Source organism: Hippoglossus hippoglossus, chromosome 9 (assembly GCF_009819705.1).
Source record: "Hippoglossus hippoglossus isolate fHipHip1 chromosome 9, fHipHip1.pri, whole genome shotgun sequence".
Lineage (NCBI taxonomy): Eukaryota > Metazoa > Chordata > Actinopteri > Pleuronectiformes > Pleuronectidae > Hippoglossus > Hippoglossus hippoglossus.
Window position 1 is genome coordinate 27,356,081 of NC_047159.1, and position 144,179 is coordinate 27,500,259.

Consider the following 144,179-nt stretch of genomic DNA (forward strand, 5'->3'; position numbering starts at 1 on the left):
ATGAACTGATAAATATTTAACAATTCCGTGGTAGCCCCCACCCAGACTGCTAGGAACCTGGGTGTGACACTCGACAGTCATCTCTCCCTTACTGCCAACATTACTGCAACAACCCGTTCCTGTAGATACATGCTGCAAAATTGTACTTGCTTGATTCTTGTTGTTCTGGGTTTTTACCCTCATGGTTGAATTCACTCATTGTAAGTTGCTTTGGATAAAAGCGTCAGCTAAATGAAATGTAATGTAAAAATAGAAAAATTTCACAAGTAACAAAAATGATTACAGATATCTACAGCTGAAATTCCACATGTGTATTGTAAATATAAAATATAATTTAAAATGTCAGAAATCCACAATTGCAATTTCTAATATGATTGACATGCCAGCATTTCAGTATGTGTCACTGTCATTTTCCCATTTCTTTCTTTTCAGATATCTGCCCCAATTTGCATATTCTTTAAATGATGGAGGATGACGGTCAGATATCCTGGTGGTGGATCCTGATTTAAACTATTTAAACTGTTCAGTCACAAGCAAAGAAACATTCACAGAGGTAAACTGAGAGGCTTCCATTGACCTGCAGCTTCTACTTCATAACCCTGAGCACCTGGTAAATGTCTTTCTCCAAAGAATTGTTTCTATTTCTGACACTAAAAGGAAGAGTAGTAGTTTTTTTAATAAAATCATTTTTTTTTTATGTCAAAAACCACTATGATCATGAGTCTGGTGAATTTGGGTTTACATGGAGCCTGGAATTCAGACTCTGAATATTTTGCAATTTTACAAGCTGATACTGATACAAATGTGATAAACCATATAAGGATAATGTATACCAACTACATGTAAAAATGTTTGCACAACAAAAAAATGTGGTGACTAACTAACAGTGAGCGATATCAATACTGAACTGGTATGGTCGGGTTCCTGTCATTTTTGTCAGCACACAACAGGCTGTGCAATATGTTGGTCCTACAGAAACATTGTGAAGTCCTATGTGTGCATTCCGCAGGAGTATGTACAGGAGTATGTTAGATGTTTGGTGCTGTTAAAGGGATTTTTTTCTCTACACAGTCACTAATTATTTTCTTAATGTGGGAACTGTTGGGTTTCTCTGTAATATTGTAAGGACTCGACTTATATGTAAAGTAAAGATTTTTGCCCTAACCAAACAAAAATGAATTGAAGTGAATTGAAGTGAAACAAAGTAAAGTGAATTGAATTTAACTAAAATTTCATTTCATTGAAGTGAATTGAAATTGAATCTACTTGTATTGTATTGAATTTACTTGAACTGCACATTTTTCATTTTGAAGAGTGACTATGTTTTCCCACCCAATTTTTAAAACCGATCTGTTCGCAGAAAGAATTAAACAGGGTCTAAAGACATGTTAACACAACAGAATCAATAAAAACTCTGATGCTACATCACTATATGCATGTGTATAGTTGCTTCACTCTGGGTTTGACTGAATCTTATGTTACGCCTTATGTGGACCATTTTGAGTGCTCGGCTTTGGACATGAAAATGACATGTTAGGAAATGTCCTGCTGTTGCCCTGGACCTAGAGTGGCCTCAAATCTGGAACTGGATTGTGTTCACTATATACGGACAATGTGGGTGTCTTAAAACGGATCAAATGCAGATTCGTTTTCCCATTGACATCAATAGAACCAAGCTCACCTGAAAAATCATATATCTAGCATAACAAAGAATAGAAAACAGCCTGCACTCATCAGTTGTCACTTGCTTTTCATATGAAGAAAATGCTTTCAGCAATAACAAAATCTTTGTAGCTATTTGAGTGCGTCAGCTCTCGGCGTAAGCACTTACAATTGTAAAGGCATTTCCAGACTCCAGTAAAAAACACCCTGCTATTTTCAACATCCACTGTACAATTTAGTTGTTGTTAGCCTTGTTTAGGGGTGCTTTAGAATTTCTATATTATTTTGATACAGCTGGTTTATTCACATGATCCCAACAAGCAATCAGGTCTCTGTATTCATGTGTTTGCATTCTGCTTGCAGTCTTTCAGTTGAGATGAAAACTGATTCATGACATGCAGAGGCAAGTTTAAAAAAAAAATGATACTGGAGGATGAAAAAACCCAAGATGAAACTACTCTGGGAATATTTACAAAGTTAAGGTCAAATAAGTTGGGCATATTCGAACAACAACATCAAGGAGACAATTAGTAATTGAAATCTGTGACACCTCTTATCTATACTGCTGAATCACAGGGAGTGCATGGAGAAGGGTAAAATGTATTTAATATCATTATAGATTATACGTACTACATACTATCATTAGTTGACAATGGTTTGGAGTAGTGGGAAATATCCAGGACTGCCACTGGTAACAAGATTATGACAATAAAGTCTTCTCAAAGCAGTGGGGCGGGGTGGTGGTGGGTGGGGGAGGGGTTGAGCGGTAAAACAGTAAATTGAGATTTTCTTCAGAGGGAACTACATCGATGAATCTGCCGACAAGAAGAAATACTTTGTTTGTTGGGGACCATTATCAGTGACAGAGTGGGACACGTTTGGTCCTCTGTTGAGGATGTAAGCCAGCAGACGCTCTGTGAGACTAAGGAATTAGATGCATTAGGCTATGGAGTCACACACACACTACCTGTCAGTAGGATCGTATCATTGTTGGTTTGGGTCTTGATGATTAATGTAACCAGGTTTGAATTAGTAAAGGCTGTGTTTAATCACTGCTAATATACAAACATCAGTTCTAATGATGGTTAAGTAACTTTACTAAAAAGAAACAGAACCACTTGTACCTACATCAACTGTATATGGGACTGACAACATACTACATATTTTTTTTAATAATTACCGAAAGCCACACCAAGTAAAAAGTGGACAGACATGATGGTCTGTACAATGATGCTGAATCATCTAGCTGATGACATCAAGTATCTATCACACATCCCTACTAAACAAAAACCTTATTTAAATGTGATGATGTTATATAAAACAAGTGGAAATGTCAACATTTGAACTACAAAATTGCCTGAACCATGTGAGAAAAGTTCATGTCAAAAATATGTGTTTTCCCAGGTGATTTTCCCTTATACATTTGAATCGGTGTGTTTTATTAAATTTTTATTAATTTAGTAATTTATGCCTCCAGATACGATATATAAAAAAAAAAAAAGAACAATTTACATTTGACCATCTACTCTGGTAGTTGTTGTGGAAGTTTTCTGGAAGCTGGTGAAAGGAGAACTCAGGCAGCAGCTGATGTCTTATGCAAAAGATTTTAATGTAGACTTGATGCATCAAGGAGACCAGAAGGTGCAACAATATACAAACGCTAACAGAGTAACATGAGCAATTGTCACCCCCAAGTCTCAAGATGTCTCCCACAGCATCCCAGTACATCTCCCTCTACTTGCGTCACCCATTCTAACAGCACATCCATGAAAGGTTAGAATTGCTGTCACTCTCTATGTTACATGTAGGTGTTCGCATCCTATTGGATAGTTAAGCCTAAAGTATGCATTCCTAAATCATATTGTGTCCTTACGTCTTGTCACTGGTGTAATATGCAAAAGAGTTACAGTTTGAGAGGGTTGAAGTTGGTGCCTCTCTGTCTGGGCACATATGAATTAGATATGAAAGTCGTTAAGCGTAGACGCTACAATGCACTGTAGGTTGGTCCTTTATCAATCAATCAATCAATCAAATTTTATTTGTATAGCCCATATTCACAAATCACAATTTGTCTCATAGGGCTTTAACAAGGTGTGACATCCTCTGCCCTTAACCCTCAACAAGAGTAAGGAAAAACTACAAAAAAAACCTTTTAACAGGGTAAAAAGAAGGTAGAAACCTCAGAGAGAGCCACATGTGAGGGATCCCTCTCCCAGGACGGACAGAAGTGCAATAGATGTCAAGTGTAAAGGAGAACATCAGAAAGATAAAGGTTTTAGCAGCATTGATAAGGGTAAACATTTTGAAGCATAACTGAAGGTCAATGAATTGACAGATTATTGTCAGTAATGGTCGAGTATCTGAGGAGAAATACTATATATCGAGCAGTCCTGCTGCAATCATAGTCTATGGTCAGCTGCCACCACGATCATGATCCACCATCAAGATCGGATGCCACTATAGTCCACAGTCATTGTCCACTACCGCCATTAGGATCCATCATCAGCTGCCACCTCGATCGTGGTCCACCACCACTATCAGATGCCAACACGATACAGGATCTGCCATTATTATCACGGTCAGCCAGCACGATACAGAATCCGCTATACTGGATCCACCATTACGATCTCTGATACGCGATCCACAGATCATAATCCAAGATGTGGCCACAGCTGCGGCCCTGGATCTGCGGACGATAAGGCAAAGGGACTCCGGGGAAGAAGTCAAGTCAGTAACATGTATTGATGGGATATGAATTACTTTGATGTGATAACGATTGAGAAGAGGAAGGAGAAGCTGGAAAGAGAAGCTCCGTATGTCATGTGTCCCCCGACCTTCTAGACCTATAGCAGCATAACTAAGAGCAGGTCTAAGACAAGCCTGGACCAGCTCCAACTATAAGCGTTATCGTAAAGGAAGGTTTTAAGCCGACTCTTAAACGTACAGATGGTGTCTGCCTCCCGAACTGAAAGTGGGAGATGATTCCACAGGAGAGGAGCTTGATAGCTGAAAGCTCTGGCTCCTACTCTACTTTTAGAGACTTTAGGGACGACAAGTAATCCTGAATTCTGGGAGCGCAGTGCTCTAGTGGGGTGATATGGTACTATCAGCTCTTTAAGGTATAATGGTGCCATATTATTAAGGGCCTTGAAGGTGAGGAGGAGAATTTTAAATTCTATTCTAGATTTAACCGGAAGCCAGTGTAGCGAAGCTAATACAGGAGAAATGTGGTCTCTTTTCTTGGTTCTTGTCAGGACACGTGCTGCGGCGTTTTGGACAAGCTGCAGAGTCTTTAACGACTTACTGCTAGAGGCTGATAATAAGGAATTACAATAATCAAGTCTGGATATAACAAAGGTGTGGACTAGTTTTTCTGCATCTTTTTGAGTAAGGACATGTCTGATTTTTGAGATATTACGCAAGTGGAATAAGGCAGTCCTAGAAATTTGTTTTAACCCTTGTGTTGTTCCTGGGTCGAATTGACCCAGAGTGTGTGTGTGTGTCTGTGTGTGTGTGTGTGCGTGCGTGAGTGCGTGCATGTGATCATACGCAAGCCCTGGCCGGTCAGGGTTAGGGTTAGGGTGACCCAAGGATTGTCATTATCCAATTCTCCTGGGGTAATTGAGACCAATGGATTGTCATTCTCGATTGTCATGGGAGGGGTCATTTAGACCCCAGAGAGGGCGCTGTGGTGCTCTGTGGGGTCATTTAGACCCACACCTGATTCCAATTGAAATCAAGGGGGGGTACATTAGACCCACACATAAGTCTCAGTGTGCCACTCTCTCACGGACCATGGCACGATGTTGCGTCAGGAGCGTTTCACCAGAGAACAGGTTCTCCAACAGCTATTCTCCCAGCAACCATCCTCTGAACCCGAAGAGGACGCGAAAGAGCCAGACCGAGAAGCGGACGGACAAGGAGATGGAGAAGCAGACCGAGAAGCAGACAGAAAAGCAGACAGAAAAGCAGGCCGAGAAGAAAACAGAGAGGACGGAGATGGAGACGGAGATGGAGACAACGGCGATAGCGAAGAAGACGAAGACGACGACGGTGACTACGAAGACGACGACGGTGACGAAGACTACGACCCAGTGGGTGATGCTTCTGCAGATTCTTCATCCTTGGAAGAAGAAGAAGAAGGAGGACAAGACCACGGCGACACCACCACCACCACCACATGTTATGTCCCCGTCCTCATCTCATCTCCTCTCATCTCTTCTCCTCCTGTTTTTCTCCCTAGGCCGGTGTCCATTCCGTCAGTACATGCCCAGCAAGCCGGCGAAATACGGGATCAAGTCGTGGGTGGCCTGCGATGCGAAATCAAGCTACGCTTGGAATATGCAAGTGTACACTGGAAAGCCGAGCGGCGGACACCCAGAACGGAACCAGGGGTTGCGGGTAGTGCTCGATGTAACGGAGGGACTGCATGGTCGTAACGTCACGTGCGACAATTACTTCACCTCCTACGAACTCGCGCGGCAGCTCCTGGAGAGGAAGCTCACCGTGGTCGGCACTGTTCGGAAGAACAAGCGCGAACTCCCGACCGGGCTGCTCGCGGTCAAGGGAAGAGAGGTGTTCTCATCCAAGTTCGCATTCACGCCCACTGCCACTCTTGTGTCCTACATCCCAAAGAAAAACAGGAATGTGGTGCTCCTGAGCACACGGCACCCTGAGGCCGACATCAGTGACCGCGAGGACGGGAAACCGGTCATCGTCCTGGACTACAACCGCAACAAAGGTGGCGTGGACAACCTAGACAAGGTGATCGGAACGTACAGCTGCAGGAGGATGACCGCGCGCTGGCCCCTGGTCGTCTTTCACAACATTCTCGACGTCTCTTCCTACAACGCCTTCGTGATATGGAGAGAGATCAACCCAGACTGGATGCCGGGCAAGCGGAACAAGCGGAGGGTGTTCCTAGAGCAGCTGGGAAAGGCTCTCGTGACTCTGTTCATCGCACGAAGGGAGCGCATCCCCCGCACGGACGCGTCCGGCGGGGGATGTAAAAGCTGTAAAAGCTGTAAAAGCTGCCGCCGCCGCTGCACAGAGAGCTGTTGACTACGACGCTCGACCCGAGTGTCCGGCCTCCTCCATAGCCCTAGCAGCAGCCCTGCTCGGGGCGAGTAAGAGGAAGAAGTGTCAGATATGCCCCAGGAAAAAGGACTGTAAAACTCAAACCATGTACCGCGGGTGTAACAAATACATCTGCAAGGGCTGCTCACTTGTCTATTGCGCTACGTGTGCGTCCTAATATGGGGTGGGCTATGTGAGGGGGCCAACAGCTGGGGGAAGCAGGGACAACACAAGGGTTAAGTGAGAATTAAAGGACAAATCAGGATCGAAGATCACTCCCAAGTTCCTGACTGTTTCATTGGAAGCAAGGGCAATGTCGTCTAGCGCAGCTATATCATTAGATAATGTATCTCTAAGGTGTTTAGGGCCAAGTATTTGAACCTCTGTTTTATCTGAGTTTAACAAGAGAAAATTGCAGCTCATCCAGGTTTTTATGTCCTTGAGACATGCTTGGAGTTTAGTTAATTGATTACATTGTTCAGGTTTTATTGACAAGTATTACTGGGTGTAATCCGCATAGCAGTGGACATTTACCGAGTGTGTCCTGATAATGTTTCCTAGTGGAAGCATTTATAATGAGAATAAAATTGGGCCGAGCACAGAGCCCTGTGGAACACCATGGTTAACTTTGGTGCGCACAGATGACTCATCATTAATTTGCACGAATTGGAATCGATCTGAAAATCGATATGATCGATATGATTTAAACCAGTTCAGGGCGGTTCCTTTAATGCTAATTAACTGTCTAGCCTCTGTAATAAAATGTGATGGTCAATTGTGTTGAATGCTGCACTGAGATCTAACAGGACGAGGACAGACACAAATCCCTGATCTGAAGCTATTAGAAGGTCATTAGTGACTTTTGCCAAGGCTGTCTCTGTACTGTGATTAGCTCTAAACCCTGACTGAAAGTCTTCATATATATTATTTTCCTGGAGAAACTCGCACAGCTGATTGGCTATAACTTTTTCAAGGATTTTAGACAGGAAGGGGAGGTTAGATATCGGTCTGTAATTGGCTAAAACCTCTGGGTCTAGGGTGGGTTTTTTGCGAAGGGGTTTGATTACAGCTATTTTAAAGGACCATAGTACATATCCTGATGATAATGACAGATTGATTGTGTTTAGTAACCTACTATTAATTAGGGGCAGAATTTCTTTAAGTAATTTTGTAGGAATGGGATCTAAGATACAAGTTGTTGGTTTAGAACATGAGATTATTTTGGTCAGCTGATCAAGGGTGATCAGAGAGAAGCTGTCTAAATAATTGATAAGATTCTCAGCTGTTTCTGAGATTTCTGTTCTTGATGGGGTATTGGTGCCAATTGAGGGCAGGAGATGGTTGATTTGATTTCTAATAGTTAGAATTTTATCATTAAAGAAGGTCATAAAGATATTGCTATTAAGGGATCGAGGAATACTGGGTTCGGTGGAGGTGTGACTCTCTGTCAGCCTGGCTACAGAGCTGAAGAGAAACCTGGGGTTGTTTTTATTTTCTTCTATTAGTTTCGAGTAGTAGGCAGCTCTTGCTTTGTGGAGGGCCTTCTTATATGCTTTAACACTATTCTTCCAGTCTAGGAGATATTCAACACGGTTGCTAGAGCGCCACTTCCTTTCTAGTTTTCTTGATACTTGTTTTAACTCATGTGTCTTGGAATTGTACCACGGAGGTAATTTACTATGTTTTACATGTTTCTTTTTTAGAGGCGCTATTGAGTCTAATGTTAATTGTAATGACCTTACAGAGCTATCGACGAGATGGTCAATCTCAGTGGAGCTAGGATTTTTAAAGAATTTGTTGGGTGTATGGGCGGATAATACGGGTTTAAATGTAATCGGAATTATTTCCTTAAATTTAGCTACAGCACTATCAGGTAGACATCTAGAAAATTAGTTTTTTATTAGTGGCATATATTCTGATAATGAAAAATTGAAGGTTATTAAATTATGGTCTGATAGGATTGGATTGCGCGGAAGTACTGTTAGATTTTCAATTTTGACACCGTATGATAATACAAGGTCAAGTGTGTGGTTACAACAATGAGTGGGTTGGTGTACACACTGACTGAAACCTATTGAGTCTAGTATTGAAATAAATGCTACGCTAAGGCTATCATTATTATTGTCAACATGAATATTAAAGTCACCAACAATAATAATTGTATCGGTCTTTAGGACTAGGTTTGATAAAAACTCCTGGAATTCCGTTAAAAATTCAGAATAAGCCCCAGGGGCACGGTAAACTACAGCAAATATGATTGGTTGTTGGTATTTCTTGGATTGGTGTGGAAGACTAAGAACAAGACATTCAAATCAGTTGTAGCTTAGTTTAGGTTTAGGATTAATTAATAGACTGGAGTTAAAAATAGCAGCAACTCCACCTCCTCGGCCAAATTCTCTGGGAACGTGTGAATTTACATGACTCCTCATTTTCAAATCCACCTTCTGTAATTACATTTCCATCAACTTCATCTTCATCTTCATCCCCTTCACTTCCCTCTTTCACCCCACTGTCTCCCAATCAAGTTCTTACCTTGGTAACCTCCACCCGCCCAACCACCTGCCCCCTTGACCCCATCCCATCTCACATCCTCCAGTCTATTGCTCCTGACCCGCACTTACTGGGTAACTTGGAGAGGATCTGTGTCTGAACCTTGTCCTCTCACTACAGGCCATGTGGTCCCTAAAAGGTTCTGTCCTGGGTCCCCTCCACCAACACCAACTCTGTCATTCACTCACATGGCTTTTCCTACCACAGCTACGCTGATGACACCCAATTAATCCTCTCTTTTCCCCAATCTGAAACACAGGTAGCAGCACGTATCTCTGCATGTCTGACTGACATGTCTCAGTGGATCTCCACACACCACCTGAAAATCAACCTTGCCAAGCCTGAACTACCTTTCCTTCCAGGGAATGGCTCTCCCACCCATGACCTGATTATTACCTTTAACAATTCTGTGGTAGCCCCCAACCAGACTACTAGGAACCTGGGTCTGACACTCGACAGTCATCTCTCCCTTACTGCCAACATTACTGCAACAACCCGTTCCTGTAGTAAAATTGTACTTGCTTGATTCTTGTTGTTCTGGGTTTGTGCATTCATGCACTATTGTAAGTCGCTTTGGATAAAAGCGTCAGCTAAATGAAATGTAATGTAAAGTTTAAAATAAATGATTGAGATTTGACATTTGAAGGATAAGAGAAGAATGACGGATCTAAATAAGAATATTGTGTAAGGTGATTTTCAACGCATTATTATTCTATTTTGCATACATGGCATGTTGCTGTAGATTAGCAAAGTATCATGGTCACAGTTCATTGACAGGTGAACTCTACTGTAAATATATTTTTCCTGTGATTCATACTATAGTTAATTAGAGCAGGATAGTCACAGCACTAGAAACAATACTCTGTCTTTGCTGCATTATTTCCATCACAGATCTTTTCTAGTTGTTATCTCGCATACAGAGGAAGACCCAATATGTATATCCCTGCAACATTACAAACATGACGTAGGTATCATGTTATGCTGATGATCACCTGCTTTTCTGCACTCAGTGTTGTTGCAAGACATTTTTCTTATGTAAAATGTGCACTGGGAGAGATGAGTAAATATTCCTTAGCTAGTGAGCTTGTGTAAATCATATTACCATAATAATCAATAGATAGGTTTCAAGGTAAGACCTTGGAGTGTTTAAACTTGTCCCATCCCTTTGATTTCCTAAAGGCAATCATGCTGACTGGCATGAACACCACTTCAGTCTCCTCCTGCTTAATACCTTTAATTCAACAGTCAATAAACTCACTCACCTGCTGCACTCCAAGGACCAGACTGAACATGTATACTCCCCCAAAACCTGTAGAGTTAACAGCAACATTTATAAATGCTGTGAATTTATCCTTCAGTTTGATTAAGTGTTCAACAAGTGCCCTCTCTCATTCTCTTTGAATAATTAAGGTATATAACATTACATTTGAAAAGGCTTTACCATGGTAATTTATGCCTCCAGATACGATATTTGAAAAAAAGACCAGAAGGTGCAACAATATACAAACGCTAACAGAGTAACGTGAGCAATTGTCACCCCCAAGTCTCAAGATGTCTCCCACAGCATCCCAGTACATCTCCCTCTACTTGCGTCACCCATTCCAACAGCACATCCATGAATGGCTAGAATTGCTGTCACTCTCTATGTTACATGTAGGTGTTCGCATCCTATTGGATAGTTAAGCCTAAAGTATGCATTCCTAAATCATATTGTGTCCTTACGTCTTGCCACTGGTGTAATATGCAAAAGAGTTACAGTTTGAGAGGGTTGAAGTTGGTGCCTCTCTGTCTGGGCACATATGAATTAGATATGAAAGTCGCTAAGCGTAGATGCTACAATGCACTGTAGGTTGGTCCTTTATCTATAACCTTACCTTGGTACTGCTTAGAGAGAGAAGATAGTGTGTGTAGAATTAGACAGGAACTATTCTCCTGTAAAGATATAATGTGTAATATACATTATATACATAATATATAGTGATACATACAGTAATGTGTGAGGATGAACAAAAATTCCTCGACAGTTGTGGCTTCTGAAATGAAATCAAGAATCTAGAACAGTAGGAGGTTATGATTTTTGGACTTTTTCCTCTGATGCAAAATGGCATGAAATGTCTCTTAGATGGGATTTTTATCAAAGGGCCTAGATGAGCAGATTAAGGAGGAGTTTTCAGGTTCAACCTGAAATCCCTGGTCTCCTTTAGATTAGACATTAGACGTCTTGGAAAGGGAAAATAGAAAACCTTACAGTCAAAGTCTGACACGACTTTCTGGCAATTTCAGCCTGGGCCACCACTATTGCCCATGTCAGTGCAGGATTCAGTTGCAGGTTCCCCTTGCTCCCAGGAGGTGGAGCCAATGCAATTGGGAAAAACTCAGCCTACAGCAGAGGAAAGACAAAGAAGAAACTGAGCTGGAAAATGCCTGTATTGTGGTGAACCGGCCGTTGCATCGACTTGTCCACCAACCTCATAAGTAATAATGGGAGTAGTGAACACTCAGTTTTGAAACCCTGTCCATTCCCTATATAGACTTTCCATGACACTGGAGCAAAAGGACATGTCTTGAAGCTGAACTGGTTAAAAAAAAAGTGAGATTAACCCTGAACAATTGTTTAAACTCTCAAAGGGACTGCCCTTGATGGTAAATGTTTGGCTAGAGACATCCATCACAATGGGATCTCACATACAACAATCCATCATTCAACATTGCAGTATCACAGTAACAGTCAACTGATTCTCATAAGCTCATGAGTAACCCTAAACCCAGCTCTGCCCAAACTCCACTAAGCTAAAGACACAATTATTTTGCTCATTTATCTAGTCTACCCTCATTGAATTGGGAATTCCCTAATAGTTTCTGATAGGGTTCCCTAATTCAGATCTCTTGGTTGAAAGAAGTTTTCAGAAAGTTCAGGGTTATTCTCTGGTTTTCATCCTATGTCTAATTGACAATCAGAGAGAACTAATCAGGACATTGAATCTTCTCTCTGCTGTGTTGCCAGTACTCCAGATTTGAAGCTTGCAAATTGTCTAAACTGAATATTCACATGAATCCTTAGTTTGCTCTGCTACAGGTATTTTCTTCTCCAGGTATCTCTGGAGTAACCACCCTTCTTCTAGCCCGGGAAGATGACACTGCAGTTCCAGTATGGAAGGGGACCAGACCTGCCCCTATAAGACCATTAAAGCTAACAAGCGTCACAGAACTCCAGTCCGGAATCTAGGTCAGGATGTCAGGTTATCTACCAAAAATATTTTACTGAAAAACTGATTCCAGAAAATTGTTTCCTATAAGTTTATCGGCCCATTTTGTATTGAAAAAGTCATTAATTCTAATGTAGTGAAACTTACCTTTCCCAACTCCATGCACATCCATCATACCCTGCATGTAACCCAGGTGAAAGCTGTCTCCACAAGCACTTAGGTCACATAATTGTAGTCAACTGTTGTAATCAACGTAGACTTCACACTGTTCTCTAAATTCTTGACTTGCCTTTTTAGAGTTAAATCCGTTTATCTGTCATACAGCTGACAACGCAGCACAAACTTGTGAAATTGATGTTTGAAGGTACATTTTTAGGCCACACTCCCATTGCTCACCTTAAAAAAAATCCCACACACAACCTTTGATGGACAACCTTGGAAGCTAAAATATTCCAGTGAGAAACGTAGCTAGTAGCAGTGATGATGCTACATGAGGGGGCTGTGGCTGAGAAGGTAGAGTGGGTCATACACTGCGCTCCTACAGTCTGAATTCCAAAGTGTCATTGGGCAAGATATTGAAGACAAAAGTGTAGAAAAGAAGTGTTGCTGAGAGACATGAAGCTGTGACAGAGAAGGCAGGTTAAACTTACAAGCAAAATGCTGGCATAGAAATAATGTTGTCATGTTGGTTATCACTGTGGTTGTTGTTTTTAACGTTAACAGTTCTTAAAATGCCTTAATTAAACACACAGTAACAGTGGAGCTGACTGACCTTAAAACTGCATGTGACATGAAACTCAGCTCAGGTGGGCGACCACTGTCCAAAAATCCATACATTTTCTCTTAGTCAGCTAAAATATACCAATCATCTGACACTGGGACTTAAAAATTACATGTGCCCATCAGATTAAGCTCATTTACTAACAACAAATCTGATCCAAGACCAGCAGAGAGTTCATGATGGATTATGAGGCAGGAACTTTGAAAACTTGACTTTATTGAAAGCAATGTAATCCCGTCAGTCGTTCTGATAGAGCATTTTTAATGAAAATCATACCTAAATATATAGTATTAGAGTAGAATATAGAATATTAGTTAGTTAAAACCAATGTTTTGACTCTGATGGCCACCTGTCTCTCTGTATATCTTTCCTCTGCCAGCATGCTTTTATGAGGCTATTAACTAGGAGGAACGGTTGCCTTGTGCAAACAGTGGCCTCTTGTTGAAAAAACAAAACAAAAAACAGCAGGAACATGATCACACCAGTTGGAGGTTTCCCATGCTCAGTCCAAGAGAGTCTATAACCGGCTGTGTTCTACATTATGCTGATTATATTGCCTTTATTCCGGCTTTATTTATATTGCTGTACTTTTCATGTCGTAGTTATAGACTGTTTATTTACTGATAAGGCTTTACTACCATGGTGAGTCAAACTGTGGTTGTGAACAGGACCAAAACTTTTCAGGTGAGTATCATTAAACATTTTATTAAATTCAAGCTTCCTTTATATGCACCATAACATGTAAGATATGAGTAAAATTTTTTTTTGTTTAACATGGTTTGATATTGGTTGAATTGTTGTTCCTATAAGTGTCAATGTGTGTGTTTGTGTGTGTGTGTGTGTGTGTGTGTTCTCAGAGAGCTGTGTGTGTCCTGAACAGCCTGCAGAATAATGGACGTATGAAGAATCCAGGCCTGCAGCTCCAGGCCATGCAGGGATTCCTCCATCGCACTGGCATTACTGTACGTACAAACATTACACCAGCATTCAGTCCATCATTATCCAAGTATCTCTGAGTTTTTTTGATTCAAACTAATTGTGAAGAAGAGCCCTCAACAACTGACCTGGTCACATCCAGTCTGATTTATTATCATTATAGTTTCTAAAGTGGAGTCTTACCTGTTGAGGATAACCTCATTGATAGCATTGAGGCTGCTGTAGTGACATGTAATGTAAAGTAAAGTAAAAAAATCTATATAGTACAACAGTGTAGTCAGTTGTAGTCCTGCATTCATGTAGAACAGCAATAATAAAGAATAAAAACAACTCAGGTGATGCATTCCAACACATGTAAATAACAGACGTCATATAGTCAGAACACTCAGGATCTGTGTTTACCACTATATCTGGACCTGTCATTTTTTCAGGTGGGTGAACTGGACAAACTCAACATCATCCATGTCACTGGGACTAAAGGAAAGGTATCAGACAGCAAAACCATCTTCTAATTTAACAGTGAAACAACAAAACCAACTATAAAAAGCTACATTTCCTTTTTCCAGGGATCAACGTGTGCTTTTACTGAAAGAATAATCAGGAATTGTGGCTTTCGCACAGGATTTTATAGGTATTTTATACATTATTTTGATCTTTTTCTAATTAATTAATTATAATTATTACTTACGAATGAAATATTTTAGAGAATAATTTCGCAAAATGCCAAGAATGATAATGGTGATACTCACAAAAATCTCTTATAAGTAGTGCACATTAGGGAAATACTCAGTTATAACAAAACCATATTAAATACGAAAACGTATTACAATATTATATTATCATCAGTGGTGTTCGGAGTCTGGACTTTGGCTGGTTTGCTCTCCGACTAATTAATGGTTAACAGATTTTGCCTGTCTGGGAGATAGCAGGAGTTTATCTGTAGTTTGCTTTGGGTATGGTGACATGCATATTTATCTTGTTAAAATAATCACCATGGAGGGAGGAATGAGCTCTATAGGTCAGAATCATGGTTCAATGGAGGGGCCTAAGCCAAGTAAGAGCAGAACCTTTTTACTGTTTGTTCATACCTATCACATATTAGTCTCAATGCTGTACAGTCCAATGACAATAACGACCACATTTTTACATCATAAGTTAATATACAGTATAACTTTCATATGTGTCCTTTTGGTGTGTAACACCCCTCACTACTTTCAAAAGTCCATGGGAAAGCTTTTTAAAATCCAGTGGATGAATTCAAGGATTGTAACCACAGTCTTTCTGCCTTTAGCTCTCCACACTTGGTTCATGTCAGAGAGAGAATACGCATCAATGGATGGCCAATCAGCATGCATCTTTTTACCAAGTACTTTTGGGAGGCTTATGAGCGACTGGATGACACAAAGGTAGGAACCTTTCATGATTTTAGTCCATATGACTTTTATGAAAGTGGATTACATGGATTTGTTTATGGTGTTCTCTGGTTTTAATAGGAAATAAATTACTATGAGCATCAGTCCAGACTTAGGTTTTTTACAACCACCACCACCACTTCACTCAGCTTTCACATTATTGTTCAGTACACTAGTACACACACTCTGATACCATCAGACCAACTTCAACTTTAAACTTCTCGTTTGCCTGGAGGACTTGTGAATGACATGTAAAATCAATGGAGGGGTTACCATCCAAGCAGGTCTGAAAATATTTTACTGACAAGTTATAAATACAATAACATAAATTATCAAAAATCACATATTTTACACTTATGTATTTGTATTTATCTTCATAATTGGCAGCCAGGTAACTATGTTGAGTACTACTCATCACCATTAATACAGAAGCCTGTACTCATTAATCCTATAATCTTGATTTACATCAACTGCATGTTATCTATGAGAATGTCGCCATCCATTGTACATGTCATTATATGTCCTGTGGAAACGTGGTAGGTCAGGTAGGCAAAAATATTTGTGCTGTAAGTGCAGATTATATTTTATTGGTTGTTTAAAGCAATTGTGGATTTATTTAGCCAACGTTTGAATTACCAGTTATTTACTTAACTGGGTAGAGCGGTCGTCCTCCAACCAGAAGGTCGGTGGTTTGATCCCAGTCTTCCCCATCAGCAGGCCAAAGTGTCCTTGGGCAAGATACTGAACCCCAAATGGCCCCTCATAGAAAAAAATGTTCGTCCCATAGAGCGCTGTATGAATGTGTGTGTGAATGTGTGAATGCCAATAAACTGTACTGTAAAGCGCTTTGAGTGGTCATCAAGACTAGACAAGCTCTATATAAATACATTACTGATTACGAGCTGTCTCCAAAAGTGGGAAGCAAATATGTGTTATCCTGTGTGCTGGCTTAGCTGGAAGTAGTGTATTGTTTTCACCCCTGTCTCTATTAGACTTCAAGAGAAAACTAACAGGGATTCTTTTTGACATGCCTTAGCCCAACCAAGCCCAACGTAGCTGCAGTCCCCCTGCTCTTGACACACAAGTTGTGCTTGTATTCCATTATTACAGATACTGTGTGTGCATTGTGAAAAGTCAAGCAGTCTAACCCAACCAACATGACCACAAAAAAGTCACAAATGACATAATACAAAGCTATCTGTGCATCGGACTATAGACATGACAAGGTTAGGGTTAGGGTTGAGCAGATGTGATATGTCAGGCTGCTGCTATGTGTCATGTGTTTAGATGTGTCTCATGTAAAAACCAACTGAGCTGCTCCAACAAACCTCCATGAATCCACAGGATGCCCATGGAGGCACCATGCCCTTCTATTTCCAGTTCCTGACGCTTCTGGCCTTTCACGTCTTCCTGCAGGAGAGGGTAAAGCTGCACACAGCAGCCCACCACAGTGAACCATTACATACCCCTGTACCCCAACACACACACACACACACACACACACACACACACACACACACACACACACACACACACACACACACACACACACACACACACACACACACACACACACACACACCCTCAAAAAGCCTGACACTGTTCTTTGTGGCTTTTCTCTGAGCACAGGTGGATTTAGCAGTCATTGAAGTGGGGATTGGAGGGCAGTATGACTGCACAAATATAATTAGGTAATGTTTTGGATAAAGGAATGGTTTTATATATATTTTAGATGTATAATCTGTCTTGCTTAATAAAATAAAACTAAATGTTTTCTATTCATGCTGCAGTAGTTGATCATTGTGATTGGTCCATAGGAAGCCATGGGTGTGTGGGATCACATCTCTTGGTTTTGATCACTGTAGTCTGCTTGGAGACACAATGGAGAAGATTGCTTGGCAGAAGGCTGGGATATTTAAGGTAGGACAAAGTTCCTTCACTAAGTGTTACAAACAGATCAAATGCTTATTAGACGAATGTTAACAATATGATATCATATTTATTTCATTCAGTGATTTACCCAAGCATCTATTTTACAAGTGTACACCACAGAGAAAGAAAACAGTCAGAAAAAAAACACATAAAGCCTTATACACATTTACAAACTCCACATAATAGATTTGAAAATTAAAATGTATAAATCAGCTGGTAATATCAGACTTTTAAGTTTGAAAACCCTCTGTAGTTAATTTGATCCACAAGGTGAGGCAGTAAAGGAAATATGGCACTAACTATCTTTCCATGGAGTACACAGTGATGATTATGATCTTGTAATGAGGTGCAAAGCACATTGTTTTTAGCTGAAGTGATATCAGGCACAGATATGATGGTTGTGAGGACAGATCCCCTGTGTTGAGTTCCATAATTAAAGCAATTAGAAAGAACTTCAACTTACTGCAATAACAATGAGGGCAGACCGATGTAGTTTATGTTGTGATGGCTGCCTCTGTCCTCAGCCAGGTGTACCAGCGTTCACTGTCCGACAACAGCCCAGTCCCCTGACAATCCTGCAGCGCCGAGCTGAAGACATCGGGGTGAGAAGAAAGACACTGTGTTTAGCCCTCACTTATATGGGAGTAAGGCCACGTCCACACTAATATGTGTAATATCTTCTGACTGGGTCGTGTCAGTCAATTTACTTGACAGTGAATACAAAACGTTGCTAGCACTGTAAATTCCACCTCATCATTTATCCTCGAAAATAAATCCCTTTTCTTAATCTTCACCAGCTTCTCTGGCATTGTATTGGCACATGCATGATCCGTGTACATTAATCAAATCCAATTTGAAAATTTGTATTGGGCCAAAGTGCTACATTAACGGTCATGTAATATATGCTTTCAGTCAGGTGTGTTAATATGGACAGAGATTACTCAGCGGTCACCTTGACGAAGATTGAAGACTTTTTTAAATGAAAATGTGTTTGTGTGGACATACAAATTTACATGTAACCTTAAACAATACAATAATGGATAGAGACACATGGGACCTATATGTTAATAATACAATAAAAACCCTCATCCTTGAATAATAAGTTCAAATCAGTTTTGACCATTGAACCGTTATGACGTGGAGTTGTGAGTCACTGTGTGATTTAGTTCTTTACAGATAACTTAAATGTTAGCCTTTACAGCACACATCTATGTGATAAAGGCATCTGAACTTGTTCGTGACCCTCTACAGTGTCCTCTGGACGTCTCTCCTGAGCTGGATCAGTACGAAGCTGTGGTCGGGCCCATGAGCCTGGGACTGTCGGGGAAACACCAGCGCTCAAATGCATCACTTGCCCTGCAGCTCAGTTACAGCTGGCTGCAGCGCCACAAAGCCGAGGACAAAAGAGGTGGGCACTTTTTCTTTGATCAGGTGAAAATGGAATAAGTGCACTGTGGGAAATATGTTGTATGAGCAGTTGTATGAGCAGGTCAAATGTAATCCTGCAATGATTGTTGATTTTAAATGAAAAGTAACAACTGCAAAAAGTCAATGGACATCAAACTGTACTGCAGAAGACTTTAAACAAGCAAATGAGTCAACTTTTAGAAAAATATTTACTGATGTTATAAATCAAGTGAGAAGGTTTCTCATAAACTTAAATACTAACGGACATATTTTAGCAGTGTAGTTACTCTGCTCACTATAGTCATTTTCATACATCACCTCAGGAGCAAAGCTGGGGAATTGGGACTTTCTCCAGTTTTTTCTCCTTTCACACATGAACAACACAGCAGAAGATTATCTGCTTAGACACATTCACAACAGCATAGAAATGTCTGGAGCATTCAGGTGAGAGGTGGCACAGCAGGCAGAGGCAGGAGGTATTGTATTCATTCTGCTGCGGAGATAACACGTCTTTGTTTACAGCTACATCAGAAGAGGCATCGGCCCTTATCACCGAAACCTCTCTTGCCATCTTCGACTGTGTTTTCTACGTGTGTGGCACCGCTTTTTCATCCAGAGATATTTGTTTTGCTTTTATTTAATTTATGTGCCTGTCATTTGTTAAAAATGTTATCAGCAGGCCTGCGGTGAATCCTGCATATATAGGATCTCCTGCTGTGTTCTCACATCGGCTCCTCTTACTTTCTGCAGACTTTGTACTGGGGGGTTGACCGTAGAAAGTCCACAGAAAGTCTAGAGAAGGGGTTGGCCGGAACATAATCAAGCTCCTAGTTTTCTCTGCACTCTGCACTTTCTCTGCACTCTTTGGGTTTACCATGACACAGTTGTTCCCCCTCTGATAGGGTCTGGGTGATGGTGCAGGAAGTTTTGAGCTCCACCTTTCTTAAAACCCTGCCATGTGTGCACTGTAAGTTGTTTGGGGGCTGCACTGCTCACGTTCTTACTTTTTCTTCACTCCAGGAAACATGTAGAAAAGCAATGTTTAAAGCTTCCTGGAGATCCAAAAAACAAAAAATTCCCAGTTAACACTACATTTCCTCGAGTCCTCAGCTCCAAGTTTGAAGACAATCAGATGAGCGGGACACCAGAGATTCCTCCATTCATACTTACTGTAGATGAGCTAACAAGCAGGTGTCTTCTTGTGAAAATGAACTTTTTCCACTTATTACTTTACCTGAGGCAACTTATCCTGTGGTCTGCATGATATAAGCTTGTGAGCCAACACCTCACCACAAAGGTTGTGGGTTTATTTGATTTCTTCCTTGTTTGCTGTGCAGATATTGCCTGTTAAATGTGTGGATAATGCTGAAACCTCACACTTGTGAATACTTGCAGGTGGTCTCAGCTTAGTTCCTGCAGGCTGCAGACTGAGCTCTCAAGCTGCCCCGTTCCAGCCCAGCACAGCCATGCTAAAAGGCAAGTTCCAAAAGTGAAGATAGAAATAAACGGGTATCTGCACTAGTGTATGTTGGTAAAAACTCTGCTTCATCGAAATCTATAAAATCTTACATAAACATTGATTATGCAAGATTTCAGCCCCCCTTTTCACCCACTTCCACCCCTATTAACTTCTTAGTTAGCTTAAAACCTGACTGACTCGCTTAACTTGTCACATTAAATAACTACTGTATAATTAAATATCACTAGTTCACTTTCTTTTTGTTCCTCTGAAATTGCTGCCACTAGGGATCGCTCATCAAAACAAGTGTGTTAATGGAAGTTGACATTGTCAGTGTAGTCAGACTTCTCCTGGTTAGGATTCCTTCAGTATTCATGGTTCAGGAGGTTTTTAACAGGAGATGAATTCTCCTCAGAGGTCTCCTCCTCCTCCATAAACAGGCCTGCTGATTAACTCCAATAAAGACACTGAGTAGGACACCCTCATGTTGAAATTCCCTGTTCGATGGACAAACGACGAATCAGAGGAACTGAAAACATTTGGTTTGTTTAGCTTATTTCTCTGACAACGTAAGATCCAGACGTCCATGTATAATATATCTATAATATATCCTTTACTGCACCAAATACCCAGCTGTTAAATCTGCTCTCCTCTATTTAGCTCAGGTGTACCTTATGTAAATTTGATGTCTTTGTGTGTTTCTTCTGTATATTTTCCTAAGATCTTTTGTTCTGCCTTGAAAAGGTGCTGGATAAATCAACTCGCCTTACCCTCTCCCTCCCTCTCCTCCTCCAGGTCTACAGGAAACAGAGTGGTTGGGACGAAGCCAGACGCTGAAGTGTGGCTCTGTCACATATTACCTGGATGGAGCACATACCACAGCCAGTATGCAGGCCTGCGTCTGCTGGTTCAGACAGGAGATGATGCAGAGGGACCAGACTCAGTAAGAGGAAACTAACAACACTGCAGTTTGACTCCACAGACACAAGTTGGAGATCAGTGAATGATGACAATACAAGACCTTTAAGGTTCAGACATTGAAATTCTAGTTGTAATTTGGGGTTCTTAACACCTAATATTGCTTCAAAAGCTGCCCCACTTTTTAAGTGAAACCACTTGTCATCAAAACCCACAATGTGAAATGTATGTGTGGTCCTCAGATCCCTAGGTATGCTGAATAGATATGACCATTTAGAAATACTCTGTTACCATTAACCAACGTAATTAAAGTGTTATGGTGATATATAGTCTTTCACTCACACTACTCCACTCCTCCGCTCCATTCACTGGTTACCAGTGGCTACCCGTATCCGTTTCAAAACATTAGTACTTGCGTACCGTGCTGCGAACGCATCGGGTCCAGTCTACATCCAGGACATGGTCAAACGCTGCACCCCAGCCCGTTCACTCCGCTCTGCATCTGCCAGTCGGCTTGTTGCTCCCTCACTGCGAACTAATCACGACTGTTTGCTGTCCTGGCTCCTAAATGGTGGAATGAGCTCCCCATTGACATCAGGACAGCAGAAAGTCTAAACATCTTTCGCCGCACACTAAAAACACACCTCTTCTGACTACACCTTGAATAAAAGTTTAAACTAACAATTTAGTAGCACTTAAATGGCACTTACTTATAGCACTTTGTAGTTTGGCTTTCTTGAAGAAATAGTACTTTCTTGATTCTTGTTGTTCCGGGTTTGTACCCTCATGGTTGAGTGCACTTATTGTAAGTCGCTTTGGATAAAAGCGTCAGCTAAATGAAATGTAATACAGGGTATATATATATAATCGTTTTATATTTATCTATATATTGATACACAGTTATTACATCCCATCACTGTGTGTAGTTGTGGAATCAGATACTCACTAAAAAGTGAAATATTTGAATTATATCAAATCATTTACTTGCTGGATCTAAGGAAATGTGTGTTTTGACAGTTGGTTCACTGAATTATACAATATGTATTCTCCTAGTTTACCATGTCTGTTTCTTGCTGCAGCTGAGCTATCTGTCTCCAAAATGTGGTGAGGGAGTTTACTTTGTGGTGCTCAAGGATACACTGTTTCTGGAAAGAGACAACCACAAAAAGGAATTTCATTTCTCAGTGGATGGATCCATTAAACCAAAACTATCTGGATAACAATAGAGAGAATCAATCAATCAATCAAATTTAATTTGTATAGCCCATATTCACAAATCACAATTTGTCTCATAGGGCTTTAACAAGGTGTGACATCCTCTGCCCTTAACCCTCAACAAGAATAAGGAAAAACTAAAAAAAAACCTTTTAACAGGGGAAAAAGAAGGTAGAAACCTCAGAGAGAGCCACATGTGAGGATCCCTCTCCCAGGACGGACAGAAGTGCAATAGATGTCAAGTGTAAAGGAGAACATCACCAAGATAAAGGTTTTAGCAGCATTGATAAGAATACAAATTTTGAAGCATAACTGAAGGTCAATGAATTGATGGATTATTGTCAGTAACGGTCGAGGATCCGAGGAGAAATACTATATATCAAGCAGTCTTGTTGCAATCATAGTCTATGGTCAGCAGCCAGCAAGATCATGATCCACCATCAAGATCGGATGCCACTATAGTCCACAGTCATTATCCACTGCCGCCATTAGGATCCACCATCAGAGAAGAACTATGTGTTTCTTTATGTTTTTGTTGTTGTTGTTTTAGAGGAGTGACTTTCAGAACTATAGATCTTCTTCTGGGGTGGCTGTGGCTGAGGGACTAGAGTGTGTGTCCTCCAAGCAGAAGGTGGTTCGATCCCAGTCTTCCCCATCAGCATCTGAAGTGTCATTGGGCAAGATACTGAACCCCAAATTGCCCCTCAGTGCTGCCCATAGATGCACTGTATGAATGTGTGTGTGAATGGCAATAAACTGTACTGTGCTTTGAGTGATCATCAAGACTAGAAAAGTACTATATAAATACAGAGCATTTCTGTCTTGCAGGAGCCGTGCACTTAAAATCCTGCTCTTTAACACAACAGGAGAGAGGGACTCTGCTGCTTTACTCAAAGTGCTGCTGGTGAGTCGAACACAATCCTCAGTACTCCTACAACACCTACATGACACTAAGTGACTGTGTGTGACTTGCAGACCTGCCAGTTTGACTACGCACTCTTCTGTCCCAACGTCGCTGAAACACCTGCTGACAACACAGGTGAGATGCATGTGATCCTTTAACTTGATCTCACCCTGCTGGCATTTGGGTGGAACTCTGGGGCTTGTTGAACAAAGTGAGGCATTTGGCTCTCGAATACAGATTCGTTCACACTGTGTGATCTGGGAGAGATTTAGTGTGAATCAGTTGTCAGACATCCAATCAGATGTGAGAGAACTCCAATGAGAGAGATAAAGGTTTGAAAGATATTAAAGAATATTTCAAGAAATATTAGAGAGCCAAAAAATGGAATTTGGTGAATCTTACGTGATTTTTGCATCTGTTAACACAGAATGGATGGAACAGATGGGACACTAGCAATAAAGAAAGATGAACAAATAATTTGCAAGATAGAGAGTTTTGTGTAATTTTCATAAATTTCCCATGAGATCTTGATTCAGAAAAAATCTGGCACATTGAGGGGACTGATATCTATGAGTGTGTGCACATTTAATGCTGACTGAATTCAAGGAGACGACTGAGCCTCAAGTCAATGATTAATTCTGCATATTCTACAACTATTAGACCATTAACCATGTGTTGGTCTATCAACAGACTAACCTTCTAAATACGTGATAGTAAGTAAGGAAGTTGTTGTACATGAATTACAATCTTCATATGCTTTGCTCAGTATGGGTTTATATGGTAGTAATTACACATTCTTTCTGAAAAGCACTTAATAAACCTGGTCTGTCTTCTATGTACGATAACTACAAGTGTAATTAATGCCCAAATAACTGGAGTCACACAACTACTGCATTTAACACTTAACACTTTAACATTGAATCTCTTTTTAATTGGTGTATGTTAATACAAACTGTTATTGCTATACTTGATTGTTTCTGGTTTGTCCATGGATCACCTCTCCATATTTCTCTTTTCTACAGTAAGTTGTTTTTGTCACTAACATTGGGTTGGGGGTGAGGGTTAAGGGTGGGGCGTTGATTTAAAACTTTCAACAATATATCTTCAGATGTCCTTGACATGTTAAAACAGGTTTTAGGAAGGTCAATAATACATTACTGACAGTGGATGGCAAATACAGTATGGTGGATATTGTTAAAATGAGTCAGCAGGGTTTATTATAGTTTCTTGTTAGTGTGATTTACTCTTAGTTTTTACATGTACTCCTGCTTCTCCCATGCTGCTGATCTCTGCAGCTCATCACAGCATCAGTGTGTGTGTGCAGCGCCTGCTGGCTCACTGCAGAGCAAACCAGAGCAGCTGGCAGAGCCTGAACGCAGCAGAAACAATCCATCATCACCAGCGCCACCTGGTGACCAGCCCTGTGAGTCACAGCCTGGTGTTCCCCTGCATCCTAAGCGCCCTCCGATGGATAAACCAGGAAGAACAGCCAGTGTCGAAACCCGCTGGATCCGTGGGCTCCACTGAGTTCTGTGGCAGGCTGAGAGAGACGGGTACCATGTCTGTGCTGGTGACTGGAAGTCTGTACCTGGTGGGAGGAGTGCTCAAACATCTGGAGCCTACATTGGACTCATGACTGATCTGAACCATTACTGTTTCACTGCTGACTCAGGGACATAGTCTCTTTGATAAACACTCTACACTAATGGTTTACATTCAACAGTTACATACACAGTTATTTACACAGTTTGTACCACAGTCACTCTGCAACAGTATTTCTATCATTTTCACATCTGCAGACAAAATCTGTTCTACCCAACAGTTCATTGATATTCTAGTTTTATAAATAGTGTTTTGGTCTCGAACAATCCCAGGACTGTTTCTAGAGATTCTGAAGACCACCTTCATAGTGATAACAACTCCTACATGATATTTTAGCCAGGGGATTTTTCAAGGTGCCACTATGACATCAGGTGATGAAGCCAAAAGTATGTGGAGCATTTACAATATGTGGCTTGTTTCTTTATAAAAAAGATTGGCCATTGTAAGGTTGGCACTGAGACAAACCCGGTTCTGCAGTCCAAGTGTATTTTTATTATTTTTTTCAGTTGCAACTTGTTTCCTCGTGCAGCAATATTAACAGTGCAGGCCTGATTTTTTAAAGAAAATATAGACAGAAGGAAAAAATACAAAAATAATACTGGTAACAAAAACTATAAAAATAAATAAAAGTTAATCTTGGGTGAAACACAAAACTCAGCTCTGCATTAGGCAATGCCCACTTTAACTATTGGGCCACTGGCTTGACTCTGTTCCAGGTAAAATCATCTCACACTCCCCCCTGGACCTCCAGCCTCCACCTGTACTGGCTAGGTCTTAACAGGGCACGGGCTAACCCTGTGACACTCACTAGAAAGCTGTGTCTCTGTTTACATGGCTGGTTTAATATGAAACTCTGATGATATTTAATAGACACAACATGATCTGTTTCAATTATACTACTGAAAAAGATTTAAAAAAGTGATGAAAAGTTCATCATGGAATAAAGTCATCCTGTGAGTGCATATTGAAGTCTGTCTCCCTATACAAATAAATTGTGGCAGCAAATATGTTTTGGAAATGCACTGCATGTATTAGCAATGGATTCAGAGTGCAGTCGGCCAAAGCACATGACTGTCACAACAGTGGCCAGAGCCCACATCCGGAGTCCTACCTGCAGCCAGGTCCATGCAACAAAAGCACCATCACTGGAGACGGATCATAGTTTGTTTTTGTGTGTGTATGTGTATACTGAAGTCACATGTTCAGACACAGTTGGTATAATTCAGATATCTGAACATTGTCTCAGAGATGTATTATGTGATGTTACACATTAAAGAAACTGATGTGCATTCTTATTGTTTCATATCAAAACACTGATGATGACCAATGCTAAGCCTGGAATACAGATCAGGCAAAGCAGCAACTACTCGGTTCCACAAACCCTCAGAACTTCTAAAGACTCACTCACACTCAACTTTTAATTGGATTAAAGTATAGTTGTGACTTTTAAATTATTTTAGTTCAAGTGAGGCAACCTGATTTCACTGACTAATTAGAGCTCCTCGAAAGTGTTTGTAAAAAGGCCTATAATAAGAAGTACCTGAGCCTCTATTTTGAAAATGAGAGTGCACCTTTAAGTTAAGTTTTACAAACTTTTTATGAAATGAATGTGATATTTCATCAATGTTATATATAAAAAATGCAAGCCTTATAAAATGACACACCATTCAGAGAATAGACATACATGTCTGTCTGGCCTGTCCTGAATCCCCTGCTGTGAATTCCTGGTAGGAATGTCAGAGCTAAGCTGACAGGCAGACACAATCTTAAAAGCTCAGTGGAATTCAATGTTTTTCTATTATATTTACTTTTCAAATATTACTAGAGGAAGTTTGCTTTGATCCCTCCTAGCCTTGTTCCAATCCCTTTTCATTACTTGAGTATTTGAGCGGCCATACTTCAGACCAGGTTTGGGTGACGAAGGGTTAATGGGGGATGTTTTAGAAGGTCGAGGGGCCCACTGGGGGTGGGGTGAAGTAGGCACTACTCGGATCTGCTGTCTCTCTAGCTTATTAGCCCCTCATCAAGATTACTGCACACATGGGGCCAGTGGACAGGACAACAGATTGAGGCCTGACAATCTCTTTGTACCATACAGGGAAAATATCATTAGAGGTCAGCTGTTTTTCTGTACAGCAGACATTCTCATATTAAACTCGGAGATTTAGGCACACATCCACCTAGTTTATTGAAAAGAAAATATGTTGTATAGTACGATGTAGACTCCAGGAGAGCATGGATCACATCTTAATAAGAGCCAAAAGAGAATGACAGACCCATGTACAGACATGTAGTGAGTAAGACCCCAGTTGGCATGTAAATCACTTTATTGTGCTAATCAGGTATTAGAGACAACGGGAGCAATTAGTGAAATCACAACACAGATCTGTTTAGGCGAGTTACTGTCAGGAAACAACATTTCTCCCTCAGTGAGAAACCTCAGGGATTTGGTCACGTATCTAATACTGCGGCTCTTTAAGATGCTTGGACAGGCCAGAATCCTCTTACTGGGGCTCCCACTCTGCACTAATTCTCCAGAAGAGGAGGAAAAAACATGGTTGTAGTTATCATCATTAATTTATTTGCAGAAAAGAACAATGAAACTTCAACAGACTGACAGAATGCTACATGTCTGAATCTTAACAAATATTGTTCAAATTCCATTGAATTTTGTACTTTTATGTTCATGGTCCCCAGAGGAGAGTTCCTAATGATGATGGAAAACCTTTGATCTCTGCCAAATTGAACCACACTTCTTAGACTTTCATGGTCCACAGTGGATGGATTATCAAGTCTGGATGACCACCAATGTCTTCTAACTAAATATGAAAAAATAAACATACAAAGTACATTTTTTCAGGATTGTTAATTGGTGTGGGCCTGGTGAAAATGGGGGGGGCATACATGTTTTGAATCCCTTTTTGTTATTTATTTTGATTCAAAACTGTATAGTGTTCCAAAATAACAAAAATAAAGTTATTGTCTTTGGTATTTTCTTAGTTAGTTCCTTTATAAAGTGCATTTCACCTTTCAAGTTTAAACACAAAATAACTACATCCTGGCTTAATGCCTTTCTAAACTCCAAATATAGCAAGCAAGGCCATTCCAAACCTTAGGGGAGTCGAATTATCCAACTCTCTATTGCTCTTACATGTGTATGAGGTGCATTTAGAAAATCCCAGGCAGAGGACATAGAAGCTGAACTCAGAGGTGAACAAGGTTCAATAAGTGAGCACCAAGATTTATTCTAAAATGAACAGAAAGCCAGTGCAGAGAGGTTATAGGTGTAATAGGTGTATTATTTCACCATCTGTTGAATCAATGTTAAAAGCCCAGTAGCACTGTTTTAATTGGTTTGTAAACAGAGTAAGGGGTGATTTATAAGAGAGGACTTACAGTTGTTCAGTATTGATGCAATAATAGCATGTAACACCTACATTTGGCTGTTTCTGAGGTGAAAGACACACAATGGAGTCTATGCTTTTATTTTGAGCCTCAAAACTCATGGATTGTGTAGACTGGACAGAGAAGATGAAGAAAATAAGGAGGTTCACAGAGGTTCTGCCTGATGGCTGAGTGAAGGTTATCGGGGAAAATCATTTTCACTCCAGCTTTATCTGCATATATCTACATGTCATCAAATTCCTAATTAAATTTCAATAGTTTTTCAGAAAGGAAAATAAATGAAAAATGTTACTGGATGTCATCAGCTTAAAAATAGCAGGACATATTATTAATAGGGGGATTTTTCCTCGTGTGTCCGAACATTGACCCCTGGGGGACACCGCATGGCAAACCAACTGAGACTGACAAAGTCCTATTTGTGGCATAAGGGGAAAAACACTTCAATGCAGTACCAAAGATGCTAAACAGCTAGCTTAATGCACTCTGTTGAAAAAGAGAGGTTTACAATATTCATCATGGAAGATCAGTACAGTTAAAATCGAACCTAACCCTGAGAAGTCAAATGAGTGCGAGGCTCCGGACCATCTCCTGCCAGCCCCTGGATTATGTCCACATGAGTCCAGGTGAGAACACAGCAAGAGATCCACTGTGAGCAAGATTGCATGTTGATGATGTTTCTAATACAAGGAAAACGCTACAAAAAGACACAAAAAAACAAGAACAAAAGAAAACAAATATCTCATGATGAAGTAGCCGTGCCATAGACATAGAAGACACCAACAAAGATGTCAAGAGAACTTTTGGTTATAAGGGCCGATGCCGTTATTGATGTGCTGTAAACAAAAACTAAAACTGCTCTCTGCTGTGGAATCAATATGTTACATTCTGCCTGCTGTGCCACCCCTCACTTGAACGCTCCAGAGATTTGATTTCTGTGTTGTGGTGAATGCGTCTGAGCGGAGAATCTCCTGCTGCGTTATTTATGTGTGAAAAGCAAACTCTTGTAAGTCCGGACCCCATTGTATAAATATTCTCCGGAGTTCATGTCTGACAACGTCTTATGACAGTTTCAGATGTCCTTAAAGGGCTGCAATAGTGTCTGTTTACACAGAACAAAAGAAGCTCAAGACAGAAGGATTTTTGGAACCACTGGACTGGTTGAGGGTGAGATGTTTGCCATCTTTAGAATATTTAAGAAGATAAAAAATAATTTTTCTTAAATTTCTTTTAGGTGGGGGGTCAACAAACTGAAGCAAGACTCAACAAAAACAACACAACATTCACTTTCACAGAGAGATTTTTTAGGTCTCGCAAAACAGCAAACAACGGCTCAATAAAAGACATTACTTACACCACATCCAGTTAGTCAACTCTGTTTCTCATAACAACAGCTGGAGAAGCCCTGGGTTTAAGCTCATCCTCATACTTGCTGCTGAATCTGTAAATCAGGTGGTTCCGGACCTCTCTCCTCTTTTTTCATGTTGGGGTGTTTTTGTAAAGAAATGACCAGATTTGCCGCAGTTCCCCTGAAACCGGTCAGCTCGCAGCAGACGTAACTCAGTGACATTGGACCTACCTGATACGGCCTCGAGGGTCGACCAATCACTTTAGATTAAACATTTTTAATTAATACCTATCGGCTGTAAAAAAAAAGTGGGAGTGTCCGGGGCACAGAGAGCTGCGTCCCATGGAAAATCTGGAACAACCAATTAAAGAGCCAAAACTTTCAGGATCCACATTCACATGCATTTGGCCAGCACCCCGGACCTGGAAGTATTATGTATTTAGACAGAAATTAACCACATACAATTTGAAACAAACTTATATTGAATGCTCACAGGCGATTATTTGTCTCGGGATCTTGAAGGGGGCGGCCCCGTATTGACCAGCCGCCACTGGCAGCCACTGTCAAAGAAGACAGCATAGTTGATAGCCTATGCCTTAACGAGACTTAAGGATATTTCTTGCTAGAGGATATTAGATTAGAGAAGTAAGAGGATCACTCAGCTTTCACCATGTCATTAAGGGAGTCCATACGTTCTCTGAAATACAGGCTTTCCACATTTGTCTAAAGTCTAAAACTCCAGGTATTTTCAATGACCCATTGATATGGGGTTTTTTTGGAGGGGATTGTCTGAAATTTAAGAAGGCCACTTTATCCAGGACTATTGATTGTCAAATTATTTTGATTGACTTATTATTTTTTTTCATCTTTAAAAACAATGTTACTATCAAACAGTGGCAGCAAATATCATAATTCTGAGGTGAAAGACACACAATGGAGTCTATGCTTTTATTTTGAGCCTCAAAACTCATGGATTGTGTAGACTGGACAGAGAAGATGAAGAAAATAAGGAGGTTCACAGAGGTTCTGCCTGATGGCTGAGTGAAGGTTATCGGGGAAAATCATTTTCACTCCAGCTTTATCTGCATATATCTACATGTCATCAAATTCCTAATTAAATTTCAATAGTTTTTCAGAAAGGAAAATAAATGAAAAATGTTACTGGATGTCATCAGCTTAAAAATAGCAGGACATATTATTAATAGGGGGATTTTTCCTCGTGTGTCCGAACATTGACCCCTGGGGGACACCGCATGGCAAACCAACTGAGACTGACAAAGTCCTATTTGTGGCATAAGGGGAAAAACACTTCAATGCAGTACCAAAGATGCTAAACAGCTAGCTTAATGCACTCTGTTGAAAAAGAGAGGTTTACAATATTCATCATGGAAGGCCAGTACAGTTAAAATCGAACCTAACCCTGAGAAGTCAAATGAGTGCGAGGCTCCGGACCATCTCCTGCCAGCCCCTGGATTATGTCCACATGAGTCCAGGTGAGAACACAGCAAGAGATCCACTGTGAGCAAGATTGCATGTTGATGATGTTTCTAATACAAGGAAAACGCTACAAAAAGACACAAAAAAACAAGAACAAAAGAAAACAAATATCTCATGATGAAGTAGCCGTGCCATAGACATAGAAGACACCAACAAAGATGTCAAGAGAACTTTTGGTTATAAGGGCCGATGCCGTTATTGATGTGCTGTAAACAAAAACTAAAACTGCTCTCTGCTGTGGAATCAATATGTTACATTCTGCCTGCTGTGCCACCCCTCACTTGAACGCTCCAGAGATTTGATTTCTGTGTTGTGGTGAATGCGTCTGAGCGGAGAATCTCCTGCTGCGTTATTTATGTGTGAAAAGCAAACTCTTGTAAGTCCGGACCCCATTGTATAAATATTCTCCGGAGTTCATGTCTGACAACGTCTTATGACAGTTTCAGATGTCCTTAAAGGGCTGCAATAGTGTCTGTTTACACAGAACAAAAGAAGCTCAAGACAGAAGGATTTTTGGAACCACTGGACTGGTTGAGGGTGAGATGTTTGCCATCTTTAGAATATTTAAGAAGATAAAAAATAATTTTTCTTAAATTTCTTTTAGGTGGGGGGTCAACAAACTGAAGCAAGACTCAACAAAAACAACACAACATTCACTTTCACAGAGAGATTTTTTAGGTCTCGCAAAACAGCAAACAACGGCTCAATAAAAGACATTACTTACACCACATCCAGTTAGTCAACTCTGTTTCTCATAACAACAGCTGGAGAAGCCCTGGGTTTAAGCTCATCCTCATACTTGCTGCTGAATCTGTAAATCAGGTGGTTCCGGACCTCTCTCCTCTTTTTTTCATGTTGGGGTGTTTTTGTAAAGAAATGACCAGATTTGCCGCAGTTCCCCTGAAACCGGTCAGCTCGCAGCAGACGTAACTCAGTGACATTGGACCTACCTGATACGGCCTCGAGGGTCGACCAATCACTTTAGATTAAACATTTTTAATTAATACCTATCGGCTGTAAAAAAAAAGTGGGAGTGTCCGGGGCACAGAGAGCTGCGTCCCATGGAAAATCTGGAACAACCAATTAAAGAGCCAAAACTTTCAGGATCCACATTCACATGCATTTGGCCAGCACCCCGGACCTGGAAGTATTATGTATTTAGACAGAAATTAACCACATACAATTTGAAACAAACTTATATTGAATGCTCACAGGCGATTATTTGTCTCGGGATCTTGAAGGGGGCGGCCCCGTATTGACCAGCCGCCACTGGCAGCCACTGTCAAAGAAGACAGCATAGTTGATAGCCTATGCCTTAACGAGACTTAAGGATATTTCTTGCTAGAGGATATTAGATTAGAGAAGTAAGAGGATCACTCAGCTTTCACCATGTCATTAAGGGAGTCCATACGTTCTCTGAAATACAGGCTTTCCACATTTGTCTAAAGTCTAAAACTCCAGGTATTTTCAATGACCCATTGATATGGGGTTTTTTTGGAGGGGATTGTCTGAAATTTAAGAAGGCCACTTTATCCAGGACTATTGATTGTCAAATTATTTTGATTGACTTATTATTTTTTTTCATCTTTAAAAACAATGTTACTATCAAACAGTGGCAGCAAATATCATAATTCCCATATGTGAGGGTTAACAGCGTTTTGGCAGCTTATGCTATTTCTCACTTGGCAAAGACTAATTGTAAAACAAGATTAAAGATGTATTCAAGAGGTTTTCCACACACGATAAACTGTGGTTCGTGGCTGAATGAAAGCATTGTTGTTGGCACAAATCTATTTTTGAAGTAGGTCAAATTAGACCATTCACTTATGGTATTTATCTAGGTTAATAGACTTAATTTTGATTATATATATTCAAAATAACATGAGCTATGTATGTTGTCAAGAGGAGTCATGTGAATGTAATAATATAAAAATGAAAGGGAAGACTTCAAGTTTTCTCAGGGAACCAAATACTTTTGTTTGTGGGCCACAATTGCTGTTTGCCTACCTTTGCTATATGTCAGATGAACTTTGCTAGACACATGCTTATTAATGCTTTTTATCAAAGGCTTTTAAAGTGATACTCTTGCTGTAGAGGTGACCTACTGATTAGAGTCAAATAAAGGTTTGACTGTATTTCTGCTTTCAGACAGCTGGATTCACCGTGAGCGAGTGGGGGAGTGGAAGCCTCCTACGAAGATGTCAAGAGATTTTGTGTAGCGATAAGAGCTGTTGACGGTGTCGGGATGCTGTTAACAAAATCCCCTGATCTACCCAGCAGAGTTAATACGTCACCTCCTGCCTCTGCCTGCTACACCCGGCTGCTCCACTACTCCACTGAATAATGCAGAGGATTTCTTGCTGTGTCTGTGTATGTGTGAAAGTCAAACTCTCTGTAAACTCTGTAGCCAATTCTCCGGGTTTTTAACCCGTAGGTCATGTCTGAAAACGACTTCTGTCATTTCCCTACTAATTTTCTCTCCGCCTACACTACAACTATTGAAAAAACGCATAACGCATGTCTCATATGCTAACATGGAGGAGGTGGGAATTATGACATATTCTGCACCCAGCCACCAAGGGGTGATCAGGCCCCTTTAGCTTCACTTTTGGGGAGGAGTCCCATCATCTTTGTATACAGCCTATGGTTAAATGAATCAAGTTACAAAACTTAATCCTTCCCATTATGCAATAAAGCATGATCTTTTATTAGTACTCTCAGGTTGGTTAATGTCCTTGTCTTTCAACTGCACCTCCCCAGCTTGTAAAAAAGTGTGTCTCATAATCCTCTGTATTCTCTAAGCACAAGCCAACATAACCCTCCTGACATCATCAGGTTATTGTCTCCGTCATGAAAACAGCTCCTCCAGAGCCACATTGGACGTGATACAACTGTTTTCACAGACAACAGCAAGAAGAGTAAACTCCAAGCAGAAAAGCACCCTTTTAATTCTATTGACAAATACATGTCCTCTTCCATTGTGGGGCATCAGTCATTAGTGCCACCTTTAGATCTGTTTTGGGATTTTTCATATCTTCCTTTAGTTTAGCCTAGTAACCTTCAGTTTAGCTTAGTTGTTATGCTTGTTTGCTCTGTGTTAAATGGAGTTTGAATGCCTTCCCATCTGAGCACTGCAGCATTCTTTGTTGCCAGTTTTTTTTTTTAAAGGAGAAGGAGGGGGTGAGGTTAAGGCTCGCAAGGCAATTGGAGCTCTTTTGAAATGCCATTGTTGAGACGTGGAGCGATTGTGTGCAGGGGAGAGTGGGAGAGGGAGTGGGTGAGATGGAGTGCCCACAGCAAATCTCCTGTCTGGAACTTTATAAGGAGACATAAATTATAAACAGCCCTGCCCCCCCCCTCTCACTAGAGAAGGTGGGAAATGTTATCTGGGAGTTTTTACAAAGAAAACAGAAAAGGCCTACTAGTGGTCAGAGTGTTAATAGATGCACCTCAGTGGGCAGTGATTGACTGTTGTAAACTTCACTTTCTCTTCAATAGCAGAATTAGTACAGACGTCCCATTAGCAGCCAGCTGCTGCTCTTCCCACACCTTGTTAAATACCACCAACAGTGTTTCTTCTTTAACTGCTTTGTACCAGTGGAAACCTGAACAGCAGCAAGTGCATCTTACATCTGAGGGATTCAAAGTACAACATGTAAACATCTTTCAGTATAATTTAAAACACACATGGTCTGTGTATGGACTTAATCTTTCTTAAATGGAATAGTATGTTCACACACACACACACACACACACACACACACACACACACACACACACACACACACACACACACACACACACACACACACACACACACACACACACACACACACACACACACACTCATTTATAAATTCCCAGATACAAGGTAACAAATTTCCTGATGATTTACAGAACATATTTATAAATTAATTAACCCTGACTTTCACTTACAACTTCAAAGTGTGGAGCAAGTTGCAACAAGACTTTTTAAGAGAGCACTCCTTTAATGGTCCACGAAGAGAAAGTCTCAGTGTATACAGTGGAATAGAGCATGCAGTGATTCAGTGCGGCTTTCAGTTTAATATCAGAAAAACGCATCTCAAAAATAGTGATTAGTTACTTTTCAGAAAAGCAACAGAGAAAGATTGTGCAGTTTCACTCAACAGTCAGAATACAAAAGTCCATGTTCCTGCTCTTAAACACACTCTTAGATGTTTGTTGATCGGTGAATCTTCCTGCTGCACTCATGATAAGTCTCCCTCTAATACCATACTGTGCAGATGTAAAAGGAGAATGTAAGTTAACATCCTGTTAATAGCTGTCATTTTTCAGGCATGAAATCTCTCATTGCGTGTGATTGTATTGTGTATGGTAAGCATGTTTGTTTCCCCACAGACCACTGCCCCATATGGTGCCATGTATAAGCTGCAAATACTGACTCAGAGGGACAGATTGTGTTGTTGTGAGTTAATCTGGACAGTATTTGTTTCCAGAGAAGATGACCCCCTGTCATGGTTTGTCTGTGCTCTGGAGGAAACTGGATTGAGCGAATACACCACGTTTGCATGGTTGCCTGACTGGTCAGGTGAAGCAAACCTAGTTTATCATCATGTACCTTGCAGACACATTATTCACACTATCAGTTCCTCAAGATGCCGTTTTTAATGCAGTTGCATTAATAATAGAAACAAACATCAACATTATAATAAAACTCCATCTATCCCTGCTTATGCTTGAGGGTTGAAGGGGACGGGAGGCAGGGCTCACCCTGTTCAGACCTGCTATGAACATCTGTCTCGCAAGATCTGATCGCAAGTGGATGTGCAAGTGCTGCCAATGCCAGGTCAACAACCATTCGCTCCAGCTCATAATGCATCATACAGGTCAGCCGGTGGGAGGTGGGTGGGAGTATACAAATAACTTTCAGAGACATTTTGACATTTTCATCCACCTCTCTCTCTCTCTCTCTCTCTCTCTCTCTCTCTCTCTCTCTCTCTCTCTCTCTCTCCCCCCCCCCTCTCGGTCCACACACACACACAGATGCACATCTCTCTGCACCTACACTATAATTTGTAATGCATTAGACAGGACAGTCGTCCTTAAGATCTGAAGGATACATTGCCATTGTTTTATGTGTGTGTGTGTGTGTGTGTGTGTGTGTGTGTGTGTGTGTGTGTGTGTGTGTGTGTGTGTGTGTGTGTGTGTGTGTGTGTGTGTGTGTAGCCCTGTGTGTGATATGGACAGGGACAAGAGACAGCTGGTTGATTGCTGGCCTGGTCGGGTTCGGGTGGTTTATTAACACATCTTTTTGTGGATAGTCCAGATTGACTCTCAAATCGGGTTGGTTGGGTATTATATTTGGGTCTGTGGGAGCAAATTTTGTTAAGTTTTAAGAGAGGACCCACTGGTTCACTAGGTTCACATGGACACCCCCCCCCCCCCCCCCCCCCCCCCCACACACACACACACACACACACACTCATGTCCTTAACTTGTTTGTTCAAAAAGACATTAACTTACTTTAAAAGAGAAAACATTCAATTTGTTGCAATTACTATTTGGTTTCTAATCAATTGTTTAACTGTTTCTTTTCCAGTGTTGAGATGGATGGTTCCCGGCTGTGTTGTCTGTGTGTGGTTCCCCACAATAAATCACCCTGCCCACACACAGAGCGAGGACAGTTTTCACCTCCATTAACTGTAAAGCAATGTTGGTCTGTTGATTCACCTCTCTAGACGGATTGTCTGACTTTGTGGTTATAACATAAAATTGATGACTAAATATTATAGAATGTGCCACTTAAAGGGCTGATAAAAGGTTTTTTTGTTATAGTTTTTCCTTACTCTTGTTGAGGGTTAAGGGCAGATGATGTCACACCTTGTTAAAGCCCTATGAGACAAATTGTGATTTGTGAATATGGGCTATACAAATACAATTTGATTGATTGATTGATATTCCTTATTTTCAACCTTTCAAACTGTGTCGATCACATCCAGGCAGTGGTGGAGGACGTACCCAAACATTTTACTTAAAGGTCGAGTTACTGCTTTTTGTGGACTGACTGTTGATATTTGAAAACAAATGCACCCCTCTCTTCACTGCTCCTTCAGAAGCTTCACCCCCCATATTCATGCATGCTCATGCCACATCCTGCAGCCCGGTCCGGAGGCACATCACAGTGGTCTCTCCACCGTTTTAACGGCTTACCAATGCAGGTCTTTCTTTTGTTATTTTGTTTTCTTCTTTGCGTTAGCTGCCTATTCTGTGGTGCTTCAGGGCTCACACAGAATTTACAGATTAGCAGATCTTGGCAGAAAGTGTCAATTTATTTATGCTAACCACACTTATAAGTAAAAGTACAAATAATAGACACAAATGTGCTAAACTAAAAGTACCACTTTACCTGAGAAAAATGATTTTAAATATAGCCTTCTTAAAGTATATTTGTACTTATTATTTATTTATTTGTCCTGTGCCCTAATGCAACAGGTTACTACATCAGCACGATTGCGTTTCAGTGGTGGCCTCTTCTGTGTTTCTGCACCAGTGATGCTGCTGCTGCAGATGCACTTTGCTCTTATTGAAGGAGGCGGGGTCTAATGTTCCCTGCCAGATCTGATTGGATCAGTAAACTACTTCCCATCAGTGTTGATTACTTTGAAATATGTATATATACTGTATATATATGAAAAACAATATAAACATGTAATCAATGCAGTGCACAGGTAGACAGTACATATATATGTGGAGTAATATTGAAAAATAAATAAGTAAAGTAAAAATGTAATTGAGTGAATGCACTTTGTTACATCCCACCATTTTTCTACTACTTGTGGTCTCCCTTTGATGAAGAGAGCTAGCAGTACTGTCAGTCATGTGACCCTCACTTTGCAGATCACAGTGGTCGCTTGAGAGTCTCTCTAACAAATTGGAGGTGGTTATGAAGAGGTCTGATCCCTTCCCCTCTGTAAACTTTTTGTGGTGTCATGTGCGGCTGATGAGTGTGAAGTGGGAGTCACAAATCTAAAATAAGATTTAAACTACAGTGAATATTAACCAAATGTGTCCCTCCATATTCCCTGACATACATACGAACTCGGGCAGTTCTTTGTGCGGCAGACAGGGCTGAGACTCTGTGTCAGCCGGCTGTCTATTTCTCTATTGTGTGGCAGCTTTAATGAAGGCAGCAGCCCGTCACTGAGGAATGTGGAGCTGTGGAGCTGCTGTGAATCACCACTTTACACATTAGCATGTTGGTTGTTGAGGCGCTGAAGTGAGAGGGCCTGTCTCTCCTGAACGTGTCTGCTCCCTCCTCAGCACAGCTAGTTTTTAATTAAACTTTTTGTTGTTGATCGCAGCAGGTTGGAGTTAAGCCTTATGCTGTGCACAGGACGTGGGTTTGGGGTTTGGGGTAGTGAGTGGGAGTGGGAATGGGAGTGGGAGTGGGAGTTGGGGTGAGTGAGGTATTAGTCTAGCTGCCACAGAGGCCTCCGCCAACCATAGCTGGATAAGCTCCCTCCACATCTTTCCCCAAAGGTGGGGGTGGAGGTTGAAGGGACTGGGGATAAACAATTCATTGATCCGAGACCTACACTCATACTAATCTTAGACTGGACTCCAGGATTGGCTCCTAACCTCCTCGCTTCAGAGGCAACGTTGCTGAGGAGTCATGACGAAGCTTGTTACATCTTGATATCTATCTGTTGATAGTGAAGAGTCACTGAGTTGGTCATTTGCTGTGGAAGATTTTCTTATTTTCTTAAAGTTCAATAACCAATATCAAGATTTATTTAGGCACTCCATGCCTGAGATATTTTACTTATATCAAAATCACATGTAATTAGCCAAAATTGCTAAACTGGCTCATTTACAAAAACGATTATTAATGATCATTGTCCCTGTAATTTTAAAACAATTAAAAAAATACAGGGAAATTATAAACAACACAAAATTACAAGAATTCAATATTAAAACGGATAAATTGGTATATTTGAATTTGAGTTTAAAAGTAAGCTCAAGTAGAAAAATAATAAAAATAAAGTAAACAGAAATGTGCGTAATAATAAAATAAATACAGTGATGGTATGAAGCTGAAATAGTGAATACAAAAATGTAACTAGTTTTAAAAACAGCGTAAAGATGATGTGTGTGTGCTCTGAGAAACGTGGATGTGAAAATCTGTAAACAGTGTGTTCAGTTCTTGTTACAGAGGGAGAGATGCCATACAATCAAACCAGTGGATGAAGCGGTCTAATCCAGTTATCCATCCCACGTTTTCCTTCCCTCACCCTCTGCTGGGGTGATTACTGTGCTTTACTCCAGCCAAGCTTGGTCCCCAGAGAGACTCACTCCCTCTCCAAAACACACATTCACACTCATACACAGGGTCCCAGTGGTCCGGCATGGAGGTGCTACCACTCAGTCTGAGCAGCTAAGGTGGAGCAGCCTGGATGGAGAGCTGCAGTGTGCTGGATGGAGAACCTGTGGATTTATAGCGTTGTTCTGCACTGACTGGAAACAAACTGCTTTACTATGGAGTTGGGAAGAGTTTGGTCCCGATATCAGAGGACGTTGCTGATCACTGTGATGATGTTCAAACTGGGTAAGTCATTATCTTCAGTGGAGCAGTTCACTGCAGCTCTTAAGATGGAAACAGCTTCTCTTAATGCAAAACTTTGTACATCACAGTAGGAACACATTCAAACTTCATCCACAATCTTAAAGTGCATGTGTGCAGCCCTGCATGTTTATGTGTACACCCTTTGTTTATTCTGTGTGTCGAGAACCACTACACCGTTTGATGAGCCTTTCTTTAAATCTTATTCTCAGTCCATTCTTTCAAAGGGTTTTTAAGTCAGTGCATAGCAGGTTCGAAATTTGCCAGTAACACGTGTGGAGAATAATAGAAAGGCAAAAATATAAATGAACACTGATATAAATAGTTTTTTCCCCTTGTGATTTTAAAAGTCCTTTCCATAAAACATCCTTTAAAGTGATTGGTAAAAGATAGAACCAGAGGATGCATTTTATTTATTTAAACAAAAGCAAATGCTATTGACTGAAAAGCAAGAACACCATCTCTAAAAGGAAGCTTCAGTATCATTACTTTTGCACTATATTGTAATTATGTGTCAGTAACTTAGAATCAAATGATTGTAATCCTAATGATTTCTGGGCTTTCATGAGCAGGTAGGTCTTATCTCGAGCACAGCACATGTCTAAATGTGTGTTTACAACTCCCTAAACTAAGTTAACAGGCTCTAATCGGTTCGTTTCCTCACAGCTCCCTCATGTGTGATGAATGTGCAGCCAGTGCAGCCCCATTCGTAGGGTGTGTCTGAGCTGTGGGGGTTGCTCGACCCCCAGTACCTCATGAAACTCTGTTGACCCATTTTTCCCGCGACCTTCATTTATGTAAAGCGTCTGAACCTCATTTAAAAGGTGGCGGGCCGGCACCGGGGATTGGCTGGTGGGTGGCATTGTTAAAGGTCACTATGGTAACGAGCTGAGCGTTCGGCTGCTCTGCTGCACAGCTTTTTTGTCTCATGTTTGAAAGGAGGGGGAGATGGGTATTAAGGAGCGTGGCAAGAGACCTGGCAATCTGAGCACTTAAGGATTTCAAGAAAAAGGCAGCAGCTGAAAACAGGAATGGGAAGCAGAGTGCATGTGTTGATGAAGATGAATGACAGGGATTCTGAGATGAAGGAAAAGGGTCCCACAAGTACAGATTTTTTTTAATTTTTTCACATCAAGTCTGAACAATAGCAGTTTTAACAAAAGAGGAAAACACCAAAGGAACCATCCTCCCTCCCCATCAGAACTGCCATCTCCAGATGATACACACAGACGGGACAAGTGCTTTAAGGCCTCCAGTGGAAAACTGTGACTAATTCAAGGAGAATTTGCTCTAATAGTTGTTAAGGGACAGAGAAAGCTGGGGTCGAAATGTCTCAACTCATTAGTGAGGTATTTTACTCTTCAATGAAAAAATAACTCACTGGGTGGATTACTAACCCTACGTTGTATGGATCAGTCAACTGATAATTATTCAGCTATGACTCATTATTCTTAATACATGTACCAGAAACAACAGCGATTTGAACTGTTACTGTAATGATTTGCCTTACACTACGTCAAAGTAAAAGATTGGAAGTGGTTTGACCTTAAAACACGTGTTTTGTCACGTTTGCCCCCAAACTAGACACAGACAATGTGTTAGGAGTAACGCAGCCTTTGCAGCAGGAGACAAAAAGATGTGTGTCTCAGACTCCGTTTGACTGATTCAAGGGGGTTTTGTGCTTTTTTTTATCTAAACCAAAGCAACCAACTGCTGTGGAGCCTTTGGAGCACAGGCAGAGCTGCCAGTCTCTTGTGGTGAATCAATAAAATTCCTCTGAGCTCAACTTGTGCGTTAGCCAGGGGCTTCCCTTCCTCTATGACTCACAGCGTCGCTGCTTCCTCTACCCTGCAGCGTGTTTCTCTACTGACTTTGTGTTGCTGTTGCCGTGACTATGAGCAAATACTCCCCCCCCAGACTGCCTTCTGCACCTGCAAAGAGTGAAACAAAATGACAAGACTTAGTCCATCTTTCCATCATGTTTACCCCTCAGCCACAAGCCAGGAGGGCACAGTAAATACTTTTTATGAAACATTATTAAAACAGGAGGAAATAGTGTTTGTTCCCGACTATTTTCATCAGCAGATCCATACACACTTGTTGCTCTGGTGATTTGAGGCATGCAGGACGGTGCATGTGGGACTGAGCTAAAATGAAGATAGTTGTTGTTGATTCAAATAAAACATCTTGAATAGGAAGCATGAGCATTTCTCATTGATGTACAGTTTATGCAGAAGTGTTGACATCTCATTTATCACAACACTCAGATGAAACATGTTTTTACTTTGCTCCTCCTGTGCTGAAATTTAAATCTATGTATTTCCTATGTTAGAGGATATTATTGCAAGTCAATACAAATATTTTACATCATAATTTTTCTCTTAGCTCAAAGTGTTCCGGAAAAACATTCACCGCATCATCACACCACCAGCAGCAGTCTGGACCTTTGACTCAAAGCAGGTTGTCATGAATTCATGCCGTTGACTTCAGATTGTGACTCTACCATCTGTAGCCTCAGAAAATGTGTCTGTTCTTGGCTGACAGGAGGGAACCTGACGTGTTCTCTGCGGTTATAGACCATCATAACCCTAATTTCAAGGTTGGACACGTTCACTCTGACATGTTTTTCTGCTCACCACAGTTTTAAAGAGTGATTATCTGATCGACTGAAGCCTTTTTTTTTTTTACTCCAACCAGTCTGACTATTCTCCTCTGACCTCTCTCATCAACACTGAACTGCTGCTCACTGGATGGTTTATGTTTTTTGGCTCCATTCTGAGTAAAAAATCTAGAGACTGTTCTGCGTGAAAATCTCAGCAGGTCAACAATTTCAGAATAAAACAACAATAGCGTCAGAGTGAAAATCACTGAGTTCACATGTTTTCATCATATTGATGTTTGATGTGAACATTAACTGAAGCTCGTGACCTGTTCCTGCAGGATGCTGTACACTGAGCTGCTGACACGTGATTTGCTGATCGGGTAATGTGTGAATAAGCAGGTGTAGCCTACAGGTGTTCTCTATAAAGTGCTCAGTGAGTGTACATGAACAAATGGCTGGACTTCCTGCTTCACATCCATATAGGTTGATTGGGTCTTAAGACTTGTGTTGGATTTAATTTTTGGAAATCCTGTTAATACAGATTCAAATAAAATCAGACTTCTCAATCAGAGGGTGCAGTAATATGTCTAATTGAACTAACCCCCTCTTGAAGAGATGCTGAAGTCTCTGGATAGTGTCAGGGGTTTGATCAGTAAGATCTGCTCAGTGTTATTCTTGGCCTCAGATGCTGGTACCAGTCACTGCAGGGATCGGCCCTGTCCAGTAATAACCATGATCTATGAAGTGCTCTGAAGCAGGGGGTTGGGCTTTGTGTTGGAGGAGCGGTTATCAGCTCCCTGGAATGTGTGAGGGGTTGATTGGGTTTGGACAGAGGGGTGAAGAGTGAGGAGACCCTTGCTGCCCCTGTCAGCCTGCAGGACTCATGAGATTACAGGTAGTAGAGGTTTAAAGTGCGGAGTTTAGCCGGACAGGCCAGGCCTGGAGAGGATCTAGGTTATCTTCGACAAGACAAAGAGGGAGACTTTTACAAATAGATAAACAAAATATTCAGAATGATTTCAGTACAAGTGAGAGCCAACAGAGGGAGATAAAACATAAAGTGATTCATATGAAGTTTATGCAAGACAGAGGAAATGACTCTGAAAAAGAGATCACACCTGGAGATGCAAAACACACCACATTTATCAACAAATTAACACATTCTGTATTATTTGTCTTATCTGCTTTACTGCCTATTCTTATGTCAACTTCAGGGTTCTAAGAAAAAACACCCATTCAGATTATTCTCTTCTGTCTCAGTAGGTTGATATAGATACTAGTTAAGTATACCTTTGGAATAATCAAATACTCTTTGATTATAATTAATAATTAAAGAATATATAAATTAGTTATCCACATTTGCATTTAAATGTGCTCCTACTTGTTCCGTCAAAGGAAAAGATGAGTCAAAGGCAAATAGTTAGTGGTTTGCTTTACCATTTTTGTCCACACTAAAATATCTCATCAACTGTTGGTTGGATTTGTCCTATTAATGTCGTTTTGAGGATGAATCTAAATGTTTGATTTCTCCAGTACTTTGGTTTATACTAATATTAAACTAAGGTGATGAACACTGGACTCTTACCTGCAAAACATGTGAGCATTGTCATTTTGAGCATTTTAGCATGTGGATGATAACACCATGCTCAGAGTTCAAAACATGATTTTAACATGAATCTAATATGGTCAATGGATTTGAATACAACTTAAAAAATTGTAATGACAAAACAATGGCAACAAAAAGGCCCACAAAGGTTAGAAAGAATGACAGACTACTTCAATGCACATCAGTGTAACTGTCAGCTTCGGTTATAAACACTATGCTGTTACCTCCGCATTTAAATATAACCAGAGGAAGCAGAAACAACACAGCACCTCTCAGGATGTATCAGGTACGGTGGTGGTGGTGGGAGGAGAAGTGAGACTGAAGAGGAAAGATCAGGTAAAAAGTGTGACAACAGCTGCGTGTGAAAGGAACTGGGATTGTTAAAAGTGGATGCAGTGGGAAATGAGGAATAGGTGCTGCCAGAAAAATATAAACACATTGTTACTGCAATGTTGTTGCTGACAACTTGCCAGCAGAGAATCACATTGGATGTTTATTACGCAAATCACCCTACTTTCTATACAGTTGAGGGGGGGCTAATGGCTGAATATATAAGCCCTTAAATTCACCATTGCTCAGATCAACACAGTTTTGTGCTTGGTTTGTTCTGAGAGCTCACAGCTATCAATCAATAAACAACAATGAACTTGCTTCTGGCCAATAAGCAGGATTTCAGCTTGTGTGTAATGAGAACATGGTCACTCAACCTAATTAGTAAAGATCACAATGTGATTCATTGTTCAGATGCTAAACTATACATATTTCTATGTACTTGAAAAATATTTTGGTACATAAACCTGATCTAGTAACGTAAGTATTTTTCTTGCATCTGAAAGTAACAATAAAGAAAAAAGTAAAATAAGAAGTTACTCGATACTGACCCTGATCTTCTGGGTGAAAATACTCTGACCTCTGACCCCTGACCCATTCACACATCAGATCTTGAACCAGATATGTACTGTCTCTTATAGTAACCCTCAACAAACCCTGAACCAAATAATGAGTGAAAAATAATAGTGAACATAACAAAGCCATTGCATTTTTAAGTACTTTAATTTTCACGCCCATTCAACTTGTGCAGCCTTTAAAACAGTAGTGAGTTAAACGTTCATTGACAACACTGACAGCTGCTTGCTCAGTCATATAATACGTTTACTTCTAACACCATCTGCTGTGATCTTAAGTCCAGGGGAAAGAGGGGCTTCATCTCCTGAAGCACCTATAGCCTTTGAGTTGTGGGCAACCCACTCTATAAGCCCTAACAGCCAATCTTACAGAGGTACAGTGTACTGAGTTAGCCATACAGTTTCCCTTTAACTCATAATATGTATTTCAGGCTCTTTAATTAATTCATTGAAATATGTTCCATTATATTTATTACTGGGTGCATAACAGAATATTTTTTGGGAAAATGAGCACACGGTGCATTGGTGTTCAAATAGACATGCAGAGATATGCTTTCACAGGCCGTTGTGATGTCTTTTTCCTTCATGTCAGATAACTCAAAAACAATTGTATCCATTGTCATACAATGACAAAATATTAATTTGACTGAAGACGCATACGAATAGACAGCAAAAAAAATGGTCCATCCTGGTCAAACTCAAGTTAATATACATTACAGCATGTAATCACAAGATGACCACAGTAAAACTTGCACATGTACCTGCACTTGGTCATTTGTTGGCCATGACAAAAGAACATTTGAAAGACTTATAACTTAATTACCCAGGAATCCCAACATCATGGAGTTGACTTCTACTGGAAACCAGAGGAACTAAAGAAGAAAGATGTACTTTTGGTCAGACGAGAGACTTTGTTTTCTGGACAAAGTGCTCACTTTCATATGTTTAAGGGACTAGTTTGTATTTAGTTAGCATTGGCAATGGGAAACAATTGCACTCCATTCTAGTTTGGGATTCATGCTTGTAAAAATTAAATGTTTATATGAAAATGTGGCCTATTGGACCTTTAATAGCAGCTTCCCTTCTCATTACAGGTCTTCTGTGCACAGTGGCAGCAGACAACTGTCTCTCATCTCCCTGCAACAATGGAGCCACATGTCTTGAACACCTGGATGACTATGTGTGTCTATGCCCCAAAGGACCAGTATGGTACATGGGCAAAAACTGTGAGGAGCTGTATGATCCCTGTATTACTGCACCTTGTACCAACTGTACCAGCAACCTCGGGACTGACGAGTTCAGCTGCCTCTGTCCAGATGGATTCACAGGGCTAAACTGCACCCTGGATGTAGACGAATGTTACAGCAATCCTTGCAATGGTGTCAAGTCCTACTGTGTCAACGGAATCAACGGATATTCCTGCTACTGTCCCCCTGGAGTTGGAGGTGATGACTGCCAGGTTAATGTGACCACTTGTTCAGAGGAAACATGCCAGAATGGTGGTATCTGTGTAGACATCCTTGACACCGGGCGCCAGTGCCTGTGTGCTGCCGGGTACCAGGGGACGAACTGTGAGGAGGACACTGATGAATGTCAGTCAGAGCCCTGTCAGAACGGAGCCATCTGTAAAGATGGGGTCAATGCCTACCAGTGTTTCTGTGTCCCAGGATTTCAGGGCTACCACTGTGATTTGGACATTAATGAGTGTGCCTCCCACCCCTGTCAAAACAACGGCACATGTCTGGATGAAGTGGATCACTACACATGTGAATGTGTCCCAGGCTTCAAAGGTAAGACACTGTCAGGGTTATGACTGGCTGGGTTTTTGAACCAAGAAAATTTACTTATCAGAATTAATAAGCTTATTAGCTCATTAGCAAATTTCATTTTCAGTTTCTGAAGTAACAATCAAAATACTAAGTCAAACCAAGTCATTTTTGTTTCATCTGATCCAGTGGCAAACCCTTTATTTAGGATTATAAGGCTGACGATGTCAACAGTGTTACAGTGCAGCTGACTGTCATGTATATATATGATTTAACATTTACGTTTTAAAATTAAGCCGTTAAAGTTAATAGTTCAGTAATTCCCAAACTTTTACAACTAAAAACAAAGTTAAACCAGTTGGGGACTCAGCTGGTGATGTGAAAATAAATTCAAAAACATATATTATAGTATATATTAACATACTTTTATATACTTTATATTACTATTATGCTGACCATGCTGTTCTCCAGTATTTTGCGATTGCATTTGGATGATTAAAAAACATCTCTGGATTTTGAAATGAAATATATGTTTTGGGAATTACAGATTAGTACAGCCAGTAAAGATATAGCTACTAGCTCATTTACCTCTAAAGTAGAAACAGCCAATATGTAGTTTCTAGGTACTCAGTACTTGAACTTAGCGGAACACATACAAAACTCCAAGAATGTTGGATCACAGCTCTAAAATTCAACAAATGCTTTCAAACTGCTCCCCTCCAGAGAGGGTGTGGGAGAGTTTAAATCATAATGGGAGCAACATGAGGCACATACAATATACTGCTATAGATGAAAGTGACAGGTGCATGTCAGTGCATTGAAGAAGTAATGTGCTTTAGTTTGGTCCACTCACCAACGTGATTAACAGTTGCAGAAGCAGCAGTGTTGATGACATCTACTTTAAATGTAAATAAGAGCTAATTGTAAATCTATATTTTAGGAGTGTACAATGCAGCTAGTACAGTATGGCTTTACTTTTACTGTTGTATATAGAGACTGACCGAGCTTTATACCACTTCTCATTGCCGACATTGAAGGAGGTTACATGGCTCTGTTTAAGTAGCATTAGTGTAGCTGTTGTCTGTCTGCAGCTGAGCTCTTGGCAGCTACAGTGTTATTCTGTTGTACCTGCACTTGTGCTAAGATAATTAGGTGTGTTGCCAATCTCATGCCTTGGCCCACTGCCATTCCTCCTCTGTTCCCATCAGGGTTTAACTGCGACGTGGAGATCGATGAGTGCGAGGTGCACCCTTGCCAGAACGGCGCCACCTGTTGGGACTACATTGCCACATACAGGTGTGAGTGCATGGCCGGCTTCCAGGGCCAAGACTGCGAGGTCAATATTGATGAATGTGCCAGCGTGCCCTGTCTGAATGAGGGCAAGTGCATAGATGGGGTCAACAGGTATTACACACGCACATGTTTACATTTTGAGAATGTTCCCACACAAACAATCTGATTGGAGTTAGACTGATTTTGGTTTTTGAAGGACAATGCAATTTATTATTTTGAAAATGTTGAGTTCTGCAAACTTCAGCTGTTGCCACTTACATCTGTGTTACATAAACTTAGAATAAATAGTTGTGACGAAGGTGATGTTGAGAAAATAGTCCCATCAACTTATTCTTCAAGTTTAATCAACAAGATTTTTGTTGTACCAACAAAACATTTCAAGTTGTCCAAACCTCACTCCTAGTTGAGACAACAATGAAGAATCAAACCAAAAAACTTGAATTCAATTTTTTGTTAATTAAATTTAAGCATTTTGTCTAACTAATTAATATTTTATAAGCAGCCAGTCTATTTTTTCAGGAGGAAGTTCATCTCTTATATAAAGTTAGTTAATTATTTTTACAGCATCCCTAGTTCACCAAACTTAATGTTCTACTTTCTGACATTACATAAAATGTAACATTCAGAATGTTTTTTTATTTAATTTAACTGACTTTCAACTGGTCCTTTGGTATGAAACTTCTAAGAATACAAATTTTAATTATGAAAAGTTTAAAATGTGCAAATGGACGATTATAATCTTTATTATAATCCTGTCAATCCTGTTGCCGTCATTGGCATGAATACTGTTACTGCCCATATACTATAGGACATTAAACATATATATATACAGAGTGGTTTGAGAAAAGGTATGAAGAAAATAAACAGGAGGTTCAAGGATAAATTAAACTTCTCGATCATCCCTATAATTTATAAGGTCTTCCTTACTATGTACACTGCCTTGAGATAATGAACAAATGAAACTGAATTTAATTGAATTTGGTATTTGTTCTTTTCTGAGATGCATTTCTTTAAGACATATTTTAAAAACTGTGTTTATATGTATTGTATCAGTACATGTCTCTTAATGTCTCTTAAGAGATGACACTTTCCTTAGTTATCACATGTACAACCAATACAACAGAATGGTAAATACTAGTTTATCTATTCCAATCTACCACTCTTTATACTTGCCTCTCATGTTAAACCTGGTGAGACCGATGTGTCATCCAGCAGTGTGTTGTGTCGGCTCGGGGTTGCACGGCAGACATTAAAGTTGACCAGGGATGAGAAGGAATCCACTTATCTGTGAGTCATTGTGATGAGTCATTAAAGCGCTGGAGGTGCTGACAATACCTGGTACAGTAGTAAAACTGATCGGACTAGCAGGGTGTGAGGAAGATGCTTGAAGAAAGGATGTTAGTTAAATCTAACTTTCTGAAGCCACTGTGCTTTCTGGTTAAATCATTTTATATGAGAGGATTTGAGGCTTTCGGATTAGGGTTAGGGTTAGGGTCAGTTAACTGAACAAGACACTTGAGGATGTTAACTTTGACTGTTGGATAATTTTATTGATAGAAAGATAAATAATAATAAAGAAAAAGATCAGTCAATAATAAAATAAACACAATGACCTCTTGTTCCCTGTATCAAAGTATCTGCATTGTGTCTATATTTCAAGTGTTTTCTTTAGTCTATCACCTGCTTATATGGTTTATACATGTCAGATAGATACTTTTCAAACCTAAAACAGGATTTCCACCAGGAAAACATTCCAGTTACTCTTGCTCATGTGATTTTCAGTTGATAACTTACTTTAAAGAATCTTGACAAATAATGGGAAATGTGTCATTGTGCTATGTCATTTTAGATTGTCCCCATAGTGTTCAATATTCAGCCTTGAATCTTAGTTAACTGTTAGTTAACACACTTTCCCCCCCTCAACATGAGCCACTGATTCAGAATGTTTTAATTTAATAGGGTGCTTTGTGCCATTTTGCAATCATTTTCAAATGAGAAGGAGAATGAGAAAAGATACTTGATAAAAAAATCACACAGAAAATCTTGATATAGTGTGTTGGTCCGACAATCACAATACCAGACCGGCTTATTTGTATCTCTGTTTTTTTCCTAGCTATGAATGTGACTGTGAGGGGACGGGCTTTGTAGGCGACCACTGTGAAGACGATATTCTTGAATGTGCTTCTGACCCCTGCAAACATGGAGCCACCTGCTTGGAGGGAATCAACCAGTACAAGTGCCTTTGCTGGCCAGGTACACTGTAGTTCAACACTGGGCCTGATACCAAACAACTTTTTGACAACACACAATAACTCTTTAATAACACATAAACCCTAGGACCCAACTCTGTGATATTCAATTGATTTACAAATGCATATCTAAATGTTAAAAGAGTACAACCTTATGCACACAAAGAGCGTCCCCTGGAGGCTGGGGTATTCACACACATAAATCCAGAGAGTTAATCTGAGCCTTGAGTTTAGAAAACGAAGGGGGGCTAAAGATCAGGGCTTTGCCCCTTCTGTCATTTATGGTGCAGCTAAATAAAAGCAGCAGTGTGGCAGTCTTTAAATCCTCCAGGGTTGTGATGAATTATGAAAAGTGATGCATGAGCACATTTCAGCAGAGAGAGATTCAGACGTCGGCAGGCATCCTGTTAATTTTTTTCTTCCATATGTAATGCAATGATGTGTGCATGTCCTAAAAATACTTTGTAGGAAAAAAAAGAGATTTAAGTATTTTATAAAGTACATAATTTAAAACAATACTCACATATCATATGTATTGTATGCTGGAAGAGCACTATTAAGCACATCATTGCACAATCCATGTGTCTGACTTCAGCTTTTGTCTTTCAGGCTCCCTCGTCATAATTGTGCATCTAAATCTATCTGTATTTTTAAAAACATTTTAAAGAGGCTGTTATATAGAAATAATAGCTTTATTCAGACACTTTTGACAGCTGAAGTTTTTTTTCTCCATTCTATTTATGTTTGATAGAAATGACCAATTCTATTTACAGCGCAGACATTATCTCCTCTTAGTTTATAATCTACACAGGCGTATACATGTGAACACCTTTATGGACAAAAGGAATGATAACAATGATTGATAACTGTTTAAAAATAATTATTGACATGTGAGTATTGAATTAAATAGACTTAGGGGGGGAGTCAAAACCTATCCCAAACCCTAACATGTTTGTGTGCATGCTTGTGTGTGTGTGTGTCCAGGTTATGAGGGAGAAAACTGCCAGTTGGATACAGACGAGTGTGAGCAGCATCCCTGTGAGAATGATGGAGAGTGTTTCCAGCGATCAGATGCCAGGAACTATGGGATGCTGCCTGAACTCAGCACAGCCACCTTCACACATGAAGAGGCAGCTGGCTTCATCTGCCACTGTTTGCCAGGGTTCACCGGTAAGCTAGCTCACAGCAGGAACCTTTTAGTTTCTTCATATGTTGCCTCGTTAAAGGTTCAGAATCTGATCGGTTTCTTCCTCTCACAGGAGACAACTGCTCAGTCAATGTGGACGAGTGCGAGTCTGCTCCATGTCACCATGGAGGACAATGCCAGGATCTGGTCAACTCTTATCAATGTGTGTGTCCAGACGGCTTCACAGGTAGGAGGGACCACTTATCTGCTGTCCTATTATTTATCTCCTAACAAAACATCTTCATTAAGCTGCTCTTCCCCAACAAGCAGCCTTGTCCCTGTCAGTGTTAATCCATGATACCAATGATTGTAAATGTCTAGCTACTTGAATGACCATGGTTGTTTGTCTTTAAATTCTAATACAACCCATAGGAGCGTCTCCCATTGACACCGGCATGGGCCCTTAATGTTGACAAGACTGAGAGGTGTTAAAATTGACATCAAGTCAATTGTGTTATTTTACAGAGTCTTCAAAAAATTACTCTGACCTTTTTATTAAATTGTTGTAATGGCAAATCTAAATGTGCACAACATATAAGTGTTCTATCATTTTATACTGACTGACAGGACTGTTGGCCAAACACCTCAAGACTTGAAAATATAGCAGGCTTTCAAAATTGAGATTTATTTCTAAATTGTGATTTTTTCAAAACTTTTTTTCAAAACTTTTTTTCAAACTTTTATTCACTTTAGTAACTGGTAGAACAATGGATCGAGAAAACCAATATAATGCACAGCGAATATGCTAAATTAAACTCCTTGTCCCTCTTTATCCCCCCCTTGGCCAAACAATAATGGGTTAATCCTCCTCCTGCTGATCATTCCCCATGGCCAGCAAAGGTATTTATTCCTCATTAGAGGAGATTTGTCTCTGCATCACTCAAAACAGAAGGAACAGCATCAAACTCTGACCTTGAAGTGCAGGATCTGGACTTAGAAGTGAGGAATTGAACCAAAAGCTTTTGTCAACACACCAGGAAGCGAATCTGCTAACAGTATTATGGCTGCACAATGTTTAGGCCACAACAGAGCATAGGGTGGGGGAGGATGATGGGGCATATGGTATGGATGAGCACAGTGGAAAACAACAAAGCCAATAAAAGTGCCATATGTCAGGTGTCCATTTTGGGCATTAAACCGGGGTCTCCTTAGTAAATTGCCCCGGGGGTGGGGGGATTACAAAAAGCTGCTTAACAGACTAATTAATGCCCAATGAAATAAGAGAAAGATGATATAAAACATTGTGAACAGCACAAGGCCATTTTTCAAAATGATCTGCATTTCATTACAGTGGTATGTTACATTATACACAAATCACTGTTGGACACAGCAGCAAAAATAGAGAGAATATCCATAGGGCACAAAAATATAATCCTGTTAACTCTGTACCGCACATGTGCAACAGGTTGACCTTCCACGTGTCTGAAGTGGTCGACACTGGTTGTTAATCCACTAGAGACGACCTTGTGTGCCCTCTTCATTGCACCAGGGCCATGTTGACGGTTTTATAATGGTTGGAGCTGACATAGGACATTTCGTAATGAAAATAACTTGGATATGTTACAGTCATTAGTTCAGTCATATTAACAAATCTGTGGGATGAGTGAACAGCTCATTCCACATCGTAGCCTCCTTAGGTTTGCTGATCACATTGTCAGTAACAGGCAAAGCTCACGGTAACAGCTAATTCTGTCAATCACAGATGAGAAGAAGAAGATATCCGATTATTCAAAGGGTTGATGTCCCTGTTTTCTGTTTCTCTCTTTGTTATGCCAGTGTACATTCTCTGCAACTGCTAATGCATTTTTTTCAAAGGCCAAATTAAAAAACATTCATATCACCACATACTGTGAAGGAATATTGTACGTATATTACCAATATGGAATAATTTTATTTCTGAGGTGAATCTTGCATTATGTGAATGAAGGTAGAAATAATGGATAAATATGAAAGGATACATAAAGAACAATGAAATTACAGAAAATAATGAGATTTGTGTAAAAGTATTAGTAAGATTTTTTTACAAATCAAGTTCATGCACAATCCTGAAAACCAAATGTCTAGTAACAAGGTCAAACTGAAAAAAAGGGAAATAGGGAATAGGGATTCTGTAATACTTTTATGTCACAATGTCTGAAGTGAAGAAAATTACTTTACTATTTAATCTAGATTTGGAATTTAGATATGGTTTGACTTTTGGTAACTTGGGATTCTAAAAAAAATAAATGTTTTCTCCCTCAAAATTTCAATATTAATTTTAGGAAATGCTATAATCCTCTTTCTTTGTCTCTATACCAAAGCATATACTAGTGCTGAATCTAAATCGTCTTGCAATCGTATTTTATTGCTATAGCCAATAAATAAAAAGATCAATATTAGCTCCATGTATTGATGCAGCCATGCTCAGGCCTAACCCACCTGAAGCCCTGAACCTGCAGCACCACCTGTGGGTGGTTTTATCAGCACCTCCTGCCACTAGTGGGCATCCACAGGCCAGCACATGGAGCACAGGGGGGAACGCAGCACTGCATTCCTCTTGTCAAACACTGACAGGAGCCAGCTGGAGCCTGGAAGCTTACCACTCTGCTTGGGCTGGGCTGCAGACAGGAGAGGAGAAGTGGGTGTGAGGGAGGGAGGGATTCAGGGGGGATGGAGGAGGCCGAACGAAAGGGAGGAAAAGAAAAACTGGGCAGGGCTGCACTTTAATCACTCCTGCCTTTCTGCCTGGTACAGAGTGGAGGAGTGACACTTCTGCTTTGTAAGCTAGAGAGAGAGAAGTAGAGTTTGTGTGTGTGAGAGAAAGAGGACTTGGTTGTGTCATTTCTGCCACCCAGCAGTGTGAAGAATGTGTTGGCTGTTGACTCATCAGTGGATCATGGGGGGCGGCAGGTTGACGCTACTGCTGCTGATGTGCTGCTGCTGTGGGCCCTGGGGGCTGACAGGTACAGTATGGTACAGCACTTTTGAATACTACATTAACAGAGAAGAAGGTTGCGTGCTTGTAAGGGTGGAGTCTTGGCACGGGAGAGGACGAACAGCTTTAGGGTTCCTTGAGTGTAGAGTATTTTAAAGGACTATGTTAATGCAAGCTGACTGCTGCTGCCAGGGCTTAATGTTAGATGCGGTGTGATAAGACGGCTTTGACTACAGAAATCAGAAGGATAGACCTGTGTGTATGTGTGTGTGTGTGTGTGTGTGTGTGTGTGTGTGTGTGTGTGTGTGTGTGTGTGTGTGTGGGGGGGGGGGGAGCATATATTGCAATATTTCAGTGTCTAGCTGATACGATCAGTTTGACATATACTTAATTGCATTAAGGAGGACTGTTACTCTAATTCATCTCTAATTGTTGCTATTAACAGCTATTTCCTCAAGTCGTTTCCTCATCTGCTGATGACACTGATGGAAATATTTATGCTGTTCCCCAAGCACATCTGTTTGTTCATCTACATGTGTGCACATCGTGCTCTCTCTCCTAGTGCTGTAGCCTTGTTGCTTGATTGAATTTCCAGTTTTTAAATGTGACTGGAGTTTGGAAGGTTGTGTAATTAAGTGAAAAGGTGAATCTCTGTTATTAAAAGTGAGTGTCTTTCCATGCTGCAGGTGTACACTGTGAGGTGGACATCAACGAGTGTGATAGCAATCCCTGCCAGAATGGCGCCACGTGCGAAGATGCTGCCAACTCCTATAGGTGTCACTGCCCGATGCCAGAGCCTGACCAGGAACCCTTGGGTGGGCGAGACTGTGACGTCCGCCTGGTCGGCTGCCAACATCACCAGTGTCAACACGAAGCAGGTTGTGACCCAATGCTGACAGATGATGGAGAGCACAGCTACACCTGCATGTGTCCATCCGGCTGGACTGGAGAACGCTGCAACACCTCAACTACCTTCTCCTTCAACTCGGAGGGCTACATTCACATGCAGCTGCCTATTTCTGCAAACAGGACTAGGCGTGAGATTCATGACAGTAACCATGGGATCCACATGCAGCTCAGATTCAAGAGTACTCTGCCTGACATGGTGCTGTACTACCGGGGCATTAAGGAGCGCTTTTTCTCATTGGAAATTATTAGTGGCTCCCTCCAGGCCAGGGTAAAGTCAGGGAAGGTAATGCATGCCATTTACCCTGGCCCTGTCAATGATGGGGAATGGTACCAGGTCTCTGTGACCATGGATGAGAGGCTGGTCCTGACTGTAAAAGGACTTGGCTGTGAGGAAGGGTGCCAGGTGAAGAATGAGGGCCACAACCATCTGATCTTCCTCCAGCCCAGCTCCTTTCAGCAGCTGTATGTAGGAGGGGCACCACAGGAATACTTACGCCATACTTCCAGTGGGAGGGGGTTCATTGGCTGTATGGAGGACCTTCATGTTGACCATAAGCTGCTTCTGCCTCAGGACCTCATCAGAGAGGAGAACCAAGGCCTGGAAATGGGATGCACCAAAAATGACTGGTGTCATGAAGACCCATGCATGGAGCGTGGGCAGTGTGTGGACATGTGGGTTCGTGCCAGATGTCAGTGTCACCGGCCCTACTACGGAGAAAGCTGTGCGGAAGGTGAGAGTAGTTACAGGTTTGCAGAATAATACTCTAATAATATACTAGTGGGTTACTGAAAAAGTTATATTGTGGCTAGTGATCACAGGTTCTCAAATGGGGGAAAACATGAATGATAATGTGGTCTAAATAATGCAGCCATTAATTGATTTTATGGCTACTTTGGCTGTGGAAATATCTGCAAACAAAACAATGACATATTATCACTTTATAAAGTTTCTGATGTTTAAGATTTACTCATCCATCAGACAAAGAGCAGCATAAAGAATTATTTCAATCTATAGCCTACCTCTATCCACATGATACAAAGTTTCACCTAGTCTGGTTTGGATGGCAACCACTCATGAGAAAAATCTTTCGCTGCTAAATGCTCTACAGTGATTACCAGCTAGTTGCTAACTTTGTCTACCATTTGCTGCTGAGCAGGTAGCGGACAGACGTCTGACTGAAAACATCTGCCTGCTGCTGTTAAAAACATAACAGAGAGGAACGAGACTTGAATCACGATAGTAACGTTGAACGCTGTCAAAACAAAACAATTATTTGAAATAAGCTGAAGTAAAATAGATCTGAGGCGAACAGCAGAGTTGGTCATAATCATTATCAGTATGGGTCTAGCTTCAAAAGCAGTTGACCACACTGCCCATTAAGCAAGTTTATCTTTAAAGTGAGACCCTTCACTGTGTATTTTATTTCTGTTAAGAATTTACACTGCTGAAGTCCAAGCCCCTGGAGGCACATGACGATGAGTCCTGAAAATCCTCAGTCCTGTAGATATCATAAAAAACTTTAAAAGTCAAATATTGCTGATGCAAGTATTTACCAGTGTTTTGGGATGTAAGTGTGACATCTTTCTGCTTCCAACTCCCATCTTAGAGTACCCATCCTGGACCTTCGGCCATGAGAACATCACCAGCTACTCAACCTTCAATATCTCAGAAACCCATGGAGACAACTTCACCATTTCCTTTTTAATGCGTTCCCTCAAACACAATGGCCTCCTCCTGCAGCTCAGTCGAGAAGGAAAGTCCTACCTGACGATCTATTTGAAGGAAGGCACTGTTGCTATCTACAGTCCTTACACCACACTGCTGTCAGAGGCAAAGTTTGTCACTGATGGCAACAATAATTTGGTCACTATCAAGGTACGCTATGGCCATGTGGTCTTCCCCAAAGCGGGGAACCATCGTGCCTTAGGGAATGTGAGTGTGGAGGCAGGAGATGTAGCGTATGTTGGCGGGCTCCCTTTGGACAAGAGCATAAACAATTGGGGTGGAAACTTCAAGGGCTGCCTGCAGGACGTTCGGCTGGACCACAAGTATCTGACCATTGAGGATCATCCAGACAGCATGGAGGTTTACCAGGCAAGCACAGAGGAGAATGTGCTGCGAGGATGTCAAAGTGATGACACATGCAAGGTAAAAGAAAAATACAGAAGATATTTGATCACCACTTTAACTAAAGAGCAGACAAAAAATGATATATATATATATATACATATATGCCACCCCTCACAATCAGAACATTTTGTAATGTTTTATATCAAACAGGGGTCCCACAGTAACTCATAACAGCATTTGGATCAGGGATCAGGAACTCAGAAAACTACTTACCCCACCAGAATTACTGCTCAGCACAACTACATGTGCTATTTCTAATATCAAATATATTTCTGCTCCTGCTATGACTACCTACACTACCACAAGTAATACAACTACTATAACTACTACTGGAAATCATGCAGTTTGTAATATGTATGATTTCTGTTTTTACCAAGGTCTGACTTAACAGATCATGTTGTTGTCTAAATCAATCAGGATTTAACCAACTTTTTTCTTTTGAAATAACATCAAGTAAATAAAGTCAGAATAGCAAAAGAATAGCATTTTCAGCAACTCAATACACAACCACTGGATGCCAACGTGCTATGTTAGTATTTCTGCAAAAGTACAAGTCAGGCAAATGAGACTTTGGTTCCATGTTAGCTGCTGGTGGCAGTAGATGTAAATATAGGGGATTTCCATAACCATTAGAAATCCGTGCCAAATTTAATTTCTGTCTATCTGACTCAATGACCAATCAACACAAAAGCTTATTATCACTACAGCCACTATATGGCATGGATACATGTCAACAAAATGTTCTGGCTAATTTGCATTTAAAATGAAAATCCCCATGTTTAACCAATGCAAGGCTCTAACAAGGAGCTCACGCTAATTGTTTTAGTTCCTTGTACTGTTGTCTGATTGTTTGGCTCTAGTTTTTCATCCCAACCCTATTAACACTGACCTGTAGTTGAATGCCTCTGGTCTGTAAGTTATCACTCAGTCCTCTCTGCAGTTTGAACCCCTGTGGTCACATCAGGTGAGAGATTTTACAAGTGATCTTGTAATCCATCCATCTGTGTTTGTCTTTGCACAGGATGAGCCCTGTTCCAATGGTGGACAGTGTAACATCACCTGGAATGACTTCATCTGTCACTGTTCCATTAACTTCTCCGGCCGGCTGTGTGAGACACGTCTATGGTGCGTCGACAACCCTTGTTTTGATGGAGTGGACTGTGTGGACCTACAGGATGGTTATGAGTGTGAGTAATCCTTTGGTCGTGATTATCACTGCATTCATCAAGGCAGGGCAAGTCAAGTCAGGCCAGGTCAAGTTTATTTGTTTAGCTCTTAATCTTAGTGGTCAACAGATTTTCTGAAGTGCCATTTCTCATTAAATGCTACAGACAACCTGACAACCTGACCTCAAGTGAAAATACCTGCAAAGGTCAAAGTGAAAAATGTTCTGCAGAGGTTGCAAGCATCATGAAAAGCATCATGATGAGTTTTCTACAGTGGGATTTGAACTCCTGATGGTGCTAGTTGTAGTTTTTGAAAACTTCAGTTGTAGATTAAGCAAGGTCCTCTATATAAATAATTTTAAAACATTACTGTAGACTGTTTATCAAATGCCCCTATCTTGGATTTTAAAAGACAGTGTTGTAGGATGCATTGTGGGATATTTGGGCATCAAAACCTATGTATGTCATTTGAGAATGGTTTTCATTTAGAGTTTTGATGATTGATGGTGCCATTTTGCTCTTCATCCTACATCAATGCCTGGTCAGAATAAAAAAAAATGGTCAAAGTCGATGTAGCACAAAGGTCTTCACCCAAAATGCTAAATTTTATTTATAGTTTAGAAATTCATTTGACCTATGCATTGGAAATGTTCATGTCTTTCAAACTCCACAACCTCAGTTGGAAAGACTGACTTTCCATTCAAACTCAGTCAGCCAGACTCCTTCAAATCAGGACAGTGATTTGACTTTTATGTAAAACAGCATACTGACAAGAAATGTCCACGTTACATGGTGGATCAGCAAAAAAAAAACTCAAATCAAAGCTTGATGCATACATTAATATACAATTCAAACGATTCCATTAATATCATCATAGTGATTACTGACTATATGAGAAAAATGAAGTAAGTGTTGAATAGCTACAATAGTGGATTCAATTTGATCTATTTGATTTGATGGACTTTAATAGTTGGATAGTATGAGAAAGACCTCCACTGTACAACACCAATGCAGCAGGGTGTATGGAACACATGTAACACTATGTTTTAAACGCTGCTAACATGGTCTTCTCCTCCAACAGGTTTAACTGAAGCCCTTTTCCAGGACAACTCTCTCCGATATGTTGCCAACAGCTCCCTGCTGAGCCCTGTAACCAACATCACCATGGACATAAGAACGCGAGACGAGAACGGGATCTTGTTGCGAACCGCCAGCGGAGCCGAGGTCTTCTGCCTGGGTCTACTCAACTCCTCTCTGCTGGTCAAGCTGGACAGCGGGGAGAATACAGAGCTTCTGGCATTCACAAGTGACAGGGTCATCGCAGATGGGGTGTGGCACCGTATCCAACTGACCATGGTCGACCCCACACAGTCAGTGTCCCGCTGGCGCCTAACCATGGATGGGCAAAGAGTGGGGGCCAGCTTCGGTGTTGGTGGTACCCTCAACTTCCTCAACGATACTGAAATCTGGCTGGCAGAGAAATACACTGGATGCTTAGGGGAGGTGAGAGTGGGTGGAGTCTACCTGCCGCTCATTAATGTACCAGATGCCCCTCAGGTGAGCCGCTTCTCCAGACTGGGAGGCCATGAGCCAATCATAGGATGCCAAGGTGCACCAATTTGTGATTCCCAACCCTGCCTCAACCAGGGTGAGTGCCAGGACCAATTCTTTGAGTTCAACTGCAGCTGCAGAGCTGGATGGGAGGGGGAGCTTTGCGAGATAGAGATAAACGAATGCTCTTCACATCCATGTGTTTATGGTACATGCAAAGACCTCCTGGCTGACTACCAGTGTGTCTGTGAGCCTGGATACGCAGGAAAAGACTGTCAGGAGGAGTTGGATAACTGTCTGGAGTTCAGTTGTGTGAATGGAGGAACCTGCGGGGAAACAGTGGGAACTCACACGTGCTTCTGTCCTCCTGGCTATGTCGGCAAGCGCTGCCAGTGAGTACACACCTTTACATTTTCTCTGTTGCACCTTTTGGACGTTTAATGTTTTGTTTAAAAGTCTGAAAACCTGTATTTTCCTCTCAGTTCTGTTTCCCATCAATCATTGCCTTTACCTTCTTCAGCCCTTACCCCTCCCTTTTGCTTACATACATGAGTGTTTTCCTCCAAGTAATTCCTTTGTTACATTATTCTACAGTCACAGGAATACTATAAAAGCAAAATAGTTTTAGTATGAACTTGTAGAGTAGTAATATTGGAGATATTAAAGGGACTATCCTCTGATTTACATGTCAAAGTCTTGTCATGTCTTGTTAATGACCTGAGAGCTAACAAACAATTTACAAAACTAAAGTTTTTGTTTACTTTATTTTTTTAGTTGTGATTCAAATTGGCAATTTACAGGCATGTACTTTGAAAGATACAATTGAGCTTCATTGTACAATAAATCCTCCTTCATAAAAGGGTTATAATGTTCACTTTGTTTGAGAGATGTACTGATTATCATTATCCTTATTTTGGAGGCTGTAGTTTGTGTTGCTTTGGAACAGCTCTGCATTATACAGAAAGGTGTGGGAGCGAAATGATAAAAACACTGATACAATATAACACCAATGATTTAGTTGAGTCAACACTTCTCAGAGACAGTGTCCACACAATGTGAAAATTACAATCTTCACGAAGGAGGACTTATTACCGGACTGTTTTATAAGACTGCATTAGTTTTAGTTACGTGTACCTAATGAACTGTCAACAGGGTGCATATTGTAAAAGGGAGTATGTTTGTGTATCCATTAGGTGGCGTTTCCCCCCAGTGGCATGTGATGCATACACAGACTGTCTTAATGGAGGGGTTTGTATAGGAGGCAGCTCTGGAGGAAACTGCACCTGCAAGCCTGGATACACTGGAGCCAGGTGAGAGCAGCACACTGCACAATCCTCAGTACACACCTGCAGCTGAGGAGAAAGTCTATCTGAACCACATCCAAAGTGTAAAGGTCAAGAAAGAATGAGGCTGTGTGTGTGTGTGTGTGTGTGTGTGTGTGTGTGTGTGTGTGTGTGTGTGTGTGTGTGTGTGTGTGAGCGTGAGCAGCTGCTCTGTCAGTCAGCGTTGTGTTAAAACCCTGCTGATGTGTTTCAGGTGCGAGACAGAAATAGACGAGTGTGAGTCCAACCCTTGTCTCAACGGTGCCACCTGTCTGGACAGACTCAACCACTTCCAGTGTGTGTGTGTGCTCGGCTTCAGCGGCACACTGTGTGAGAGCAATGTAAGTCACTCTGACACTGAGTTAATTTACTTTCACGTCACGTGCTCAATTAGAGCCTGGATCTGAGCAGAAGGTTTGAGATGCATGGCTCCGATTCAGGCCTCTTGTCGCTGGCACTGGTTCCATAATCTGGAAACAATTAGCGACACAGACATACATGATAAAGTGTGGCTCTAAACAAAGGCAAAGCAAATACATTTATGTTAATCTTATAATTTATTGCCCTGGTCCAGTGATTCTAAAGTATATTTCTTTTGGCATGTAGCATGTCTGCCCATGTGGTATGTGCTTTGAAGATTCAGCGATCAGGTTTCCCAGCATCCAGTGTTTTACACAAGCATTTGAGAGTGTAGAGATCTAGAAAGTGAGCGGCAGAATTGACAAGTATGAAAAACTTCGGCCTGTGCATATTGTTAAAGGGGACATAGCATGCCCATTTTACCACAAGTTGATATGGTTCCTTGGGGTCTTAATGAAATGTCTGTAACATACTTTGGTCAAAATACCACAAGGATCATATAAAACAGCACCCTTTTTACCCTGTATAAAACAGCCCTCCACAGAGTGACCTGTTTTGAGTGCCTGTTCCTTTAAATGCTAATGAGCCAGCTCCCCCCTCCCCCCCTCTCCCCCCATGATTTTAAACGATATAAATTACATATTTTATATGATATAAATTATCAAATATGCATCCCATACTTTGTATTCCCCTTCTGTTGTCCTGGAGTTTTAATTTTCCCAATCACATAATTAAATGTCCCCCTCTGTCCATCCACTACAAGCACACAAGCAGACAGACAGAGAGAGAAAGAGAGGGGTGGGGGGGGGGCTATGAAGACCATCATTTACCCCCGAACCCCGACATTCAACGGGTACAACAACATGCGGAGAAAGCAGAATCGCGGGCTGACCTTATATATACAGTCTATGGGGCTGACCAGCGGAGAAATGCACGTCCCGTGTAAACAGCCAGGCGGCTGCGTGCTGGAGAACGGCGCTGCGCTGCCTCGCAGCGGCGCTTCCGCGTCCGGTGTACCCCGGCGTAACTACTGTACCCCGGCGTAACTACTGTAACCCGGCGTACAGTAGTGCTGAACACTGCGGAAGTCTTCCACACAGCTGGCAGTGTGGAAGACCGCTGCGAGGCAGCGCAGCGCCGTTCTCAAGCGCGCAGCCGCCTGGCTGTTCACACGGGACGAGCATTTCTCCGCTGGTCAGCCCCATAGACTGTATATATAAGGTCAGCCCGCGATTCTGCTTTCTCCGCTTGTTGTTGTACCCGTTGAATGTCGGAGTTCGGGGGTTACAGTAGCACTGAACACTGCGGAAGTCTTCCACACTGCTGGCTGTGTGGCGCTGACACAAATTCCAGCTCACGCACGGGAGAGCGAGCGGTCGCTCCCGAGCAGCTGCTGCAGCCTCCCAGTCCCAACGATCCAGACAAATGCCACATGTGAGTGAATCGCGGGCTGACCAGCGGAGAAATGCTCGTCCCGTGTGAACAGCCCGGCTGCGTGCTTGGGAACGGCGCTGCGCTGCCTCGCAGCCTCGCTGCCTCCGGTGTAAACCCGGCGTAGCGAGTGTGGGGGGACGGGGGGGGGGGTGGGCCAAGACCATGTAGGGAGACTTCCAGTTCCTTGTTACGACACAAAACCCAGGAAGCGCAATCGAGTCACTCAAGCATGACGTTTCTGACTTAGAGGAACTATAACAAAACGCGCGAGTGTTTTTTCCCCAGAGTTTTTGGGTTGGTAGACATGCCAGATACCCACATTAACCTGTAGAAGCACTAACAAAGTGGAATTTGCATGATATGTCCCCTTTAAGAAACAGAATTTACTATTTAAATAGGCAACAAATGAACCTAACAATATCTATGTTAAACAAAATGTGAACAATTTGAAAAATATACACATTCAGATGCAAGATATAATAAAGAATATGAAGTGAAAGTGCTTTGAATTTACGTATTTGATGTTCTTGAGGAGTCTAGAGTATGTTGTTGAGCCGAATAGTTAGCGTTTATATTAGCTTTTAATTTACACTTTTCCTCTTGTTAAAATCTTAGTTTAGTTTTTATTTTATTTTAATCTTTGACAAGTTTAACTGCTTCCTACATTCTCTTAAAATATGAAGAGATAGATTACCTATAACAATAATGTTCGGTTGGGCTTCATTTGGACGGAAGATCCATTTACAACTACAGACTTGACTATTTTGAACAACACTTTACTTTATGGCTTGTGGTTTTGCAGAAAGAGGAGTATATGGAGCGAGTTCCCTGGCTTGCTGTGACCATCCCTCTGCTCACCCTGTGTATGTTACTGGCCATCCTGGTGGTATTTTTCCTCATCATGACGGCCCGGAAGAAGCGTCAGTCGGAGGGCACATACAGCCCGAGCTCACAGGAGGTAGCTGGTGCCAGGCTGGAGATGGGCAGCGTCCTCAAAGTTCCTCCAGAGGAGAGGCTCATCTGAGTCCTACAGCTCTGCCTCACAACTTCACATCCAGTGGATGTACTGTATCTATGTAAAGGGCCAAGAGAACATGTGCTCTGAATTGTGACACTGCTGAGCTCTCCTGCCCTATACAGGAAAAAGATAGAGGATAAATCAATGACTGATAATCTGCCTGGGAAAACTACTGATTTTGAAGCCTGAGAGGTGGACAAATAAAGACCAGAGGTGAGAGAGGGACAGTCGCCTCATATCTGAAGCTGTCCTGTTACTGGGAGTGTGGTCAAAGCATGCACTGGCCCTGGATCTCCCCTTGTAACTGTGATACAAATCTCAAACTTGGTTCGCATGGAACCAAAGGCCAATGAGGAGCATATGAACTAAAGGAAAGCCACAAACCTCTGAGTACTGAGCAATATATTCACTCAGATGGAAAATCACTGAAACTGTTTCTGCAAAGCAAAACCTTTCTGGAACTGAAAACCTTCCTCTGCAGATTCCACATCTGACTCTGTTTTACATGACAGGGGAAAGAGGAATGTGTAGCGGGAGGAAAATACACCTGAAACTAATTCTGTCAATAACATTTGAATCTGCATGAAAATCAATTGCAAATTATTATCAGGAGAGGATTTCTTCACGAACTCACTTCTTGTAATAGTATTACTTCGATATACAAGTAGTTCATTTTAAGAAACCTATTTGAATTCTGTGTCTATCTTGTTAGATTCCCTTGGTAATGCTAACCCTGCATTTGTTCTACTCTGATGCCATGTGGGCTTTGCCACTTGATTTTTATCTCCTTGCAAATTTCAACTTTTTTCTCAGAGTTAATTAATTTTAAATGAAAACATAGTGTTTTTCTTTGCTGGATCGTAAGTGTTTAAAATGTACACTGTTGTCTCGATCACTGATTCTTCCATGGGAAGCTTTCACTCCTCCAAGCCTCTGTCCCTCCTTGTCTGAGCTGCTGCAGTCGTCACTGTGAATGAACACATGCTAAAAGTAATGAACCTTCCTGAATGTGCAGATGGACATCACTGCTGCTTCTGCAGGCATCAAGAACTGTTGTGTTAATAATTGTTGTATTATATTGTCTGTGTGCACTGTATGGCTAACAGGCTAACCACTGTACCCATGTTTGTTAGTGTGAAAGTATGCTGTGAGCGTCTTTGTCTTGTGTTGCGTAGAATGAGTAGCTCAAGTTCAAGCCACTGTATTTTATTATGTTTATTATCTTCAATGGAAACAGTATTTAATTGTAGAAATCTTGTTGTTGTTGTGAAAGGTGGTCACATCAGTATTTATGGGCATGAATCATTTCAAGTGTCAAATGTAAAAAATTAAGACCTCAAGTTAATTTAAAAGAATTTTATTCTAAGTGTGAGATAAGATATATCTATATCTCTGTTCGTTTTAAAAAGCTGAAGGCAGATTTAGTCAGGCTATCTTAGGGGATCACCTGGCCTGCCACTGTTAAGAGTGACAAAGTACATGTAGCTCACATAGCTCTGCAATCCACACAAACAGAAAGTTCAAATTAAAAGCTCCTCGTAAGGGACTGTTTCATGACACACAGATTGATCCAGTAACTGTGCTCACTGCTCAGTGAGGTTGTCAAGTTGTCACATCAGATTGATACTGTGTGGTGTGACACTCCTTAAAACCAGAGGATTTATTTTCTTTACATATCTGATGATTAAACAGATTAGATATACCTTGTGAAAAGGTGCTTGCAGACATATCTTTATAAATTGAGCTTGGATGGCAGTTCCCCCTGCTCCCAGTCTTTATGCTAAGTTTGGCTAACCATATACTGACTCCAGCTCTCTTCTTAACACACAGACCTGTGATTGATATCCATCTCCTCATCTCACACTTGGAAACAACTAAAGTAAAATCTACATTCTCATGGAACTGCTACCTACTTTCTAGCTTTGAACCAATGTACTGATACTGATCCGACTGCCTTTGACCTCAATAGTAACTTAAATAATTTCTTCATTTGTTTAGTCTATGAATTCTCAAAGTTAGCCCTTAAAGTCATTTGCAACTGTTACTCCAGAAAATCCCACCACTCACCTGCCTTCCACTCTGAACTCACCAGGGCTGCTAACTGCTACTGTACCAGTTAACCTGAAAGCTTTTACAGTTAAGGTGTTGATGTGACATGAAGTCAGACGGACACATTGTACCAGTTGAATGTTCATGGTAAAAGTTGAGGAACATTTTGTTAAAGGGAAGTCACAAGCAAGTGACACCTGAATTAGGATTTTGATCATGATCTGTCATATTTACTGTGGGGTTTGCACCACTGACTTATTTATTACTGAACGTTTGTATTGACTTTATTTCATCTGACTAAGTGCTACTGCCCTGATGTTGCATGTGGCACAGATTAGACTCCGTATTAGGGCAAATGAATGCAGACAACACTGTCCACAAACTGCAGTGTACTTTTTTTTATGCTGTTTTATTGTCGAGGCCTCTCAGTTCCAATGGAGAAAGATTATTCCATGGCAAATTACTGCATGGTAGTGTTGATCAGGCCAGGTCCTTAAAGAATTGGTTTCCACAGTTTGGTGTGGAAGAAGAAGACTGACCGGCACAGACTCCTAAACCCAACTCCACCCTCCATGTGACTGGATGACTGTGAGCCAGACCTTAACAGCCAACAGAAGTGAGACTTAACTAAAATGCTCTCTTGGCTAGGAGCAAATCACGCATGGTTTTGGAATGTGATATTCAGGAGTTAGATATGGTTGGAATGTTACAGTGTTCATACCTCTGGCCATGAAGGTTTACAGAGTTTGAAATCATATAAATGATGCCAAATCTACTACAGGCCATGATCCACTCCCACACCCAGTTTCAGTGTTACCTATTGCAGAAGGCAACATGGCTGAAAGTTTTAAGTTGCACTGTAAATGCAGAAATCAGATATGATGAATGAGAGCAGAAAAATTATAAATGTTTTTTTTTTTAAATCTGAGCATGGAGTGTAAATGCACCATTACAAAAGTGGATTCTTAATCATTTATTGTAAACTCTCAAAAAAGTCAATGTGAATTGTATTTATCTTCTGTTGGAAGAGAGAGAGACAGGCCTATATGTCATATTAGAGAAACACTTTCTAATGTCTCCTGCTTCCCACAGTCAATGGAAACTCAAAAACTCCCTCCATGTTTACTTGCTGGTTTGATAAAGGGTAATGTCTATTTCCATGATAGTTCCATCAGCAAGGAGTCATGTCTTTGATATGTGAATGATGCTAAGCTACCGTAAATGAAACGCCTCACATCTTTCACAATATTCAAATGAAAGTTTTGCAGCCATCTGTTTAAAGGTAGGGTTATAATGTAACTGTAGCTTGCCATTGATTAGAGAACAGCAAAGAAATAACAACTGCACACAAGTGGAATCAAGCAAAACAATGTCATCTTGGCTGAGCATTAGTGGCCTCTATAGCCACTGGTGGTAATTAGTTAATTCTGAGCCCCGAGCAGCTAAGTGGTTTTCATGTGCATTGACCGCAGCTCTGACTGCGTCCCGCTAACTGAACTAAATCATGGTCGACCGGTGTATATTCCTCATGGTCCCCAGCTTCCTGAACCAGAGGTGCTGTCCCTGTAACAAACCAACAAAACTCCATCTGTAATTCTTTTGAAGGTATTTTTTAAGTTTTGCTTTGAAATGATCTGCAGTTCAGCATTACTCTTGAACTAGTCTGATTCCAAAATGAATTCAACGCTATTAAGGTAAAAAAAAAGTTTCATGCCGTTGCTTTAATTGGACTTTTAAAACAATGTAACTGAGAGCAGTGGAGTTTCAATATAACTGAGGGACGTCCTGTTAAAGAGATGGCCACCATGATTTAGTTCACCATGCATGTAATTCCAAGAGGTCAAGGGACAGTGAGAGATAATATGCATCCGTCTCCATGCAGGTGTGTGCATGATGAGACAGTATGTGCCTTCACGTTCACCTGCATCTGCAAAACCCAATGTCAGACTGATTCACGTCTTTGTGTAGTCGGTGCTGTAGGCCACTGATAGAAATCTCATTGTAAAAAGTGTTTTTCTGCTCAAATATCCAAATTGTGCTCAACCCATGATGGTGTTAAACAGACATACAGTGTTATATGATACTGTAACTATACAACAGATGTATCCCGGCTATGTGTGATGTGGTAGTGATTTTACACTGGAGTTGTTTTTACTAAAGCTGTACCATGTACAGCAAACTGCACTGATCAGTACATGACGAGTTCTAGTCCAAAGTATTCCATTAAACCACAGCGTAATATTGCTGGAGTTTTCTAATTCCACATTGTAAGTGATACTAGAGCTACAACTTTTATTCTGTAACACACTAACATTCATATATGAATCATAGTGTCTTATATTTAGCTACTTTTTGGAGCTGAAAGTTATTGGCAGTATTCACAGCCATTTTCCACATTTTTTAAAACTTGATGTCTCATTTTGGAATATAATTCTTCATTTGTTCTGAGAAGTCTGTATATATGACCAGGAGTTTGTGATTCGTCTGTAAAATAAGATGTATACTTCTCATTAAAAGTGGATAGTTACTCTTTAATTACGTGTTTAATGTGGGAAATGATGCTTTAATTGGAAATGAAAATTGGTAGATATGAAACCTGTCGTAAGTATTTTAGAAAAAAATAAAATACAAAATAACCAAGATGGATATTTTCACTTTATAAAAACAGTGGCCAGAGGCATTTTGTTTTTAGGTTGTCCATCCCATTCTTCATTCATTTTTTTCAAGAGAATTTCTTCAAATTTGGTACAAACCTTCACTTGGACTCAAAGATTAATGGATTAGATTCTGATTGTTGATTCTGAACCTTATATTTCAGGAACACCCATAGGGAAGGTTATTACCTCTAGCACAAACATTTATTTGGAGTCAAGGATGACGTCATTATTTGCCTCCTGAACACATTATCTTAAGAACGCCTGAAGAGAATACTTTAAATTTCGGCACAAATGTTCAGTTCGATTTATGGATTAACTGATCAAATTTTGGTCTCTTGAACCTGCAATCTGCCTTTCCCGAATTTCTTCACGTTTTGACCAGTTGTGATGGACAGAGCCACACATCTGAAGATTTAATTTCACACATCTAATACATAACTACTGTGATGTACGTATATTGTTGAAACATTTTGGGAAACTAAACCCAACCTTTTCTTTGTGCCTTGACTGCTTTGTCCACGACCCCAGTTGTTAGTAGATTTCAGGGGTCAAAGGTTACAGTGACCTCATATGAATCTGGAAAGAAAATGTATATAGACTGATACTGCATTGGTTGGTAGAGGCATACAATTGCATGGCGATAATTCAAATTTTAAACCTATGTTATGATTCCAGATTCCAAGCGGTCAAATAAATAACATATAAAGAGTTAAATGAGGAACCTTTTTCATAAAAGGGTTAGGGTTAGGAACATTTTAAAAACATAAAAATGGATGTCTTAGTTTCATAAATACGGCGGCTATGTCAAACATTCTGTCCAGTTTGTAAATACCAACAATGTGACTGACAACTATGTATTATATCTGGTTTTCAGATGGTCAATTAGATGGACAATTTGTCCTTTAAAGACGATGTGTCCAACAGCTGCTTTTCTTTCTCCACACAGATGGGATGGAGGAAATAATTCAATAGAATTTTGGCGAACACACTTGCTTAAACTGAATTATGTTGCTTCACCATTGCAGTAGAAATATATCACCCTTCAAAGACAAGAAAACAAAAAAAAACAAAAAATAGATTAGCTGAACTTTTAACCCCCACCCCCCCTCATCCCTCTCTTTGAAGCTATAATGGTGCATTCCTTTGTGTCTCTGAGTGACTCCCACCCACGGTGGCTTCTGACTTGGTCAGTGCTTCCCTTCCTAATGATGTCAGGCAAAGGAGGAAAAGCGTTCTCCTCTCCGTCCTCCTCCTCCTCCCTGTGAGTGGGGGAGCCAGGAATGCTGGCATGAAACACTGAGATTGTTTTGCTACAGCAAAGCAAGTTAGGAGAGGCTCAGGAATTGTTTTAAACACTTGAGGAAAGTTCTAGAGATAATTGTGGTAATTGTGTCAAAGGATACAGAGTGTGATAATTCTAGCTGTGTCCGGTCAGGTCATCAAGACCTGTGGCCTTTAGTAAAGTTGAAATGGCCTGAAATATCTATGACAAATATATTTTGTATAACACCATGATCCAAATAAAGGTCTCAAATAAAATTGTACCCATATAGATTCCTAGTCTAACGCTGCATTCACACCAAACTAAAAAACTCTTACTGCCTTGGGATCATTTGTGTTTATTTGCATTAATAACGTAAAAATAGACAACCTGCAAATATTTGCCTGTTTTCCTCTGGAAAAGAGGAGAGGAAAACCACTGCCTGAACCAAAACCAACAAACAAACAAACTAAACTGTGGCATTGTACATGTTGTGGAAACACCGGAGAAGTTAGTATCATTGTGTGTGCGTCTACAAGACCAGTATGCAAAACGGCCAATTTCTTCTCCATGCAGGAGCTCTGTCCAGATGACTTTTATTTCGAGGGCTACCTGAGGCTGACTAGTGGTTGGTTTGGTCACCTGCTAGCTCGGGTCGATGCCAGGATCTGAGTCAGTTGAATTTAATTGTCAGTGCTCGAGCAATCTACGCGAATGAGGCATCATTTGTGTCTGATGGGCGAGAGACGCGAAATTCGATTTTGTAAGCTATCTCATCACAACACGATGTGAACACATCAAATCGGCTATGGTATGCAATGCCATAGTTTCTATTTTCTTCTTGATGGCTTGGGTGCACACATTATCAACCTTGTTTCCCCAGAATTATATTTATAAACTAAGCAGCAAGAGCAAATACATCTTGAAGCAAATGAAATTTTAAAGGGGACATAGCATGCCCATTTTACCACAAGTTGATATGGTTCCTTGGGGTCTTAATGAAATGTCTGTAACATACTTTGGTCAAAATACCACAAGGATCATATAAAACAGCACCCTTTTTACCCTGTATAAAACAGCCCTCCACAGAGTGACCTGTTTTGAGTGCCTGTTCCTTTAAATGCTAATGAGCCAGCTCCCCCCTCCCCCCTCTCCCCCCATGATTTTAAACGATATAAATTACATATTTTATATGATATAAATTATCAAATATGCATCCCATACTTTGTATTCCCCTTGTTGTCCTGGAGTTTTAATTTTCCCAATCACATAATTAAATGTCCCCCTCTGCCCATCCACTACAAGCACACAAGCAGACAGACAGATAAATAAACAGAGAGAAAGAGAGGTGGGGGGGGGGGCTATGAAGACCATCATTTACCCCGAACCCCGACATTCAACGGGTACAACAACAAGCGGAGAAAGCAGAATCGCGGGCTGACCTTATATATACAGTCTATGGGGCTGACCAGCGCGGAGAAATGCTGTACCCCGGCGTAACTGTGTGTTTGTGCCACTGGTACAGTAGCGCTGAACACTGCGGAAGTCTTCCACACTGCTGGCTGTGTGGCGCTGACACAAATTCCAGCTCACGCACGGGAGAGCGAGCGGTCGCGCCCGAGCAACTGCTGCAGCCTCCCAGTCCCAACGATCCAGACAAATGCCACATGTGAGTGAATCGCGGGCTGACCTTATATATACAGTCTATGGGGCTGACCAGCTTGAGAAATGCTCGTCCTGTGTGAACAGCCAGGCGGCTGCGTGCTTGGGAACGGCGCTGCGCTGCCTTGCAGCCTCGCTGCCTCCGGTGTAAACCCTGCGTAATGAGTGTGGGGGGACGGGGGGATGAGGTGGGGGGTGGGCCAAGACCATGTAGGGAGACTTCCAGTTCCTTGTTACGACACAAAACCCAGGAAGTTCAATCGAGTCGCTCAAGCATGACGTTTCTGACTTAGAGGAACCATAACAAAACGCGCGAGTGTTTTTTTCCCAGAGTTTTTGGGTTGGTAGACATGCCAGATACCCACATTAACCTGTATGTAATGGGGTCAATCCTTAATAAAAAGCTTTAGCTAAAACAGTCTAGTTTTAGCAGTGTTACTTTACCAGTTATGCTTACGTCATTGTAGATATAAAATCACAGCTCTAATTAACCTGACAGGACGGCGATGCCGATAGGATGAGGGGAGTTGGCGAAGTTTATTTAGGGACCCCGTAGTCGCCCTCTCCCTCTCCCTCTCTCTCTCTCTCTCTCTCTCTGCACTGCCGGTCCTGTGAGGAAGTGTAGCGTGGGCGCAGCAGGTGTGGACGCCAATTGTTTGTTGCGAGCCCAGCGTACAGCTGTGTGTGTGTGTGTGTGTGTGTGTGTGTGTGTGTGTGTGTGCGCGCCCGTGTGTGTGAGAGACGGCATCAGCGTCGCCATACAGGCACGCTGTAATAATCTCCAGTCAGCGTGTACACACAAACTAATGGGAACGATACTTGTAAGTAATGCGCCGGAACATTTATCCAGAGTCTATACTATTGTGTCTGTGACGTTAAGTGTAATTGTCCTTTCCTGTTTTAGTACTTGTCGTCAAGACAATAAGGATGGCGTGGGTCTCTGCTTTATTTTAATGAATTGAAGGTATGGCATAACGATGTGTTTTATATTTGTAAATGTTTTTAAACATTTTGATAAACTTGTTTAATAATTGTGTGACCTAATATGACATGTTTGTTTCATAGGGCTGCCTTCAGGCAGAATATTTATGGTCACTGTTTTTTCCCACATTTAGATTTCATTTAGATTATTTGGCCTTGTTTAGATTTAGTTTCTTTCTGAGTAATTGGTTTGATTTCTGGTTTCTTTGTTCATTTTATTTTGTTCTTTGTTCTATGGGTAATGTGCAATATGGTTGACGGGTACTGTGCAATCCTGGTTTAATGGCTTGAATATTGGTGAGTTATTGGCTCTGTAAACTAGAGGCCCTCTTCTGTTATTTCATTGTATAATATCATTTGCAGTGATAATCCACTGGTGCAATTACACCAGTATTGGGATTCTTAAAGTGTGCTGTGTTTTATGCATGATATTTTAGCTTTGTTAAATTGGGTCTGGAGCCTTTAATTTCTCTCTTTTTAATCTGTTATTTATATCAAGTATAGGCCAGTACTCCCTACATTGCACATGATCCTGTGCTGTTTGATCAGTCTTTTTAAATCCTTTGTCCAACTTGAATAAATTGTCTATTTCTGGAATCATCAGCCTCCCGTCCCGTTTATTCTGGATATATGTGGTGAACCCAATTGGCATTCAACTGTCACACTAAACTTTTGACCACTACATGTAGAAGCACTAACAAAGTGGAATTTGCATGCTATGTCCCCTTTAAAATATTTTCACTTAGGATCTGAAAAAAAAGAAGCGATTTAGTAGCACTTAAATGGCACTTACCTATAGCACTTTGTAGTTTGGCTTTCTTGAAGAAAATTGTACTTTCTTGATTCTTGTTGTTCTGGGTTTGTAACCTCATGGTTGAATGCACTTATTGTAAGTCGCTTTGGATAAAAGCATCAGCTAAATGAAATGTAATGATCTACCAAGATCCCAAATAAAGAGTGCTAAATTGCGTGTGCATTAAAATAGATTGCACGTTTGGATTGTAGGTGTTTTGCGGCTGAACTAAAAGAGAGCAGAGTGACTGCAAGCGCAAAGCGAAATTTAATGCCATGGAATTGGAGGTGTTAGTGGAAGAGGCAAACAAACATGTTGTTGAGCTACAGCAAAGAAACACGATATGGGAGAGTATCTGTGAGAAAATGAATGCTGTGGGTAAAACAAAAAGAACAACCGATGAAATTAAGAGAAGATGGCAGGACATAAGAAGAAGAACAAAAGAAAGAAATAGCTCATAATAACACCTCAGAAAAATAAAACAGGTGGGGGGGGGGCCGGTGGAAGAGATGCCTCTGACCAATATTTAGCAGCAGGAACAGTTCACTTTCTGTGGCACGAGTGCTCAGGCACGACACTTGGGCCATTGTAGCGCACACGGAGCACACACCAGGCAGCTGGTTAGTGCTGTATCTGGTGTGACGATGGCCATCAGTGCCCTGGCAAGAGAGGGATTATTTTTGCTTCTGTCAATCCAAACATGCTAACACTTGCAGAAAAAGACCGTTCTCTCCGTCTTCTCTCACTCTTCTTCCTGTCGTCTCCTCCTCACCACAATAACTGCAGCCATCTGTGCGTAACGCTGTGACGATTAGCACCTACCTTTCAAACATACTAAATTTAGACGCAGTCACAACCACCGCAATTATTTTCAGGCTTTGTAAATCACATTGTGTTTGCTAAATTAAAGTATTTACATCTACTCCTCATAATATTCTGCGCACTCGGGTAGAAACGCCCAATATTACATATTCATTAAGGCTAGCGTACTAAATTGGGATCACATGTTATTCTGCATGCAATCCTCAGTGCGCACCGTTAGTAGATCAGCTTGCATGATTTTTGGTGGGTTTGCACACGTTTTTACACACACAAACCTTTAGTATATCAGGTCCTTAATGTACTAAGGACATTATACTAACTGACATTGTGGCAATTGACCATGCCACCGGGGTCTCACCACAGCAGCCAGAGACGAACCATTCGCTTTATAGCATTTCTTTTATTACTTATCACACGTGAGAAAACACAAAGTCCCAACCAAACTTAAGGGCCAGCAATTCCTGATGGCATCCAGGTTTGCAGCTCAGTCTCTGTCTCCCCTGTCCCTGTGCATGTGTCTCGTGTGTCTCCCTGCATGTGTCTCTCCAAGCAGCTCTGCTGCTGGCTTTTGAACCTGAGGATCAGTCAGCTAACATCTCTCACCTGCACTGACTGATCCTCTGGTGCAGGTGAAGGTGCTCTCCCAGCCACCTCCACCTCCACAGTTGCCACAGACTTCGGGTTCATGCTGATCTTTCATGTGACAGTTGTACACATTGTAAACCTTCCATTCATCCCAACAAACTCCCAGCAGCTCTGTTGCGTTTGACGATAGCACAAAGATAACATTTCATACAAAATGTATTTACTGTTGCAGTTTAGTTATATACAATTTCAATAAGACAGGGCTGAATTTAAAATAAAAAAATTAAATATATTTTCAGAATCCACCATATTACTGCAGTGCAGAAGCCAAGGCTGGCGGGCTCTCTGCGGGGGTTTGCTGGGCGTTCAACCTGCAAAGCTCTGGCAGGGCTTGGAGTGACTGGAGCTGCAAAGAGGAGGGCCATACGTACCATCACTGAAGCTTCAGAGAAAGCCACTCGGTGGCTTTGGATAAAGAGGGCGAGCCTGTGGATTGTTGCTGCTGGGATGCGATCCGGGACTTGATCAACCCCGGTTGGGTCACGTGGGTGAGGGGGTCTGATGTTGAAAGACCCAAAACCCAGCCCAGGAACATCACTGATGATGCATCCCAGCGCATCCTAGAGATCTATCTTGCAACCTCTCCACTTTGTCGACTTCAAGATTCCTTTCGGTAGACCTGAGGGGCAAGGTAACTATCTGGTCAGATAATGTAAAAATGATAGGACATCCAGGTCAAGGCATCTCTGAAGTTAATCTAAAGCTGCTTCCACACATGCACTGAACTCCGCAGTTCCATGTGCATGTTTGAACACAAATGTCTGAGTGAGACGCTTCGCAGTTTCTGTAGACTTTCTCTGCCTGGCCCCCTAGTACAAAGTCTGTAGAAATCCAGGGGAATCCGATGTGAGAACATAGCAGGGGATCCCCGGCTGGATTCACTACCAGCAAGTGGGGAGGGAGGTAACACACGACAGATGCAAAATGAAACAGAAAAAAAGAAAACAAATATCCAGTTGAAAAAGCGGTGACAAATGTTTCAAGAGAGTTTGTGGTGAATAGAGCTGAAGACTGTTTATGTGTGTTGTCAAGAAAATCACATGATCTCCACAGTGAATACGTCACTTCCTGTTTGCTGCTCCACCTCTCGCCTGAAAAATGCAGAGGATTTGTTGCTGTTGTGCAGAGAAACTCCAGCTGTGTTGCACATGTGTCAAAGGCAAACTGCGGGTAAAGTCCGTAGCCAATTCTCTGGATTTTACCCACAGGTCATGTCTTTAAACGGCTTAAGTGATTAGATTCATCAGACTTCATAGCTAAGTACAGCTGGGTGTCATCTGCATAACAATGGAAACGTATATGTGACGATGGTGCCTACAGGAAGCATATAGGAAGTGAAGCGTCTCAGTACAGAACCCTGTGAAAATCCATGATTAACTTTTGTGTGCTTATAAGAGTCATTGTCAACATTGACAAATTGGAATCTATCTGATACACGACTTAAACCAGCCTAGTGCTCCTCATTTAATCCCAGCAGTCTGTGCCATTTGAGATTCCTACCTGCTAAACTCATTTATATTCACTTGTATGTCATAAGAGGTATCAATTTAATCTAAAAATGTTTTTACAAATAAACTGCTATAAAAGCTCTCTGAATAGCCACATACAGCAGCATAGTGGCCAGTGGCCAATTACCTGACCTCTTACAGCATGTTAAGGACAAGCTACACATATTTTCCCCGAAAGAAAAGCACATTTCTATATATTCTGTAGTGTAAATTGCAGCATTTAATATTTACTGGTAGGGCTACAGACTTTGATTATTATTATTATTAAAGATGGTATCTATTTACATACCTTAATTGTCTCTTTATTGGTATAAATTTGTAATATTTCATGAGATGAGGTTACCTCTGTATAACTGGGAATTTATGCAGTACCCAGGGTTTGAAATCATAATAAGAATAACTTACAACTTGCTGTTACCTCACTGAAATGTCAGCCCTAGGCCACATTTCCGTCAGACACTATGATATGTATTGACATTGTGCCATACAAATAAACTTCATTATAGTCTCTCCCTCCTTGGCCCACAGAGCATGCGGTGCACCCTCCCACCACCCTCTGCACATCTCCTTCTCCACCCATCTGCCCCGTGCTCTCCCTGACTGGATGGCTGGCTGGCAAGTGACAGAACTGACAGACGAGGCCTGTTCCTGGGTTAGTATCATGTCGGCAGGGGGGAGGGGGAGCCTCCCGGTGTTGTCAGCCATCATGGTGCCAGCTCCAGGTCTAATGAGGGAGACTGCCGCCTCGGCATTGCCTCCCCAGTGTCAGGAAGCGGCCGACAAATCAGCAGTGCATCACGAGCCCAGCACAAATGATATGTTGACAAATGCAGATATTTCACTTTTAATTGACACTAAGAGACAGAGATGATCCGACTGCCAGGGCTTCTGAGGAGACAAGGACAAGACAAGATGGGAGAGAGATATGGAGAGAGGGGGAACGAGCTGCAGAGGGGGAGGGGGCTAAAACAGTCTTCCAGAAAAGAAGATGTTGCAATAGCCTTGGAAGATGTTTAATATTTGCGCAGGGTGTCATTTTTTCTGTGCGCTGTGGTTGAGGGGGAGCAGAAGGGGGGTTGAGATTAGAGGTGTGAGTTTCTGAGACTTGTCAGCGCTGACAGACGCTGTATTATACGGCAGCCTCACAGCTGACTGGCTCTTCTAAACCCTGACAACATTGCCTATTCATTTAGCCAGGTGGGCTTTCTCTGTAAACTCTCCTGTCTCAACTCTGCCTGATGAAGGCAGGGAACACTTGATATTCTGCTATCTGTTATTGCTCTTACTGTCTGTTTGCTAATTAATTTTTAGGGCTATAAAGGGCTTTCTTTACTGCTGCAGAAATCTCATTAAAGAAGACAAATAAAAAGGAATCCATGGCACAAAGTTACACTTAGCGTTTACTAGCTTCAAGCGCTGCGAGCTCAACTTGTTTACTGTGCGTTGCAGATGTTGTTTCTGGGCTGAATTATCTTAGAATAGTTTTCAGTTCTGATGCTGATCGGTAGGAGGATTCCCCTTAATGAGAAATTAATATTATTTGCATTCATTGTCACAGAATCGCAAAAAGCATGTTACTAATACATTTACATCAAGAAAAACTGGACTGTGACAATAGTGTAACTAGTCTCCACTGTGACTGTGTTTTGGATGAAGAAATATTGTATTTACATATTTTGAATTCCAACTTAGTCAGCCAACCTCTTCTGTAAAGACGTCATATTATAATAACAATAAGCAGTCACCATGACTACTATCCCAGTAAGATGACCAGCTGATACCAGTGTTGTGTGGGCATTATTTCCAGGGAATAATGTATATCTGACCAAGTGTGTGCAATTTGGTGAAGGTGGATAGAACTTACGGGGACTGTTGGGCCTTGGCAGAGGTATGGGCTCCATTGAGTGCCATTCTCGTTTTTTCGAACCCCTGTGCCAGAAAACATAGCAGTAGACATCAACCCTTCATCAAACTCTGTGGGTGAGTCTGTAATCTTTTATCTCTTCTATGTAATTTTCTGTGTCTTTTTTTTTTGTTGGTAGTTCTTTCTTACCTGTGTCAAGTGTTAAGGGCAGAGGATTTCACACCTTGTTATGCGGCAGAAATGAATCGAAATAAAATGTGTTTGATGCATTGACACTTTTTACTGTTATCACATTAATCAATTAATGCAACAGTGCCCAACATTACTCCTGTCCTGTTTGCAGGACAGGGAGGGGGGTGAGGTGGGACATTCATTTTGCACTTCCAATGATTCTTGATACTTCCCATATTACAACCAATAGCATCTTATTACTAGACCCTCCCTGTAAATGCCCTTGTCCCCTCAAACTCTCTTCTCTGTTTTGACACACAGGCTTTCCGCAATTAAACTCTAGTCAATAATCAACCCAGGCTGATAGAAACCTGATCATCAGGGATATTTCCTCTGGACAGAGCTCATATGGAGTCACAGAGAACACCATACAGCTGTTTTCACAATCTTCTGCTCACCATGACTAAACAGATTTTTTGAGTTTTCAGATTCAAACTCGAGAGTTACATCTTCTGCAAGCTTGGTCGACAGCGGTCCGAAAACCAAAATGTTCACTTCCCTTTCACATTGTTTTACATTGGGTGCTGTCATAAGCCAACCATCTTTTCTTTCTGCATGTGAAGAGCCTCCTCTTGTTCCTTTTCTCAGTGTGTGGACATGTTTCCTGTGATATAGGACTGTTTTGTGGGCGATTATACTGAGCATTAGATTCATTCTTGACTTTTTTTTTTATTATTTGTAATAAATTGTGCATCATTTAACAGTAAAAGCTGGTGAGACAACACCAAATACTGTAATACATATTAAATAAATGCATACATCCATACAATGACTATTTTACATGATCAAGCTGAATCCCAAAGGGACTTCAACAGGGACTTTGTATAGAAAGCACCAACATTGGTTCTGGGAAAAGGAGCAATGGTTTTTATCTCGAGGCCGCACCGCTTCTCCGTGTTGCAGTTTCCAATAGTGGCCACTAGATGGCAGACACAAGCTGCAGCTCTGACTGTGGCTGGAGACTGACAAGCAGAGGGAGACCGTCCAAGTTCCAGAGTGTTTATCTCACATCCTTGGGCTTTGCTCATCAGATCAGTTTAAATAACTAACCCTCCCAGCTTCCATTTCTCTCTCATGAATAAAGCTGTGGCCCTTAGTGGTGCCTGCACTGTCTCTTGGCAACGCTAGACTGCTCTCTGAAGCTTAATACACAGTCACACAGACACACACACACACATGAAAACCCACAAATACACACAGGTAATAGTTGCGGGTCACAACAGAAACATCATTAGATATCCAGCTGTCAGCCACTTTCTTGAATTCTAAATTGGATGAGTGGGTGAGAGTCATACAGCACAGCCGAATAATGACTCAATTGCATATTGTCTGATCTGTTAAAAAAAAAGAAGCCTGGATGTCTTCTCACCTTTAAATGTCTAATGGAAATGAAGGCAGACAGACTTTAAGTACCACAGGAATCAAGTCGAGTCTGGACTGAATCGCTCGCCGCACAGGTGGGGGCGAGCGGGGAACGCTTTCTCACGGAAGTAAGAGTTTTGAGCGCGGAGTAAGTTTCACACAGAGGCAAGAAAGAGTATTTACTCTGCTGATGAATTTGTGGTTAATTGTGTGTGTTGGTGTGTATGACTATGTGGGGGGAATGTTAATGTGCACCCTTGGGTAGGGCTGATAGAGAGGGAGACATCCCTCATTAAAGTAATTAGACCTGCAGGAGAGGATCCCCTGGCCCAGGAATAGATATGCACACCACATCCACATCCACATCCACTCACCACACACACACACACACAACTCACAAGATGCTCAGACATGCATGTATGCACGCATGCACATACTAAACTACACGCATGCACAGTTTCTTCTGGTTCACACACACACACACACACACACCTACACACACACACGCACACACACTCAATTATACTCCTGCAGACAAATGTGGACACCACAGACATGCTGTTGTTCTTATCATACTACTTTCCAGTAGTGGTCATATGGACCACTCTCAACAAAACTTTATGTCATAGAGAATCCATTGGACCCTCTTGTGAAAGTCCTACATTTGCTTGAATTGAAGCATTTAACTTTGCGTAACACCCCGACACGTTCATCTGATAATGTGCCAAAAATAAAAGTACAGTCAGACTTATTGGGAAAAGAAGATAAACCAGATCCACCATCTTTCCTGAAGATTAACCACAAGCGAGTTGCTGCCTAAACCCCAAACAGGACTCCAGATGTAAACAGCCATGTTCCATGTACAGCTTATGTGATTTAGTTTACATGCACATCTGTGGTTTTTGAATTGTATCTGAGAGTTGCATTGTATTGTACATTTTTTTTAATTTATTTTAATCATGGATTATTTGCTTGTTTTATCAGGTGTAGTGTTTTAATCATGGGTTTATTGAACAGTTAGTTTGGATGGTTTATATTATGCACATAAATTATCCATATATTTGTAATCATATAAGATAGGTCAGTTCATTTTATTTCAGGCTGCCTAAGATGAAAATTAAAGTATTTTTTTATGCTGGATGGGTTAATGGGTAATGTCCCTGTCAAATAAATAAACAAATTAAATTAAATAAACACTTCACTCATTTTCAATAAAACAAAGATGTTGGCATTGAAGGATAATTCTGGTTTAGTACAACTTGCGCTCATTTTAAACTGATTGTCTGATATAAAAATAGTTTTGACTTGTGTAACTTGTGTTGATGTTATATTGTCATGTTCCCAAGTTTTTGTAACTAATTCAGTCAATGCATTGGTATCATAACTCACAGAAATAAAGAAAAAAAAAAACTCTGAAATGAACCAAAATGAACCTTTCATGACATAAACAAAATCCCACTCATAGGTTTAGTGTAGTGAGACAGTTATACAGACCTCCAGGGAAGTGTTCTAACTGGAACGTATAGCCATATTACAAAGTTTACAGTAGTTACAGAAATGGCACAATTCTCACATCATTTCCTGCTCTTCAGGAGACACGAGAACAAGTTTTTTTTTCTGAGGCCTGAATGACATTTTGTACCAAAGAAGACACACACAGCCTGACAATAAGCATTTAACACTTTTGACAGTTAAAAACATTGCAACAGGCCTGAGCTGGGCCTGGTGCAGTATTTGCTTGTTTCGATAATACACAAAAAGACTTCAATGACCATTATTATGCAAGATTTTGACATGTATCCGAAGAAAAAGCACATGTGTAAATAATGGTTTTGGTTTTGTATTTATATAGCGCTTTAAAGATCATTGGTGAGATGGAAAATCAAAGACGAGCAGGTTTATCTACAAAGATTTCTGAAGGAATCTGTCAGAGGATTTGCTTTTGTAGAACTACTAACAAATCAATAAAAATGAATAGTGCATCAGCTTTTAAAGTCTGGGTTAAAAGAGGGTCAGGAGGGTCTCACACCTCTGATGTTTAGAAATATAGAACCAAAGGATAAGAGGGCGGTAAAAGCCACAAGCTGTAAAAGAACTATTGCTTTTATTTTGGTAACTGAGCAATAATAAAATTAGTGATGGTTTAATTTCATCATTGTCCTGGTGTTGATTTAATGTTATATTGTAATGCAGCGATGAGGAATAAACCTGAAGGAAAGAATTTACTGAAATACCTTACATACAAGTACAATTCCATCTGTATTTTAATCCAATATCTTAATTTTATATACATTTTACTTTTACCCCTCTACATGTCAGAGGGGAATTTATACTCCACAACATTGAATAATATATAGTATAAATCAGAATATATATTAAAAACATATAACAGGCTCCAAACAACAGTTGGATTGCTGAAGTATTACTAAGACATCTGTTATATCCTAAATTATTTGTTTTGTACAAATGTGATAAAACATGTAAAACGTCTTCATCCATGATACATTATAATTATGATATCCTGGGGTGGCATCATAATGGCTTGGATTTTACAGAGTGGATGACTTCACACTGGTCCATGTGGTTGATGCTCGATACCTTTGTTGCTCTATACACATTAACAGGTGGATTAGCAGAAGATACACACACAGCAGTGGGTTGTTTTATTACTTTTACAGTTGGCAGCACTTAGTGCACAGTTGTAACTTTTTTTGAGGTTGAGTTACAAAGTGACCAATTAGTTTTCAGTTGATTCTTTTAGCAAACTAAAGTCAACATAACCAGTCTCTACTGTACTGAAATGTGTTCCGTCTACTCACATGCTAATGACAAGTTTCTCTCGGGTCTGGTGGACAGTACACACCCAGCAGTCGGGTCAACAATTTTAGCTGGGGTGCAGGGGGCGAGATCCAGTCAGGCTTTGTTCACAGCTGTACATTGTGGAGGAGATGAGAAAGTGAACATGAAAGCCTGGTGCTGTTTGTCTGTACTTGAAACAGAGGGAATCTGGGGAGGAGGAGAACAACAGAGCTAATTAGCCAAGTGGAGCTGACAGTGCAGCCAAGTGGCTCAGAGCCAGTGAGGGAGGGGGAGACAGTGGTGAGGGCAGGGACGTCAGCGTTACGCTCACACAGAGGCTGCAGCGTTCAGACCCCTTCACTTTTAGCACACTTACAATTACATTGTTGTGATTTAGATTTTAAATGGATTTAATTGTGTAATTGTCTTTGTGATGACAAAGTGAAAACATGTAACAATCGAAGAGAAAGTATTCAGAGTATTAATTCAGTACTTAACAGAAGCTCATTTTTCAGCTACAGCTTCCAGTCTTCTTTACACATCTGCAGTTTCTCCACCACAGCAAAATCAACATAACCAAATGAACTCAGTGTCTATATGGGTCCACACCACAAAGTGTTAATTTAACTCTTTTTGGAGAGTTAGTACGTACCTTACTTAAGTGTAATTATTGACTATTGTTGGAGTTCAAATTTAACACTTCTTCACTCTAACCAGAGTTAGTTTTTCTCAACACTTGGACATTAACTCTCTCATCTATAATTTGTCAACTATACAAGTGTTACCCCCACATTAACTCTCAGAGGAGTAAAGATAGCTCTTCTTAATTACTAAAAACTCGTTGAAAACTGAAGCTTGCTAAGATTTTCGGTTAACACATAACATAGACATTGTAAAACATGTTTTTAAACATATTACATTAAGGGACAATTTATGCTTGTTCACTGTCATTGGAGTATTGCTTATCAAACGGTCTAAAATAAGTGAGCTGGTTAATGCAATTCACAGAATATTCATTATTTTTTTCCTCTGTACAGTATGAATGAAAGTGTCAATCACAGTACAGTGTTATAATAATCTATAGCCTAGATATCATTACCAATCAAGATATTTCAAGGAAATCATGGGGAAGACATCCAACACTGTAGATGTTGTATCTGGGTTATGAACCAGCTTCTGTCTGTACTGAAACGTGTCTTGTATTCTCTAAAACCATGGATTTGTGGATTTGTGTGCATCTGTGGAGTGTGTCATATAAGAGCCTCCCTGCACTCTCATTGAAGAACGGTCCACCAATTAACAGAGATTGTCGTTTGGTCGTTGGGCTGACTTGGAAATTAGGCCTCGAATGCTGGACAGAAGTTGGTTTGGCATTGGACTGTCTTGGGTCTCCAAAGAAGATAATAATAACAATAGCAATAATAATACATTTTATTAGGGCCCGAGCACCTCCGGTGGGAGGCCCTATTGTATTTCGAAGGATTTGTATTTCCCTTTTGGGGCTTTTTCAGGGCCTAGACATGCTCAAATTGTTACCAAAATTTGCAGGGAATTCAAAACCCCAAAAAGTAATTGTATTCTGGAGTAATTTGAAATGGCCGTGGAAAAATGGCTCAACAGCGCCATCTAAGGAAAAGCCCCTCAGTTAGCTTTCACCGATCTTCACAAAAATCGTAGCCCAGGTGTATCATGACCAGACAAACAAAAAAGGTCGGAGGTGCAATTGGAAAAAAGCAACAGGAAACCCGCCATTTGGACTTTAGTGGCCATATTGGCCATTTTCCACATTTTTACTTTGATGTACTTGTCCCAGGGCTTTCATCAGATCAACTTCATATGGAGATGAGTGTCATCACAACAAGACGGAGATGAAAACTACCCCAAAGATCGATTTTTCGTCACACGGTGTGACCGTGGCGTGGCATCTAAGTTTGATTACACGCCATCAAAACACGAGGTTCTGTATCTTGGACATACAAGGTCCAATCGAGTCCAAACTAGACATGTAAGACAAGAGTCCCGGCCTGATGACATCTACATAGAAATCATGACTTAAAATCACAGCGCCCCCTGGTGGCAACAGGAACTGTCTTGTTTTTGGAACGTCTTACACTTGGAGGTATTCCTCCTCACCCACTGCTCGCAGCCATGTCAACCTGTGTCAAATGGGTCAAAAGACATTGATAATGTAGGCATAACATTACTGTGACTTTTCGTCAAACGCCATAATAGTGGCGTGGCGTCAAATTTCATCAACTCGCCGTGACACACAAAATTACTATAACTTCGGTGTTGGAGGTTCAACCTCCCTCAAACTACATTTGTGTAGCAACAGCCCCCCCCCTGCAGACATTCAGATGGTTTTAAGGAATAGGCATGGCAAAATAACTGACTAGCGCCCCCTAAAGTGCAGCCCCGGCACTACGATTGGCTGACATGTTCAAAAATCGATAGGGACATGTGTCTTTTCATAACAAACAAATAAGTCTCTTGGATAGATATGCTAGACCAAACAGGAAGCCCGCCATTTTGACTTTAGTGGCCATTTTCCACATTTTCCACATTTTTACTTTGAAGTACTTGTCGTAGGGCTTTCATCAGATTAACTTCAAATTGAGATGAGTGTCATCTAAACAAGATGGAGATAAAAAATAACTCAAAGATCGATTTTTCGTCACACGGTGTGACCGTGGCGTTGCCTCAAGGTTTGATTACACGCCATCAAAACACAAGGTTCTGTATCTCAGAAATATTTGGTCCAATCGAGTCCAAACTAGACATGTAAGACAAGAGTCCCGGCCTGATGACATCTACACAGAAATTATGACTTAAAATCACAGCGCCACCTGCTGGCAACAGGAAGTGACATGTTTCATACTTTGATGCACTGCTCTTGGCTGCTTTACAATATACAGCTCAAATGAGCTCAGTTGGACCATGGTCAGAATTGTGACATTTCCTCAAACCGTGTAAACATTGAGGTGCGGTGAAGGATCATCCTTCGCCAAAGGAGACGATGTTGTCATAACTACAGTGTGCATTGTCCTATCACTGCCAAACTTCTGTCACATGATCAGAGATCAAGCCTGAACAGCTCCATGTGTCAATATTTCCTCAGTGTCATAGCGCCACCTACTGATTCACCATGAAACAGGAATTACTTTGTGAATCCACTCTGCATTATCCAACCGGACCCCAAATGCTGACCTATAATCACAATCCAGACCTGCACAGCTCCATATATTAATATTAGTGCAGGGTCATAGCACCACCTACTGATCAGTGTGAAAATTAAGTTGTTGTAACATTGTCCAATTGACACAAAATTGCTCATTCTACATCAGAGCCCCTTCTTCAACAGATATATTAGTATGTATGTAATAATAGTGATGGCGCCACCTACTGGCAACAGGAAGTAAGCTTTGTTTTACAACTATCATTCGATTTACATAAAATTTTCACAGTGGGATGTGGTATTTGATAGCGTGGACCATAATGAGCAATTAGCAGGCAAGGATCGACATCACGTGACGGACGCAGGAAGTGAAGCGTGTGCGCAAAACGCATGCAATGTGGAGACGTGCACTTGTTCAATGATCGCTCTCTCCACCAACAGGCTTCAAATTGCCTGTGCTCGGCCCGTTAGTGCTACAACGTAGCCCTACTTCTAGTTGTTATCAAATAATGTTTGTGATTCTTTGTGAATTTCCATCACCACTGACGAGTAGCACACTTCAATAACTTCACACAGCACCGAACTACAGGCAGGTTCACTTTTTTGGGTCCCCAGGAAACATTTCCGGTGTCGTTTTCGTTATTTGTGGCGCTTTTCTGTATTTGCATGCTTTGGGACTTTATTTTGCAGCCCACGTGTCGTCAAATTGATGAAGTTGTTTTTTTGTGCAGAAGATGTCACACAAACAATGTGAGTATGAAAATAAAAACTGTAGAACCTCAGTCCCAGATGACAAGTGGAGCTGGACACAAACATGCCCTTTAGCTATCAGCAGGTAGTTGTCAAGACTGAAACTGCTAGTTGGCTTTTTTCACTTTATATCAAATAAAAGGTATGTAGTTAGGCTAGAACTGCAGGATTTAATTGGGATACCTATTCATAATGTAAACTTATGTTGAGTGGAAATAAAAGTCAAATTGGAAAATGCATGAATTGGAGTAAATTCATTTACAACTGACACCAGCTCCATTTGCTGGTTGAACTCCACCTCATCTGGGTCTGAGCAAGCAGCTCTGGTTCATTAGTTGGGAACTTGGTTGGTTTTAGTGAACCTCATGATCCCTGTAGTCTGACCTTGTGATGACTAGATGACGACTGACTTGAAACCATGGAGTCTTGTTATATTAGCTCTATCTAATTTGGTCAACGTAGAAAGCTTCACCCCATGTATGTTGTGTATACTCATCTTATGCTGTTCTGTCGTCTGCAGGTTCTGATCGCTCTCTGAGATCCGACTGAACGGCCAAGACGAGGTTGACTGAGGTGAGAATTCAGAGAATTGCAAAATGGCTTTTGCTGGTTCAGTGATGTCTTTAACAAATGTCTGACCTGAACTTGTAATGTGGACAACATTGTTGCTGAGTAACCTGCAAACTTGAAGCTAATAGGTATTTCTGTCTCTTCTCCAGGAAAAGGCTGCATCTCTTGGGCTGACCTTGGTAAGTATTTCAAAGTCTATGACAAAGTGCCAATGTTGGTTTGATAGAAAATATTGACATGAAAATCTGCTTAAATGGACCACTACCTGTGATGACAAGATTCTGCCAAATGATATCTCTTGATTATACCTTACCGTTCCATATTTCTCTGAGGTTGTGGTCTAAAACAAATGTTTTGTTACTTGATACCTGGTTTTATTTTAAAAGACTTGTTTCTTTCCACAGAAAGCAGATGTAATGTCCTCTGGCCCTCAGACAGCCTGATGTTTTACTCTAAAGGTAAGTACAAGCCTGCTAGAGTACAATATCTGAGTCGTGATGATATCAAATAGACTTTATTGTTCTGGATATTAAAACAAAGCTGCCTCTTTTTCAGATTCTGTGGTATTATGGCGACCGGAGTTTGACCTGCAGACAATTTAATATCTCTTGGCAAATGTGTTTTCAACATTGTTGCAATAAAATACTCAAAACGAAATATTGATGTTGTTTTTTTTGGAAAAATATGGAAATTGTGTTTTAAAGTATAATTGACTCAACTACAGAGCTGGTCAGTGATTGGAAGTCTTCATTGTGCCAGAAATCAATGATAAAATGCAATGTGATTGCAAAAATGTAAACAAGACTCATTTTAACTTAAGTAGGTTACTTAAGTCAGTTTGTAGGGATTATGCAAAACCTCAACTGATAGCCATGAAATAGTGTGGGGTCAGGCATGTCTCAAAGAACCCGTTACATTTGTGTGGATCTGGGGTATTTGATATAACGTTAGGACGTTTTTTTGCCTCTTACTGATCTCAAAAGAATTTGGCTATGGGGTAATTTGTCTGATGTGTGGGAAATGAGATTATTTTTTTTATATTGAATGTGCTTAGTTTTTAATCAGTTACAACCTAAGCCTTAAGCTCATCTATTGAATGGGCCTTGTTTTTCTGTTTAATTTTCATGTGCACTTTCAGGTTCCAGCTTTCAATTATAAAAATAGGCATGGCAAGAAATCAACAGCATGAACAAATGCATGATTCTTAAACTCTTCAAGCTAACAGCTACTCATAATGAACCCAACATTAAATCAAGGTCAAATAAAGACAGTAGGCAAACTGATCCCTTTTTTTTATTGCGGAGAACATTTCTTGAGTACGTGCTCGTCTCTAGACTTCTGAGGACACGCATTGACATGATTCATTCTCTAACCTTTACCATTGCAACTAAATACCTAACCTGAATCTACTTATAGCCCAAATCTACCTCTAACTCTAAAATCAAGTCTTAACCCTCAAACAACCCATTGACTGTGAGGACCAGGCAAAACCGCCCCACAATGATGAATTGAACCAAGATGGGCCATTATAACTAGATAGACATGCACACACACACACACACAGAGCTATGCTTCAGACTTTACCTTGACTTCCATTCATAATGGACAGCCTAACGTAATCCTTCTACCTTAACCTGACAACAATCCACATCTGATCTTTAACCTTAACCAGGAACACAGAAATGAAGTTTGGCCTCATCAGGACTGAGCTTTGGTCCCGTCAGGTCTACTGGTCCTGACAAGGTCAATGTTTATACTGGAAAAGACCTCCAAATTTGTACACACACAAAATCACATATTGATTAACAGACATTTTCTGAGATAAGATTGTATGTGTGTGGGTGTATTAGCTTAAAAAATATGTTCCAGTAAAAAACATACAGGAGTGAGAACTACCATTAAGGCAGTTTTAGTATTTCAGCCGGTGTTTATGTGTCATTTCGCTGAGCAGTGTTTCACTTCGCCCACCCTTGTGGTCTATTTGCGGGTGGCAACCGACATCAAGGTGCATTAGCGCCATCTACTGTTTAAATCACGATGGTTGACAAAGATTAAAATAAAAGAATTGTGACGAAAAGAAGAAAGAAAATTCACATAAAAGAAAATAAATCACTACAAAGGCATGAAGTTGATTGTGTGGTTTTATTCTAATTAGACATCAAAGCCGTGTGAGAGGTATATAGGCCGTGTGAAAGGTATATAGGCACACACAGCTTCATCACTTCAGTCACATGAACAAAAATCAACAGGAGAACTATTCTGTCACCATGTCTCAAAACAGTGAGTTAGAAATCAGTGTAGGAGACCTGATCCCCTCCCCCACTACACAGTACCAGGCACAGACAATCCTGGGCAATGGCGTCTATGGAGTGGTCATCCAATGCAGGAATGTGACCACCGATGAAACGGTGGCTTTAAAAATGATCAAAAGCATGGAAAACATTGACTGCGCCAAGGAAGAGGAGGTCACCCTTCAAACCATGAAGGCGCTCCACTCAGACAGGTTCAACATCGTCAGATTCATCGAGTCATTCACCTACAAGGGACATTACTGTCTTGTGTTTGAGCACCTGGATATGGATCTGCAGAAATTCAAGCAGATCAGCCCGGGTCAACACCTTCAGCTGAAGCAGATCCGCCCCATTCTACAGCAGGTTTGTTTTTTAAACTCAAGCTCTTACACTAACTGCTTTGTAGGGTGAAGGGTAAACTTGGTCGCTAAAATGTGTCTGTTATGGTTGTTGTTGAGGAAATAACTCTGTAGCTCATGATTATTATTATGTTTTTCATGATTTCAGCTGGCTACATCCTTGGAATTTCTGAACAGCGCAGGGATCATTCATGCCGATTTGAAGCCAGATAACATCATGTTGGTGGATCATGTCAGGAAGCCACTCAAAGTTAAAGTCATTGACTTTGGTTTAGCCTTCGATGATCCTGAGGAACAGATCGGTGATCTCCTCCAGCCTTTGTGGTACAGGTAGGTAACTGACAGCACATCTGTATACCTGGGACAGCTGTGTTTGCTGTAATTAATTAGACAAGTCCTGTACGCTGGCATGTCAGGTTTATGTCTCAGAAACGGACAGTAACATATTGACAGTAACAAGGAGTTTAGTACATTTTAAAACCTCAGTAATATGTTTTGTGTTTCTTATCCTAAGATCTCCTGAGGTTCTGTATAGAGAACCTTTCAGCGGGGCCATCGATGTATGGTCTCTCGGCTGTATTGCTGCTGAGCTGTCTACGGGCAGACCACTGTTCCCAGCCTCTAATGAGAATGAATTGGTCAGTATCTGCACTTAAATCACAACAAACACGTACAGTTCTGCCGTGATGTTTGTGTATTTTTAAATCCACACAGTAGAAGTTCACTGATTTCTACTATTTTACTAATGAGACAAATCAGAGACACTTCATCCATATGTCTCAGTAATAGAAGTGCACCTGATGTACATGATCAACAATGTAAACTTGAAGTTAACTAACTCTCACAATGTTGTGTTTTCTCCACAGCTGAGGCAATTTGCGTTTGCAATTAGAGATCCAGAGCATGAAGGAAACTTCCTACCTCATGCGTTCTGGCCAAGACGCTGGATGGAAGGCAGATTTATGGTAAGAAAGTAGTTTACAACCACTTAGCTGGCTCCACTAGCTCACTAATTATGGTGTCTTTCCTTCAGTCTGTGTTTCTTTCCCCTGTGCCATCCACTGCAAACTATCTCAATGAAACAATTCTTCATTTCAGTCAATAGTTTCAATTCTAGTTTGTGATCAACAGCCTGGATGAATTTATAACAGCACAACGTTTTCATAATCCAAACACGAGGACATGTAGCAATGTTGGTTTTCCTCATCTTGTTAAAGGGGACTCATCCGCTCGGGGGAGAAGACGTCCAAGCAGAATACTGTGACCTGCAGTGCTTTTTGGACCTAATGACTCAGATGCTGATGATGAGTCAGTTAAGAAGAATTACCCCCAGCAGAATTCTCCAGCATCCTTTCATCACGATGAGCCACCTTCAGGGTTCATTCAGAAACAGCCTCTAGTAAGTTTGTGCTTAGATGGTCTGTGTAAGTCTGTGCTGATAGACATGGGTAAAAAATATTTGAGATATAAGGTGATTAAGGTGTTTGGCTCAGCAGTTTCATTTGTCTTCCAGTGTGAAGTCATGTAAGGATCTGATGGACATCTGTCAGGATCCAAGCTCTGACGATGGAGGACATGGAGACCAGGTGATCCTTCAAATGTCCCTGAAAGAGGACGCCTCCAGCAGCACTGCCAGCCCAGCCAAGGAGCGCAGCCCTGCTGGGATGAGAGATGAGAAGCATTCAAAAATGAATGCAAAGCGTGGCACCATGTGAGTGTTTGAAATATCTTCCTGTCTTGATCATTTTATATTGTAGAAGAACAGTTCAACATTTTGGTAAATATTCTTGTTTTTTGCTCAGAGTTTAATGGGAAGAATGATAAAACTCTCATTAACTATGGATCTGCAGCCAAGTGCAGTTTAGAATGTGCATTTTTAGAAATGTCAAATCACTGCTTTAAGATCAAGAATTAAATTATTTTCTTATCCACATCACAGACCAGAAGACTCCCAAGCACAGGTCAGAAGGAGTGAACGACTGGCAGCCAATCGAAAAGGCACAAGTGGGCAAACGGGCCCAATCAGGATGAGGATGAGAAAGAGACACGATCCCACAGGGATGGGAACCCCTCGACAAAGAAGACAAACATGAGCCTTCCAGTTCTAAAGACTGGAATAGTCTGCGAGTCAGCAGCTTCAGGTTCCTCGGGGTCCACATCAGTGATGACCTGACCTGGACCAACCACACAGACTCCATCAGGAAGACGGCCAGACAGCGGCTCTTCTTCCTCCGCAGGCTGCGGAGGCTCAACATGGATGCCAGGATTCTCTGCAACTTCTACAGGTGCACCATAGAGAGCATCCTGACTGGCTGCATCACCGCCTGGTACGGCAGCTGCACCGCTCTGAACCGTAAGGCTTTACAGAGGGTGGTGAAGTCTGCCCAGCACATCACCAGGACGGAGCTACCATCCATGGAGGACCTCTACACCCAGCGGTGTAGGAAGAAGGCCAACAGGATTATCACAGACCCCTATCACCCCAGCCATAAACTGTTCTGCCTGCTGCCGTCTGGCCGACGGTACCGCAGCATCCGGGCCCGCACCACCAGGCCCAGAGACAGTTTCATCCCCCAGGCCATAAGACTTTTAAACTCCTCCAATCTGTCATAACTCTGCACCTTAGCATATTTGCACTATTGCATATTTGCACTATTGCACACACTTGCACTATTGTTTTTCTTTTTTTCTTTAGGTGTATATATATATTTTAGATATGTATATTTTATTTTAAATTTTAAATTTTGATTGAGCATTGTTATAAGAGAGCCTGTGACCCAAGCATTTCATTGCAAGCGACTGCTTAATGTTATCGTTGTGCATATGACAATAAACTCTTGAATCTTGAATCTTGAATCTTGAATATTGAATAAGGAGACCGAACTGGACTGTCAAGATATTAATTTGTGTTTTATCTGCTCTTTTTAATCGATGACCAAAACCTTGCGCCACCTTAAGGAATGGGCGTGGCAAAATAACTGACTAGCGCCCCCTAAAGGGCAGCCCCGGCACCATGATTGGCCGACATGTACAAAAATCGATGGGGACATGTGTCTTTTCATAACAAACAAATAAGTCTCTTGGATAGATATGCTAGACCAAACAGGAAGCCCGCCATTTTGACTTTAGTGGCCATTTTCCACATTTTCCACATTTTTACTTTGAAGTACTTGTCCCAGGGCTTTCATCAGATCAACTTCAAATTGAGATGAGTGTCATCTAAACAAGATGGAGATAAAAACCAACTCAAAGATCGATTTTTCGTCAGACGGTGTGACCGTGGCGCTGCCTCAAAGTTTGATTACACGCCATCAAAACACGAGGTTCTGTATCTCAGATATATTTGGTCCAATCGAGTCAAAACTAGACATGTAAGACAAGAGTCCCAGCCTGATGACATCTACACAGAAATCATGACTTAAAATCACAGCGCCACCTGCTGGCAACAGGAAGTGACATGTTTCATACTTTGATGCACTGCTCTTGGCTGCTTTACAATATACAGCTCAAATGAGCTCAGTTGGACCATGGTCAGAATTGTGACATTTCCTCAAACCGTGTAAACATTGAGGTGCGGTGAAGGATCATCCTTCGCCAAAGGAGACGATGTTGTCATAACTACAGTGTGCATTGTCCTATCACTGCCAAACTTCGGTCTCATGATCAAAGATCAAGCCTGAACAGCTCTATGTGTCAATATTTCCTCAGTGTCATAGCGCCACCTACTGATTCACCATGAAACAGGAAGTACTTTGTCAATCCACTCTGCATTATCCTACCGGACCCCAAATGCTGTCCTATGATCACAATCCAGACCTGCACAGCTCCATATATTAATATTAGTGCAGGGTCATTAGCGCCACCTACTGATCAGTGTGATAATTAAGTTGTTGTAACATTGTCCAATTGACACAAAATTGCTCATGCTACATCAGAGCCCCTTCTTCAACAGATATATTAGTATGTATGTAATAATAGTGATGGCGCCACCAACTGGCAACAGGAAGTAAGCTTTGTTTTACAACTATCATTCGATTTACATACAATTTTCACAGTGTGATGTGCTATTTGATAGCGTGGACCGTAATGAGCAATTAGCAGGCAAGGATCGACATCACGTGACGGACGCAGGAAGTGAAGCGTTTGTCCTTGCCGCAGTGCGCAAAACGCATGCAACGTGGAGACGTGCACTTGTTCAATGATCGCTCTCTCCACTAACCGCAACAGGCTTTAAATTGCCTGTGCTCGGGCCCGTTAGTGCTACAACGTAGCCCTAGTTTATAGTTGCCTTTCATAGCACTCAAGGTCACTCACAGTTGAGAGTGGTTGTCAGGAGTCAAGGAGGCTCTCCTTCTCTGCTTCACTCTGTGTGTGTCTTAAGACTGTGGCCCTGTCCCACTTCATCTCCCTTGGCCCGACCCCTAGTTATAAAGTGCCCTTCGCTGGGAGTGTACCCCTGAAACTGAGACATAAGGGAGGGGGCTAAAAAATCTGCCCCTAAGAATAAACCACGTCATCAGCAGCCAACACGTTACCACAGCAACAAACAACACTAACGTTTCTAACAACCGTTATCCACCAACATCATAATAGTGACACATCTGACAACTGCAGGACAGACGGGACAGATTGATCTTTTGATCAATACACAGTTAGTCAGCGTGTATATGTTATTTTAACATAACGTTAGTTCATTCCCGTAATGAAAACGTTGATACAATAAACAGGGACGTTTTTATTAAACTTCGGGACTCAGAAGTAATGTACGTGACTTTTTATTCTCACTCAGACTGTTTACATGGTTGCTTTGACAGCGTGATTTTCCTGAAACGTTTGTCACAGTGATTCAATTACGTTTTTTATTTGCTACTGGATTAAAATAAGATATTCTGCTGGATAAAAAAAAGAAAGTTATGTTTTTTTGCAAGATTTACGAGCATTTTACCCGCAGGGGTCCCCATACTGATTCGCTTCGTCCGTTCGTAAAGCAGTCGGGAGTTCCAAAATAAACAACATTGGAAGGGGTGTTTGAAGGGCTTGATGGCCACTACCCCTACATCACAAAGAGAAATGGGAAAACACCCACAAAACGAAGGGTTAGGACCAAGTGGTAGTGCTAAGGGGTGAAATGGGACAGGGTATTTGTCTGGGACAGTCAAACTTGTCCAACTCCAGTGTTTTCTTTGCTGTTACCTCGGCTTTGATAAGCATTTTAACACGGTTACTTGTTATTTGTAGGCATTTTGACGATGGGTCCATTGTCAATGTGTGCGTGAGAGAGTGTGCGTGTGAGAGAGAGAGAAACAGAGGAAGAGGCGAGCAGGAGCTCCGATCATAAGTGGTCACTCGAGAGGCATGTGGAGATGCATTCTAATGTCAGGTGTGAACTGATACACTTAGAGCTGTCCACTTGTGAGGGTATCACCTGAGGGCTAAGTTAATGTAGGGATTAACAGGGCCAACGTGAACGGAGCTCCACTGGATAAAGGTGCATAAAAGGAGAAGAAGCACGTAAGCATTGTAGTGGAAAATTCAACTGACCAGTGTCTAAGGTAGTGGAAATCCCCTGACCAGGTGTCTAACTGCTGTGATACTGTTTACCTGACAGGATGGAACCCTTATTTGGCGGTGTGTCACTGCTATGACCTTGATCAACAGGGTGCATGCCCTTATTTGGTGATGTTTTCTTCCAACTGCTACAGCGGACGGACAGACACAGATGATCTCATGTCTTTTTTCATATTATGTTTTATGAAACGCCTGTTTGTATAAGTTCTGGCTTTTGTGAACTTGCGGCCAGTTCCATTTTGAGCACCCGTGCTTGTTGTGTAACCTCTGCAGAGCTTACTATTATAAAGACTCAAAGGCAACTCCAGTCTGAGAATTTCATTATTTCAAATCTCAAGATGAATTTCCATCACAGCATATTTATTTATTTAATTTCTGATTGAAACTGGAGCTATTCTATAAAAGTGCGACAAGGAAACACAATCAATTAATCTGAAAACATCTAAAGAAAGTGAAAGAACTCTGGGACTGGAAGTACCTAGGACTGAGTCAAGTGTTAGCATTACTGACACATTTAAAGTTTCACATTTCTTTCATCTATCAGATAAAATTAATATATATTTAGTGAGATGACATCTTTTGTGCACCAGAAATAATATTTCAGAGAGACTAGTCAGAGTGGCACATCAGCAGTGCTTGCAGCCATAAAATTACCCTCAAGTGGTGAAATGGGCATGATGGGATAATGCGTTTGTGTGGGAGTTCTCCTCATATGATGTTGGTCTAATTACAGCTCCACCAGTGGAGGGATGTCATGAAAACAAAATGCTTCTCTGCTGCTAAAAGTGATATGTTTTTGTTTGCTGGTTTCTGATTGCTGACTGGAAGCTACAAACTAAAACTATTTAAAAACTCTATGACATTTTAGTGAATTAAACTTTCCTACAAACAAAGCAAAACAGGCAGTCGTATATGGCCATTTTGATTAAATCATGGTGGAATTGATCAGTTTGAAACAAATGATTTACAAAGGTTTTTGCAGTTAAGACAGTTTGATGAATCAAACTCAGAATAATCACAGACTTTTAAGTTAACTCTTTAAGGAGAACTTATTATTAGACAAAATAAATACAAATAATTTACTTTTGTCCTCGGCCTCTGCTTGTATGCTTGACACAGTGCTCTATTTGGATGTGATGGTAAAGGATCATAAGGTGTCTTGTAGAAGGTTGTTACCCTCTGTAAAGTAGATGCCGCATTAGAAATGACAAAACGTACAAATACGTCACAGATTATTGTAGACAACAGATAATAGATAATGCATCACACAACTTGAATATGGCTGGAAGCTCCAGTGTAGTGCTTCCTGACTATAACCAATATTTCATAGTCTTTGAAAATGCAGATTTACAACCTGTTCTTGCTCAGTGCCATTTTATAGACCTGCTGCTGGTTGTTTTTCTAAAGTAAATGCTATGGAGAGAATCATTATTCATTCCTGGATTCATAGACTGTGAAGTCCTGTTTACAGAAGGGTCGCCTTTTATTTTGAAATCACGCCAATATGCTCATAACATAATGCTTACAGAAAATGTGCACCCCAAAATGAATGGGGGCTAGCTTGACCGAGTGTTTCACAGTGGAGGCTGGCTTGACCGCAGCAGTACTCTGTGCAGGTACCGGTGGATGTATGCTTGATGCAGAAAACATGGACAGTGTCAATAAGTCCAGGTGCCGGATGGAGTTGTGTCCTTTTGAGAAGTAACTCTTTGGTCAAGACATCCTGCTTGCACTCCTCGGGGATCCATCTCCATCAACACCAAGTGCACATCCTCTTTCCTCATTTGCAGTCCATGTTCTCAGGTTCAAATACCACACCCAGATTTCTAGCTTAGGAATTAGTAAATGGTGCTAAAAGGTTTGTTGTGATGTCATCAGTGCTGGACTTGGGACCAAACACAATTACATTGGATTTGGAGAGGTTTAGTTGAAGACAGTTGTTTGCTATCCAGTGTTTTATTTCAGCAAGGCACTTGTAGAGGGTTGGAATGTTTGATTAGTCATTAGGACTCTTTGGAATGTAGACCTCTGTGTCATCAGCGAAGCAGTGAAGTGGACATTATGTTTGTGGATGATTTTGCCAAGGGGGAGTATATAGATGGAAAATAGAATGGGACCTAGGATTGAACCCTGGGGGACACCAAACCGCACGTTTGAGCGGGATGAGACTGAGCCGATCATAGTCACTGAGAAACTTTGGTTCGAAAGGTATGAGCTAAACCTGTTTAACGACATGTGGGTGATTCATGCCTACCTCTCCAGTCTGTCAATGTGAATGTGGTGGTCTACAGTATCGAAAGGTCACAATGCTCTGCAGATAGTCTCTATGTAGTTAAAAAAAAAAAAAAAAACATGAAACAGCTATTCAGTAGCACACAGTACACTGTACACAGTTTGTCAAATGTGAAAGTTTAAAAATTGCAATGGTTTCAAATCAGTGTTTCTGAGGAAGTGAGTCTGTGTAAAAAGGAAAGGAGAGAGAAATGATAGCTTGTTTAATGAAGCTGAAGATGAAAGGGCCACTGCAGACCCGCCTGTCAAACGAGCCTGACTTTCCCTTTTCCATTAGCTGTTATTCACCATATGGAACATTTGCTCATGTACTGTTCTTTAGTTACAAACACTTTCAGTTACAATACTTGGCAGCTGCCACGTTCAATGGAAATATACAGTGTGAACAGTTACATGAGGAATTAAAGCTACACTAATATTTTTATATTTTCACTGCTTGCAATGTTGCTCATGATACACCCACAGGGTGTAAAAATATGAGCTATGACAACTTTACGAGGTGAAATATAGTAAAAAAAACAATCAATCCATGCAAGTTTAGCTTTGGCAGGGTTTTCAGTCAAAATTGATTAGGTTTTCTGCAGATTACAGCTCTGAGCAGCTCCCCGTGTCCTATGTGCATTTCATTGTTGGAGAATAATTTTGACATTGACAGCCCAGTTTTTAGTCTGTGTTGGGCCATGGTTCTTTGTGAAACCACACTTCGGCCTACATGTTCAGTCAAGAGCCTAAAGCCGCATGTTCCTCCAAGACTCAGTCTCCCAGGGACACAGGTTTCAACTCCCATTGGTCACTCTGGACCCCATGACCTGTGAGGTCACCGGGCCAATATAAGCCAGGTTTCCCCCGCTTCTGTCCTCTTTCTAAACTCCCTCAACGGAGAGAAGGCTGTCGAGCCTTGTCCTGCCTCTTCCTACAATCCTTCCACAGGAGGGAAGGCTGTCGAGCCTCTTCTCCAGCTCACATCTTCTCTTCCCATCCAACTCTTCGAGAGGAGCACAAAGGTGCAGCTTCCAGCTCATCTCACCAAGGAAACCTCCTCGCACTCCAAGCTCTACCAACGTCCTAGCAGCGACTCGATGTCCTGCTTGCAAACTTCAGCCAGCAACTGAACTGAACTCAACAGAAACCAGCAAGACGACACAAAACTGCGAACTGCACAGCAACTTCCTTTTTCCCCTTTCCACGGACTGGTAACACAACTGGGCTTAATAATTATACTAGGCTAAGCAAGACTGTTTATTCGATTCTGTGTGAGGTTTATAAGTTTGATCTGTGGTGTTGTGATATTTTGGGTACAAGTTATTGAGAAAGTAATGTTAGTCTGTTATGCTCTTCACAGTCTTTCGTTGCATCCAATCTAGTAACTTTCTCTAATTTGGCACACACACAGACACACGCATAACTCTTCACCTCATTATCTCTACAGGTCGTAAACATTCCAATAGGTGGGGGAAGGGTGTTATCTCTTTGGCCAGCGACCATCTTGAAAGCACGCTGACTCACACAGACACACACACATGTATACACACATACCTATCTTTGTTTAGCAATTAGACCGTTAGTAATTTGTGTTTTTATACTTTATTATATTCATAATAAATGTTTTTCTTTCACAAATGTTTTTCCATTAATGTTGCATAAGTGAATTTCGCCAACCTCTACACTGTCAAGAACCCCATATCTTTCAACTTAGCTAACTATCTATATGATAATTTTGGTTATAGTTCTTAATTTAATTGTTAATCAGAGTTCCAAATTTGTAGTTAGAACCTTTATCTATGAGACTTCCTTTGAAGGGTGTTGCCCCGAGGTAACTTTAATCAATTAAAGTTATTATTTAATATTAATAATAAAATATTAATATTTAATATTTTATTTTGATAACCAAATTTATTGAATGCCGAAAGGCACACCATTTTATGGTATCACGTTTGATGCATTATGGCACAACATCTGGTTTGGAATAACAATATTGACAGCCAGTTTAGCAGCTCTGTGGTACTGTAGGGTACTTATAGGCAAAGCAGTGTTTTATTGTAAACCATGCTAAAATGCTTTACCGGGTATAATGTTTCAGTTTATTTAGCATGTTAGCATCTTAACAAGTTTGCATAAGCACAATAAACGTTGTAGCCTACTTTGCGTATTATAGATAATTGGAATTGTCTGTTCGACACGTATTAAATTAAATCATAAAATGAAATCATACACATAGAACATGTGTTATACACATAGTTACTTTTTACATTTTACTTACACAGCTTTAAATCAATGAGCCGAAGTAAAACTGCTCACACACTTTTTACTATTTTCAGCCGAATTTGGAACAACTTGTTACTGCTAATTCCCTCGGATTTCCTCTGCTTGCATACACATTCTCTAGCCACTTGTCTTCACACCACAGCAAGGAGCTTTGCTTGCAGGGTGTATCATAAACAAAGCATTATGCGAGACCCCTGGTCCCAGTGACCGTGACCAGTGAGCTGTGATAATGACTTGATCCTTCACAGGCAAGTCTTCAATGAAAAAACTGTCAAAGCCAGAAATACTAATTCTGGAAATTAAACACACATGTTTCTGATGGTTAGTGATTGCTTTGGTAATCACTGATTTTATTCACCAACTAACACTGAAGATCAATTGTGTTTTGTCTGCTAGATACAGAGGTCCTGATATGGATTTTACAACAGAGATACAATCACACTCTTTCGTATTTAGGGAATTTCATATAATGTCTGATCATGTAGTGGTCAGCAGCAGAAATAGACTTACCACATAAAACATGACTTCTCAAATAAAGAGCAGTAATAAGGAATATATTATATTTTTTGGCTCAGCATGGGGCCAGAATATTCTAGTGCATGGCTGTTTTCCACCAGTGTCAGAAGTGCTGCCTGATCCTCACCTGCTGCGGCAGATAAAGGAGTGGGGTCGGTGCATATGAAAAGATTCATACATATTGAAACCACAGCAGGTCTGATCCTTCCCTCATTCATAATCCATATTCCTTAAGAGCCCCAAGAACAAAATACCTCTTAGTGCACAGCTTTGGCATTCATTACAATACATTCTCCCACTGTTGCTTAGATTGGACCTCAGTGGATGTAGAATATGGTTGGAGGAATAAAGCTATGTGGCCCAGATATAATGTGATTAAACATGCAAGGTATAATGCATTTGGTACCAGGTTACCAGCTCTTTTCAGTGGGCAAATAAATATGGTCCGACAACAAAGAAGGATTGCAGATTGTGAATAGAAGCACCACGGTTAGGTTGCATGGCTCTGCTGCTTTAAAGCAAAGGGCTGATATTGATGAAGGGGAAAGTTGATGTAACAAGATTTTTTTTGTATCGAGCACCCAAAACGTCCATTTTTACAATAATGCACGACATGTAAAAAGCAAGAAAGTGTGTAACTGCTGAAGGATGTTGTAAAAGGGAGAAGATCAGATCATTCCCAGTCCTCTGACTGACTGGTTTTATGTATCAGACATTTGGCCCACAGCAGGTTCATGTAAATTTGGTTTGCTGCTTTGTGTTCATGCTGTCCAGTAGATGGGAGGCAGTTATGGATCAGATCAGGTTTTATAGTTATAGTATGGCTTTTTGATGTAACCACTTTGGCTGCATGTTTTTACTCGTAATGATGCTTGTTTTTGAATAATATATGTTCATTTATCTTGAAAGCACAACCTTCCTCAGATTGTTTGCGGCTGAAGGACTCCAAAATAAGCTGGTAGACACCAAGCTTTGACACATCCCTCTGGCACACGCATTGTGTTTCACAGCACATTGTTAGTGTGTTTGATTAGCATTAGCTATAGCCTTAGACTATCTAAGAGGACAACTAAACTAACACAATTTTCAGTATTTCACAGTTCACTGACCAAAATGAAAATATAATGTTATTACAGTTAAATGTTGGCGTCTCGATATACAGTTAGTTCAAGCACCAGCAAATGTAAATGGGCTTGTTTAAAGTGTTAACACTTCCCCGTGAACAGTGCAGTTCAATGTTATGTGAGTGTTGACATAAGGTTGGTTAAGTGTTTTTTTGCGCTATGATTTGATTTGTTAATGACAGGAGTTAAAACACATAGTGGAACGATTGTATCTCTCACTTTCAAAATAATACTGCAGAGTGCAGGGGTCCATTATGGCATTGGCACTCTCAATGTCACTGAAGCACGTTAGTTTCTTTAGTTTAAAACAGAATAGCAGACTGTTTTCACAGCTAAGTGGAGGGAGTAATGCCCGGGCCACAGTGAATGCATGGGCGCTGTGTGTGCTGTGAAACGTCTTGTGTTTCATTTCAGCGCCAATGTTGTCAGGTTATATCGGCCACACAACCTGCGTGAGATGGGCATGGTTCACAAGCTACAATGTCTCTATCTGCTGAATATGTCACAAACAGAAATATTTGCAACACTTGCTTCAACTGTCCCTGTTTCAAAGTAAAAGCTCTCTAACTCTTTCTGTTGAACTGTAATTGTAGGACTGAAGGACTCATGATTTTATACTTGAGAGTCGTTGCATTAGAGTATAGGCTACTTTTATTCGGGGAAATAAAGTAGTCATATCAGAAACCGCATATCAGCTGTGCTGCAGACACTCAGCAGACACATTCCTCATGTAAAACAACAGACGCCCACGAGACAGAAACAGTTTAGCAACACACGTGCTGCACACGCAACCAGTGTGGCCCAGTCCTAATGCATCGGCAGAGAAGTGGAGCACATCTAGCGCTATGTCTTCTAACTTTTTTCTCTACAGCCCTCAACATGACACATTTTTCTCTATTACAATGTTTTCTATTTCCTTTCATTAAAGGTCTGGGTCATTGGGGACAGCTACAACCTTGTCACAGCAAGAACCTGCAACACCTCCACCTGTCTTTGTCGAGACATCCCCCAAGATGCAGGTGGAAGGCTGGTGCCAGTCCGGGGTTAACTGACAAGGTTCGCAGGGTTTGTGAACAGTGTTATGGTGACATATATTCATTGTTCAAGTGGCTGCCTCTAACACCCTCACATTCTCACATAATGTCTGACATTCCTGCTTTATGTCTGCATGATGGACCCCCCACACAGTGTAATGATGTTTTTAAACAGTTTGTACATAAATGTAAGTCCATTAAACAGCCCACAGCTTATGTGATGGGTATTATCTTTCTTAATATAGTATTTTATTTAAGTTTAACACTTGGTCATAGCAGTGTTCATTCTAATCAGCTGTGGTAATCCTATAGTTCCCTACACCCTCACCTGTTTTCACTGTCATTCCTTTACCAGTCTTACCACACCATTATATAGCTGACGTAGCTGTGTAAAAATGTTGATAGTATATACATTAGAGTTCATGGTGTTGATAGTTCCCAGTTAGCTCCTCCGAGAGCATCACATATTTAGAGTGTAGGTTGTTACTGGGTCAAATATACATTCAAATACTGAACAGTTGCCTTTTTGTCTATTTTGCAGTGACCTAAGCAAACAGATTCACCAGTTGACGATACATTTATAAAAAGAGTACAGAGTACAATACTTTAATTTGATGATTTAATACATCAAATTATTATATTATTTTATTATCTGGTAATGAATACACATATGTTTATGTGTATTAAATACATTTACTAAGCTCTCTCTTTAAGTTTGTTGATAGTTTATGAAGCATCAGGTATTAATATAAGCAAATTAAATGCAGAGTATTATAATCATACAATAAAGAATGATCCCAATAAAGGATCACAAGATAGAATTAGAGTTTGTTATTTTATTACCTGATCAGTTTTAATGCAACTGAAAATACTAATTTATCAAAGTGTTTTATTTATTATGAGGCAAAAGGTACATTTTAAAAAACCAGGAGTGTTTTCAATGGATAATGGATTCAGTCCTGTTAAATCACACTAGGTTTCTTTAAATTGGATAGTGGTGGTGGATCATGATCGAGGTGGCAGCTGATCGTGGACTATTATTTTCAACAAGACTGCTTGATATACAATATGCTTATTCAGATACTCCCCCATTACTGACAATAACTCCTCAATTCATTTACTTTCCATTATGTTACAAAGTGTTTCTCCTAATCAATGTTGTAAATACTGTTGCTGATGTTCTCCTTTACACGTGGCATCTATTGCACTTCAGTCCGTCCTGGGAGAGGGATCCTCACATGTGGCTCTCTCTGAGGTTTCTACGTTCTTACCCTGTTAATAGAGTTTTTTGGTAGTTTTTCCTTACTCTTGTTGAGGGTTAAGGGCAGAGGATGTCACACCTTGTTAAAGCCCTATGAGACAAATTGTGATTTGTGAATATGGGCTATACAAATACAATTTGATTTGATTTTTGATTTAAAGTTCAGTGAAACAGAAAACTCCATACATGAGGTCTTACTTCTGTTGACACCAGGAACTTAGTTTTCACAGTATAGAGACCTTTTTAAATAACAGTAAAAGACACGTTTATTGAAGACATGGTAGCATACATGTATTGTCCCTATACATCGAGAGATATAGTGGAAAAACAGGTGTTTGTCTCTGGGTTCTGTCAGCTGCCTGCTGCTGCCAGGAGTCAGGTAAGGTAAAGAGCTGTTTCCTCATCACATCAGTACAAGCAATATTCAAACACATTCATCCCAATCCCCCGAGTGATGAGTCTGTGCCTGTGTGCCTGTTCTGCTTTGTGATGGTGTTTTCACAATGACAAAGAACTCAAAACGTTGCTTAATTGAAACTGCTGGGAACTATTTGTACAGTGTGCAGATATGTGTCTGATCCACTTAATTACCAATAGGACCACTTGATTTATTTATTATCTGGACAGTTTAATGTCGTATAACAAATGCACATTCCATCACAAGGGCTTCATCCTTGACAGATGCAACAGGCTTCCTCTTATAACCAATAAGCCATTCAACTTGTTTCTCCTCAATCCTTATTTGCTTCATTAGGTACAAATCTTTTTTGTTGACCTCCTGGCATTATGACAGACAAATTGATTAACAGGAAGACAATCTGATAAGAGAGACAAGTAGATACAGATACATCAAAAAATTAAGAGTAAAAATTAAAAGATAGAAATAAATAAAGAAATGGATTCCTAAATAGAGAGATGGTTAGTGGCTAGCTTTTGATAAATCAGGTGTGACAATAATTTACTTTACAAGGGAGAAGAAAACAGTTCATAAAATAAAAATAAAGGAATTATGATTACCATTTTTGTAAATTCACATATTTACAGAACACCTATGTAATCTGGATTTCATAATGACATTAGGAGAATTATGAGTACATACTTCAGCCCAGATTAAATCTGAAAAAATGTCTAATGAAATTAGAGTTATATTGTCAATGACAACTTGACAACATTTTGGATCACATTGACAAAATACATACATTTTAAATGATGTTAATCAGTGATCTATCAACTCAAACTACAACTAAAAATGATGATGTATGGATAGTCACGTGCTGTGAGTATCTTGACATAATGTAACGCTTATACGGTATTAACATTCCTTATCTCATATATGACCAAAAAAATTAAGTTATTGTTAAATTATTTCTAACTCTATGAAAGTTTCTGTAAGAAGTAATGTGTTTATTGTATTGTCTGCACAGCGAGTGCCACAACACCAACATTTAGAAGGAATGGCCACTATCCAACTCTATTTTTACTCGAAATAACCATTCACAAATCTCCTCATTTACAATGCTGTTAGATAACAGAGAGATAAGATTAATACAATCCAAAAATACATAATGTAACACATTACAAAATATAAATATGGTCAACATAATATTGACCTAAATGATACATTTAATGTATGGGCATATTCAAAGAAAGAAAGCGTGCTGCAGTAAATAAGATACTTCCGATTGAAATACATTCATTCAAAATTCTTTCTGTGAACATGAATCAGCAGATTCAATTTTGTAAGTATTTCACAAGACTGGGTTGCACATAGGGACAATATGAACAAAACTGTACACAGCATTTTCCACTTTGCCTGGGATTGATGACTGTAAATATTAAAGGTCATCCTGTCTCAGTTTTACCCTTTTTTGATGATGATGATGCAAGTTACAATTGAAACTGAGTTTTAACTGTAAATGTCACTGTAGTTCAAAGAAAAAATGTTAATGTCTGTTTTGCCTTTTGTCTACACATTCATTCAGTGGTGTGCCAAAGTTAGATAGCAAATCAAAGGAAAGAAAATTGAGAATGTTGCCGCAGTAGTGTATAGAAAACAACTTAACAGCTGACGGCCGAAAGCCCATTTTGCAAACTAATATGACAAAGCCAGGCAGCCAGCAGGCAAACAGTGATCATCAGGTTTAGCTTAAGAGATGCAGAGTCAAGGCCTTACATTTCCATTTACTACACAGATGCATGTAAAGCTCAGTTTTCCTGTGTCTCTGTTCACTCACGTGTTGAGTTGAGACCTGATGAAACATGAAGGTTTAGAAAGTGGAAGCCTCTGACAGTGGGTTCACTCACATGCTTCATGGGAAATAGTCCGAGTGCAGCTGTTGAGTCGGGCTTTTAACCACAGTAGCAATGTTGATCTGTCCGTCCAGACGGAAATATCTCATCGACTTTCATGTTCCCCAGAGGATGAATCCCACTGACTTCAGTCTTGTCGCAGCGGGGACAGTATGAGATTCATATGCACTAGCTAAATGTTTCACTCTTTATCTCCTTCAACTTTCTCTTCTTCTTCTCATTACTGCCAGGATGGAGAGTAACGGCCATCAAGACAGCTCCTTAAGGTGTATGTGCAGTGTGTGTATCACGCAAAAATGAATTTCAGTGTAAACTGACAACAAAGTTGTATCATATTGTATCATATCGTGTGTGTGTGTGTGTGTGTGTGTGTGTGTGTGTGCGTGTATGTGTGTGTGTGCGTGTCTGCGTGTGTGCCTGCATACACACGTTTCTTCATGTGAGTGATGGTGAGCTGATTAACAGAGTGGTGAGCAGCTGAAAAAGCACATCCTGAAAAACACCACATGCAAATGTGTTTGTCACTCTGACAGTATGTCTCAATTAAGGCCTGGAAAGCCGAACAGAGTCGGTCTGAGCTGGCAGCTTCACTGACCTCCCCCTCCCCCAACAGAAACTCACACACACACACACACACACACACACACACACACACACACACACACACACACACACACACACACACACACACACTGTCCACACACTTCCTTAAAGCATAGCGGCGAACTGCAAAGAACAAAGAAGGAAGAGGAAAACTGAAGGGAAGGGGAAAGAGGAAGCTTTCAGCAGCATGACAGCAGGGGAAATTCTTGAGAGGAGTCTGTACAGTAAATTGACAAGCAGAGAACTACGGGATGGTAATGATAAGACCGGCTGGAGCACACACGCCAATGATGCCAACGCCAGCCGTAATGACAACAATAATGGCAAACAATAAACACTCAGATCCGACATCCCATTGCAGCCCCCCCCCCCCCACACACCTGCCACATATCCACCCCACAATCATAACCGCCACTGCCACGTTTGACGGCTGCCGTACATGGCACAACTCTCTATTGGAGCGTGGTTCATCCAGCAGAGCAAACACACAATGAAGACACAACAAAAAACACAAATAATACACACACACACACACACACACACACACACACACACACACACACACACACACACACACACACAGACGTACCATTAAATTAATTTCTTCCTCACAAACACATAACAATATACACATACAGTATGTATTCCACATACAGAAGACGAACACACTTTAAATACACACGCGAAACACAGATAAATACATACATTTAATAGCATGTGCACAGGCAGATGTGCTCTCTCTCCAGCCCTGCTGTAGAAGGGACCTGATGGCGGAGAGGCTGATGATGGCTGATGTGGTGCTGGCTGGCTGGGTAGCCGTTTAATTAATCTCCAGACAGACAGTGGCATCAGAGAGAGGGAGCGAGTAAGAGGAAAGGAACAAGTGCATGAGGGAAATAAAGATAGAGACAGAAGCAGTGACAGCCACAAAGAGGCTGTGTCTGTCTTTCTGTCTGCCCTCAGGACCCCGAGAGACACTGCAGGAGTCTCCAAAATCTGTGACACGCTCAACCTCAGAGGCTCGGCTCCGTGGAACCATCCCAAGTCTCAATCTACAGAAAGAACTGAGTTGAAGTTAGAATGGTGGCTGGATGGCTGTACACTGACGTTGATGAGGGACAATGTAGTTTTTTTTAATTTTTTGCAGTCAGTCTCATGTTATACACATCAAGGGCTGGGAAACTCTGGAATTCAATATCTCTGCCTATGCCTTTTCACTCACTTTTACATAGAATATTGAATATGTGTATAATGTTTTCATGACTGAATAGAAAGATACTCTACTCCACTCTAATATAATGGTTCATTGCTACATTTATCTCGGTTACAAACAATAAATAATAACTTATTAATTGAAACTATGCACAATCATTCATTACACTGAATCATGACCAGATGAAAAAACAAATTACAAAATATTTAATCGTAAATTATTAGTATTATTAATGTAGCATATCCAGTATTTTAGCACTCCTTCACATATGTTACACTTTTATGTAAAATGCCTTATATTTCAAATCTACAGATAATAATAATTATTATGTTTTACAATTATACTGAGCCTCTGATGTGTCATGGTAGACAAATTGGACACTTCGTATTAAGTTAGCTCTCAATAAAGTTTGCATTCAATCAATAGAATTTTGTGACAGCATTTACCTCATAGCCCACAAGCAGCTGCAGCTGGTTGCTGTGGACCGTGCCTGTCAAAGAGTAATGAGTAATAAGTGCATCATGTAACGTGTCACATTGTCTCTCCTTGTTGTATTATCTGCAGAACATATACGTGTACATGCATATACCTATACGCTGCCAGTGCAGTAGAAGTGGATCGGACCATCACAGTAACTGTAGCTTTTTTATTAACTGTGCAGCCCTGTGCAGCCCTGTGCAGCCCTGTGCAGCCCTGTGCAGCCCCTATCTGGCCATTAAGTGCATAGACTTTTGAACATGTGATTACAGGAACCTGTATTAGTGTTTAAATAAGATGACTAACATCCTGTGACTGATGACTGATATAATAAGATAAAGAAATGCCAGCATCTATGAAACTACAAGGAGTTACATCAAATGCTTACTCGACATGGATTCATAACATCTTCAACTTCAGTGATATAAATAAATATTTAATCTGGGCTACATAAGATATGCAGAACAAGTGCCACAATGTGCTTCTCCATTGAAAAGTGATTGAAATAACTTGGACCTATGAATTCAATGAGCCCATTTGGTTGTCTCTGGTAAAGCTTAGAAGACAAAAGCACTTCAAATGTAAAAGGTAACAGCACATCACTGCATCATCAAGATGTCATGACCACTGCCGGAGACAAAACAGAAATGAAAGTGGAAAGTCCTCCTGCTCCCTGAAGTCACCAGTGTGGAGACCTTTTGCCTTCCATGAGTTCTGTCAATGACAGCAAAGATTAGAATAAGGTCTGTTGTTGTGTGATGTGAACAATGTGCACTGCAGCTCGAAGAAGAGTCACTAAATGGTAGAAAGGTGTGCCTTTTTGGTTTTGCATTCCCAGTTTGTTCCCAGTTCACTGTTCATATGTTATTGTTAAATAAACAATTTAAATTTGACCATATGGCCTTAGTGTGGTACATTACAACCAAAAGTGATGAATATATCATACTTGATATCATGTAGCCTATCACATATTAAAACTCAATAGTCCAACAACACCAGCTCCATCAGTGTGGGAATTCTTTTTAAATTGAAAATTGAATCATCACCTTAAAATTGAAAGTGAAATGGAATTGGAGAATTGCAACAATAATCCATTGTTTCCACAGCAAATTTAGCTTTGCCTTAAAAAATGTAAAGTATAGTCGTGAGTTTTGGAGTGTTATCTATTCTGTGCTATGAGAAGTGGGAGGGAGTGTATTGAAGCAGGATAATTACAGGACTCTGCATTACCCTGGAGTCTGTCACACCACTAATTGAACTGTTTCTAACATACATGTATGTCTATTTCTGATGGTCCCCAACCCTTTTGCATGCTCACAAAAGCCAATGTACAAATTATCTCAGAGCAGCTGTACGTTTGCAGAGTAAGAGTATCAACACAACATCAAGTCCAGTGTATGTCCATGTACTGTATGCTTAGGTGACTGTACTGAAGGAACTTTAATGTTATAGTGGAGTCCCCACCAACAAATCCCATCGCCTCCATGTTAGCTCTACTCAGTACTAGCAACTCAAATGTTTCTGTAAATGATTAAGGCTGAAATGATGATGATGTAATGTTTCAGTCACATATTGTAAGAAGGAAGTCTTCATTAATTCCCCTTGATGCAACAACAAATGCTTTCTCCAACAAATGCTGTGTGGGCAAACACATCCAAGTCTCTTTTAGTCATATGGTGTCAAAGCAATAAGCTAAGGAGCACAAGGAAGTGATGCAACACATACTTTCCCTACTTTGAAGTACCTTGGTTTTTACTTCCTAGGCTACATACACATGATCCTGTCTTATCAGTAAAGGCTGGTGGGGCTGAATGCAGCCTGAAACACCTGCAGATGCTTTTCATGCCAAACAGTTTTTGGATTAAACCCTCATCTCAGCAGCATCTTAATCGAATTCCAGAAGTCGTATTTATTTTGGACAGACACAGGTGTTGCAGCTGCCGATCTCCATCATGGCAGCAACATTCATAGAATGATTTTCTCTTTCGTCCACTATTACAAGTGGTTTCTCCCAAAAGTAAACGCACAACTTTTGTTTTGTTGCTGCAGTGCTATATATTGAGCTTTCACTTTGAGAAGTTGTGAACTTGGGTCTAAAGATTGTGTCGATTGCTTAACAGACCGTCAAACATTTTTTTCAATCATTCAAACTTACATAAAAGCCACACATGTGAACAATAAAAAAACAAATTCAGTTTAATTTTAAATCATTTTAATCATTGACTATAAACTGGTCATTGCAGATAAACCAGGTACAATGAACACAAAGTTTTCAAACTTCACTCTGCACCATAGACCGTACATTAAAAGCTTGATGTTTGCCAATTATGTCAGTTCAAGGCTGCTCATACACAACCAGTGCAACGCTGCACTTTTCCATTGTCTCAGTCAAGATTCATCACATCCATCAGACTCTACATAAATATTGGTGCAATTTATATTACACAGGGCCTGTTTTTGATTGTACTGTGTGTGTGTGTGTGTGTGTGTGTGTGTGTGTGTGTGTGTGTATGTGGACTATTATATTACATGTACAGGCCTGCACGAGTGAGACTCTGCTTACCTGTATACGTTGGGTGTGTCTACGGTCCCCTGTCACAAAAGGCTGGGTAACAAGGCTAATTGGGTGTAAAGGGAGGGGTGTGTATACGTGGTAGGGTTGGGCCTGTGTGTGTGTGTGTGTGTGTGTGTGTGTGTGTGTGTGTGTGTGTGTGTGTGTGTGTGTGTGTGTGTGTGTGTGTGTGTGTGTGTTTGTGTGTATGTGTGTTGACTCTACAGCATCAGCTGCACCTTATCCGGCTGCCTGATTAACTTGTGTAATCTTCTGCATGAAACAACAGCTGACCGGTTCCCTGAGGTGGTGGCCACACACGTGCACACACACACACACACACACTGGTGACTGGTGGCTATGACAGCAGGCACCTTGAGCTCCCCAAGGAAGGTACTTTCTATCCCACACCTGGTATCTACAGCTCCCTTGTCTCAGTGGTGAATTCTCACAACACAAAAACAGCTGAACAGACCAGTGTGTGTGCATGTGTGTGTGTGTGGGTGGGTGTGTGTGTGTGTGTGTGTGTGTGTGTGTGTGTGTGTGTGTGTGTGTGTGTGTGTGTGTGTGTGTGTTTGTGTGTTTCAGGTAAAGTTTCGCAATCACAGCTGTGATTGTGGGAAATGCAAACTAATCCCTAAATGGTTCTGAAGACATTTGATATTTCGCTGTACTAACCAACACGCTTTTTCCTACTAATCTTTGGATGTATCCATCAATCCATCTGTCGACTTACTCTGTATGGATATCTAGAATATTTTTTATTTTTGTGTTATGTTGTGTGAAATTCATAAATCCCTAACTGAGGTAAGTAAAAGCCATCTGGACCATTAGGGATTTTTTTTTCAAAACTTCACCTACTCTAATACTCTATTCCAAGATACTATTTCGAATTTTCACTTCACTTCACTCACTCACACACACACACACACACACACACACACACACACACACACACACACACACACACACACACACACACACACACACACACACACACACACACACACACATCCAACAATCCCATGCTGAGCATATAAAATATGATGCATGGTTATGGAATTACACTAAATAGACAATGATTAAATAGCAAGTCGTGGATGTGAAGTTTTGGACTTTACAGGCTAAAGGTAAATAGAGCAAAATTTCAAACGAATTATTGATATCACCATGAAACATCTCCAGTTATTCACTTACGTGGATTTACTCGTGTGGACACATTTTTGTAAATATGCAAATAATGCATCATATCATGAATTATGCATTACTTTACATCCATTCTCTGAACAGAAAGCTGCACATTGCATAAAGCCATTTCCAATATTCTTGTTTAATTTACTGAAGTGGAGATTTCTCGACTATGACGGAAACTAATGTTTTTTCCTTCAATGATTTGTTCAGTAATTTAAGTGAAATAAAAAATAAAAACTTAAATGTGTACTCGGAATGTTTCCTTTTTACCAGTATGAAGAATGACATGTTTATGGAAGAAAAATATCCATAATTTTAAAACTGATCAGTGCATGAAAAAGCATTGGGTTTGCCAGTAAAGTCTCACATTGAATTAACTAGTTGTCAAATTGTTGTTGACTCATTAACAGGGTTACAGTGTTTTGCCTTCCTCACAGCTCCAGAATAATAAATGTGCACCGTACATTGAACCGTTTATATTTTTGATAACGGTGATCAGTTTGCAACTGCTGAACCAGAAAGTGAGCATCATTCAAGCTTTTCTTCTCATGTCTTATGTCCCAATAAAATGAAATATTTAATTTCCACCTAACAAAATGTTACACTTTTAGAGTGAATATCAACTAAGAAATCATGCCGACCTTTTTAAAGACAATGTGTGGAAACACTAGTAAATGGAACTGAAGGAGCCTCTTAGATGAGAACGTGAACGTTTCACTTAATCACATGACGTAGCCTCTATAAGGGGCTTTAGTTTGACACACTGTTTGCACTGACTCTGAGTAAGGTCACATTGGGGTGGAAATATTTGCAACCACCAGTCAATAAAAACATGGGGCTCTATTTTAGTGCCCAATGGCACACCTCCTCTGCACAGGGAGAGTGAATGTATGCATTTGGTGACACTTTGGCTGGTGCCTCTGGAAACAGGAGAAGACTGAGATGAATTGGGTGTGTTAGCGGCAGGTACAGCATATATATATATATATAGAGAGAAAGAGAGAGAGAGAGACAGAGAGCGGGAGAGGGTGCGTAGGATAGTCCATCATGCTTAGCAACCTTCCTAACTGAGTGATAAGATAGGAATAATAATAAGAGCTGTTTGAATTCTCTAAATGATATGGAAAAGAGCTGCAATGCTTCCTAAGTTATCTCCCTTAGCATAGGAGACACTGGACCATCCTTTATTAAAGGAAAATAGAAAATACCATCCCACAATTTACTGCGGCAGCAACAATAAAAGCGAGGCAACCTCACAGTTGCACCTGGACATTCAAAATAAAAATATATAAAAAAAACAGAACAGTTGTTTTATTCACCTAACATGATCCATATTATTTTTCTTTATTATTTTTTTAGTAGCTTTTCCTTACTCTTGTTGAGGGTTAAGGGCAGAGGATGTCACACCTTGTTAAAGCCCTATGAGACAAATTGTGATTTGTGAATATGGGCTATACAAATAACATTTTATAGATTGATTGATTGATTGATCTGTCACATCTGCCAGGAGTCACAGTGAACAAAATGAACACACTATCATCATCAGAACTAAATACAAATATAAAACACAGGATTTTAGAGTCCCACACCCAAGGCTCAGGCAAGTCGACCAAGTCTCTCCCAGAGAAACACATGAAGAATTACACCAAATGAAAAGAGTGAACATCAATAAATTAAGTATTAAAGAGGAGCGAATAGCTGAGCACCCAATCATTTTGGACTGGGAGTATCACTTCAACATAGATTTTGAGTCTGCGCCACTCTGCAGGCTGCCTCCTAGACCTCGCGGCAGGAAAATACCACTGGCAGTAATCTACAGACTTTACCCCCTCTTGTTTCAAGGTGTGGTGATGAATGGTTGTTTGGACCAATGCCATTGAAAAATAGCCATGCTTGGACCCCAGTGATTTGAACAAAGCGATACGAAGATGACTTTAGTGTTGTGCTAACTTGCTAGTCAGAGGATATTCACAGAGGTTAATGAACACAACGGCTACAGGCAAATAAAGCTGGACAAGGAGCCATTGCTTCTTTACACATTTAACACACCTTGAGGAAGATATTTGATCAAACTCGAAACATTTGGGATCAAGTCAGTGACATCATAGGGGATCATTGCCACATCTACAGTATAGAGAAACAACATGACAAGATGATACAGAGGGTGGTGACCAGAGCCCCAAGCTAACATGAAGTTCAACAAAGAGAAAACACAGAATCAGCGACAGAACATGGGCCACTTTGTCACCTAGAGGGTTTTACAGATGATGGAGCAAATGTCAAAACCATCACAGAGACGCCATCACCAACTGACAAAGAGGATTATCGGCATGATAAGGTAACTGTTGTGTTAAATTCTAAGACAACTACTGTGGAAGGACAATGGGTGGCAATGCCAACAGGAACTGGAGGATGCAGTAAAGACACTGAAAGAGGCCCTCATGTCTGCTCCTCAGGTTCTTCAATCTGAAGGAACATCTCTGAAATACAATGAAGCTCCTACCTCTCAGAATACTCAGAGGTACTGAGCCTGAACGAATAGACGTCAACAATGAAGGGAGATAGTGTGTGACCAGGTTCCATTTGCAAGTTAGAAAATGAGAAACTTTGAAATGTCACTCGCCAAAAAGTAAAAGGCACAGTTCCCACATCTAACATACCATCTGAATGAACAGTGAAAGCTGTTAAACACATATTAAAGACAGTGCTACAAACACAGACCCCCATCTTGCATGTCGTACCCTGAGGAACACAACTGGTACACAGTACTCACTAATGCTTATGGGCAGAGTCCTCAGTAGCACTCTACCAGGCTCCAGCACAGTCCTCTAGCCTGCAGTACCAAAAGGTGCAAAAACGTCAGGATCAGTAGTACAACAGAGGAGCAAAGAGGAAGTCCAGACTTGCACCTTGGTAGTGTACACATGTTGGCGTAGAGCCACTTTGTTTGTGTCTAACACTCAATGTCTTCTTATGCATTTTAAGTCTCTGAATGTCCTCTGAGCATATGAAGTTACTACAAATGTGAAACATGTCAATATGTATTGCCTCCTTACTGCTGGTATTCAACCTGATAGCTAACCACATAGCACAGTTTGCTAAGGACATTTGCTATATTCACTGTAAACTCTGCTCTGCCACTGTGTCAATAAGGATTCATTCATAAGAAAAGATAGTTGAGGTCTGAGGCCGGATGGCTTACAACGTTATGGATCTTGTTTTAAAATCTTACCAAGATGTAACATCTGAAGGTTCAGCAGCAAAAGTAGGTAAAACATAGAGGTACATTATATGTTACATAATAAATTATTGCGCGCTTTTCTGAGACAATTGTTGTGAGGTCAACATACAGTCTTAGCTCATAAATTACATGACACTCTATGAAAATATATTTATAGTATATTTTCTTCCCTGGATGTGAGTGTGTGTGTGTTTATATTCCCTCTCGTGTCCATTTGTATGGATGTAATAAGAATGCATACAAAAATAAATATTATTTGCAGATTATGCAAACATTACTGTATGCACAACCCCACTGGAGGTATCTGATGCAGACACACACACCCACACACACACACGACTCCAATAACTTCCCTCCTCCGGCAGCGTGCTGTGGGAGCTGGTCAGCGGCGTCAGTCAATTGATTGAGTGGAGAGGAGGAGCGGGAGAAGGAGGAAGGAGCCGCAGGCCATGAGCAGCAGAGGAGGTGAAGACCTATCGGAAATCAGCGCACCATGAGCATTTCTGCCCCACATGGGCAAAACACGCGCTCAGACAGCTGCCACAGCCCTCTGCAGCCCGGCCCACTGCAAACAGAGAGAGAGAATGTCAGCGACCACACTGTCAGGAGGCTCCTTCTGGTAACTTCTCATTGATTCCATCAATCAGACGCTGTGAGACCAAGGTTTATACTTCAGGAACAAAACAGAGAAAGGACACATTAATAAAGATTAATCAAGAAATACACTGTATTTTAACTCAGGATGATAAGGCTAATTATTACACTACTGCAGAACATTTTTCTAAACCATATCATCGTGTTGGTGTGTCAGTGACATTGTAAGTTTTTAAATTGATATGCTTATATGGAGTTAATAATATAGATTAATAATGATAATTAGCACAACATTGAGTATTAGCTAAATTCCTTGTCATAAGAACTATCTAACAGCAGAAAAGATCTGTAATTTAAAAAAGACAACTTACTATGTTTTTCCTGTTCAAACTGCCTGTCGGCGCAAAGCACTGCTGCAAAAAATAGGCTGATGCAGGTTATGGGTTCTATTCACAAACTCACAAAGCAACACTCAGAGTGATATTACAGTGACATCATAGCAAGTGCATTTCAAACTACATGTGGGGGTTTGAGTGAGTGTTGGGCTCTTGGCAACAGCTCATCTGAAAGTGGACACTGGACTTTCAGAAATACTTCTACATGCATCTGTTGAGGGGATGTGTGGCTGTTGAGAAAAGGACACGCAGAGGGACTGAAGGACATCGATTTATAGATTTATAAATAGGAAGAGGTAATGTTATAAATGTAATCCAAAATCTTTGTATGGTGCCAAAAGGAAACATGTGAATGTTAGCTGTAATGTGTGATCTGTAAGTGATGTTAAAAATGCAAACACAGTCATGCACATTCATATATGACACCAACACTTCATCACACTAGAGGTTTTTTCATATCAAGTCCAAAATTACAATTATGCATCAGCCTGACCCTGGTTAGCTCATGTCTGCACTTCATGCCGTTTCCACATGCTGGCTGAGCACCAGTTTACATCTTGTGTGTTATTATCAAAATGCAGAGACCTTCCGTCCTCCTCCAGTCCCAGAGAGGAGCGACTTCTATAGATACAAGACAACAAACATTCTCCCACTCCAAACAACATCTCCAAAGGTACAGTGCCGTGGTTAATTAGAGCCTATTTATAGACTTGATGGTGGTGGTGTGGGGGTAACAATATGGCAGGGAAGCTGCAGTAACTGACAGGGCCTCTAGGTGCCAGTGTGGTGTCAGTAACAATATGCATGGAGAGGCGAGGGGAGCAGTGATAGAGGGAATGAGTGATGAAAGCGATGGACGAGCTGGTTGAAGGCGAGGGGGAGCTGATGTTCAGAAGCGAAGAAAAGCTACTGGAATCTCTTCTTTTCTTCGTCTCGCTGTGGTCGGGGGTTCGGTCGCACCTCCCACTTCAGCTGAATTCTGCGACATGTGTGTTGAATTGTGCTTTACGTTGTCTCTGCCCGTTTTCCAGCATGTGATGGAGGTAGACCATGGTGTGGCAGACTTGTAGGCTGCCTAATTAATGCTCCAGAGCCTAGGAGGTGTGTAGGCTACGTGAGTGTGTGTATTTGCACGTCCAGTCCTATGTACTCGGTGTGACTGTGCGTGCACAGGCAGGGGTGTGTGTGTGTGTTTATGTGAGAGCATTACACCCCCCCCCCACACACACACTCCATCCCCACCCCCCTCCATCCCCCTTAGGGCGTGAAGCAGACTGCAGGGGCTGGTGCAGGAACAGAGCTGGGATCATGGAGGCAGCACTGCAGGCATCTGCCCCCAGGAAGCAGCACCAGTCCCGCGCAGCTGGCATTGAGGCCTTCATGAGCCAGGAAATGGCACACCTCCCCGTCAACCCCCCAACCCTCCCTCCCTCGCTCACTCCACAAGCACACCCACACACACACTCACACACACTCACACACACACACACACACACACACACACACACACACACACACACACACACACACACACACACACACACACACACACACACACACACATATGTACTCACATGCACACCCACTTCACACTGTTAATCAAACAAGCAAACACCATTGATTCCTTTTTGGAAGAAAAAATAATGGTGGGATGAGTGGGAGGGGTTTCCTTTGCTGTTTGTCTGTCAATCACATTGGACCATTCTCTAAATATTCAGGCCGACACATTACATGACAAATTTTTGAGTTATGCAAGGAAGTTTGAGTCTTGCAACATTAATTTGTGCCCATTCAACACAAACCAGAGCTGGGACAAAGCGTAGGAATTGCTTAAGAATTGTGTTCAACATATTTACATACAAAGTTCTTTGGGGAATTCAAAGACGGGCAATTTGACAATTACAACCTACCTCCTCCCTCCCCCTACTCTGAAAGCCTTGGAATCCCTAAAGAATACAGCATGCATGACATAAATGCATGTGTATCTATCTACCTCTCCCTGGATTTCATGTAAATGTAGTTTGATTTATTGTTTGCATGTGTTGTGACTGGGTCTCTGTGTATGTATTTGCATGTGCATGCGTTTTGTGCATGGAGCCATGTGCAGACAGCATGCTCAGAATGCTATCTGCGTGTACATGGAGACATGTCCATCATCCTCTGCTGCTGCTAGACAACCTGCTGACAGAGCGACAGGCCCTCACCTTGGATTACTCCCATGCTGAGGAGGCTGCTCTGGGCCTGGCCGCTAGGGCAAGCAGGGCGCTAACAGGCCTGGGCCTCAGCCATCCTCTCTGCACCCACACACAGGCAGGACTGCGGGGTACAATTAGGCGGACAGGACGCCATACCACCGCTCACCTGTCAGCTAGACTAGCGACATGCGTGGGGTGCAAATTGACACGAGTGCCACAACCAGGCCGACAGGAGATCCGCAGCAGGGACAAATCTCCCTAACAAACCCTTGTGTCCTGTCAGTCAGCACAGGGGCCACCTCACATTGACCCCCCGGACCAGGCATTGGGTTCTGCCTGTTCCTCTGCACTCCCCTGGCAGACGCTGGCCACCGCAGGCCCTGTCACTGAGCTGAGATGACATGGTCACATGCAGGCACAGCCAGCACCACCATCAGCCTCTCAGTCATTACCTTCCATCAGCCGACCAGAAAATAGACTGGTAGAATCTGTAGGGGGAAATGACCTAAAGGCCTGACCTGAAAATGGCACAAAAAGCTGGGAGATGGTGCTACTCACTCCCAAAATAATAGTCTGTGTCAGCGCACCTGGCCACTAGCCACTGGCCATATCAATGCTTCCAAAACAAAAGAGGGGAGCACAAAATAGACAGAGATTTGGTCCAAAATTGCCTTAGCACTGCAACTTAAAAGAACACAGAAAATCTGAAATAGTTTTGTATGGCTTTAAAAACAAAGCTGTTCATTAAAAATGAAAATAAAAGAAAACTTATTTGCATGGAACAAAGAACAGAGAGAGAGAGAGAGAGAGAGAGAGAGAGAGAGAGAGAGAGAGAGAGAGAAAACATGATTCCTGACAAAAGATTATGACGGGCAGGGAGCAGGAACTCAGCTAATCCAGTTCTCTGACTGCGATCTGCCATTTGGAATGTTGCAAGGGTAATGCACCGCTAAATTTACTGACGTTTGCACTAATCCATTTAATTCTCTTTTAAGGGGGAAAGTGTTCACATGAGTGAATGGCGTGTTTTAATACTGATGATTTAAAGATGGACGGAGTTATGGAAGCGGACAGACCCATGCATGCATCCGGCCGGCTGGCCTGGGCAAATGGATATGAGGATGCTGTGGGTTGAAGGGTAGTAGTGGGGATGGAGGGGGAGAGGGGGGGTTAGTTGGTGGAGAGGTGTGTGTATGAGGGGGTGCTCTGGCAGGAAGGCCATTTTCCCTATCTCTCTATCATTCTTTCTGTTTTAAAATAGAGTTTGGAGCTGAGGAGAAAGGTAGCACTCAATTAGGGTTCCCATATCCTTTAACACAAGTAATGGTTCTCCATACTGGGGACTACATGGGAGCCAAACACTGGGGCTGTATGCAGGGCCGGTCCCCCTGGCGAGGCGGGCTCATCCCAGCCCATTGTTCTCTATCAGTGGACAACGCTGATTCCTGTAATTAGCTGTCAGCACAGAGCCCTCAGCAGCTTAGTGCTGTCCGCTCAAATCAAACTAATGAAATGCAATCCACTCAAATGTCCTGGATGCATATCTGTAACAGGCCTGCGCACACGAGAGGGGAGGCAGGGGGAGCCTGCGCCACGGCAGGGAAACATCGCCCCTTTGCCAAACTTAGGATTCAAATCCACGCTCATTAATCCGTTAATTCAGCACATTTTTGACAGCCAATTAATGCGGATGAGGAGTGGATGATCTGGGCAGGACAGGAGGTGCCTGAACACGGTAAGAGGACCAGGCGTGAGGGGGTGAAGGGCTAGCAGACCCCAGCATCACTCAACCATTTCATTCTCCATAGTGATCCTGGCGCCCACCAAGCCACGGTGTGGTACATTTTCTGCACAACATCGGAACGCATATTTATTCTCTTAATCTACGTAAAACAGCAGAAGATATTTGGGATTTTTCCTCAAGATTGAGCACTCAGATAGAACAGACTGCAGCAAAGCCAAGATCTTTCATGCTAAATTTGACAATTTAACGTTAGACTTGTCTTATGGTAGAAAACAGGGAGGTAATATCTCTGTTCTGTGGAAATCCTCACACCAGATGAACAGGTTTTCCACCTCTCTAGCTGGATTTGTAAAGGCAGACGTCTCCCAATGATACACTTATTATTGCAGTGATTAAAGGGACACAACACAAAGGAACCAACAGCACAGCATTGGCACTTATATTGAATACAAGGCTGAAACAAGCCAATATATACAGTATACTGTGTCCATACATGCAAAGAGACAGATCTTTTCCAACACAACTTCTATTTTAAAGTCAGTATATATAGTCCTCATGCAAATTTTAATCAAAAGTCATTAATCCACTACTTATAAAAAGAGAGATATAAAAACATACCAACAATTACAATTATATACACATATACAGTTAATCTGGTCAGAATAAATACATATTGATCAAAAGCAATATTCTCAGCTGATAATACAAAAAACAGCATTCAGCAGCATTACATTAATAAGATATATTTATTTTTCCAATGTACTATAATTTTAAATGGCAAATTTCTATTTTTTTATCATAGACTTGTGAACTATGTATTGTCTGACCATGACCATTTCGTCTTTTAATTATTTGCTGACAGAATTGTATTATATAGGCAACATAAAATTGTTTGAACCTTTAACATTTTTATTCAGTTTTCGAATTAAAATTTTTGAAAGGGAAACATTTTCAATGGAGATAAGCAGGAGGCCGGTTTCCCAGTTATCCCCTGTCAATTTTACAGTTTCATGTTGGTACAGTTGCAGTCTCTCTGAACAGCTTCCCCTTACTTTCCAGCCCTCGTAATCAGAATGAGCAGAGAGAGGAGTTGATAAAGGTGTTGATACACTTGTCAAAGTTGCCTTCGACTGTCATCATTATACTGTATTTTTATCACGTTGCTCATTGCTTCATACTGTATATTCTAATGGATGGAGGAGTTTGTTGGGGCTGTGACACAATGATTCACGCACACTGCCAAAAGCACCGTCTCAAAATCCTCTACATATTATTTGGGTACAAATTCATTTAATACATATTTTTATTTACAGGCCACAATATAATTTTTATAAAATAGGCCCTATTGTCAGCCACAGACAAATCACCATACTTCTGGGTTCGAATATTGATTTTGCTTTTTATCTACATATTTTAGTCCAACGTTTTTTTAATGGCTGTAAAGATATAAGTTAAGTTCAAGTATCATGTCCACAATAGATCAATGAAACCAAATGTCAGGAAGGGTTTATAATAGTTATACAGAATAGTTCTTCTAATTTCTAATTCATTTGTTGAACCACAGTGATTTAGTCATTATTCTATGTTATTATACTGTAAATATAAATTAATAGTATTTTTTTTTTTTCAAACCAATACATTTATTTATTACTCAAATTGACTTATGCTTATGTATGTCAATAAAATGAGTGAACTCTACATGTTATTATTGTTACACTGCTTGCGCTGACTGCAGCAAAATCCCTGTTAGCATATTCACTTTGTGTTTACCACTCACTGACATTGTTGAAATCCTATTTGCTGTGCATGTTAATGTGTTTGCTGTTTTAAATAAAGCTGCCGCTCAATTCATTTATGCCTTCCCACTTCCTATCTTATGTCTTCTCTTCTGTCCTTATTCTTCCCTTTCTCCCTGTCCTCTTGTATGCAGTGTCGGACTGTGTGTGTGTGTGTGTGTGTGTGTGTGTGTGTGTGTGTGTGTGTGTGTGTGTGTGTGTGTGTGTGTGTATATGTGTGTGCAGTGTGCAGTGTGTGTGCAGTGTGATGTGGATGTGATGGAAGCCTGGGGGCATTAAAAGAAGCCAGGGTTTTGCCGTAGTGTTGGTGGGCTCGTGGTCTCCACTGAGCCATGATCAGATGGGTCTGGGCCGCTCGGGGACTTGGCCTCAGGCACTCGACAACACCGCCAGCCCCGCCATGTGTGAACACTTGTTCTCTTCAATTAAAACAGTCATCTGAATATTCAAATCACATTGCTTAATGACAGCTCTCTGCCACACATGCATGAAATTGAAGTGGAGGTCAATCAGCCCCGACTAGGAGGCGTGGATGGGCGGATGGTCTGACCCAGACACAGAGCCAACAATCACAACGGCTCTCAAATACCTAATTAGTTCTCAAACAGGCCAGAGAAGTACTGACGTCCAGTGTAGTGGTCATATAGTAGATAAAGGTTAGCATATACGTGTCGAACCAAGGTACTTCAAAGAATGTGTCACTAATGCTATCAGATTACACAATCACACAACACTCACACCGAAGTTGAAATGCAAATATAAATTTGACCAACGTGAAAATATACAGATTTATATGTATTGAACTCTATTTGTGAAATTGTTGTTATGCAGCTACTGTATTTAGATTTGAGTTTCTCAGGCTCAAACTTTTTTCATGACAGCAGCAGATACAGAGGTGTCTAACTGTCACGTGAACTTCCCTCAAGGTAACCATTGCAATTACCTCAAGAAAAGTTTTGAGGGAGCTAAAAATGTATCAGGTAGGAATTATGACAGATTAAAAAAAAAATGATATTGTGAAAATTGCAATGTATAACAAGTTCTTCTTGTTTATCACTTTATCTTTGATTTATCAGTCAAAAAAAAGTTTGCCTATGTTGTATCTATTACAAACAATGTGCACAATTTAAAAAAAAAGAAACAAAAGATCTGAAAAACACACAATGGCATCTACAGGGGTGATTTGAACGAAGAGGTAGTGAGAGCATAAATCATATTTAGCCTTAAGACTTTGTTTCAAGTTAGGTTTAGGTGAAGGGTGGAGTTAGTTGAGTATTTATGGTTAATGTATGTGTGCAGGAAATAAATGGAGGTCAATGTAATATCATCCAAAGTGGTGGAAAGATTATGTGTGCGTGTGTGTGTGTGTGTGTGTGCGTGTGTGCGTGTGTGTGTGTGTGTGTGTGTGTGTGTGTGTGTGTGTGTGTGTGTGTGTGTGTGTGTGTGTGTGTGTGTGTGTGTGTGTGTGTGTGGTAAATGAATATAATTTGACATGGCAGGCTTCATGCATTTACCTCACACTGTCACACACACACTGATTAAGTGTGGTCAGCCGTCAATGGCCACCACACCAGGATCACTGTGTGTGAGTTTGTAAACATGCACCAATGTTAAATACCAACTAATCCTCTTCTTATAGAACTTTGTAATTACTTGTAATGATTTTTAAATTGGATTTTTTTTTTTTTCTGTTTTCATGATACTGTGTTAACAGAATTAATGTAGCTCCCCTCTTCAACTGATATGGAAGAAGGATTGCTCCATTACAATGCAAGGATGTTACTTGTGCACTAATTTATCATAGATTAGATTGACTAACTGCTTCTATGAAACCATGGAAAATGTAAATTGTATGTATCAAATAAAAAAATGATATCCACACACTGTGTTTACCCTTCACATTAAAACACAAATTTAAATAAAATACCAGAAAAAATAAATCAAAGTAATGTCTACATTGGCTACCATTAGCATTTTGCTAACAACGTGCCTGCTGTGTGACGACTGCATGTTTTAGTGCTCTTATGGAAATGTGCACTGCCACTTCACTGTCACTTTAAGGTAAAGGCATCAACAAGCCTATTATCAAATGTGTAACATTCCAAACACATGCTTACTTTATTACAAGTACTGTAATAAATGTATCACCCTTACAGACAACCTTTACCTGCTGCTTGGAAACCAGTACAATCTTTCCAAATGAAGGTAAACTGCTTTGTCTTCAGAGTAAAAGTTCTTTGCTACAAAATGCTGAGGAATCACTGTGCGAAAACATTGACTTTGGGAGAGCTTAGATATTTGTGTTTGTTAATAGGCCACACATCAAACTCCACCCGACTGGAAAGCACAAGGCCGGGCATCTCCGAAACCTTCAATTAAGGTTAGGCTCACAATTTTTATTTCAGTGCAAAGTTCCCTCTTTGTGTTTCTGTCCCTGAGGCACGGCTCAGCAAAGACACGGTGTCCAGGGAACAGACACAAACAACGACAACTTTGCACTGAAATGTCAAACTTTGGAAGATTGGCCACTGGATTTGTCTAATGCAGGCTCATGACAAACTTGTGTGAGATCGTGTGAGGAGAGTTTTAAGATGGATTAAAAAAACAAAAACAACAACAACCATTCAACAGGACTTGTGTTTGTGTGTGTGTGTGTGTGTGAGGGGCGACATTGTGCACTGTAGTTCATCTGAGCATCTGGGGAATTGAAAAAAGCAGTCAAGTTGTTCATTTGAACCTGGCCATATTGAGGCCTGGCCAAGTGGGCTCAGGTATGGCAGCTTTTAAATACAGCTCATTACTCATTACTGCTGAGCCCGGGCCCTTTAATATGTGGAGCTTGGCAGCTGGACCACCTGGCCACACATTAAACACTAAAGGCTGTTCTCCCTAATGGCCGCAGATTAGATCATTACCTTAACAAATCAGAGAGGAGTCCGCCTGGGCAGACCTGGCAGCCAGGAGGGACACAGACAGAGGAGAAGACCACCAGGGTTTAAATGAGGGGACACACATGGAATCTGGGTGGGTCAATGTACAGTGTAATATCACCTTACCAGGTTACTTAAAACCTGATGAATAGATCATTTTGGGGGTGGTGATCAGATGGGTTTTCCTGTATCTCCGACACATTTGAGGTTGTTCCTTTGGGGTAAACTGGATTCACTACATCTGACACTGGGAATACATGAGAGGAGTGGATGACACACACACACACACACACACACACACACACACACACACACACACACACACACACACACACACACACACACACACACACACACACACACACACACACACACACAAAGAAGACATTTAGTCTTAGAAACGTAAAGATTTCAGTCTGAACAAATTGATCTGGGTGATATTACAACCTATAGCTGGAGGAGCAGTCTTCTGTGTGAGGAGCCCAGAAGAAGACTTGAATGAAAACATTTATGCAGAGAAGCATTAATGACATTAGCACACACATACTTGTAGATATTTAGTTTAAAAACCTATTCTGGATTCTAAAGATTCTTCATTAAACACAAAATAAGAAGGATATTGAATGTTCTGTACTTTGTCCTCAGCCTTAACACACCTTTAACCTGAGAGGGGACAATATATTTAGAATTGCTTTTCAGTGAGCGAACATTCTTGCAAAGTGAACCTACAACCACGTATTGTGTAATTTTGTGCAATGGGTATTTCTCACTGGACAATTTACAGTTATTAAAAGCAGAGCCCATATACAAACTTTTAAATAAAAAACATTTATACTCATTAGACAACATTTCCATCCCTCTAGGTCTTATATTGTGATCAAAACAAATTCATCTCCCTCTAAGGGTCCATCCTTCAAGATGTTTACCCAGATTTATCTAAAGGTTGTCATTGCAGATAGATCCTGTCTGTCAGGACGCACCTGAACTTCTGTGTCGACATGGATGTGAACGGACACAGCAGAATATGGGGCAAGAGAGGGAGAGATCCAGAGATGTACACTCACGCAGGACAAATGAAAGTGATGCACCTCGTGCAAGCTAGCCTAACTGTTTGTGTGTGTGTGTGTGTGTGTGTGTGTGTGTGTGTGTGTGTGTGTGTGTGTGTGTGTGTGTGTGTGTGTGTGTGTGTGTGTGTGTGTGTGTGTGTGTGTGTGTGTGTGTGTGTGTGTGTGTGTGTGTGTGTGTGTGTGCGCGCGCGTGTGTGTGTGTGTGTGTGTGTGTCCATCTGAATCTGCTGTGGATGGAGCAATGCCAATCCCTGGTCTACAGACTATTCCTTCTGGGTCAAAACTAATTGGTGCGGCAACGTTGAGACTTTGCTCTGATAATGACCACAAGCACTCCGGCTAATCTCGCATGACCGACCTAGCGCTGCTGACCCACTCCCTTCTGCCATTCACTCAGCAGACCACCCCCACCCACCCTACCCCACCCAAGAGATGTGGAGAGAAATTAGGGAGGGGAGGTGGGAGGAACATAAAGAAAATAAGGTTATCATTTGAAGCAGGATTCTAAAAACAACACAGCTGCTATGATGTGATGTTTTCTGCTGATAAATAATTGATCATGGGACATATTAACCCTTGTGACGGCATAATAATGAGTCTACAATGTTTAGCAAAGAGTGTTAGCAGGTATTTCAGCAAGAAAAAAATAATTTTCTGTTAAAATTCAGGAAACTATTAGGTGCATATGAAATGTTAGCTAAAGCATGCAACTTGAGATCATAACTTGGTTACTTGGGCAGCTGTGGCTCTGGAGGTGTGTAAATGGATGGATGGCAAAAGAACAGTGAGTTGTCATCAAGACTAGAGTGAGATTTAAAAGTGCTATATAAATTCAAACTATTTGCTATTTACAAACTGTTTGAAATGTTTCAATTTGCACAAATTACATCACAATTGCTTTTGTAATGTCATAATACATTTGTTCTTTAAACCTCGTGTAATCAGGGGTCATGTGATATATTAGCACAGTTCGATGTCTGGGTCTATGCAGGATGTTTACATGCTGTCAGTCATGATGAAATAGATCTGAAGCTTAGAAATATGCTTCCGGTCATGTTAGGTGAAAGTGAAACACATTTAATACTGTGTAAGTATCTGCTCAGATAAATGCATTTTAGTGCCGGGATGCCCTGTGTGCTATTTTGAACCTTCACAATACTTCCTCTTCATTTCCTCATACATATATGAACTAGACCTTGTAAAACCCTGTGTCCTCTTTTCACTTTGACCTCTTCTGACTGTCCTCAAGCAGTAACTTGACCTCTCCCAGCATGTATTTGGCATGCTTAACTGGGTGGTTAAGTTTGTTCTTACTTGCTATGTTTGTATTTTAAATGTTTACATTTGTTTTATATCAGTTTAGAACCCGTGACCTGAAAGTTGTTGAAACAAATGATGACCTTGTGCAGGTCTGTACCACTGCAGCATAACTGCACTATTGAGTTATGAGAGGTGTGCATGTCAGCCCCCCCGTGAGCCTCTGCGAGCTGCAGCCCTTGTCTCCTTTCTCTTCTGCGTTTCTATCAAGAACAACCCCACAACTGATTCCATAGATCAGCTGCTACCCCCACCCCACCCCTGCACTGGCCTGACATTAAGTCCTCTCCCCTCCCAGTGCCCAGTGCCGCCTGGCTCACTGCTGTTTAACACGACAACAGCCCAGAAACTAAACAGGGACATTATTCCACACCACTACACAGCGCACAGTCCCTCTTTAGCCCAGCAGCCTCCTCCTCATCTTGCCCCTACCCCTTCTTGCCCCCCCTCCCTGTTGTTTTCTCCTTCTTCTTTCACTCATGCATGTTATACTGTGGCTAAAACGTGCGAGCAGGGCTCAGGGCATAATCCAGTCAGATCCTGCAAATGCCTGCTAGGGGGAGATCACAGTAACTGTGCTCCCATGAGGAAGGGGAGCAACTACTAATACGCACGCATATACATTCTCCCTCTCTTTCACCACATGCCCTCTTTTCCTTAAGACCAGTCAGGCAACACTGGCTAACTGTATGCACCTGGCAGAGAATTTATTCTCAACCTGCTGATTTACATGGGAGTTAAGTTGCTTTGGTGCATGAGGCTGATATGTGTAGGAGCAAGGAGACGTGAGACATGCTAGAGTTCAAAGCTGCTCAGCAAGACAGGGGAGGAAGGTTTCAGGGGCCAGAGAGGAAGCTGGGAGCGATGGGCCTACAGGATGTTGGGACTTACCTGAAAAATGGGATGGGTGGATGGATGGACACTTCTCTGACAAGACAGAATTGTGGACTTTACAGGGACATGCCTCACACTATTGAAGTCTACATCAAGTTAAGCGTGAAAGAAGACTTGCAAATCAACGTTGACTTGACACCTATGATTTAACTTGTACTTAAGCCTTTTGACTTGTAATGACTTCCTCCCTAAGTTTTGATAAAACAGAGTGTAGTGAATCAGTGAATTAACTTAAATAATGGATATAACTCAGCTGCCAACTCACCTCACATCAAGAAGGAGAGTAAGATACAAATGACAGGGCAGAGCAGACGAATAGGGGCTTGCAAAACAATGACCTATTCCAATCTCTGTAAATTAACAAAAAGTCCCATGAATATTTGTTCTTTTATTGTTGATGTATACATTGATCTATATAGTAAGACTTGAGATTGAACACAAAACATCACAGTGAATTCTATTCAGAATGAATGAAATTAAGACGGAGGACATCTTTGGTCTCATCCAAACCAATGACTAAGGTGTTAAATATCAAATCATGCAATATTGTATCCACTTGTGACCCAAAGCCTACAGAGGCTGGATGATAGTAACTTCAAACACTACCAAGTAAATGAGGGTCCTGCCTGCAGGTCCCTCTGATGAACTTTTGATTTAGATATGGACAAACAGATTGATGGTTAGACAGACGCAGGTTGGTTAAGATAGTTTTTCAAGATTCTCTTTGTAGCAACTTTACACCAGCAGGTCTCTGAAGTGTCAGCATCACAGTTGACCACAGAAACACTCCCTTTATCTGTTCCATATGTGGCTAGTGCTTCTAAGACTTCCACATGCCAGGCTTTATCACAGCTATCACACTCACTTCTCTTATCAAATGAATCTGACTGCGGTTCCTCCAGGGAACATCTCACACTTCATTTGCTTGATAATAACTTATTACTCCCATCCTGTGGCACCCCAGTGAAGTGAAGGCGGAAATTCAGCAACCACCTGAAAACATGACAACAAATGAAAACCAATCAATCAGCGGATGGGACAGGAGGAAGTGAATAATGAAAGGAAAGGAGGGGGGCTCTTTTAAAGCTTTATGACATTCCTGTGTAGATGTAGGTGAGGGTCTGGAGGGGTGGAGTGGCTTCTGATGTTCCACAGTGGTCCCAGAACCACACTTTCATTAGTGGACTGCCTCATAAAAAGGCACCCAGAGCACCTGACTGCCAGCCCAGCCAGCACTGGCCCCCCTCTGCCTCCTTGCTTACTGCCTGCCTCCGCCATGCAGCCTCCCCTATAAAACATCTGGTGACACAGGACCTTGACTGTTTCAACTAAGTCTGCCCGCCACACTCGTAAACAGTCTCTGGTCTAATGCAAGACAGAGGGGCTGTGACACTCTGGGGCAAGACCAGACCAGATCCAGCACTCACCTACAGGAGACAGTGTTCAGCGTCTGCAACCCAGGAAACATGAGGTCTGGTGTTTACTTTAACATCAGATAAATCAGCACACAAATAATACATCAAACAGACTGAGCAAAATACATTCACCACAGTCTTATTATTGGCGACACTGAACAGCCTGCTTGATTGGTCCAGAGAGAGTCAAGACCTTTCCTGGTTACTCAGCAGGAGGCTTTGGCCCTCGATTAGTCAGCCACTCCTTCTTAAGCATACTGCCGTCCATTGTCAGGCTTTGCAGTCACTCACATCAAACAGAATGCAATGGACAAAAAAATGCAACAGCTTATGATGAAAAAAGGGCTGTACTCAAAGAGAGATTTCTGTCTATATTTAATTTAAGTCAGGCTTCTGTAAGGGAGGCTGGGTCTGAGTGGATCAAAGGCCAGCAGTGTGCTGCTGCAGCTCCTAACCACTTAGCACCTTTTCACTGCCTTTGATCTAATAATTAAGAGGCTACTCCAAGTGCAGGTGGCACTGATAAGTGTATGGCTAAACCAACTGCAGAGTGCATACACCGCCAAAGTCTTGTTGTATGACGGCAGATACACAACAGCACTCAGATAAATAAAGAGTCTAGCTCATCCTTTCTAAGTAAGACACTAGCTAGATATGTGTAAATAGCACAAGCTACTCCAGTAAATGATAAGGCAAAGATGAAAGTCATAATAGTCAGAGCCTGATGGAGGATGTTGACTATTGACAGCATGGAGAGGAAACAGAAAACAGAGCGAGACAGAGGGGCTTGTGGAAGAATAGGAGGGGGTCTGGGGCATATGGAGGTGCCTTTCCCATTACTGGATCGACTAGGCAACGAGAGTTCGGGAGACGGATGTGGACATTTTTGGGCCTTGGAGGAACATGAAACAGAGGTGTGGACACCATGTCATTACACCAGCTTTAAAGATGTCCCTGCTCGAGAGAAGAGGCTCCACATTAAAACCCAGCTCAGGGGAATGTCCCAGACTGCCTACAGTATGACACAGAAGAACATACTGCCTGCTGTAAATGAATCTGCGAACCACCTTGTAACATAACCTTTTTGCTAGACCATCCCCTGATAGTGTTCAGTCCCAATGAGTTTAAAATGTGTTTCATCTGTGCATGACAGCTACAGGTACAGGACAAATAAAATACTTGGTTAGGGAAGGGAAAGTTTGTTAAGATTTGTAAAGAGGTAAATGCTGATTTCAGGGAACACTAGTCTTTTGCATGAAAGTCGGAGGCACTACATTTCCATCCATTAATTTGACCTCAGCAACCCCTCAGCCTCATATAAAGGCCACACTAAGTCTTCCATTGACCCTGAAAAGTAAACGTGATTTTGGACCTCAATTGTGAGCAGTGAAATGACCTAATACTGATCCGACTGGGCTGAAGAGAAAACAGGCCAGTATTTGATCGTGATAATTTGATGACATATATTTTATTTAAATATTTGTGATGCGTGACCCACTCAGCAGATTTTTCCCTCCTTTGGGCAACTTGTGTTATTGTTATTTATTATACCTAAATATATATGATTTGTCTTTCATGTAACCTTCAAAAATAATATCACAAACACACATAGCCCAATACCTTTCTCAGAAACTCATCCTATTTCCTCACATGCTGATTTTGTGTTTCATCAAAGCTTCATATTTGCTTATAGTAATGTGCCGTTGTACTTAAGTATAACATGTACATCCCGTGGAAGCATTCCTCTGTAGACCCCACATCATTGAGTATTTTAAAGCTTCAACTGGAGGGTACATAGGTATTGAAAATTCAAACAGGAAATTAGAATCAAAGACCACAATAAGGCTTGATAAAATAACTAAAGCCGGACTTCAATGAGGAGTCGCTGTCTGGCACTTGATTCTCCCCTTTGTGCCAGATTGAAGGGGGTCTCATACTTGTTCTCCAATCAGTTTGCAGGTTTTCCTTGTCACCCATTTGTCATTAAAATTGACTGCTGATGTCCAATGAAACATGCAATTGTGGAAATATTCAAAGCAATGACTTGTGTCCTCCTTTGTTTTTGACTCTTTGCCGTCATAACTCTCTTATTTAAAGTGCTCTCTCTTAACCTGCAGTTTAATTTTGTTCCGTTAATTTTGTTCAGCAAACATATATAAAAAGTTAAATGAAACCTTAAATCATCAAGGTACTAAAAGTCAATCCACATCTTCCAACTAAGCACAATAGTGTGGTATGATGTATAAATCAGACTACTACTTGGAAGCCTCTGCTGAAGCAAAAACACACTTTTCAACTCAACTTTCTTTATTGAGTTATCCTTCTGGTAACTCTCTACTGTGTTGACTTTTACAACCAAAATACATGGTCCTGTTTCTACAGTCAGCGAGCCCTGTGGAGATCAATGGCTCTGTGTCATTGGGATTATGGCTTCTGAGTCTATCACAGGAAAGTAGACACAGGAACTTGATCCGCCTAGCACCCTTTTGAAGTGAGTTTATGGGGGACGGTGTTGCGATGCGTCACTCCATGACAAATGAGGTAATGAGAGGCGAGATAGAGGAGAAGATATCAGCCACAAGTGGTGGACCTGCATCCTCAGATGGCTTCCATAAATCACTGCTGTGGCCTTTCCCCCCTCAACAGGAAAGCACCCAAACCAATGCTCTCTGTTCTCTGTGGTCAAAAAAACTGTCTTGGGAATATTAGACAGACAGTAACATACAGCCAAGAAATAACCTTCACCTCTTTCGTAAAAATGTCCTTTTGAAGCATACAGTAAAGAAAAACACATGATTCGAGAATGTGCATAATGACTGATGATACCGTCACATGTGTTACTACATGAGGTAACTTGCTGAATTGTTTTGAATTAATTGTCTTTAGCTTCTCTCTCTCAAACATAGGGTAAAACAAGAAATACAAAACTGTGAAAGTTATGATGAATATAATTATAAAAGATTTCATAGTAAATATGGTTGAATACTATAGTTCTTAGAATTTTGGGCTATCAATCACTGTTTATTGGTTCACTTCACTTAGTTAGCGAGTTGGATGTGAGCAATCTGTCACCTCCAGCTATGAACACAATGGGTGGCTCTTCCTTGTCGTTTATTACTCAGTGCAATATTAAAACTGGTCCACTGTCAAAATGTCGAATATGACATTTCATGTTTCAAACAGTGATCATTATTTGTGCAAATATGAGTGCTTCACTTGGGCAATGCCATTTGTTTAACTACTGGAGTGCACATTTGTGAAGGCATATGTTTACATTGCCGGTTGTTTTAAAGGTCATGGGTTATGGTTCCCATGTTCTTTCAGTGAAAAGTCTGCATTCAATAATGAATGGTAACTTACAGACAGATGTTAGACTTCCTGAATGGTTTCATGTACAGAATATTTCAGATGTCATATACAGTGCCTTGCATAAGTATTCACCCCCCTTGGACTTTTTCCCATTATGTACTGTTACTAACTGGAATTCAAATAGACTTAAATAAACTTTTTCCCGTTTGATCAACAAAACATGCATAGTACTTTGGAGGTGCAAAATAAATTTTATTGTGACACAAACAATAATGAGAACAAAAAAGTTGACATCTGTTGGGTGCATAAGTATTCACCCCCCTGTGTCAATACTTGGTAGAACCCCCTTTCGCTGCAATTACAGCTGCAAGTCTTTTGGGGTATGTCTCTACCAGCTTTGCACATCTAGAGATGGAAAGGTTTGTCCATTCTTCTTGGCAAAAAAGATGAAGCTCAGTCAGATTGGATGGAGACCGTCTGTGAACCGCAATCTTCAAGTCTTGCCATAGATTCTCTATTGGATTGAGGTCTGGGCTTTGACTGGGCCATTTTAAGACATTAACATTCTTTAATCCAAACCATTCCTTTGTAGCTCTGGCTGTATGTTTAGGGTCATTGTCCTGCTGGAAGATGAACCTCCGCCCCAGTCTCAAGTCTTTTGCAGACTGCATCAGATTTTCTTCAAGGATTTCCCTGTATTTGGCTCCATCCATCTTTCCCTCTATTCTGACCAGTTTCCCTGTACCTGCTGAAGAGAAGCATCCCCACAGCATGATGCTACCACCACCATATTTCACTGTTGGGATGGTGTGCTCAGGGTGATGGGCAGTGTTGGGTTTTCGCCACACATAGCGTTTTGCATTGAGGCCAAAAAGTTCAATTTTGGTCTCATCTGACCAGAGCACCTTCTTCCACATGTTTGCTGTGTCTCCCACATGGCTTCTGGCAAACTCCAAACGGGATTTTTTATGGATCCCTTTCAACAATGGCTTTCTTCTTGCCACTCTTCCATAAAGGCCAGATTTGTGGAGTAGACGACTAATAGTTGTCCTGTGGACAGATTCTCCCACCTCAGCTGTGGATCTCTGCAACTCCTCCAGAGTAACCATGGGCCTCCTGGTTGCTTCTCTGATTAATTTTCTCCTTGTCCGACTCTTCAGTTTGGGTGGACGGCCTCCTCTTGGTAGGTTTGCGGTTGTGCCATATTCTTTCCATTTTCTTATGATGGATTTTATGGTGCTCAGAGAGATGTTCAAAGCTCTGGATATTTTTTTATAACCTAACCCTGCTTCATATTTCTCCACAACTTTATCCCTGACCTGTTTGGTGAGCTCCTTGGTCTTCATGATGCTGTTTGTTCAGTAATGATCTCCAACAAACTCTGAGTCCGTCACAGAACAGGTGTATTTATACTGAGATTAAATTGCAGACAGGTGGACCCTATTTACTAATTATGTGACTTGCAAATGTGACTTGTGAATGCAATTGGTCGCACCAGATCTTTGTTAGGGGTTTCACAGTAAAGGGGGTGAATACATATGCACTCAACACTTTTCAGATTTTTATTTGTAAATAATTGTGAAATCCATGTAATATTTCCCCCCACTTCCAAATGATGCACTATTTTGTGTTGGTCCATTACATAAACTCACGATGAAATAAATTTTAATCTGTGGTTATACCATGACAAAATGTAGAAAAGTCCAAAGGGGGTGAATACTTATGCAAGGCACTGTACACATCCAACTAAGTAGGCTAGTAGGAGAAACTACAGTGCAGCCGAAGTGGAGCTGATCTCACAGGTTAGGATATGAAAACAGAGCTAATATCTAATTTTCTGCAGCATGGTGTTGCAATAGCAACTATCCAGGTTCAACATAGGCTGGCTTTGTAATGATGTAACTTTTAATGGTTAATGTGAACATTATTTAAATTACTGTGCTGATCAAAGTCTACTGTAAACCAATATTTTATTTTTATTAGTGGATAAAATGATCAGCATTCCTTAAATGTCAGTATAGCAACTCATACCCAAATTAGAATTGTATCAGTCTAATTAACACTAGACACTAGATATGGCCTCAAAGAATCTCATATTTGACATCATGGACAGCAATAACGTAAAGAAATATGAATTTCAACCAATGCTGCTTCACACGTTAGGACACCCCATGTTTAATCTGTTGAATGCTTTTAATGATTAATTGAGTTATGTCCAAACCTTTATCTATACGTGTGCAAGCAAGCAAGATTTGAACTTCTCTTTGACATATGGATAAGGACTACAAAGACTACAAACACACACACACACACACACACACACACACACACACACACATGCGCGTGCCATGCACACACACACACACACACACACGCCACGCACACACACACACACACACACACACACACACACACACATGCGCGTGCCATGCACACACACACACACACACACACACACACACACACACACACACACACACACACACGCCACGCACACACAATCACACGCACGCACGCGCACACACACACACGCACGCATGCACGCACACACACACACACACACACAAAACCAAAAACAGCAGGAAACATTTTTCTTAGAGTGAGCAAGGAGGCAGTTAGAAGATAGAAGGAGTTGGCTCTCTCACTGAGTTTGTGTATTTAGGCCAGCGGCAAACATTTTTGCCTTTAGAGTTGGTCACTTGGCAAATTCATGTTTTTCAGCCGCTCAGAGGTATTGAGTTGATTGTAACAAGATTATTATAACTCGTGCAGTGCCTGTTCTAAACCTGCCTGTTTGGAATGGACTGTTTGTCCTGTGGTAATGTGCCTGAGCTACTTTCAAATTATTCCTTGTCATTAGTGAGTTCTCAAACAGTTCAACAATATACTGTCACTTATCACTGTCTGTGTGCAGAGCTTTTTATGAACAGTCTTTGGTGCAGAGTGGAATTAGAAAACATTCCATTCATGTCACCTGGTTTATCTGCAATGAAGATTTTATAGTCAATATTTTTCATAAAATAAAACTGAATTAGTTTGTTTATGTGTGTGTCTTATATATGAATTTGGATTATTTACTGAACTGCTGTTATTTGTACTGTGGTCATCAAAGCCATGAACTGCGGGTAAAATCTGAAGAATTGGCTGAGGAGTTTACCCGCAGTTTGCATTTAACATATGTACAACGCAACGGGAGGTTCTCTGCACAGACACATTCACAACAGCATCAAATCCTCCGTATTATTTAGACGAGAGGTGGAGCAGCCGGATGCGGTGGCAGGAAGGGACGTATTTACTTATTAGCATTACTATCTTCCAGGACAACATGAAGACAAAAAATGTAATCAGAAATAGCTCAGAATTTGTGTTTATAATAAACCAAATGATGGATTTCTTCCACATTCTGCAAATCAAGCTCCACAAACACAAATGCACCTCCTTGCCCCAGCAGCTTGCAGCACATGTGAGTAAAGGTTTGGGGCAAAAGAGAGAAGCAGAAAAAATAATTGGACTCCCTCCCCCCTCACAATCTTTGGCCACAGACATAATTAACACTGGCCTAGTCGGGGGGCCTGGAGATAAAATCTGCTGTTTGGACAAAAAAATGACCAGTAACATATTGTCTCCCTTATATACATGCATGCAAATTGAGCTGGTGGCACTGTCCAATGTAATGAAGCCCTGTAACAAAAGCCGGCAAAGTCATTCATTCATAAAATCCCAATGTGTGACTATTACTCTAATTACAGAGCACGTCGGCCCCAATTAGCCCACTGCTTTTCTTCTGTTTCATTCTTGATTAACGGAGCCCTGGTAATTACAGGTTTCATGAGAGGGGGGTTTAAGGCATTAGCCAGCCCACACAGCAAGCTGTTAACTCCATTTGTGTACTTCCACACTCCAGAACCTTCCTATATACCTCTTTCCCATCCTTGAATTACTTAGTGCTGGGCTTTCTTCGTCAAGGTGTTGTCTTCTGCACCCACTTCCACCGCTGCATGATTTGGCCGAGGAGCCAATCTGTTTCATAATGAATTGAGGAAGAGGAAAGGCTGGAGAAATAAATCAAGAAAAAAGAAAGAGAGAAAGAATGTCATGGTGACAGGAGCAGGGCTAAGGCTGTGGCCAGCGCAGGCAGCAGTGCCATGTGTTAATTACACATGTAAAGCCTATTATATCCAGAGAGGACACCTGCTGGCAGGGAAAATGAGGCCAGCGCTAACGCCTGCCGCATATAGTCAAGCAAGTCCTCTCTCTGCCAGGGAGATGATAGCGCTCTGATTACATTTTAATACGGCTCCTGGATTGGAGGGCGCACTTAACATTCAAATCATTCTCTGGGGAGCCATCACAGGTTGAAATTGAAATGTTCGAGGTTGAAGGGTCATCACTTAGAGCACTCAGCAGTCACCACCACATCAGGTCAGTGTGGCGATATAAGGTGTTGCAGATGAAGAGTGACCGAGATCAAGTGGTGTACAATAGAGGGTGCTCTCACACACACACACACACGCACACACGCACACACACACACACACACACACACACACACACACACACACACACACACACACACACACACACACACACACACACAAATCTGGCTTATACACATGGATTTACAAAGTAAAAGGTACAACAAGAAAACAGCAATATACAATATATAACAATACTAATGATGATAAAATCTGCTGGGATAATAACATTCTCAACTCGAAAGGAGGGCCAAAGAGAAGAGATGTGTCTTTAACAGTGAAGCGGTCGAGAGAGGAGGCAGATCTAATGTGGAGTGGTAAGCTGTTCCACAAGTTTGGCGCGGCTACTACAAACGTTCGATCGTCTCTGGTTATGAGCCTGGTTTTAGGCACATCCAGGAGCAGCTGAGTGGCTGACCTCAGATCTCTAGCTGGAGTGTGAGCATGAAGAAGTTCAGCTATAGGTAAGGTGGTGCCAGTCCATTAAGAGATATGAAAGTTAACAACACAATTTTAAAATCATCCTGTAACGGACAGGGAGCCAGTGGAGGGAGCGCAGCACAGGTGTAATATTGACCCTCTTTTTCTTTCCTGTCAGGAGGCGAGCAGCAGCATTTTGGACGAGCTGCAGGCGTATCATGATAGAAATAGAAAAATGAGCTGTGGATTTACATTCACATATAATCTAGTTTGCCAATTTTATTTATAATTTTAATGATTGGGTGACAACTCTTTGATTTCAAGCAGCAAAAGCAGAAATGAAATGCACTTCATTCCCCTCATGCCACAGCTCTTCTTTGTGCTCCAATTCTTACAAAGCTGTGCCACGTTACAATGAGCCCTGTATTAAACTCTGTTCCAAATGAGGATTGCTCTTTGGGAGGAAATGATATGATCAACTTCACACCCATCAGGGGAGCTTGTGTACATCTTGCCTTGGGTCTCGCATCCTCATACATATTCAAATGCATTTCACAGTTCATTATAAACTCACAAAATCTCTGCTCCGTCTTATCCTAGATGGCCATGTTACATTCATTAAAAGAGAGGAATACAAAGCCTCCCCAAATTATAACGATACAAATTCCTCTCGCAATTAGAATTTAACTGTTCACCGTCTCACATCAAAAAACATCAAACGCAAGCCTGCCTAATGGATGTCTCTCTACGTTGCACAATTAACACTCAAGGACAAACAATAAAGGAGCTGGAATCATAACTGTCTGATGTTTAGTTTTTTAAGTTTTTTTTTTTTGTCCTTCAAGGCCATTTGATATGCAGGTCTAAAAAGTAAACACCTTTGTTTCCCTCTGTCAATAGTCATCCCCTGAGAGAAGATATCTGGGGTACAATCACACAGACCTGCAGCAGTGTTTGCTGAAAATATGCTATGAGTGAATCACTGTGCAGAGGGATGAATTAAAATCACAAAATCACACACAAATCCAAACTGACAGGTACAAAACAATACATATGCTGTAAGGAGAGGACATCGTCTTTATGCAAGCCGTTCATCAAATGCCATTTTAAAATATGAAGGTGACAAGTATAAGTAAACTACACACGTTCAAAAAAGGGATTAATTAAAACAGTTTGCTAAATCGGTCATATTCATTTCAAAAACTCATGTATGTAGTAACTAACTGAAAAAAGTGAACTTGGGAAAAGTGAGAAAAGGATTGCATATCCCTGTGTTTGTACATTTATCCGCTGGAGTCAGGGTGTGCAAATAAGTGTATGTGTGGATGTTAGATCAGGCCAGATGATGATCTGGTTGACTGGTGTTAGCAGAGCTGATCTCACAGTGCCTGGGTTGGGGAGAGCTGAACGCCATTCGCCTCTCCTGCTGCTTCCCAGACCAGGCTGGCTGTTTCTAATGAGGCAGGCGGACAGGGAGCTGTCACACTGATGGGGGCGCCTGACACATGAAAATGAGAGCCCCAATCCACATGCTGGGATAGAGAAGGAAGACTGGGAGGGACCGGGAGGGTGAAGGAGTGAAAAGGGAGATGTGGAGGAGGAGGGTAGCCTACCAGCTGTCAGAGGACTGAGTGACAGGTCAAGGAAGGTGGCTGAGCAGCAAAACTCCTCCAAGGGCCTTTGAGTGACAAGAGACGAAAGGCACATCTCTGCATACACAGCAGTGGCTGCAAATGCTCCTGTCTGGCTTGTCTCTGTCGCCTGACAGGCCTACAAGAACCAATCTTGTTCTACACAGAAACTATTCCCCTGCCAAGAGACTCAACCGAACATTGCTTATTGATCTACATTTAGAACTTCTGAATCTCTCATTGCTTCCTCCAAAATTCAAAGTGCTCCTTTTTCTTATCCAAATTCCTCCCACTACCACTCAGTTTTGATTTCAGCTTGCGATAAACACAGCATCTTCAACGACGTTTACCATCTAAATATTGCAAAACATATCTGGCTATTCCTCCAAGATGCCCCGCAGCCATGCCTTTCTGAGTGATGACTGTGGGATTATCTCTCCATTACAGTGATTCTATCTGACAAGGCGTTCTGTCACATCTCAAACGGCTGCTTCCCTTGAAGAGCCAGGTGCTCTCTCCACGTCGCTCACATCCGCAGATTGCATGAGATTTGAGACAGCCCCGCGTTACGTTTCATCTGCAGGGGAGAAAGCAAGCACTCGGGCTCAGCGACGCTCCCATCCTTCAAGGTGTTCTTGTTCCATCTGCTGGAGGGTCCGGCGGGAATAATTCTCTCTGAGCTCCTTCCTCAGTCCCAGCGAGCAGCCTTTCATGTCAGACAGGATACCAGACAGGAATCCCAGCTACCACTCAGCTTCACTTAAGACTTGCATGTTGACAGAGAGAAAGAGGAGTGTTCTCTTATCTCTGAATGGTCTCGCTTTTTTCTTAGACAGCCACTAGACTGGGATGCCAAACTCAAAACATATGCAACATTGTAGAGGATGGAACTACAGTATGTACTGTAGTTACAGCAGTGGGAGACAAGCTATGGGTCTACTGTGGAGCTCTGTACAGTAAAGGCATAGTTAAGCGTTCTATCCTGTTCACTCAGTTCTTTTTCTGGTCCATGATAAGGTGTCAAAAACCTAACAAGTTAAATTGTACACATAAATTAAATTGTACACATAAATTAAATTGTACACAAAAATCTAAGCTTTGTCCATTTAAGTTATGCAAAAATGTTGATTGTACTGGACATAAAATAAAGTAAATATGACCCGAAGCCCAGACCCAACACTGAATTGGCACATACTGGTGAAACTGGTCATTTGTTTTTAATCACTTCACTCTGTGAACACAGCAAATTGTAGACGTTTGTGTTCCCCACACGATTTTTCCTAATGACAAATTTAGCAATGCCCTGATATTTCTTCCTGAGCCATGTGCAGGTTGACTTCCATTATTCCGGCTGCTTTACAGCCATCAGATGGTTATTTGAGCTTTAAACACTACTGCCCTCGTTTTAGTTAAAAAAAAACTAAAATGAATTCATTGGGAAACAATGACACCTTCCTCCACATTCCCTACCTTGAAACAGTGTTTTAAAACTAATACACATTAGTAAATGAATGTGGGTGACTGCATACTTTATTCTAAACATCTCCATTTCGGTTTGTGCTAATAAGCTAAAATCAGCATGAAAACACATCAAACTGAGATGGTGACAGTGGCAAACACAAAACATGAGCGGTGTTTAAATGAGGTGATAATCATACCTCACATATGAATAGTTGAAATGATCAGACACATGCACCTTACATCTTTGCTTACCGAGTAGGAAGTATTATATTACTTAATACATTATTATATTATATTATGGCTGGTTTGGAGGAAGGCTGTGGGTATATATATATATATATATATATATGTATTAATCGGTAGAGTGGGTGATACACTAACCAGAAGCTCAGTAGTTCCATCCCGTTCCTACCTATTACGCGTGCCGAAGTGTCCTTTGGCAAGAAACTGTACCCCACATTGTGTGTTTGAATGGGTGGATGGGAAAACTCTAGTGTAAAGTGCTTGGAGTGGTCATCAAGAGTCGAAAAGTGCTACAAAAATTGGCTAGAGACCATTTACCATTTCATAGAGCCACTAGAATATCAGCATTCTCTTAGGAATATGGATTAAAGAGATAAATAAAATTCACTCATTATCTACTTACCACTATGCCGATGGAGGGTTGGGTGAAGTGTCATTTACACCATGTTTTAAGCCTAATAGTCCACCAGAAGTGATGATGCTAGCGAACTCAGTCAGAGGGTCCGTGAATGCACCTCGTAGGAAGATATCAGAGGACATTTAGGCTTAAAACTTGCTGCAAAGGACCTTGTTTCGGAGTCAAATATGAATTTTGGCATTTGTGGTCACTTGCATGACACCACACGAGCAGTATGGGGGCATGTTATGTTCTTTTTCTGTTGTTTTATTACGTCTGAAGAAGGGGTCGCCTTGGCTGCAACACTGTTTACCCCTGAGACTCAAAGTGTTTTGTGGACTCAAACACTTCACCCAACATAGTGGTGAGTAGATAATGAGTGAATAAAAATTTTCCGTGAACTATCCCTTTAAGGATTTTGGTCACTTGAATCCAATTTAAGTTAAATTTTTGCATACTAATACTCTGACTCACATAGTTCACTATGGGCTGTACATTGTATTTTCAGAATTTTGGTGTTTGGTATTCAGTACAAGAAGAGAAAAATATGTGCATCTCTACCATATGTTTATTCAGGGCCCTTGACAGAATTCACTTCCATTAGAAACACTATAATTAATTCTACAAGATAGTGACTATCATAAAGATTACTGAAACCTAACACAACAAACCAATGTACAAACCATGTTGTAAACACAAAGAGTTAAATTTAAAAGTTTGCAGTCATCAAATATATAATTCAAATCTCAAAAAGTCAGTGCAGTTTATTAATTAGTTACAAGTTATTGTTGTAATTTGAATAACATATATAATGTTTGATATTAAAGCTTTGTTCCTGTTACATCAGACTTTGCTCTGTTCACCAACAGCTCAGACTGTCAATGTTGTGTGTGAGTGCATTTATATTACATAAATCAAATGTGTGACACAGAATTTTCAATATATAAAACGATGTATATGTCAGAAGTCCACAAACAATGTCCTGAATCCAAATGCATGGATTCTTAAATTGCTTGTTTAAGTGTAGCAGACACAACCGTGTGTTTTAACTGATGTCTCAACAGCAGGTTCTATTGTTAGATTACATGACACCTACTGCTCTAATCAGTGGGCATTTAGCAGCTCAGATCAATACACATTAGCTGGTTAAAAGAGACTACATGGGGTTTGTTTTATGCACTACAAGGCAATATTGTTTTAAAAGGGGGACAGCTTTTGCTTTTCCACTGGACCATGTGAAACTGTTCATGTTTGCAAGATGTGTTTTATTTATTGATGGGTGAGTGGGTCTGGAAAGCCAGACAGAACATTCTACCCAGGCATATTGTATTTGCGGGAGATTTCTGACAACACATGAGCTACTGTGGATAACAACAACAAAGTGAATGGCATGGATTTTCCATCACAGCATAACTATAATGGACAAAATGTGAAGAGTTTGAGAGCGGACGTGTGGGAGGGGGGGTCTCGAGTGAGTGCAGGAAATGGGTGCAGATGACAAAAATGGCTGGGAAAAAAATGAACATGTTAGAGAACAACATGGACAAAGACAGTCAGTTACAGGAGACCATGAAAGGCAGCTGAATTAGCTGGAGCAGGAATCAATACAGGTGCTTCAGCTGAAGCCTGGCTCGACTGTAGAGAAAGCTCATTGATGGTCAAGGTTGTTAAAACACTGTGTAGATGGTGAGCAGTAAGTGCTATCTGTCAATAAAGTGTGTGTGTGTGTGTGTGTGTGTGTGTGTGTGTGTGTGTGTGTGTGTGTGTGTGTGTGTGTGTGTGTGTGTGTGTGTGTGTGTGTGTGTGTGTGTGTGTGTGTGTGTGTGTGTGTGTGTGTGTGTGAGTGGGACGGGCAGGGAGAGGTGGCCTATAAGGCCTCACCTCTCCAGTGGAGTGGTAAATCAGCCATCAGCCATGTGACAGGCTCAGAGCACCCCTGCTCTGCCCAATGAGACATGACCCTCTCAGCCCCCTCCTGTCCCCCTCCCGCCCCCTCCTTGACAGAGCTTTGATATCCCTCCTCGCTTCACTGACCAACCAATGGGAGGGGGTGCACCCACAGCATTCCTCCAAACCAGCCAAATGGAGCAGCTGAATATTTCCCATCATGCAACAAAAGCCCAGAGGATCTGCATTGGCCTTTGGAAGGG

The 144,179-nt window shown here is 41.1% G+C and overlaps 2 protein-coding genes, 1 long non-coding RNA gene and 2 other non-coding genes across 8 annotated transcripts; all 5 read left to right on the forward strand.

The window, feature by feature from the left end:
- Nucleotides 1-13,720: 13,720 nt before the first annotated feature.
- On the forward strand, nt 13,721-26,343 carry LOC117767842 (folylpolyglutamate synthase, mitochondrial-like). 4 transcript variants are annotated; one of them, XM_034595784.1, is made up of 16 exons: nt 13,722-13,959; nt 14,133-14,237; nt 14,643-14,696; nt 14,778-14,842; nt 15,503-15,617; nt 16,968-17,045; nt 17,253-17,314; nt 17,441-17,543; nt 18,080-18,157; nt 18,807-18,963; nt 20,358-20,438; nt 21,217-21,364; nt 23,383-23,458; nt 23,530-23,593; nt 24,754-25,114; nt 25,175-26,343. In XM_034595784.1, the coding sequence occupies exons 1-15, from the start codon at nt 13,915-13,917 to the stop codon at nt 25,092-25,094; spliced, it is 1,572 nt and encodes a 523-aa protein (XP_034451675.1). In that variant the 5' UTR covers nt 13,722-13,914; the 3' UTR covers nt 25,095-25,114; nt 25,175-26,343. The 4 variants fall into 4 exon arrangements, with proteins under 4 accessions (XP_034451674.1, XP_034451675.1, XP_034451676.1 ...); XM_034595783.1 differs by having other exon boundaries at nt 13,721-13,959; nt 24,754-26,343; XM_034595785.1 differs by lacking the exons at nt 13,722-13,959; nt 14,643-14,696; nt 14,778-14,842 and having other exon boundaries at nt 14,146-14,237; nt 24,754-26,343.
- A 13,302-nt stretch (nt 26,344-39,645) lies between these two features.
- LOC117767812 (protein crumbs homolog 1-like) lies at nt 39,646-65,749 on the forward strand. Its single transcript, XM_034595725.1, has 13 exons — nt 39,646-39,894; nt 46,117-46,812; nt 47,997-48,192; nt 50,195-50,334; nt 51,315-51,500; nt 51,590-51,703; nt 55,117-56,070; nt 56,947-57,488; nt 58,492-58,657; nt 59,718-60,579; nt 61,381-61,497; nt 61,724-61,850; nt 64,106-65,749. The coding sequence occupies exons 1-13, from the start codon at nt 39,825-39,827 to the stop codon at nt 64,325-64,327; spliced, it is 4,392 nt and encodes a 1,463-aa protein (XP_034451616.1). The 5' UTR covers nt 39,646-39,824; the 3' UTR covers nt 64,328-65,749.
- Nucleotides 65,750-86,855: 21,106 nt separating this feature from the next.
- LOC117767917 lies at nt 86,856-88,093 on the forward strand. The gene is made up of 5 exons (XR_004614953.1): nt 86,856-86,880; nt 87,401-87,453; nt 87,600-87,629; nt 87,855-87,908; nt 88,006-88,093. It is a non-coding gene; the product is annotated as an uncharacterized LOC117767917 (long non-coding RNA).
- On the forward strand, nt 87,490-87,556 carry LOC117768596. Its single transcript, XR_004615098.1, has one exon. It is a non-coding gene; the product is annotated as a small nucleolar RNA SNORD78 (small nucleolar RNA).
- On the forward strand, nt 87,713-87,785 carry LOC117768594. The gene has a single exon (XR_004615096.1). It is a non-coding gene; the product is annotated as a small nucleolar RNA SNORD47 (small nucleolar RNA).
- Nucleotides 88,094-144,179: the final 56,086 nt, after the last annotated feature.

What these genes read in the sequence shown, in the direction of transcription:
- LOC117767842 (XM_034595783.1), top strand. Translation starts at nt 13,915, where the DNA reads ATGGTGAGTCAAACTGTGGTTGTGAACAGGACCAAAACTTTTCAG. An exon ending in GCCGAGCTGAAGACATCGGG is followed by an intron (nt 18,158 to 18,806) that starts GTGAGAAGAAAG and finishes GACCCTCTACAG; the next exon opens with TGTCCTCTGGACGTCTCTCC. An exon ending in AACACCTGCTGACAACACAG is followed by an intron (nt 23,594 to 24,753) that starts GTGAGATGCATG and finishes TGATCTCTGCAG; the next exon opens with CTCATCACAGCATCAGTGTG.
- LOC117767812 (XM_034595725.1), top strand. Translation starts at nt 39,825, where the DNA reads ATGGAGTTGGGAAGAGTTTGGTCCCGATATCAGAGGACGTTGCTGATC. An exon ending in GTGTCCAGACGGCTTCACAG is followed by an intron (nt 51,704 to 55,116) that starts GTAGGAGGGACC and finishes TCCATGCTGCAG; the next exon opens with GTGTACACTGTGAGGTGGAC. An exon ending in TATGTCGGCAAGCGCTGCCA is followed by an intron (nt 60,580 to 61,380) that starts GTGAGTACACAC and finishes TGTATCCATTAG; the next exon opens with GTGGCGTTTCCCCCCAGTGG.